The sequence below is a fragment of the Chanos chanos genome, chromosome 9 (assembly GCF_902362185.1).
Source record: "Chanos chanos chromosome 9, fChaCha1.1, whole genome shotgun sequence".
Lineage (NCBI taxonomy): Eukaryota > Metazoa > Chordata > Actinopteri > Gonorynchiformes > Chanidae > Chanos > Chanos chanos.
This window is the reverse complement of record NC_044503.1, coordinates 26494925-26637000: the sequence shown is the minus strand read 5'-3', so window position 1 is coordinate 26637000 and position 142076 is coordinate 26494925. Positions and strand designations below refer to the sequence as shown.

The 142076-nt window shown below is 42.0% G+C and overlaps 10 protein-coding genes across 10 annotated transcripts; 5 read left to right on the top strand and 5 right to left on the bottom strand.

Moving 5' to 3' along the window:
• Positions 1–16596: 16596 nt before the first annotated feature.
• znf385d (zinc finger protein 385D) lies at positions 16597–45774 on the top strand. Its single transcript, XM_030784829.1, has 8 exons — positions 16597–16618; positions 21182–21327; positions 34319–34426; positions 37376–37544; positions 43375–43650; positions 44266–44447; positions 44952–45053; positions 45538–45774. Exons 1-8 carry the CDS (start codon positions 16597–16599, stop codon positions 45772–45774), a joined length of 1242 nt encoding a protein of 413 aa, XP_030640689.1.
• Positions 45775–51983: 6209 nt separating this feature from the next.
• LOC115821522 (protein phosphatase 2C-like domain-containing protein 1) lies at positions 51984–53517 on the top strand. The gene is made up of 2 exons (XM_030785343.1): positions 51984–52728; positions 52838–53517. The coding sequence occupies exons 1-2, from the start codon at positions 51984–51986 to the stop codon at positions 53515–53517; spliced, it is 1425 nt and encodes a 474-aa protein (XP_030641203.1).
• A 2264-nt stretch (positions 53518–55781) lies between these two features.
• On the bottom strand, positions 55782–59536 carry rab5ab (RAB5A, member RAS oncogene family, b). The gene is made up of 6 exons (XM_030783932.1): positions 59408–59536; positions 57602–57831; positions 56679–56830; positions 56358–56480; positions 56079–56172; positions 55782–55905 (listed from the first exon to the last, which is right to left on the bottom strand). Exons 2-6 carry the CDS (start codon positions 57765–57767, stop codon positions 55790–55792), a joined length of 651 nt encoding a protein of 216 aa, XP_030639792.1. The 5' UTR covers positions 57768–57831; positions 59408–59536; the 3' UTR covers positions 55782–55789.
• A 970-nt stretch (positions 59537–60506) lies between these two features.
• efhb (EF-hand domain family, member B) lies at positions 60507–65523 on the top strand. Its single transcript, XM_030785074.1, has 13 exons — positions 60507–60572; positions 60720–60782; positions 61050–61193; positions 61412–61592; positions 61807–61917; positions 62462–62591; positions 63137–63220; positions 63393–63460; positions 63551–63705; positions 64163–64370; positions 64514–64747; positions 65036–65217; positions 65377–65523. The coding sequence occupies exons 1-13, from the start codon at positions 60507–60509 to the stop codon at positions 65521–65523; spliced, it is 1773 nt and encodes a 590-aa protein (XP_030640934.1).
• Positions 65524–73001: 7478 nt separating this feature from the next.
• Positions 73002–74631, top strand: nr0b2a (nuclear receptor subfamily 0, group B, member 2a). The gene is made up of 2 exons (XM_030784035.1): positions 73002–73690; positions 73963–74631. The coding sequence occupies exons 1-2, from the start codon at positions 73156–73158 to the stop codon at positions 74202–74204; spliced, it is 777 nt and encodes a 258-aa protein (XP_030639895.1). The 5' UTR covers positions 73002–73155; the 3' UTR covers positions 74205–74631.
• A 5698-nt stretch (positions 74632–80329) lies between these two features.
• On the bottom strand, positions 80330–83119 carry kdf1a (keratinocyte differentiation factor 1a). Its single transcript, XM_030785342.1, has 3 exons — positions 82087–83119; positions 81867–81944; positions 80330–80403 (listed from the first exon to the last, which is right to left on the bottom strand). The coding sequence occupies exons 1-3, from the start codon at positions 83117–83119 to the stop codon at positions 80330–80332; spliced, it is 1185 nt and encodes a 394-aa protein (XP_030641202.1).
• A 4587-nt stretch (positions 83120–87706) lies between these two features.
• tpbg1a (trophoblast glycoprotein 1a) lies at positions 87707–89490 on the bottom strand. Its single transcript, XM_030785341.1, has 2 exons — positions 89180–89490; positions 87707–88661 (listed from the first exon to the last, which is right to left on the bottom strand). Exons 1-2 carry the CDS (start codon positions 89488–89490, stop codon positions 87707–87709), a joined length of 1266 nt encoding a protein of 421 aa, XP_030641201.1.
• A 655-nt stretch (positions 89491–90145) lies between these two features.
• tmem222a (transmembrane protein 222a) lies at positions 90146–93937 on the bottom strand. The gene is made up of 6 exons (XM_030784410.1): positions 93819–93937; positions 93068–93152; positions 92878–92909; positions 92659–92755; positions 91900–92030; positions 90146–91007 (listed from the first exon to the last, which is right to left on the bottom strand). The coding sequence occupies exons 1-6, from the start codon at positions 93932–93934 to the stop codon at positions 90920–90922; spliced, it is 549 nt and encodes a 182-aa protein (XP_030640270.1). The 5' UTR covers positions 93935–93937; the 3' UTR covers positions 90146–90919.
• Positions 93938–101050: 7113 nt separating this feature from the next.
• On the bottom strand, positions 101051–109685 carry wdtc1 (WD and tetratricopeptide repeats 1). The gene is made up of 16 exons (XM_030784116.1): positions 109540–109685; positions 108066–108208; positions 107249–107332; positions 106990–107036; positions 106764–106875; positions 106346–106533; positions 105542–105724; positions 105312–105406; positions 105079–105194; positions 104817–104892; positions 104560–104650; positions 104207–104377; positions 103763–103998; positions 103424–103592; positions 102371–102563; positions 101051–102071 (listed from the first exon to the last, which is right to left on the bottom strand). Exons 2-16 carry the CDS (start codon positions 108129–108131, stop codon positions 101874–101876), a joined length of 2025 nt encoding a protein of 674 aa, XP_030639976.1. The 5' UTR covers positions 108132–108208; positions 109540–109685; the 3' UTR covers positions 101051–101873.
• Positions 109686–110948: 1263 nt separating this feature from the next.
• ube3d (ubiquitin protein ligase E3D) lies at positions 110949–122831 on the top strand. Its single transcript, XM_030784946.1, has 10 exons — positions 110949–111025; positions 112710–112912; positions 113681–113771; positions 114082–114319; positions 114901–114976; positions 115374–115449; positions 116273–116381; positions 116537–116706; positions 118535–118673; positions 122777–122831. Exons 1-10 carry the CDS (start codon positions 110949–110951, stop codon positions 122795–122797), a joined length of 1200 nt encoding a protein of 399 aa, XP_030640806.1. The 3' UTR covers positions 122798–122831.
• Positions 122832–142076: the final 19245 nt, after the last annotated feature.

Below are 142076 nucleotides of genomic sequence, written 5' to 3'. Positions count from 1 at the left end.
CTGTCAGTAAACCTTTGCTTTGTTGAAATATTTGCTCTGATAGAAGTGACTTTGACAACATTTTTAGAGAGTTGTCTCAATGAACAAGGCCGTTAACAAAAAAGGAATCAAACTGACTGGCTAAATTCTTAAAAAAAAATAAATAAATAAAAACACTAAAAAGACACTTACAAAAAACATTAAAGATGTAAAACTCTTAATTTACAGGCATATGGAGTCTACTTAAGCCTTAAACTCCATTCTCTCCATTGAGTGTAATGATATATAATACAGAAGAAGTTTGTAAGACATACTTTCAATGTTTTAGTGTTGTCTGGAAAGTGAAATGGTACACATGAGGACACAGTTTGAAGTTTTCCCCCCAAATTTGAGGATACCGGCCTTTTATTTCCTCTTAAAAACTGGTGTCTCTAGAAACCATTTTGTATCCGAGCCGTCCTCCTGTACTGACAGTTTCCAGCTATGAAAAGGGCTCTCTCGAAATACCCTTTTATTACAGAACCGAGTGACAGGTAGGTCCTCCCGCCCACTGTGTTCCTATGGCGAATAACGGAGAGCAGAGATAATTAGATATTGATAGCAGAGCCTTGTTTAATGATGATGAGCCAAAAGGCAAAGCGACGTGTGCCGGCTTTCGTCCACATATGCCATAATTCTGCCAAAGGGGGTGGGGTGGGGGTGGGGGTGGGTTTTGATTACATGAAAAGCCATTTGTCAAGATCTACACCTGAATCGACAGTATCATTCGCTTCAGTTAAACATTGAATTGAATTGAACATTATGCATAGAGTTCGGTCAATATTTTTTTTTTTCTTTTTCTGAAATGCTGATAACCCAGAAAACCCCATGGGCTGACATAAAAAACTGTCAGTTATTGACTCAGCCAATCAATTTAGGCCCAGCTGTCATGTGATCAGACTGAACTATTGATGGAGAAAGTTGGATTTGACCCTGGACTACGTGTTCTTTTCTCATCTTAGTTATACAGAGTACCAGTACCGTTGATGCTATTTTTCTGTGTGTTACTCGGTTTGTGAAAATGGCACAGTTTTTGAACACTGCCTTATGGTTTGATATGCCCCATAAATATGTGAGTCATAGTATGACATAGTATGATATTATGGTAAATGGTGCATATGTCGGGAACACACCATGTTGTGATAATGGAAGTGTGAGTTATTGTGTGTGTGTGTGTGTGTGTGTGTGTGTGTGTGTGTGTGTGTGTGAGAGAGAGAAAGACTTTATAAGAGTTTGTGGTGAGCATGTGTCTATATATGTGTCTAAAGAGTTTTCTTAGAGTGATGGCCCATGATGTCTTTGTGTGTGTGTGTGTGTGTGTGAGAGAGAGAGAAAGACTCTATAAGAGTTTGTGGTGAGCATGTGTGTGTGTGCGCGTGTGTGTGCACATGCGTGTGCATGACTGTGTAGAGGACTTATGGTCCGTGGTGGGACAGCATATGTGTTTAAGTGTGCAGAAAGACCTTTTTCAGACTGATTGCCCATGTCTTCGGCCGGGACGGTGTGTGCGTGCGCGCGCGCGCGCGTGTGTGAGTGATGGCCCGTGTCTCTGGGCCCTCCGGGTGGGACAGCGCGCGCGTGACTGATGGCCGGTGTTCTGAGACAGGCCCCGCGTCAGAGGCAGCCGAGCGTGTAATGAACGGTGCCTCTCTCTCCTTCATTCTTCCTCCTTTTCTCCTTCCTTCTCCCGGGCCAGGTGCGGCGTGTGTGACTAAGAAAGCAGCACCCACTTAATCAGCTCCTCTTCTGACACAGGATCTCTCTTCACTTACCCAAACAGCACCGCTCCTCTCCACTTACCCAAACAGCACCGCTCCTCTTCACTCTCGTACATGACGTGTATTAGCTTTTCTAGCGTCGCGTAACAAATGCTACGCTTAGCTCTCAGCCGCTCACCTTTTCTTTTTCGTGTTATCGCACGGCCTAATGCGCGCAATTAGACCCCGAACGTGCGACAAAACACGGCCGTTTTAAAAAAAAAAAAAAAAACGAGCGTTCTCTCCACCCTCTCTCATCCGTAATTGTTTTCTTTTGTTTGTTTTATTTGGGTCATGTTTGATGATGAAAAGTGTAATGTTCTGCCTTGACTGGGACGCGTGAACTCTGGCTAGTGTCAGCGCAGGTGAGATCGAACTCTCAGCTGCAGCTGGTTCCCATATGGCCGTGACCACAGAGCTGCGTGATTGATGTCTTTACCGTGGCTTCTCTCTTTACCTCTGTGTACTCCAGCAGCGCGAAAGCACAGGCTAACATGTATGTAACGTATGCATACGCGCACACATGAACACACATATACGTTCACGTGTTTAGTGACATAGATGTACACGCAGAAATACCAGTTCATGTGATTTCCCAAGTCTCCCCATCACCCACCCATAGATACACTCTCTCAGTCACACACACACACACACACACACACACATACGTATGATATAGTGTATAGTGTATAGCGCTAGGCAGGACTTTCATACCAAGACCTGCTGTGTTGACATGTTTGCAGGATAAAATGTACCGGTGTGGCGACGGTGGTTTTCGGAGGGGTGGGGGGTGGGGGGGTCCAATGGCGTAAGTGCATCAAGGGCGGACAGGCTTTTGTCATTCCCCTTTTTGGCAGGTATTCAACTCCCTGAGTGAGCGTGTGTGTTTTACATACAGCCCTTGTCGGGCCAAAAGGTCCACCTATTCATCAGCAAACAGACACACACACACACACACACAGACACACACAGCCTAGCAAAGTGCTGCACGAAGAAGAAAATGTGCAAAGGGAGCAAATCCTGATAATTGAAAGAGATGAATCTGGTCCAGATATATGATAAACTGCACGATCGGAGACTCTTTAAAAAAAAAACTTAAGGACCCTTTATGAATTTTTTTTTTTGTGGCATCATAAAATCGTAGCCTGAATCCTAAATATATCCAAACACACTTAGATACCCGAAACGTAAAAGTGGAAAAAAAAAACCCCTACCCACCCCCCCCCCAAAAAAAACACATGATATATATCAGTAACTGAAAGCAGAATGAAAACCATCTGGATTGTAAGGGTTTCTTTTTTCCACAGTTTCTCCTCTTCAGCTCCCTCATATTGCTATTGATGTCAATTAGTTCAACATATGCCTCATGGAACATGACTAATGAGGCCAAGTTACGCAAGCACTCGAGAAATCTGAATTTTGTCAAACTCTCAATGTCGTTGGGCTGGTTGGAAGGACTGCATTCTTTTCTTCTTCTTCTTCTTCTTCTTCCTCTTCTTCTTCTTTTTATTTCTCTAGTCAAAACAGTATCATCCATGTATACCATCTTCATCTTTAAGAGGGTCATAATTGATACCAGTTGTATTGTTTTGAAGGGAAAATGTTCTGCTCTTCACTGGTATGGTCTTTGGGTCCCCCCTCCCCCTCCTTCCCTCTCTCCCTCCCTCTCCTTTGTATTGTGTAACTGCTGATGTCATGTTTTGAATGACATTTGCTCTTTTCTCGATGATTGATGTGCTGTATCACCTTTTTTTTTTCCCCTGCCCCTAACCGAAGTCATAGCTAGAGGTAGCATTCATATGCTAATTCGTTTTTTTTTGTTGTTTTTTTTTTTTCTTCATGGAGCTGTTGATGTTTGAAAAGGTTTCATGCATTAGTGTTGGTGTCTGTGTTGTTATGGTGTGTCCCATCTGATTTTTTTTCTCCATCTAATTAAGGTAACTGTCGGATGCATGAGTGTGTGTGTGTGTGTGTGTGTGTGTGTGTGTGTGTGTGTGTGTGTGTGTGGGTGGTCAGTTGGGCTGGTAAGTAGGTGCTAGGTTACAGGTTAGGAATGTTTTATTTGTATGAGTCAGAAGCTGTGTTCTCTTCTGACAGGATTCTTTACTCAAAAGGGCAATAGAGAAACATGTGCTCTCTTGTCTGTCATAGAGAAGAACAGCTTTTCTGTTTATTCATTAATGTATCCAAATATTTATGAATCATAGCTTTCCAGCAGGAAGAGATTCCTGCATTCATTGTGTCCTGAGTCACAAAATAAATAGGTTACAAATAAATAGGATTTTAACGTAATCGGCTCAGATAGGAGTTTATTAGAAATATAATTTTAAAATGCCATATGTTTGTCAGTACATAATGTAATGATAGAATGATAATGCAAGATTTTTGTTTAAACAACAACAACAACAACAACAATATGCCCTTTCCATATGACCAGAGCCTTCTGACCATTGTATCCTCTCATGTTGTGCTTAATGACCTAGATATGATTCCTTTCCAATCATATTGAGAGGACATGGAGCAAAAATGTTTACAGAAATCTACATTTGCTAAAAGATGTAAGTCATGTTAGTCAACAGTCGTTCGATTATTCAGGGCACTGCTTAACAACCGCAGAGGGTTTTTTTTTTTTAAGGCGTTCATTTAATTTTTATCGGTCGCTGAGGGACTGAGGAGCAATATCCAGAGAAGATATCAGTATCTCCGCAGCTGTGTACCTGGGAGAGCGACAGCTGGGGCAGCGGCGGCTTCAGGCCGAGTGTCCGTCATCGACGCGGAAGCTAGGAAACCTTCAAGCCGGGGCGGCTGTATTGTTGTGGGAAGGTCAGGGGCAGCGGAGTGGAGAGAGAGTGTAATGAGCTGACATCGCGGAGAGATAGCACATAATGCGAGAGAGACCGGTTCACCGCACTCATTTTTACGGCCTCCTTAACACTCGACAATAACTCTCCCAAGACACAACGGTTACAGCCTGGCAATACACTTTAAAAGCGCTCGCCTTAGGTATGAAATATAAATAACCGAATCTGTGTTAGATGAAACTTGTAAATGTTGCACGGGGAATGTTTCATCCAAGAAAAACCTGTGCTTGGGAGCAATACCATCGAATGAACTCCGTTTGACAAATCCACTGAATGTCGGTGAACTATTGTTAATAAGCCGAAATCTACTGAGTCTGAACACAATGTCTGGGCAATGAGGTAATTTCCACCGACTTCCATTTCTTGTGATTGCTTTGATCCGTAGTCATGGTAACTTCAGCCAATACATTCAATGCACATTACTTCATATATTGTGCCGCTGACCTGTGTATTGGAAAAGGTTTTTTTCCCCAGAAAAAGAAATCAAATGGTAAAACAACGTCAAATCAAATCAAATAGTTGAACGACGTCAAACAAACGTCAAATTGTTAAACAATGTTAAAATACAGAAACCTGTTAACACACCCTCTTACTCACCACTGTACTGTTGAGGTGTGTGACTTTGAGTTCAGCCAGGACATTTTAAAGGGGAAACTGAACGTCATCAACCAGTGGGCCCATTTTGACAATTGCCTCCTTGTAAATAAATACTCAAATAGATTTTTTTTTTTCGTGATACATCCCTGTATCTCTTTTTATCAATATTTACTGTTGTTTTCTGTTGTTTACACTTTGCAGCCTTAAATTTGCATCTTGTCTAGACCGGTATTGAAAGATGCTACTTTTTCCCCATTTCATGTGAAAACAAATCAGGGACAGTATCAATGCAATTACACATGACTTAGAATGCTCTCCACTAGCAGGTAATGGTCCTCGCTTTTTCTCAGTCCATTTGGTAGTTAATACAATAATTCATTTGTAAATTCATTGTACCCTTGTACACACGGCCATAAACTTTAATGACATGGTAAACCAGTGGAGATTACGCTGAGTTTTAGATCATTACAGAAAAATGAAGATGGAAACACATAAAAGCCCCAAATGCAAGCATTTCAATAAATAAATTAAAAAAAAAACATCTGTTGTCAACAAAAAATGCTGTAGTTAACTTCAAATGCACCCATATTTCAAAAGGGGTGAATTTCCCCTTTAAGAACAAGGAAGGGGTCATTTTAGGGTCAGGTTATTTTTTTATTTTACTAACATGAAGCCTGCAGTTGTTTTTTTGTTGTTGTTTTTTTTCTTCTCTTTGCTCTTGCTTTCTTCCATTGTGAAGTCTGCCCAACCCTGATTATTTTTGAACTTAGCGAGCGAAAGCGTAACGGAGAGCTCTTAAACAGGAAAACTCTCTGCGAAAGCTCGCTGCCCTAATAAGAACAGGATGACTGGAGTCGGGGCTTGAACAGCGGGGATCTGAGCCACGATCAAAGGAGAAAACGGGGGATGACAAATATTCGTTGGCCAACGTCCACTGGAATTTAGCCACAATACAGCTTAACCCCAGAGATGGGAGGAGTTGGTGGAATGGAGTGGGAGAACGGGGGGGGGGGGGGGGTATTATCTTACTATTTGTTATTATCTTTCTTTCTTTCTTTCTGCTGGTGATGTGGTGAAATTTTCACCCTGAAAAAAAAAAAGGAAGGCTGGCTTGCCAACTTGGTCCTTGAAGATAACCAGGGACACCATCGAATAGAAATACATTAATGCGTATGTAGTGTGCAATTATTACATGTCTGATGTACTCTGTGAGTTACTCACAAGTTCAAGGATTTCATCACTACACCATGTGGCAGAGGTAATGTCTTTCTTTTCTTTTTTTCCCCTCTGTTGTTCTGTTGTTCGAAGTCTTGCGAGTTAATTCAGTGTATGGCCGATGGTTACGGACAATAGAAAAGCCAGTCAGTGGGCTTTTCCTTATTCCAAAACATGATGCAACCCACCCTAGACTTCAGAGACAAATTCCCACCGCAGGAATCCAAACGAACATCATCTTCCAAAAGCTGATGCGGATTCGCAATGAGTTTGTTGTGCATTTTTCAGCTGCTTCGTGACAGAAAAGCCTAGACAGAGGTCCCGCAGGCTTTGCCAGTAACGTGATGGATGATGTAAATCCTTTTATTTTGATATCTGTTTATACACATAAATTACTTTTTGAGCAGGGTTTATAATATGGAATTTAATTTGAAGTTGCTTGTTTATTTCATTAAAGATGCTGTTTGTGATGTGGTTTCGTGTCATATAAATCGACTGATTTACAAAAGCTTAATTGTTTACTTTTGGAGTGCCCCTTCATTAAAATCACGAGCGCAGTACAAGCCAAACAGCTCCAAACCCCTCATAGTTTGTTCTTAGTCTTTAGACAAATTACTGTAGAAAGGTCAAGAGGGAATTAAACTTATATTATCTTTTCATTGTTTGATCAACTGCTATGTTCTTGAATTGAGTCTCATTACATATGCTGTCGGCCTGGAGACAGGCCTTATGTGTGTATATATATATATAGTATATACAGTATAAATGTAATGAAGGATAAAGCAGGAAAAGCTGAAAGCATTGGACTTCATTGTAAATCTCACATAAATCTTTATGAAAAAAGTAACATATTGTTCGAGAAAATGAACATGAAGCTGGATGGTGTTCCATAACTGTGTTCCATCCCACAAAACAATCATTTCTCAGAATTTACATTTCTCTCTGAGAGAGAGAGAGAGAGAGAGAGAGGGAGTGAATGTCACTAGCATATATGGTTCATAATGTGATGGATTTTTTTTTTTTTTTTAATGTAGCAACCTTGCGACTAATAAGAAATGTCTTGTTCCCAGGCCCAAGTCAAATACAAGTGTTTTATTTTATGAACCCTCTGTTCAACAGTGCATTTCAAAGCTTCATGCATGTGTTTAAACACACCCTTTCTGTCCTCAGACATCTCTTTGCTGTATTGGCTCACTGAGGGCTAAAAACGTAATACTTTTAAAGGCGTAATTGCTTCAGGGAACGAACAGTTAAGGGAAATTAGTGAATACCAGCCAAGCAGTGCCATTTAAGGCACAATGTGCACTGAATCTGTGACCTGCACTATATCTGAGAAGGAAATGTAATTTTAAAGTGTATGTAATGGATTGTGTTCTGTCTGGAATTGTATTGTGTGTGTGTGTGTGTGTGTTCTTTTTTTCTTTTTTTTTAATATCCGGCCTCTGTTGGCAGCAAGTTTTTTTTTTTATTCACTCTGTTCCAAAGTTTCAGCGATTGAGTAAAAGTACCCTCAGATTTCATTTAGCTGGTCTCCCTCTTTCCAAACTAGATGACAACCACACTTTCCCAGTTGCTTCAATAATGGTGACTGAACACAGCGAAATAAAATAATAAAACGCAAGATTACGGAATGTAAGTATTTTATTCCCAAAGCTGCCCTTTTCCCCTTGCAATGGTAACAAAACATTTTAAAAAAATATGAACTGACATCATTTCACTTCATTCTCTCACTGATGCTGGAAAAGGACAATTACGCGAGCTTGTAAGTCTCCCTTTACACCAACATCCTCCTAAGCGGTTATCCATACAGATGGATAACATTACTGTATTATAAACCAATGTGAAGAGCAAGTTACTAAATTCTGCCTTCAGGTTCTCAGCCGACAGTGTGTTACACAGTAACAAATGGTAGAAAGACCCTGTCATTTCAATCATTCGGGAGAAAACCTGGGATCTTCATTAAATGGGGTTCAGGTCAGAGTCAGGACTCCAATTCTGTATCCCAGATGGTACTGGGTGTAGTTACACTCTGAAGGAATGCCTTGACCAATTTCACTGCCCTGGGGCCAAAAAAATAAGGCATCACTGAACCGTCCACAATGTAAAATGTCCTCTGAATGTTATTTAAAAAAAACGTAATTACTATGAAACTAAACACTTTGAACACTTTCCATTCTACCTATCCTTTAGGAGGTATTATTACTTTTCAATTTAATCAGTGGCTGTGACTGTTGCACTGAATGGGAAACTTCCAATGCGCAGTGCTGTCCGACCTGGTTACTTTTTCAGAGAAGATAAACCATTGGGTTGTGCAGTAACACAGCACACATGCATCATAATAAAACATAACCATTCATGGAAAAGACACATTAAAAATACTGATTTACAGTTAAATCAAAGGATCAAAGCTCAACATGCTTCAAACGTATGTAGGGGATTATATTTGAAAATTGATTAGAATGTCTCCTCTGGTGAGTCATATTTCAGGTAAGGCATTTTGAACCTCCAAAACAAATGGCCAATAAATAAATAAATCAACACTTCCTCTCGGGAGAGAGACAAATCAGGTGTTCCTTTTGTCTCCTTTTACCTGGCCAAGATTCGCTCAGCTGATAATAAAACATTGACAGTGTGACCATGTCATTTTACAGTAATTTAGCACCAAAAAAAGGAGAAAAAGCTAACTCAAGGAACAGAAGTTTGAATTAAATCTCTTTTTCATGAGTCACCAAATGCTCTCTCTCTCTCTCTCTCTCGCTTGTGTTGATATGAAACAGGAGTGACGTCACAACCTGTTCAGACCTTCTTTTCCTCTCTGGTTGATGATGGCTCTCCTCTCTTGTCTCCATCAAAAAATGTTTCCGCTGAGCAGACACGTGACTGAGAACCCCGTCAAACGTTCGGTCTGTAGCTTTCTCCGATATGTCCGCATGTGTGCGTCACAGGCCTTTACGCACTTGTTTGTGTGTTCCAGGGAAGAGATGACCACGGTTAGCACCACATGACATGCAGCTTCCTACTGTACCAGAACCATGATTCTGCTGAAAACAGCAAGGTTATAATATCCCCCCCCCCCCCCCTCTGCCCCCCGCGATAATATTTCTCACATTAGTCCATGCTCTGCTGTCTGTATGATATCATTTCAAAGGTTAAGAGACTGTGAGTGCTGCTAAAGGTACTCTGGTTTGAATTAAAACCAGTCCTGGTTATTATATCTGGTACTGAATACCCCCAGAAATCTACATACTTTCTATGAGAAGATATATAATTTCCTAGGTTAATAAATACACTTCTTTTACTACTGAATTTCAAAACTTCCCATGTGATACTCTCTCTCTCTCTTCCTCTCTCTCTCTCTCTGTGTTTATGACTCTCTGGAGATGTTTGCAAGAAGTGTTGTAATTTTGAATAAACAAACACATCCTCTGGTTTCAGTTCATGGATCTCCCCTGCTGAGCTAAACAAGGCAAAAAAAAAAGCCGGCCAAACGTCATGCATTCTAATATGAATTGGGCATTTCGAAGTCTTAATACTACAATACCAAAAATGAGAGTTCAGCCTCGTGTCTTCACACGTTTTTGTAGCCGGCAACCCTCTACGCCCTCTTTTTTTCTTTTCAATATTCACTCTGACGCAGTATTCATTTGTCTGACTGCAGCTGACCACTTTAACCTCAAAGTCAAGGTGCGGGCTGTGTTTTCTGCGGCCGGGGCATTACTCAAATTGACTCGGCGTTGACGAGGTTCTCTCTCCTTCCCGGGACATCACTCAGGGCGTCCCATTCAGCGCGCTGACTGGTAATTACACCGGCTGATCAGTGTCTGCCTAACAAACAGCCGGCAGAAAATTCCTCAAGGACAGCTCACCCCCGGTCCACCCCACAACTGTCATTCAGTCCATGTCCTGTGCTCCCGTGACTCTCCTCCGCCCCCTTCGCTCCCTCACGACAGGCTGGTCGCCAAGGCTCTGCAGTTTTAAGCGTGGTGAAAAATAAAATCATATAAAAAAGTTTAATCTCTATGATACCCATCCGTCTCGCTAACCTTGACAGTAGCTGGGAGGATCGGACAATTCGTCTTCAGTTCAGAGCCATGCCGTTGATTTATCGGGTTTTACATGTCACAGCCTGTCAGAAGACGCATTCTTTCCAGAACGTGATGGGCTTCGCGATCGTTTTTAGAAAAACGGTAAATAACCCTGAAGTAGCACACTTTATCCAGTTGTATATTTCACAAAATTTATGGTTGCTACAGTTTCCCGTGAAAGATTAAGGATTCTGGAATTCTGTCAAGAGTTTTGAGGTCGCCAAGAAAATTCGGGTTTGTTTTGTGGCTACGTGGTTTTGGTCTCGCGACAAATAGCCTAATTATGGTCCAACATTATACACAGCTATACTCATAAAGTGATATTAAGCTTAAGTGAAATCCTGTTTTAATGAGAAAAATGGTCGATAGCACACAAAACATGCACATATACAGACTGACAGTGAAAAATGATGAAGGTGTAAGGCATTGAGACACAGATTGGTGTACGTGGACGTTGTTAATGAGCTCTCTTCTGGATGAATTTACCCTCTGTGAATATATGAATGTATTACCCCAGCAGCAAAAAAAAAAAGAAAAAAAAAAAAGAAAGAAAGAAAGAAAGAAAGAAAGAAAGAAAGAAAGAAAGAAAAGAAAAGAAAAAACCTCTCATTAGCCATACCTCTCAGTCTATCATAGTTAATATTAATATGATATAATTTTACGTGTAAGTCCTTGAAATAATGATTATCTCGTCATAGCCGGTTTCCTTTTTGACCTAGCCAACTGTGTTGTGAGCAGGTACTCCATTATAACTTGAGTGGGTTTAATATTATAAGAAATAGACTGAATATCCCTCTGTCACGCATAAACTGGACCGATGCCATCCAGAGACGCCAATGTTGCTAAGTCTCTACCTGCGTGTGGCCCGCGATGAAGCCCTGGTTCCATTTTACATGGTAACGTTTTCACTCTGAGGTTGTAGGTGAACCCCAGGCTGTGAATAGCCACAGGCTAGTATTATCATATGCTGGACATAGAAACTCGATTGCGAGTAACGTTTTAGTCGCTCTAGGATTCTCGGCAGGTCCTGTTATTCTTTACCCTGTAAAACTATTGCATAAGCGAAATAACCAAACACGGCGCGCGCATCAGTCAATACTCGCGTCAAAGCCACCTTTGTCATTTTAATTACCTCTCTGCTGACGCTGCAGCTCTCTCATCCATGGGACCATATCTGAATGTTTGCGGAGAGCCAGCTCATTTTTAAGTTGTGTAAATCAAATCCATATTGACCTGCTGTTCTGGAGGGCTTAAAGAGAGCCAGTGGAAATCGATATCCTCTACAACTAAGATCCGCTTCATCTGAACTCTTCTGTCTGTCACCAGGCCCGCTTCGCTGATTCATGTTTACAAAAAAAAAACCTCTCAGTTCATACAAGCCTCAATTAATGTCCAATTCTGTAAACAAGAAGGAAGAGAAGCTGCCAAAAAGGATATGCATCAACAGGCCTAATTGTTTGATCTGGTTTTTAGCTGGATAAAACCATTTGCACTTGTGACGTTAGTGTCTAATTAGTGTTAACAGTTCAGAATAACATAACCAGCCTACTGAAAATAACCTGAGGTGCTGGCTCGCATTTGTCATGCATTACACATATGCCAAAAACGAAATGGAGACCATCATGCGAAGACTAATATTCTAAGCCACAGCAAATTTTTTTCAGCGTCTGCTTTAGGGGTTGTGGCTTTTGGGGCTTTTTGTCAAATCCCAGCACTAACACGCCTAATTCCCCTTGTCAGTTAACCAATTATGAGTAGAATCAGATATAGGCTTACCTGTGCCCTAACACAACAACAACAACAACAACAGCAACAAAAAGAAAACGTCTTGCCGTAGTTCCTCGGGACATGGCAAACCCTTGGCGAAAGTCCTGTTCCAGGATTCTGTTTTTGTGCTTCAGATCTGCTTTAGCTCAGAAAAGAACATATACCGGGCAGTCTAGGGATGATGTCAAACCAACAGCAGTTTTTAATTAAGAGCCGTTAAGGCTGGGAGTTTGCTCTGTAGAATTTGGCCCGGGTTCTCTAACCCCCCCCCCTCAGATGTCAACTCAGAGAGAGAAGAACGTTCCTCGAGTCGTTTAAACGATGACAGAGTCGAATTAACGGGAAACGGTCCGTTTGAAAAATCCTCTTCTTAGAATTTAATCATTCTGAAATTACACTCGGGTGACTTTCATTTCTGTCCTACCCTATGCGAAAAAAACTGTATTCTCTTGCTGTCAAAGACCGTTATGTAAGTACGTTGCCTGTGGAGACCTAAGCTATCTGCTTCCTCAATGGGAAAGAGGTTCTTATGTTCGGCATATGTATGCTCTCCATATGCCTTTTGCTTGACCTCAGCTAATATCACCTGTAAGCAGTTTCGAGATGTGTCATGATAATTTCAACTTGTGTTAGGTTCAGCCGAAGACGTCGTGGTGGAATAGTCACGTTTACTCGTAGCCACTTTAGTTTGTCATTTTTTACAATGATACGGATAGCTGGCGCGTATTCTCGCTTCACTTTGGTATTTGATGCACGGCTGAAATCTTATCACCCAATTATGTTCAAAATGAAAGTCTTGTTCTCAGATCTTGTTGTTAGATGAATAGCTTTCATGGTTTCCTTCAATTGCTTCTCATTATATGCTGTAAAATTGGATAAAACTAGCTATTACGTGTGAGCGGATGAGTGGAAGACAGACAGACGGACAGACAGAGAGAAAGCACACTAAGTTGAGATCTGGAATCAGTTTGATTGCTTGAGCATGAGTGCCTCAGTAGGCCTAAAAGCAGATATCTGATAGGCTTAATAGGTTTAGATAAAGGGGGGGGGGGGGGGGGGGGGGGGGGGGGAGAGAGAGAGAGAGAGAGAGAGACTTGGCGATATTCTATGCAAACAGAAACTCGATCCATCACAGAAAGTGTAACGTCGGCGAAAATTGTGCTTTTCATGAAAACACTCAGTTGGGGGTTTCTCTGAGTGGTTGGAGGAATAACAACGTTACTTTGCTCTACATGGTGCATTTACTTGTATAAGATTACAGGCGTAAGATAACACATGAATGCAAATCAATAGCGATTTGATTACCAACGTACCCAACCCACAATAATCTGGTTGAATTTTATAATCGATTTCAATGTTTTAAACTAGTACCACACATAAAAACGTATTAAACCTGGTTTTGATAATACACATCAACAGATTTAACTGATTGTGAGAGATTTAAAATAATACTCTTTTAGCAAATACGTCAATAATGTTCATATCCGTGACGTCAAGCAATGCTCCTATTTGTGTCACTTGGTGCATCGTTGAATAATGTGTTTTAATCATTTATCTGTACAAAAAATACCAGACAGCTGCGTCCAATAAGTCTCAAAACCATCCGCACCCAAGACAGATCATATATTTATTAAGAGTCTAAATATGTATAACATAAATAACATATGTAAGTAATAAGTAATGTGTACTGTCCGTTCTTTATGAATCCACGCTCACTAGATTACGTCCAACACTTAGTTATTTTAAACTTCAAACAGCGCTCTGGGAATACCTGTGCAGGAGTAGACCTCGTATATTTAAAGCGAAGATTTGACACAGGTCAGGTATCGTAACCTTCTGTGGAGGTCTTGAGGTAATGATGTAAAACACATGTATGGAGAACTGTGGGAATCCAATCGCTGGTCCCAGAAGATTAGTGGGCGGGAGTCGAAGCCAAAGAGATACATTTAACGCGGCCTGCGTCCTTTTATCATTCGACTGTTAACGTTTTTCTTTTCACGTAACGCGTGTTTGTATCGTTGATTAAATAGTTTCTGGAACTGTCGAGTTTTGATTGTGCCGTGACATTTATTTCGCCACCCCTGCTTTAGTTTGATTTTTTTTTTCTAATGTGTACAGCATAAGCATCATTGAGTATTCAGGCAACCTTCGCTAGCACCCTGTTCACACATGCTTTCACACTGCATGTAGTGGCAGAATATAACTCTTATTTATATGCATATGCTTGTTTGCATTTACAGAGGAATATAGTGTTTGATAGGAGAATGTCTGGGTAGGAATAACAAAGAGGAATTTGTGTTGGAGCACAAAAATGATATTTTTGAAGGGTGTTTATACTGATCCAATGATTTGGAGAGGTGAAATTTGTTATGTGTACGTGGGCTATTCTTTGCATGTCCTTGAAAGACAGGATGGTTGAAGAAAGAAACAGACAGATGTGTGTGTGTGTGTGTGCTGTTCTCTCTGCCCGTTTTATTAAGGGGCACAGCATCAGTATTGAATGAGAAAGCTTCCTTTGTCAGCTTTCCCAGTTAACCCCCCCCCCCCTCCGTTCTCTCTATCTAGCCTTTTCTCTCTACTTCCTCTCCCTTTGCTCTTCTCAGTCCAACAGATAGTGTGTTTTTTTTTTAAAGCACACACACACACACACACACACACACACACACACAGACACATACACTAACACACACGGAGCCTGTTGATCAGATAGTGCCATAAGTAATGGAAAGCATCATTGAAGTGACAGCAAGATTAATGAAGTTTCCCAGACCGCACTTGCATGTGGTACGCAGCGGGTTCCTCTGCGTACAGCCACTGTTAAATGCTATTCATAGAGACAAATAATGCAGTATTCCACTGCTGACACCTACGAGTCAAGGTTAAAAAACACATTTGCCTGCCTTAGAGAGTGGAGGGAAGCCAGTTGTGAGAACTGGTGTTTTAGATATGGAATAAACTTATTTACTTGGAGTGGGCTCCGGGGATAAGGCAGGAAAGATGGGGGAATTCAGGATTAATTGAAAACATCTGTGCGCCGACTCATAGCTGCAGGCAAAAAAAAAAAAAAAAAAGAGAGAGCGAGAGAGAGAGAGAACGATCGCAAATTTGGAGACAATGAGGATTTTCTCTCCTTTTTTCATACCTTTAAATAGAGGACAATATTATGATCCAAGCGGATTGTGTTGCCATCTCGCGGACCACGTGCGCGTCTGTCGCCGACCTGAGAAATGCACTTTTTATATCTAAGCCGCTCATTTGTAGTCAATAGGTACGGTATGGCTTTGTATCGGTCAATTCTTCCTGACCTTCACAAGCGTTGCAGTGAACCAATCAAAGTAGATTTGAAAAAAAAAAAAACGAAAAGCAGAGAGAAGTAGAGGTCAAGGGTTTGTGTAGATACATATACACATACACACATACACACACACACACACACACACACACACACACACGCACACACAAACACGCAGGCTGGAGTCTGCCACGGAGCATTGGAAGAGTGTACATGCTTACTATTATTTCTGGCTAACGATGAGCTTACACTTGAAGGCAACGTGTGCCAGTGGAGCAAGAAGAAGAAGAGGAGAGAGAGAGCGAGAGAGAGAGAGAGAGAGAGAGAGAGAGCGAGAGCGAGAGAGAGAGAGAGAGACGCTGTGCCGTGCCTCAGGACCACTCAGACTGAACAAATGAGCAGACACACAGCTTAGCTCTGCTCTCACTGAAGGCACTGATATCGCCACGGCGACGAGAGCCAATTCAATGAAGAGTCATATTACAGCCAGGGAGAAATCACCTCTTGGAGCCAGAGCAGGAAAAGCAGGAGAGGAGGAGGAGGAAGAGAGGAGAAAGGGAGATAGTGAGCCAGAGTGCAAGAGACTAAGGAGTTGTGTGGAGAGACAGCGCACAGAAAGAGAAAGGGAGAGAGAGAGAGAGAGAAAGTGGGGGAGAGAAAGAGAGCGAGCGAGTCATGTAACACAGTTAACATGATATACATGAGCTTCTGATTTGGAGGGGCCAACTGTCAGAGATTGCACAGACAGTGAAAGACAAGACAGTGAGGGAACGGAGAAAGAGAGAGTGAGTGAGAGAGAAAGAAAGGGAGAGGGAGAGGGAGAGGGAGAGGGAGTGAGAGGATAGACCACGGTGTTGTGGCAGCCCGCGTGCTAACAGAACTACACACACACACACACACACACACACACACACACCACACATACTCACAGACACATCGAGATCATGGACATAGTGACTGTGGCAGTGAACAGAAGAGCGAGGGAACTGGACGTGTAATGAGCCATGGAGAACAGCGTGTATCTGGGTGAGTATGTGTCTCACTCTCTTTCTCTCTCTCTCTCTCTCTCTCTCTTTTCTTTTCTTTTTTTACCCTATCTGTCCGTTTCTGCCTTGTAACTTACCCCTGCTGTAGGGCAGATATACACTGCACCGTGGTTTGGGGCTGTTCTCTAAACCTGTCATTCATCACTCCAGAACACATCCATGTGTATTGCCAGAGACAGAGAGAGAGAGAGAGAGAGAGAGAGAGAGAGTGTAAGGTTTGGATTTCATCCTTCTTGTTTTATGGACTCACCCGTGGTGTGTTTATGGTGAGGGCACTCAAAAAGGGACAACATGAGAGCTTGGACCGATGTCTGAAAGACACTTGATTTGTTACAGAGTATGTAAGCAGACGAAGTATGTTCGTCAGCCTGCAAGGATACGATGAAATCGTAGAGTACCCATGGGAACGAGAATCGTTCTCTTTTTGAGGATATTTCGTATCTCTCTGCTCTTCGCGTACGGATTCCTTCACTTTTTTGTATGAGGGACGTCATCGCTGAAGGAAGGATGTGTGTTTGGGGGGGAAGGTAAAAGAATTTTAAATACCTTGGAAAGGATTCGTTTTTTTTTTTTTTTTTTTTCTAAAGGATATTTTGTCTGACTCAGGCAAGTTATGTTGTCTAAAAGAGATTTCTGGAGTTATTGCTGGCTGTGATTATGTGGTACCTCTCACATTCCTCTGCGGTCCAACGTTGACAGATTGAGATGTAAGAATTTACCTAACTCATTTGTCTTCTCTGATAAAACACTGTTGTTCCCTTGTTGTTCCCAAGTGTCTGAATTCTTTATCTGAGTTTAGAGATGCTTTCTAAATATGATTAGACATGTTAATGAACAACAACAACAAAAAGTTTACACAACGTCAGACTTTGCAAACAAAAATCCCTGCATGATGGGGGTGTGTTTTGGGGGGTGGGGGTGTTAAACAGTTACACAACTGGGTGATTCTGAGCCCTGCAAATTCGTCAAGTCTACATTGATCCAAAGGTCTAAGAAGAGCACTCTTAGCCAAAAAGAGCCCGGTTCCTCACGACTGTGTTCTCAGTAGCCCAGAATGGAGACTATGTTGTGTTTCTGGACAGTAAGGAAACATGTATCTCATCATTAGGAGAATACCAACAGTTCATAAATGATTCGGTGGTTAACCTCAGACAAACAGAACTCAGTGGAAGCAATTGTGAAACAGCTGTGCGTTTTAAACACTGAATCACCAAAGTCATGTGACTGATTCGGTCTTGAGCAGAAAAGAAAGTACACCTAATATAAATGTAGATCCCACAAAAATACACAAGTAGTTCAGATTAAAAAAAAAAAAAAAAAAGAATTTGATAAAATGCGTGGAGTTTAATACATTAAGTTCTTTTCCTTTTCCTGTAGTGTGAGCACCTCAGAAAAGCCACACGCATTCACACAGACTGGAGATGACGACTCTCTCAGACCAGATATTGTTTAAGATTTCGCAAATAAAAAACACGACACCCCTGTGACCACACGATACTGAACTCTCTAAGCAAACCACGGGTCTGATTAACATAATGCTATAATAAAAGCCCAATAATGCGATTTTTTGGATGGGGGTTTGCTTTGTCCCTGCCTATGATTATAAATGAGGATATGCAGGGTGGTGGAGTATAGTGTGGTGGTTTCACTGTGGGACAGATTTCATAAGTGGGATGGAGAAGGACGTAGACAGAGACAGCAGAGGTGGAGGAATAGAGCACACGTCTATTAATAATTACCATGGCAGCTTTATGTCTTCTAGACATCATTTTTAGTTTTACTCAACACGCGGGCACAGGAACTTAAGCTCTTTGGAAGAACTGACACGTGAACTTAGAAATGGAGACTGAGCCATAGGCTACAGACAAATCGCTCTCTCACTCTCTCTCTCTTTTTTTCTGTCTTCGCTCTCTGTCTCTCCCTCTGTCTCTTTCTCTCACTCACACACACACACACGCACACCTACATACACATGCATGCATGCACAAACTGGTTCACACTGGGAGTGAGCAGAGAGCAGTTAGAGAAATGTACGGAGGACACCCACCCTGGTGCTTTTTTGGTTGTAGTTTGGATGGGGTAATGCTTGGCCTCAGTTCCCTCTACTGCAAGCCAGCTCTCCCTGCCCAGCACAGAACAGCTGGACACACAAAGGGTTTCAGTGCTACTCTGAGCCTCAGCAATCAACACTGCTGCCTGCACTTACAGAGTATACGCCCAATTACACATCAGTAAAAAAAAATACTTTCACACACACACACACACATGCACAGTCACACATACACCCACTCATGCACGCACGCACGCGCGCACACACACACACACACACAGACGCACGCGCGCGCACACACACACACACACACAGACGCGCGCGCGCACGGTTTAACAGGCTTAGCTTAGCTGTTGAAACACACTAATATATCTAGAGAGAGGAAATTTTGCAGAGAGAGCGTTGACAGATATTCGCTCAGAAAAGTTCCTCATCACTACATTACTAAAATGCTCTGAGTGTTTGTTTTAGCCCTCAGGGAACTCACTGGTATTTGTGGAGGTCAAAATAAGGGGGCAGAAATAGGATGGAGGTTAGAGGTATCGTTGGCCTTCAGGTTAGCTCCTCGGCAACTCATTGAGAGTTTGACACTACAGGTGACAGAAGAGAACACGTTTAGCGCTGTTTACCCCAGAGCGTGCCATCAGCGTCTAGATTTACGGCGCGATGTGAGAGTGTCGACTAGCTAGTATACGATGTTTCCACTGTAGTATTTACTGGAAAAACAGAACTGGGAAAGAACGTTTCAAAACTGCTCTACCACTGATATGGTGTCCAAATCTTTTTCTTATTTATTAGTTTATTTTTTAGTAGCCTATACTTTAAATTCTCGAAACAGCTGAATGTTTTCATCAAGTTAATGGGCTGCCCCGTAACCAAATGACGCAGATCCAACATCCACGTAAAAGTTTACAGGGCTATGTTAAAATACAAGGTTCTCTTCCAAGAAGAGGTTATATTCTTTGTTTTGGTATTACATTGAGCACTAACGCTTGAAGTGTGCAAAGCTGAATTAGTCGTAAATGTAAAAGCACTTTTAGAAGCCCAATGCATAGAGTTGAAAAGAGGACAATAAGAGAAGACTATGAAGTTGTTCGAACTGTCATTTACTATTGCCGCTCCGCCGGCATCTTTAATTCTGTTTGCCTGACAACCCTTCATTCAGTTGATGCGTGTGTTTTCAACGATGCGTCATGCTACATGTCAAACTCATAGAGTTGGGAGGAGGGCGGAAGAGGGTGCGACTTGTTGTTTAAAGCAAAGCGAAACGTGTTTCTACTTGAAAGCAGCCGTGCGCCGTTCCAGCAAAATTTTGTGAAACAGGGCAGAAGTCCTTTTTTCTCCTTTTACGACCCTTTCTGTTTTATTTAACCGCTAATAGCGTATGGACCGAGGGCTCTCAAAAGCGTTTTTTTTTAATTTGTCTTAGGCTAGTGTTTTCATACGTGATCTGGTGCTTTTACTCTCACGCGGCTTGTTTTTCCTTCAGCCTTCACACGCTTACGCGCACAGTTTATCCTATGGTATTAATTAAAGGTTCGTATAATCTCCAGCGTTTAGGCGTATGGTGCTATTTCTTCCAGTCGCTGGCTCTGATGTTGTAATGTTCTTAGCTGTTTCTAATTCAAGCCCCATATCCCCCTACCCCGACGTCTCTTACTCATATGATAATAAAACCAAGTATTTACTTTTGTTTCTCCCAGCGGTTTTATGCCTCTGAGGCCTGTTTATCCTTACGGGCTTAATGTATTATGTATTTACCCGCTATCTAGTGCGCTCGGCATGCGTCCGTAACTGAGAGGTCATTTTCCGACTCTGACAGTAAATACATCGCATTAGAGGTCCTATCACAAGTCGAGTGAATTAGAGTTGACTTGACTTGGCATGTTGGTATAGAAAACATGAAATTAGAATTTCACGTGCCGTCTCAAAGTTTGTTTTCGTGCCCTTTTTTTGGTGGGGGGGTAACAGAGCTCTAGCTAGGAGATACGCCCATTAGCATGGCATCAGTATTCAGTCACAGCGTGAAGTCTAACAAATGGGTGATACACTTTAAAAAAAAAATTGCTGAGGATGTTCCTTTGACATGAAATCATTCGCATTCTGCACTGGGATTTTGGCAGGCGGAGTGACACAGACTGGTACAGACTGGCCCAGCCTACCTCTAGTCAGTATTCAGAACGTTTGTTGGACAGAGCAAATTCATGGATACTGTATGTATGTGATTAAATCACTCAGTGTTAGGGAAAAAAACCCCAGACCTCTAAATTGTCTTGTTTTATTAGACAATGTATGTTCCTGGTTTAGTGTTGCCTCATTCCTGCAACACATGCTGTGTGGCAAGACATTCTGGCTAAACTGGGAATGGCAAACCACAAACACAACACCGTTTAGAATTCTCATTCTCTCTCTCTCTCTCTCCCCCCCCCCCCCTCCCCACCCCCCCTCCCTCTCGCTCTCTCTCTCCCCCCGTCTCTGGTTTCTCTTTCCCAGGTAACGCATGCCATAGCGGCCTCTTGTCAGCTCTGGTGCGTCCCACTCTTCCCGCAGTCCAACCCTCTATGGCCATGAAGCAGTTCCTGCCGTTCCACCCCCTGGACGGGGGCTCCGCGGTCAGCCTCTTCCCCGCCTTCAGCTCGGTGAGTCACAGTCGGAGACAAAGCATTTCTCACAGGTGTGACCACGTAGACATGACAGAAGATTCACTAGGGTTGAGATGTTATGTCTGTGGCACCTTTGTGGTATAATGGATTAGATTTGTGTGTGTGTGTGTGTGTTTGTGTGTTACACAATTGGCATCTGGGAATTTTTCTTGCACTTTGTTGCATTAGATCCAAGATCTGGGGAGATGTGAATGTGTGCTACACCTCATGTTTGGCTCAGACAAAAACCGCCAGATGATGTAGGCCCAAGCTGTTTATTTTGTGCGACTACAGCGGTTAAATGTTAACTTGTTAATTTTGTGGTATTAAAAGATCATTTGTTATGGTATGGTGGAATGCATTTTGTAGTATCTTGTTAGCATACTTGTTCACTGATGAAAAAAAAATCAAACTTTTCCAAAAACTGAGCAGTCTCAAAGGTTACCGCGTGGACTTGGCTTTTGTCAGAATGCAATAGCAGTTTACGGTCCTTGTAAAGATTTAAAACAAAGCAGGAGGGTTGACTTGGGTTAAAAGGTGAAACTGAGTTGAAGGTTAAAGGTTAATTTCAGGCCTGTGTCACGTTGAAAGTGAAGCCTGAGGGTGTGTGTGTGGGCCAAAGGGGTCTCAGGAAAACCTCGGTTACTCCCCCAAGGTGTTGCTTCACACCATGGAGCTGACAAAGATCACACTTGCATGTGAGACGTACCACATACTTAGCATATTATTTGCATATATGATATATGAACTACTGTAACAACTCCAAGCACACGGAAAGCTCATTCGTTTATAGCAATTTTTTTGTGGCTGCAGATGGGCAGACGAGATGGTGACCCTTAGCTGCGTAAATGTCTTAACGACCTCTTAAGAAAAAAGAGAGAGAGAGAGAGTGAGAGAAAATTTCCAATAATAAATTTTCTGAGAGACAGCCATGATAACTGTAAATAAATAAATAATCAAGTAAAATGGGATAGATAGCAGTACCAGCCTTAGGGTTTGTTTTTGAATTGAGAGAGTGAGGGAAAGATGGATCTTTTTTTAAATGCACCTGAATCTGAGGCATGTACCTTGTACACAAAAGGGAACAGTATCAGTCACGGAGGAATTTAGTCACACGCTATGGCGGTTTCAGAGACATCCCGAGATACCGGCCGTGACTGAGAGCTACGGTTGATGTTTGTTCCAGCCCTCTGCTTCGACGCTAATCTGTTTTTCACAGACTTTTCCTCAAATAACGAGTAACACGCTGGGCGTCTTGTAAAGCAGGGAAGCTGATAGTGGATTAGCATGTGGTAATCTCTGCTCACTCTCTCTCTCTCCTCTTCCTATCAGTCTCTCTCCTCCCATGTCATTTATGTTGGCAGAGTATATGATGTTTATATATATATATGTTTATATATGCCAGCGTTGGCTTGACTTAGTGTTTTAAATGTGGTTATGGAGAAGTGCCACTATCTCTGTGTTTATACGCTAGTGTCCAAACGCGTGGCTCTGACGCTGTACCCGCGGTCTCGTGACTACCGACCTAAGCATTGCCTATGGACTCAGTCCAGTCTCATAAATCAGGGGTAGCTTCAGCTCTTCCAGATGGAATGGAGAATTCACACTGTGTGTGTGTGTGTGTGTGTGTGTGTGCGTGGAGGAAACAGTGAGGTCATATTCACTGTTTAGTCTCAGAGGCATGTTAAATATTCACTCATTTTTAATTCATAAAAATACAATATAATGGTAGTGATTTTCCACACCATACTCGGTGTGTGTGTTTGTGTGTGTGTGTGTAAGAGAGAGAGAGAGAAAGAGAGAAAGACCATGGTGTGTGTGTGTGTGTGTGTCTGTGTGTGAGCTATGACTTCAAAGTGCTGCAGTAATGTAGTTGGTTTCTTCCAAATAAAGCCTGTTTAGCTCATGAAGTGCATGTCTGCAGATTCACAGACATGCACTGAACACACCGCTAAATGGGACCAAGTTCCTTTTTTGTGGCATGTGCTCTACAAAATTTCAAAATTCTCAAATATATATATTTATATATATTTAGCCAAATGCTACAACATTATTATTGATTATATGTGAAGTTAATCAGGCTATATATACATCAGGCTATATTATATATGATATACATATCAGACTAATTTCACATAAACAAAAGACTTGAGAACCTGCTGTGGTTCATAAAGATATATTCCTCAAGAATCCAGTGGGATTAAGCCTGCACTGCCTATCCTACACTCTCATAAGGAAACATTTTAACCCGTTTCTAAAATATACGTCTTTGATTCATATTCTGGGGGGGGGGGGGGGGGGGGGGGGGTGCTCTTGTGTTTGATGGTGTGTGCGGGAAAACTATCCAATGCTCAAATCGAACCAAAGCCATATTTCAAAACACCATATGTTTCCTGGCTCAGCTGAGATGCCATTTTCTTTCGGCTGACGTAACTTACACGCTGGGCGTAAGGTGTAAAAAAGATAACTCAGGGAGTTTTTAAGAAGAAAGTTCTAGAACAGTGAAGTAGGAGTCATAATAGCAAGAATACGTAATAGACAAGTCAACAGACGACAAAATACGATCTAATTTAGCAGAGCAGTAGGGGGTAGACTCTGACAGATAGAGCAATACTAAGAGGTTCTTGCAGTATAGTCGTTCTAGAGTTACATTGGATTACGACTTGGTAAAGAGAGAGAGTGTGTGTGTGTGTGTGTGATAGAGAGGTAAAAAAGAGATAATTGCAAATTTTCAATTACCCAAAGAAGTACCTGACCTGTTGGCTTGAACTGAACAACAGGATGGCCACAAAAGGCAGAGAGATGACCAAGAAAGCACAAAGGCGCCAGGTGAAATTCTGGAAGAGACGACGGCGAAAAGAGAGAGAGAGAGAGAGAGCCCGAAAAACCAAAACAGTTTTTCAGTTAAGGGGTTTTCTTCTACTCCGAAAATACCATTTATCTTGCCCGAAGTCTACATTTGTCTTGAGAAACAATACAAACTCTATTTCCCCTGTAGAGCAATCAGTGTTGTGAGCTATCGATTTCTCCCTGAGCTGCACCGTGGAAAATTGCTTTGGAGTCAAGCGCCAGGAGAGAGTGACACATTGTCCTCAGTAGCGCCGGACTCCCCTCAAGCGTCGCACCTCTTTCCAGTGACCAGTCGACGCGAGGCCCTGTATCTATAATGAAAAGGCACAAATATTGTTTTATCACTTCTTTTTTTTTTTTTTTTTCCGGTTTGTTTGTTTGAAGGAAGAATGAGATGAGTTATGTATGTGTATGTGTGTGCGTGTGTTTTGAGGGATCCAAAAAAGCTCTTTGAACTTTTCTTCCTTTTATCAGTTAAATTTAGGTACATCTGGCCTTGCCCCCCCCCCCCCTTCCCCAACTCCTTCTCCACTCTCCCCCTCCTCTCCCTACTTTCTCTTTCTCCCAACTACCCTGTGTGCTCCCATGCTAATGCTTTATTTGTTGGTCATCAGCCAGTTGCCTTTTCCCTGATGGAATGCAAAGATAATACTCTGGAGCAAAGATGGATTTTTACGGCGATATTTCGTGCCAGTTCGTCTGTGCAGCCAAACAGAGATAATGTGCTTCGCTCTAATTAAAACGGTTTGTGCAGCCCGGGAATATTATGACGAGAATTTCTCTAACGGAAACGTCTGTCTGTCTTTCTTTCTGTCTTTCTTTCTTTCTGTCTTTCTTTCTTTCTTTCTTTCTTTCTTTCTTTCTTTAATGCACTGGTTAAAACCAAACCATTTTTGCACACCATTACATGAGCTTCTAGTGAGCTTTTGCGCTGTATGTAAGCGGTAGTTATGGGTTTAAATCATCTACAGCACCGTTCACTCAGCGAAATCCATTAATAAAACGCCACAGTGACGCGGATGACAGGTAGTGATTGTGGCATCATTCAATGTCACTGTACTGAATGTGGTGTTTTATAAATCCCGTTCTGTTTCACGAGGCACAAAAGCACAGTTAAGCTAGGTCATGTATTTCACTGTCGCTGACAAAGCTGGAAGTATTTGAAATTTTCTCTGACTTTGAACATATAAAACAACGAGTGAAATGAAAAAAAAAAAAAAAACGAACAGAGTAGGCCTACCTCGGGCACTTTTATTTCGTTTCTCTCGCTCTCTCTCTCTCCCTTAAACTGGATGAAAAGTCAGATGTTATCGTGTGTTGTTAGCATCTGCTTGGCAGTATACAGCCCAGTGAAAGCGGAGACATCTGGTCTATCATTCAAGCACGTTACACCTGCAACACTTCTCAAAGGAGTGCAGCTTAATGAAAACCATCTTTGCCCAACCATGTCCCTTGAGCAATTCACTCCTGTCCTCAAACATGAGACAAGTTCCGCACAGGGATTTACGAGACCGTATCGAGTTTCAAGATTTTTACCCGTGTTTAAACCGATAGCCTACGGTTACGTGTGTCCTGCTCTCAGAATGCTATACCAGCACACTTACAGTCAGTTTCGGCATTAGAGGGTAGATACTTGACCCTAACCTGATCGGTCCCGAAAGTCGGATAGGGAACATAGGTCATATGAAGGCTATGTTCCAAAATGAATGCATTGTATTACATGTTGCACTTATGGCATGTTTGGTCGTGACGTTTGCAGCGATGTCTGTTTACATAACCAGCAAGCTGGTGAGCAAGAGTTGAGTGGTTTACGATCGTCATGTTGTAACACTACTGACGGGTTGAAACTTAACAGCAAAAATGTTCAGGTTCAGCGTTCATGTTCAGTAAAGCTTTAATGAAGTTTGAGCTGTGTTGGGACCTGTAAATAGCCTCGGTGTCCGATTCGTACTCAGCTTCAAAAATAATTTTCCAGCCTCTAATCTACATCTCCACCCTTGTATTTTGCATCCTGAACCTTACGACGTGTGGCTGACACAGAGTCAGAGCTGCCGCTGTCAACGCTCCGTAAGTTTCCTACAGCATACAAAACGAAAATATCAATCAGTTTGTGTTTATCTAAAAAAAAAAAAGGTGTAGTAAGACTAGGACTAAGCAGGTGTTTGGCCTCTACAGTGTCTTGGTAACTGCTCCAACTCATATTGTGTAATAAAACATTGTCAGATTCTTGTCAGCTGACAACAGGCCTACTGCATAGTAAGAAGCTTGAAGCTACGAAGTAAGAATGCCACACTATGAAAATGTCCCCCCCCCCCCTCGGTTATTAAGGGGCCAGTTAAACCTAAACATTGATTTCTCATAGGTTATTTATGAGACAGGGTTTTAAAGTCTTAGCGGCAGAGGTATAAAAAGCCATCTGGACTGTATTATGTGGCGAAGCAATGTAAAGAATCCACTGTGAGTGACACATGATGTCAAAAGCATCTCTTGATCCACTGTCACTGGTCACGCACATCAATGTTCAGTCATACTAGCTTTCTAGAACCTTGACATCACACTGTGACAAGTCCCCACCAGCAAACATCAAAGGCTGTTCTCAGAGAGACGAAGGCCTTCATCTCTGATGTCACGCTACACGTTCTGGACTTTCCGGTGTCTTGCCGTGTGGGTTTCGTCTCACAGAGTTAGAGGCGAGGACACTCGGAACAGGAATTCTTAAAAAAAATGGCATTCAGATTTTTTTTTTCTTTTCAGTCAACAGAAAAAAATGCTTTATTGGTCCTTCTCAAAAAAAAAAAATACAAAAAAAGTGTAGTTTGCTGTTCCTCTTTTCTCTCTGTCTCTCTCTCTCTCTCCCTCTCTCTCATATTGTGTATTGAAATACTTAATACTTGACTTCTGTGGTAAACAATTCAATGAGAGACCGGTGTGGGAGGTTTGTGTGGGATTAGTGATTGTGAAGTGCAAGGCTTGAAACTCCACTGTATTTCCACCCTCATGGAGAAACATAGAGAGAAAGGTGCAGATGAAAGTGCTCCTGGGATAGTTGGAGTACACAGTTGCAGAGCTTTAGAGAGCAAGCAAGATTCCATTAAACATGTGTATAGTATAATTAATCATATTCATGCTATTTTAAGCTATTAGTTTTACATGGTATAAAGAGAAGTAACTGAAACAGTGACTGAAACAGATCTGGAGGAAACAAGACTGAAAAGACACAATTCGGCAAGTCTGGAAAGAGAAGGTCAGTAGACTGCTGCTTTTCTTCATTAATGCAGCTGAAGAAGAGAGAGAAAGAAAGAGGGAGACAGAAAGACAGACAGGGGGAGAGAGAGAGAGAGGAAACACAGTGTGTAGTCTCCAGAGCATTCAGGCCAGCCCTTTGTGCCCATGTGTGTGGTTCAGGAGGGGGAAAGAGACGAACAGAGTATTTCAATAGAGCTACTGCTGAGGAGGCCGTCTACCCATCATCCCCTGCTCCTAGCAGTCTTCTGTCTCCGAGTTCCCTTCCTTCCCAACAGATGGAGTAATGCCTCTCAGCCCCTCTCCGAGTTCATTCCTCTCAAACGAGCAGAGCCAGGATGATTTCTGTTCCGAGATGTTCTTAAAAGAAATTTACTGAGCTAATATATCAGTTCACCAGGCCCCAAGGCTCCAACATACTCTCACACACACACACACACACACACACACACAGTCAAACACACATACAAGGGGGGGGAGAGAGAGAGAGCGAGAGTGGGGTATTATCAGGAAGTCTGAATGTCTCCACATTACTGAAGCAAGAGACTAAAATTAAAAAAAGGAGAAGAATAACCCACCGTGCGAAGATTGTGGAATTTAGATGTTAACGTCCTCTGTGTCAGTGTCGTGGTAAGTGGAATGTATGTCTTTATTTCATGGGCCCGCCTACTTAACAAGGCAGCCAATGAGTGATTAAACACTGTTTTCCTCCGCTATTCGCAAGACATACACATCAGTCCTCCAGCTTGTTAGTACCTTCGTTTAGACCTGTCTAAAGGTGTTTCTTTTCTTTTTCTTTTTCGTTTTTTTTTTTAACCACATACTTTGTTCAGAAGTGAGTGGTAGCCTCTTGGACAGATTAGCCCTTCTGGTTTTACATTGGTAGATCTTCTTTGCTGTTACACGTTACATACAGTTAACAACACCTGGAATGGTTTGCTGTTCATCAGCTTGCCTTGGCGAGGTTCTGTTGCGTATCTGAATTGCAAATTTTCGGCGGGTTACAATCAATAGCCGAGCTGATTTTGATTCCTACGCGCAAGCCGTGTAATTGGAGAGAACATAGGAGCTGGTATTACCTTTGGCAGGTCATTTATTCCACTTTGGCAAATGGCAAGTGAGTCCAGATACGAATGCCATTGCATATAGGCTTCAGGGTGCAGTCTGAGTTGATCAGTCTGTGCCCCCCCCCCCCTTCTTAGTTTAAAATCATACTCAGCTGTTTTGAATCATTTAGAACATTTTTAGATGGAGTTCTGTCCAGTCATGCAACCCCAATTTCCAAATGAATTAACTCTGACACAGTGTGTGAGTGTGCCTGCTGATCAATATTTTAACGGTTCCTCTTGTTTATGCTGATTTGACTAGGGATGCGGTTGTCAGGCTGGTTTTGTTGCAGAGATAGCCACAAGCAGTGTTTGCTGTTCTTACAAATAAGCACACAGAAATACCCAGATGCTATGTAAATCTTGACGCTTTGAGACTGAAAACAAAAGCTGAACATATTTTCTTTTCTTTTCTTTTTTTTTGGTGAACTAAAAACGGCGAGTCCGTTGGAGCACCAACGTCCTTGCCAATTCGTAACTTTCTATTATCCTTGACACTAAATCTCATTTCCTACACTTAGAATCAAATCTTTTCTTTTGTTCTTTTTTTTTTTTAATTTCTGGTTTGCCACGCCGTATAGAATACCGATGGGCGCTTCTCATCTCGTCTTGTCACGAGATGAGGCGCCGTGGAATGAAAACGCTGTCGCGGCAGGAACGGTGAACTCTCAAACAGCCGAGACGGTGTCAGCTGTCAGCTCCTATCTGCTACGTCGGTGGCTATCTCCAGCCGTCGCAGGGTAGTGGTCTTTGACAGGGAAACACATCAGTATTGCTCACGGCGACGGAAGATGAACGAGAAGAGACAAGATCCTGAAGAGAGGACGGGGGGGGGGGGTATGTTGGGGAGAGGGGGTGTCGAGAGTGGGCCGACGCCCGGGGGCTTTTTTTTAAAAAATTTTTTCTTCTTGAATAGGCACATTTACTTTGCATAAAGATGCTAGACGTCAAGGAAACATCTCAATTCTGCGAAACCGACATCGCAGCGGGGCCGCTCTTTTTTGGAACAGTTGGCAGAGTGGGTTGTTGAGTGCCTGAAAGGGAATTGGGAAATGGCACTTGAGTGAAGATGAAGATTCATATCTTTAGAGGTTGGCTTCATCTGTCAGGAAGAAGATATCAGGACTCTGTCATTTTGCTTAAAAAGGGGTGAAGAAAGTTGGACGGTAGCGTTCTGGGTTCTCTTCCATTTTCTTTTCTTTTCTTTTCTTTTTTTTCTCTTAGACATCTCAATTGGTCAAAACGGCTTTTTATGATATTCATGAGATTAATTTACGATATTTTGGAATAAACAGTGTTCCATCTCTGATTTAGTGGGGCAGACTGACTTCAGAAGTACATTTTAAAAATATTTTGACAGATTGTGAATATGATTTGTGCACTTGGTATGTATCCGGATTAATAAGGGATGACATGTACTGAACATTAACGACCAAAGAATCCATCCAAAACTAAAGAATTTGAGTCCATGTATTAAATAAACACAGACTTAATACACCTTGATGCGCTTAATTTATGTGCAGTCAACAACAGTACATTTTAAGCACATTATAATTTACTCAGGAGAGTGTTAATATGAAAGTAAAAAATAAAAGTGAGGGAAAAGAGAGCGCGAACCATCGAATCAGCCAACTTAGACTTAGACTGCTTTTATTGTCATTTCCACATATGCATGTCTCATACATACAGGGGAACGAGATTGCGTTACACAAGGACCACAGTGCCACATAAAACAAATAACAAATAAATACCACATAAAACAATAAATACACACAATAAGTACTGAGGGAGGGTAGAAGAAAAAAGACAGGGGGGGGTATAAATATGACAACAGAAAGTACTGAGTAAAACAGAAGTACTGAGTAAAGACAGAAAGTACTGGGTAAAGAAAGTACTAAGTAAGTAAGTAAAAAGTAAAACTACAAAAAAAAAAAAACCCTACATATTTCAAACCTAGACATAACATGACATAACACCTACAGACATAACACCTGAGACGGACAGTGAATTACTGGCAACAACATTGGCATTGTGCAGGTAGGTAGGTGAGTTGTTTGGGGTGTTAGTGCAATTGATTGTGCAGTTAGTGCAGTTGATTGTTCAAAGGTGCAGTTGTGCAGTTTATTGTGCAAAGGAGAGGTCAGAGAGTGTTCAAACTGTTGAGGAACCTCACAGCCTGAAGAAAGAAACTGCTGCATAGTCTGGTGGAGGCAGCACGGATGCTCCGGTACCTCCTGCCAGAGGGTAGGAGGGTGAAGTGGATGTGGGAAGGGTGGGTAGGGTTCTTCACGATGCTGAGGGCCTTTCGGGTGCACCGTGCATTGTAGATGGCAACTCTTCTTTGAGTTGCCTGTTTGTATGCGTTTTTAAATGAAATTCGAGTACTTAAGTAATAAAACTGATGTGAAGATACTGCCCAAATCCCCCCCCCCCCCCCCCCCCCCCCCCCCCCCCCCCCCCCGCCCCCGACTCCACCCCTGACCCCATCCCTGACCATAACATCCTACCGATATTATGACATCACAGTCCGCATAAAGCAACATGTTAATAAAAAAGAGAGACCTCATTTTTTTTTTAAATATTTGTATTTTTCCACATTAAAAAAAATGGTGAATTGGCCATAATTAAACTGGTACTCACTTTGTGTACACAGTATACACAGAGGTCTCCAAAAACGTCATCATTAAAGATTAAATCTCCGTGATCACACACACACACAGTGAATTTGACCTGTACATTTAACCCGTCCTTACACACCAGTAGTGAGCACGCGTGACCACTGGGCGCAGGGGCAGCACACCTGCCCCCGGGGGCAAATTGGGGGTTAAGTGCTTTGCCGAAGGGCACGTCAGCCGTGGATGTTTTCCTGCCGGGCCTGGGAATCAAACCGGCAACCTGTCAGGGGCCCGCTTCTCTAACCCTTAGGCCACGGGCTGTTGGTAACATCACGGTGACATGGTAACATGAATTGATCTACAGAGTATTTTATAGTTTGATAGGTCAAAGTTTTATAATTCTTTTATAAAAAAATAATTATAATGATAATAAGAAGAAGAATTATTTTTATTATTATTATTATTAATTTACAGGTGTCATTTCATGCAATTTCTTTCTGTAACGGAGCTTTCCGTTAAAAAAAAACAAACAAACAAAAACGTTGTATGGAAACCCAGCGTGTCATTTTTTGAAATTTGTTCCTCATTTTACACATAATTACTCCACTGCCTAACTGTGGTTACAGGATCACACTCTCCGTTGGACGAAATTATAAAAGTGCACGCCCTGACCCGTCTGTTTTGTATTAGTGCCATTAAGCGCAGACAGACTAAAGCTCTTACAGGTCTGTTCTGTTCACTTTCAAAAAAAACGTATTTTCAATTCCTTTTCCTTTTTTTTCTTTTTCATCTAATAACCATAAGTGTCTGGCGGTGGCATCCAAACAGGTCAACAAACAAAATTAGTTTGATTTTAAACTCCTACACGGGCAAAGCACACTCAAGGAAATGGTGATTTCATCTTATTTTAACATTGCCAAATCAAGTCTGGATCACTGGCTGAAGTGACAAGTTGACAGTAATTGGTAGTTAATAACGTGTGTAATAACATGTGTTATTCATAATTAAGTAATTTTGTGCACCAATCAGTCACTTTGAACCCCCTACTTATTACTGATCCCCTGATGATTACTTTTGTATAACTTAATAGTGTGTGTGTGTGTGTGTGCGTGTGTGTGCGTGCGTGCGTGTGTGTGTGTGTGTGTGTGCGTGTGCGCGTGTGTGTGTGTGTGTGTGTGTGAGTGTGTGTGTGTGTTGGATGGCTGTGAGAGAGCAGTCGTCGTCTGGTGGCACTTATTTGTTTTTCCATGTTTACGGTGTGTGCTGATGTCAGAGAGAGAGAGAGAGAGAGAGGGAGAGAGAGAAAGAGCAGAGCAGAGCGGTTTTTAGTGCATGCTTTCAGCGGGTGGTCATCTTTTACTCCTTAACAGATGTTCTCCTTCTCTCGAATTTCCAGCCCTCCCCACGATTAGCCTCGTTTCCCCAGCAATGCCTCAGGCCAGGTGCATGGTCAGAACTTCCAAAAATCTTATGCCAGTTTTTTTTTTTCTTTTTTTTTTTTTTTTTCTGTCATCTTCCCTCTCGCAGGCTTGTGAGATTTATATTATAATTATATTACATAACGTTTTTTTTTTGTTGTTTTTTTCTTTTTTTCCCCCAAAACTATGATGAAAGACTCTTTGCAGCTCATTTAAAGAAACAATGTGTCATATGTTTACATGAAACTGAAATCATTTGATTACTGACTAGCAAAATAAGTCAGAAGAATTCTCCTCTTTTCTTTCTTTCTTTCTTTCTTTCTTTCTTTCTTTCTCTCTTTCACACAAAGATTAAAGTGCTTTTCTTGTTCTGCTCTGAAATATTTTCATGCATGGTCGTCTTTCGGTTCTTTTTAAAATATCACATCACACAGTGCATCTCAGCTATTTTAATAGCAATTAAGTGCTCTCGTTACATCCTTGGCTTGCCTCTCTGTTTCTGCTTTACATCTAGGTTGCATTTCTCTGCAGCCAAACTAAAAACTGTCTACCCCATCAACTCGCACACATCAAAACAACGCACAGCACAGGCAGAAAGAAAGACAGAAAGAAAGAAAGAATGAAAAGAAAGATGGAAAATTTAGGGGAGAAATAGGCATTTGGACGGACTTCTTGTTCTCACGATTACAGAGAAAGAAAGAGACAATGCCATTAAGAGCTAAGTACAGGAATCAATCACGGATTATGTGGTGCTTGGAAGATGAATTGTGTAGTGTACGTATGAAAATACCTTTGACCGTCTGTAAAAACAGACACCTTTCTCCCACTTGGAGCCTTTGGTCCTGGCAGTAGCGCGTTTGATGAAAACCACTTTGGGCTTTTGGATGGTTTTTAAGATTGTTTACTGGATTAATTCACCTTCTTTAACCACTTACAAGTGTCTAAACGGCGCGTACGCCTTCAAAGCCTGACTCATCGCGTAAGTATTCGCAAGACCGTGAACCAGACTGTTGCCATCAATTAGCGAAGGAGCTGACGAAAAATTAGTTCGTGGAAAACTGTTATCTTCGTTGCATGCATAGTTCATGTCAGGACAGTTTACCATCTGGTTGGCTGTTTTACAGAGACGCTGCATAACTCTTGACGTTTCTGATTTATCACTGAACCCTGACGTTTCAGAGCGGCTTTGCAGAACGTCCCGTTTATAATCGCTTTTTAAAGGAACTTTGACAGTATCGGCGCGGAAATATTTTCAGTCACTTTGCTCGTTTACTATATGTACTCGTAATATCTCCGAGACAGTAAATGAATCCAGGATCTGGTTTGCAGTAAACACGGGACATTCTGTTGCCTGGAGCTGGCGTGGCGTCATGCGTGCGAGGGCCTGTATTTGGAGCAGGCCTTTTCCGAAGTGTATCATTTTGATTAAGGTTCCCATGGCAACCTCGACAAAGGGCTCCGCCTCTCCTCCCGCACGTTGATTGCAGAGTATGCGTGACAAGGGGTTTGGATCAGGGGGCTTTAATGTGCTTCAGACTACACATTTTCTTTTAATAACCAAGTCATGTTTTCTCTTTCAGCCTCTGGCTACACTTTATCTCATTATAGGAGTCAGAGAGAGGAGTGATACAGGGGCTGAAAGGTTAACATTCACGGACTGCTGTAGTGTATAATGTTAATTAGATATTCCCTCTCTCTCTCTCGCTCTCTCTCTCTCTCTCTCTCTGTCCCTCTCTCTCTCTCTCTTGCACTGTAGATGGACCCAATTCAGAAAGCTGTGGTACATCACACGTTTGGGGCGCCGACATCGTCTAAAAGGAAATACGCTTCATGTAGCGTGTGCCAACTGAGGTTTAACTCACAGGTGGGTGGAGCTAATCTTAGCTTCCCTTAAACGACCCAATCAGACTTTTATATGTAGGTCAGTGGCACGTTCACTTTTATCTCTTCACGGCTGACTCTTTCTCGCTGTTTATATTTAACTGGATGTTGTTTACACATTCGCAGGTTCAAACTGGACTACGAAGTGGTCATAATGGGTTAGAGTGAAGTTACTGTGTAATAACACACTGACATTTTACAAATGACATTGTTTTTACCATTTCTTATCCGTGCAACAGCACCTAGGTTATGTGAAAAGAATCGTTACGGTATAAAAGCTGTCAAAAATAGTTGGGCCATAGCTTTTTATGTGCATTAGTACAAGAACTATAAATTGTTTCATAATTGTAATCATTACAGTAGGAGTTAATGGGCAAGAGATGAAATATGAAATCTATTCTCTGTCAAGAATGCAAATTTGCTGTCTTTTGTTTTTCTTGCCATTTGCTCTAATGACTGATTGACCGTCGTTTGGAGTTCAAGGAAATTTTTCTCTTTCTTATGGGGAGGGGGTCATTTCACTGGAGGTATTTAATCCAACCAGGATTATATAACAGCAGCCCCCCCCCCCCCCCCGGCGCTCCCTCTCTCTCTGGGCCTGTTCCCTTCAAGTTGAATGAGCTATTTATTCTGTTACTGTCAGTTACTATTCTCCAAGGAGTTATAATATCCTTCACATTGAGGTCTATCTGAAGATAATCATCATCCATCAGAGCCATCAATCAACCCCTGTTACCACGGCGACAGACGGGGGGGGGGGTGTCTCCTGTTTACCTATGCTGTCTCTCCCTGCAGCACGGGAAGGCCTCTGCAGAGATTTTACATTCAAATCACAGAGCCACTGAAAAGAACTTTAGTCCTCATCCAGACCATCTCATTACTGCTGCGTATTTGCGGAAGAGCACCAATTTAAAGCGATAAAAAAAAAAAACAGAGAGAGTGACCTGGGGTTGGAGAATTGTTAGCTACCAAATATCCTAACACGTGAAAAGGAAATGTTTTGTTCATGATGAGTGACTGACTGAGTGCTCAATCATTGGGTTCTTTTTTGATTTTGTTTTTTTTTTTTTTTTTTTTTAAGTAAACAAAAAAGAAATTATCACATTTTTTTTTTGCCTTTCGTGTACGTCATCTGCCTGTTCTTTCTTCTGGTTCTTCAGTTTTATTCCATATGTAAATTATACACACGGCGTGGATGTAACAGAAAGTAGTGATTATTTTGATCTAAGGCAAAGTGGCTTTGATATTCACTGTGAGCGATGCTGTCGGGAGAGAACGGTGCTAATTTGCTTAGCGATGACTGACTGATAGCCCAGTTTAATTGAGTCTCATCGCAGGTGCCTGTCGTAGTTAAAGGTTCACTGAGGAGGAATGATTCTCCTTTTCCCTGTATCCGCTGTCAGCGCCGTGTCTGACTGCAAATGTCGCTAAAGCATTTCTTTCATATCGTGGCTCTAATGAAAGATTGATTGCGACTTATATTATGCCAAACATTCAACCATATCAAAATCCCTACCACACCTCCCATCTCTCTCTCTCTCTCTCTCTTTCTCTCTCTCTCTTTCTATCTCTGTGCTTTTCTTTTTCTCTCTATACCCCTCTCTCCTCCCCTTTATCCCTCATTCTCTCTCTCTCTCTCTCCCTCTCTCTCTCTCTCTCTCTCTCTCTCTCTCTCTCTCCCTCCCTCTCTCTCTCTGTCGCTGTCTCTCTCTCTCTCTCTCCCTCTCTCTCTCTCTCTCTCATTGACTGGTTCATTGTATGGTTGACTGAGGCACCGCACATAACAACACATTTATCTTCATGTTTGAACTATTTTCATGATAATATGCACGTCTAATGAAGCGTTATTTATAAATCTCCACAATCTAAATCCATATGATTTTCTCAGCCCGCCGTCTCACTGCACACTCCATCCAGAGCCATTTATAACCACGGGAGAGAACAGCGTTCTGCTCTCTCAAAGTCGTCTTGCATTGTCATTTCCTCCCTCATTTAAATCGAGAGTTTTAAGAAATATGGCTTCTCTACCGCTAACAGTAAAAAAAAACAGAAAAACAGGTGAGATAAGCATTTATCTCGGTCTCCATGGTTTCCAGTCGAAGTCGTTCGGGTTTTCTGCCGCACGCTTGTCTGGCACCGTTTGTCGGGGAGTAGATGGTTCTTATTTATTCTACAAGGTGTCTGGGATTCTCCTGATAGCATCCGTCCTGCTGAAGGCAATGTCACGCAGGCAGGTCGGCTGGAAGAGAGCATTGAAGTAAACAAGGGCAGCTGAAAGTCTTTACCTATGGCCCAGTCTGAGCGAGTCATAAGGAACGCGCTTTGAAGGCCGTTTCGGATGTCAGTGTGAATTAGGAGTGTCTGACGGTCTTCCTCTACATTATTAAAAGACTTGTTTCCGTGACAACAGAAGTGAGAGGCTTGGGGTGGGGGGTGGGGGGTGGGGGTTGTTCTGTCATAACATAATGACATCCTACCCCAATAGGAATAGAGTTAAAGAGAGAATCTCACTCTCTGTCTTAGACCTTATTTTAACATTTGTTCATTGTTAAGTTTCCTCCACCTTTAAATCACTCTATCCGTCTAGAGATCATAGAGAGATTTTATGAACATATTTTTTTTTTTAAAGGGATCGAAATTCATCTTTCACGAGCTTGCTTAGATGATGGAGATCAAATGCTTTACGGGAGAAGTAACCGCTGCTATGTTGTCATCTTCAAACCCCCATGTATAAGCAGATGGAAAGCCTGTGATGTTCATATAAATATAGACATGATAGTGTAGCACGGTGACCCGGGTACTAGCAGCTCTTTTATTCATGGTTCGTCGCCTTTCTGCTTCTGTCTGTTGTTAGTAACACGCTCTCTGCTCCCCCCGCCCCCCCCCCCCCCCCCCCTTTCCTGGATGGGCCTACTGTCTGTCTTTTCCACAGAGCCAAGCCTTGGCCCACTACAAAGGCACCAAACACGCCAAGAGGCTTAAATCCCTGGACGCCCCAAAATGCAAGCAGAAAACCACGGTGATCACCAGAGAAACGGCCAACAAGGAACCCTCAAAGAGCTTCTCTACCTTAGCACTGTCCAACAACACTGATAGAAAAGGTACACATGTTTACCCTCAAATATCTTTACATTTCTTCGGTTTATTGCGTTGTACTGTTAACTTCGTTTAGTTTTTGGATGACTGAGTTCTGGAAACTACACTGAAACTTATCAAGTTGCACTTGACTGACAAAAAAAATGGTGTCTCTCACGCTTCTTTTTTTTCCAGTGGGCAGGCAGGGAAAACACCTCTCTCTGTAATGGAAAGAGGGACTAATGTGTTCATGACCGCAGTGTTGCATTTTTTAATTAGCTTACCAGACCCGTACGCTGCCTCTTGCATCAGTATAGCTAGGTGTCGCATAGCGGCGTGTGTTACTCGCTCCGGCTCCAACTAAACACTGTTAGCGTTTGTTAGCACAAAATGGTTCTGTTCACCATGTAAGGCACTGCACAAAGTTTTTCTTGACCTCAAGTTCACCGTACATAAACAAGCAATGCAAACATACCTTTTCTGGGCAGTTTTATAGATCACTCTTTCACTTAACCGAGACTCTTTATCAGTGCCTTAATGGAGCTAAGTAAACCTTTCTTTCTCTGTCTGGCTTTATTGGCGATACAGAGGCTAGACTCCCTCCCTGCTGGATCAAACCCTTGAGTACCAAGTTGTGTTCATCAGCACTTTCTGACTTAAACACACCTAACACATGTTTGGAGCTTGTTCCCTGAGCAGTAATTTATTCTATTTTTTTTTTTTTTTTTTATCCGTACTAGTTCCAAACACTGGTTCTAATTTACCAGGGGTTTATGGCACAGGTGTGACCGGAGGACTTAAAAGGGGGATAAAAATTCCTCTTGAAATCCCTTCGTTAAACGTCTCCACAGAGTCACTGTTTTGATTTTTTATAGCTAGGCCCTCGCTCTAAACGTTTGAGACTGGTGTAATTAGTTTGTGCTTTTTTTTAAATGGCCGAGAAAAACGAGAGGACCAAATGAGAGGAAATGCATCACGGTCAGAACTTTGGACCTTTTCCAGAATCTTCTGCACACGCTCGCGTCACAGCCGTCACAAAACCGATTTCGGTTTTCTTTTCTTTGTCTCTGTCTCTCCGCTCGAAGGCAGAGAACCTCCCTGAATGCAAGATTGAAATGCTGGCCGTCGCCACATAGCAGGGGCTGTGCCAACATGCGCCTTTATCTGTGGAAAAATTGTACCTGCATTGTTGGTATTTAAAAAAAAAAAGGCCCACAGAAAATAAAAGCAAGTCAAAATGACCCCCCCCCCAAAGAAAAAAGAACAGGGAGTATGTAATTGTGCTGGGCTCTGATAAAACTGATAAAATTCCACCAAATGACATAACGGAGCCCAGCAGCTTTTATTTATTTATTTATTTTTTTGTCCTCCCGACCTCCTCGTTCTCAATATGCGTGAGCATTTTGTTTGTCAAAATGCCATTGGCTAATGAATATTAATGGCTTTAGATGTCAGAGAGAGATGAATGGAGGAGTGTCAGAGAGATGCTTTATCTGGACTTTATGTGGTCCTATATCAGCCTGTGTCATGAAAAACAGAGGGCACAAGGAGGAATAGACCAGCTACAGATAAGAGAGAGAGAGGGAGAGAGAGAGAGAGAGAGTGAGAGAGAGAGATAGGGAGAGAGAGAGAGAGAGAGAGAGAGAAATGGATAGAGAGACAGGGGGAGAGGGAGATAGACGGAGAGATAGGGAGAGAGAGAGAGAGAAAGAGAGAGAGAGAAATGGATAGAGAGACAGAGGGAGAGGGAGATAGACAGAGATAGGGAGAGAGAGAGAGAAAGAGAGAGAGAGAGGGGTGATGTGCTAGTCGTTTGTTGTTCATTTATCGTGTTTGTTTCTGGTTTAATGGGTTTGTTAACATTTTATGACTGTCATTTATCTGGGCATGGTTGTGTGTCTGTGTGTGTGTTGTGTGTGTGTGTGTGTATGCGTGTGTGTGTGTGCGTGTGTTCGTGTTCGTCCTTGCCTTGATTTGGACCTTAGATGGACAGAGGACAGACAGATTGTTGCTATAGATTACAAGATGACTCAGCAACCGTCTGTTAGTGGGCGGCGTGTGTGTGTGTGTGTGTGTGTGTGTTTCAGATAGATGCCTCTAGCATGGCCTTCGTCTTTCAGTTCCAGTCCAGTGCTGCAGGAAATGTACCCTGATATTAGCTATTAAAGAGCAGATTGTCAGGGGAGGAATGCCAGCCCTGACAGCTGCATAGAGGAGCTGGCGCAGAAGCAAAGTCAGGCACGGAGACAGGGGCCGAGAGATAGAGGCAGAACCACACAGTCACAGACACGGACAGCAGCAGAGACGGGCATAAACAACACACAAAAGGATATAAAAACACAGACACGGAGAGAGAGAGAGAGAGCGAGACAGAGAGAGAGAGAGAGCGAGAGAGAGAGAGAGAGAGAGAGAGAGAGACGAACGTCGACGCAAAGATAAGAGGGAGAGAGTGACAGAAGGACGACAGAAGCGAAGTCAGAGACACGGAGGAAAAAGCAAAGTAGGGCCAGAGTCAGAGAGAGAGAGACAGAGATAGAGGAAAAGGAGAGAGACAGAGAGAGACAGAGATAGAGGAAAAGGAGAGAGACAGAGAGAGACAGAGATAGAGGAAAAGGAGAGAGACAGAGAGAGACAGAGAGAACAAGGAAAGAAAAAGAAGGAAGCAAAGGCTGCAGTTTGGCCACCACCAACGACATCGCAATGTCTGATGTCTTCTAAACAGCAGCCATTCACCAAGCACTGGGCTGGAAAAAGCCCTTACCCAACAAACACATCAAAAGCTGGCAGAGCTGAAGACTCTGCGAATGAAAGCAACTCCTCACCTGCAAGAAAGCGATTATTCCCCAAATGGGCCCTTTGAACAGAAGTTTTACGTTTAGGCCGACAGTGAGAACAAGGAGGCAAGCTGGGAACAGCTGAAAGGGAATTCCTGATGCTTGCATTTTGGAAAACCTCAAAAGTTTGGATTCCATTTGTTCAAAGAGATTTCCTGTGAATATTTGCGAGCCTTTACCGAAGGCCGTACGATTAGGACAATTAACATAAAAGAAAAAAGAAAAAAAGGATTCTCCGAGGGAGAATGAAGCTCTCCGGGGAACGAATTTCACAAGCCACAGTGGCATGTAATGAACCCTAATCGTTTTAATTAAAGTGAATAATCCACCATCGTTAAGAAATGTAATCAGAACTCATGGGAACCTTTCTGATTGCTCCGTGGTCTAACGAGACTGGAAAGGCTTTGAGATGCACCCCCCCGCCCCACACACACTTTCTTATTGTCGGCCTAGGTAATTACGACGCGTAGGAGACGCTAACGGCGAACCAGGAGGGACTAGGCCCGGACGTGGACCGGGGAGAAGGGAAAAGTCAAAGAACATCGCTTTGAGGGAGGCAGTTCGGAGTTACCCTTGTCTCTTTCTCTTTCGTTCATCCTCCGTTTCTCCCTCGTTTATCAAAGGTGAACGCTGTGTTCACTGTAGACCTCCAGCTGTCAGCTGGAGCACTCACATGCCTATAGATTGATCACAGCCATTATAGTCATTAATGAGGAGGGAATTGGGCTCTCTCTCTCTCTGTCTCTTCTCTCTCTCTTTCTCTCTTTCTTCCTTCCTCTCCTTCTCGGTCAGGTCTGTGTGTGTGGGGATATGGATTACTCCAGGCCTGACAGAGAATCAAAGTGAGACGCACCGGCCAAAAGTAGCCTTTAACGACTTGTTTTCAAAGGCAAATAGTGCTCTAATTGATTTATGAACAACGAGCTCACATGTACATGCACACACACACACACGCTCGAATGTATGGACTTACTTTGGCCACACACACACACACACACACACACTCTCATTTCTGTTTTGTAATGCCTTATAGTAGGTGGAAGGCTGCTCATATGCGGCTATTTGACCTGGTGGATGTTTCAGTGCTTGACTGTGTGGGCTGGATGTGTTAGAAGATGATGTTAGAGTGGGCGAAAATAAATGTGGTCTTATTGTATTTAACTGTTTATTTCACCGATACCAACGTGAGTCTCCTGTTAAACGACAGTAATCATTCGACTTGATGAACTGAGCAATTCAAAGAAAATCAATGTAAAATAAAACTGTAATTAAACTCCAGGGTTTGGAAACCATGTTGCTTAGATGATGAGTGTTACGCATTTAGACCATTTTCACTCCTATCTCCATTTTAGGCACATTTAAACGATTCCCTTTTTATGTCTAATTTGCATTTAACCAAAGCCCATTTAAAGTCTTATAAAAATGTCTAATTTCCATAAGTTTCTAAAATTCTAAAATGATATAAGATATTGTCTGAGGTGAAGTGGTCATTTAGAGCTACAGCGGCACTGGTTTTAGAGCTAGAGGTTCATTCGCTGATTGGACTAAGGATTTGGACTTCATCTAGCTTGAACCAATGATCTCTCTTCATTCGAGAGAAGGCAGGTCTCTCAAGGGTCTGTTTTTTTTCAGCTCATTCTGAGTGCTTGACTATTGGTTACAATTGGGTGATGGCCTAGATTACTGAACCAATGATCACTGAACACAGTGTTCCTGTATCCGTCACCCATTTGGCTCCCAGATGCCAAAGTCATTTAGACGATGTACAGACTGTCCTAGTCCACAGGCTAGCTGTTGCCAATAACGGCCTCTCTTCTTTGCAGTTAAGGAAAAAAAATGCCCAGATTAGCTGCTCTAGCAGGTGTCACAAAGAAAAAAAAAAACGGAAAAAAGAAAAAAAAAAAAGCTTCACGGGGCTAAATCGCAGTTGGCCGGCCCGGAAAACCATTTGGTGAACAGGCAGGGTTTGAGAGTGGACCTGAGAAGATTGGCAGGGGGTGTGCCCTTCTGTTCTCCCAACGACACCACACAGTCAAACCTGTATGTGCGTATGCGTACGCTCGAGTGTGTGTGTGTGCGTGTGTGTGCGCTCGCTCGCTCGCGATCCACTTCTTTTAAAGATCCTTTGGCGGGTCTGGAGGAGCCACAGTGGGATAAATAAGAAGCCCATTTAATGGCTCACAAAAATAGAACATCATAATTCAATATCGATTCGGACCTCGTGAGCCAAGATGAAGAGACTGCACATACTGCCCGGCTTGTTATTACTGTCCAAAGCAGCCAGACCCACTGACATTGATCAGTGCGCGCTGCAGGCCCGAAACCTCATCCTGTGAGAGACGTATGGCACTTTATCTTATTCTGAACAATTAATTTGGCTGCCAACAGCATTAGGTTCTATTGACAGACAAAAACATCAATCTCAATTTTTTTTTCTTTTTTTTTTCCTGACACAATTATCCGCTGCTTGCGTCTTTTTTTTTTTTTTTTTTTTTTTGTGGGTCGGGCATCGAAGTAATATTATTTTACCTTAGAAAAACGAATGCCGCCGAACAGCTAATTCACCTACTGTTAAAAAAAAAAAAAAACGTATTCGGAGCGAAGAGGGAAGATTTATTCCAAAGAATTTGGCAAGATACGTGTGATCCTGTTGATATTTGGATGCTCATCTGTGGAGCATATGTTCTAATAGTTTACTTCATAAGTCAGTCCGTTAAAGCAAACATTTGGTACCGATGTTCATCATTACATCAACTCAACAACAAAAACAAAACAAATTCTAAGGCCCAGCTTGACTGACATCATTTACACATGCTCATATTATGTGAATGTTCAAATCGGTAAGATAAACAATGATTGGTTCATGACAAATCCCTTAACCAATCACTGACTACTGGTCACTGGTTTTGTAGAGGGTCAAATGTGGACATATCTGTAAGGGGTCAGTGAGTAGGCCCCATGGTGGGATTACGTGTCATAACACAAAATTTCACTGAGATACTCTTTTCTTATTCTTCCGTAGCTGGTAATCCTGGTGTGGTCCTTACGCCAACGTCCCCCTCCGTCTCACCAGAACCCCCACCCGGATTCAGCGGTGGTGTGGGGGCGGAGCCTACCTCAGTGTCGGGGCTGGACGAGGGCCCGTCGCTTGCGCCCAAACCCGCGCCGCCTGCGGAACCTGAGGCGGGAACGGAACCCGAGGCCGAGACGGAGGAGGAGAAAGCCAGACGGTTACTCTACTGCTCCCTCTGCAAGGTGGCGGTGAACTCCGCCTCCCAGCTAGAGGCACACAACAGCGGTGAGAGCCTGTAACGAACCACGTGCTGTCTGCTGGAATCTTTCCCATGGGGCCGTGCAATAGAGAGTTTGTTTGACTTGAATTAAAGTAAAAAAAAAAAAAGAAGGTGGTTTAAGCTGGATTTAAGTTTGTCTTAACTGGTTTAAGGACGCATTGGATTACATTCAGGCAACTGGGATAACAAGATGGGGAGAGGGTCTGACCTGGATTAAGTAATCTGATGTAATACTTATAACTAAAGGAGTCTTGGACTAAGGGATGAATTAAAGCTTTGGGGAACTTAGTTTTAAGACTCCAAAAACACTCTTTACGATCATATCTCAAACACAGCTCCACCACATCGCAAAACGCGATACAATGGAAATTCGTATTAATTCCTCAACCGTTTTTGTCTTGAAAAATAAAAACAAAAAATTGGAATATTCAAACTTTCTCATACTCAGAGTAATTCATTTCAGATGACCGAAATAAAATAAATAAAAAATGAATAAATCCAAGCACCATTACACCCCTGATTTTTCTCTACCCGCTCAAAGTGGCAGTATGAAATAATAACAGTTACTTTAACTGTTGTTTTGTGTTGTGTGGTGTGGGGTGGTGTGGTGTGTACCTCAGGCACTAAACATAAGACCATGCTGGAAGCCAGGAGTGGGAATGGATCCATCAAGTCTTTCCCCAGGCCGGGAGTCAAGAGTAAACTGACCATCCCAAACAAGTCCTGCACCGGCCTGCAGAACAAGACGTTCCACTGTGAGACCTGCGACGTGCACGTCAACTCCGAGACGCAGCTCAAACAGGTGACACACCCTCTCCTCACCCGCCCAAAACATGACGTCTGAAACTTGGAAGCGGGCGCGTGTGTGAAACTGGCATTAAAACGCGAAGTTAAACAGTCCCATAAAAAACAAAAAAAAAAGCCACATTTTCAACAACCCTAATTTACTCAAGGTTTTTTTGGATGTGCATGTGTGTGTGGTGTTTTTTTTTTTTGTTCTTTATTTGTTTTTTTGTTTTGTTTTGTTTTGTTTTTGGGGTTTTTTTTGTCTTAAGTAACACCAGTAACGTGGTCAGTGATTTGTTAAGGTATTTGTAACGTAACCAACCATCCGTGGTTTCGCATATGCATATCCAACCACATGTAACAATGTACATATAGCAGGTCTGACATTATACATGGAAGGGTTTTTTTCAAACATTTCAGTTGTTCAATTGTTCGCCTACGACCTGCTTCTTCCTCCTCCTCCTTCTGTTTTTTTTTTCCCTTTAACTTTCACTCGTTCTTTCTCTTCTTTCTCCTTCAGCACATCAGCAGTCGACGGCATAAAGACAGGGCGGCGGGGAAGCCAGCCAAGCCCAAATACAGCCCCTACACCAAACCCCAGAGAGGGCAGACCAAACAGTCGGTACGTTCCACAAGGGGTATTAGCAGAGTACGTTTTTTAAAAAGGAAAAAAAAAAAACTCACTGCAGGAGCCAAAGAGTGAGAGAAGCGAAGGGGTGACCTCCAAACTACACACTGTTCACAGTTCATTACAGTTTTCTATATATATATATATGTGTGTGTGTGTGTGTGTGTGTGCGTGTGTGTGTGTAAAAATGATTGAGAGTGCAGTATTTTTTTTAAATCCATTCAGTGTGGTCCTTGGCACTATTTTGAAAATACGCTTACAGAAAAATTTTCATTGAAATTTGACAATGCTTCTTTCCTTATCAGACCTGTTGCATACGTACCTCGTTCACATCTATATTTAATTTAACAGCTTTTAGACTTTAAGAATGAATTTCCAAAAAAAACCAAACGTATGTACCTGGTCACCCAACCTTGACCGCTGAATACGCATATGAATTAAAGACCCATGCCCCCGTTTTTCTATCTCATGCCCCCAGCAGGTGAAGTTGGCGCTGGGTAAGGACCTGTGCCAGCCGCTCACAGCCAGGATGGTGCCCTCTCCACTGGCAGCTGTTGCCGCGGCAGCCGCGGCAGCTGCGAGCTCTGCCTTCCCGCTGCGCTCCAGCCATAGCCCCTCCCTCTTCCAGACGCAGTCCCTCCCCGCTGCGCTGCTTCGCCCCGCCCCCGGACCTATAAGGACCGCCCACGCTCCACTGCTGTTTGCCCCTTACTGACCCCCTCGCATCTGGACCTCTGTGTTCTGGTTGGTATGGCAAAGAACCGGGTTTCCCCCTCAGCACTGTTATGTGGAATCGGTCCAATAGCAAGGATGAAATTCTCCTCAAATGACACTTCAAAAAAACAAAAAAAAAACAAAGAAACAAAACAACAAAACAGGACCTGTGATACTTTACTGCAATAATAATAAAAAAAAAGAAAGCCAGGCCAGGTAACTATGCATCATCATTGGTGTGGGACACACAGACGCTAAGCTGTAAACGTATTAGGAGTATACTTTTTTTTTTTCCTTTTTTCTTTTTTTTTCAAACGGATACAGCTCCTCCAAGTAAGTGAGTCATTTATGGAAAGACTAGTCCTGAGAACAGACTGGAGAAGAGAAAACAAGGCTCCTGCCCACTTTGCTGGTTGCACTTTAAAAACTCCTCACCTGTACATGTCTTAGGTGGCTTTACGTGGCTAAATCCTGTTGTATTTCCCCTTCCTGTAAGTGTACTGTATTTGTTTGTTATTGTCAGTGTGTGTGTGTGTGTGCGTGTGTGTGTGTGTGTGTACACATGCTATACGCAGCTGTGGTTACGTGGGATGTAAAGAATATGTGAGTCTTTTCCAAATCCTGCTGAATTGTTTCTAAGCCAGATAAAGTGTAGTGGGATGCCTACTTTGCAGATAAAAATAGGATGTAAATGTTTGCAGGAGTGTGTGTGTGTGTGTGTGTGTGTGTGTGTGTGTGTGTGTGTGTGTGTGTGTGCGTGCGTGTGCGTGTGCGTATGCGTGTGTGTGTGTGTGTGTGCGCGTGTATGTGTGTGTGTGTGTGTGTGTGTGTGTGTGTGTGTGCGTGTTTGTTTGTGTAGACCAGCCTTTCACTTTAAGCTATCCATGCAGAAATCTTAATGATCGGAATACCTGCCCAAGGGACCACAAAAAAAGCTGTTTGTCTCATCTTGCAATGTGAAAAAAAACGATGAATAATTTCAAATAAAAAAAAGTCTTACTTTGTTAAAGTTGTTTCATCTACAACTGAATTCACACACACACAGACACACACACACACACACACACACACACAAAGAGAGGGAGTGAAACTTGATTGTTTTTATAGATACATTCTTTCAATTAAGTTCTTTATTGTGTTCTTTGGCTTCAATTTGATTATTTGGTTGATAGCAATAACAAGGCACTAGATTACATTAACAACGTACATTAATCTTACTGTCTCTTTTGCAATGCAACAAGGTCTAGATTGAGAAACACTCCTTAACGTAGCGAACAAATTTTGGCCAATGCATAGGGGGAACTCTCTCTTGAAAACAACCTCCCTACGTCTAAGTCTGGAGCCAATTTGCAGCCCTCAGGAAATTCTGTTCCTATCAATTTTACATTTTGACATTTCTTGCATGTGTATGAATCTTATTTGTCAAATCCCATAAGTCACCATGTGGAAGGTGACCCAAAACATTCCGCTCTGAAGAACTTTACTTGAACTCTCGCTCTCTCTCTTTTACGTCAGTCGTCAAATTTGACTCATTTGTGCCTACAAACCCCAAGCAGCAAGTTTCTTCATGACACATGTCTAGCAACCGTCTTATTCCAAAAGCAACAGAATGGCGTCTTGATGAGCAAATAGTGAACTGGTTGAATGGGATTACTGGCAGCATCTTGCACCTATTACTTACTCCTTTTTTTTTTTTCTTCTTTTTTGCTGAGGCAATAATCACGAACATCTGCAAAGGGGGGAATCCGATGTGTCCTGTGGACTCTTCCAGAAAGCTATCTGCAGTCTGACATAGACAACCGCAGGTTTCCACCCAATCCCCGGAGGGAAAAAAAAAAAAAAAACACGCTTGCTAAACCGGATCGCATCGTACCCGTCCAAATCACCATAGACTGGGAGATTAAACCGGATTAAAACAGACCCATATAAGAGCAGACCACAACAGATAGCACTGCTTAGAATCAAACCTGAGAATCTTTTAAGTACCCATACATGTAACATAAAATGTTTTCATGACAAGATGAAATACTAATAATGTTATTAAGAAGCCATGAACTGAAGAAACTGTGTAGACATTTACTGTAATAATGGTTTTTTTTAAATGTCTTTTCCATGTTAGACATTATTCCCTTTTTGGAATGACTAAAATTGCATGTGATGGATGCTAATGTTCCTCTGTCTTTGGAACCTGCCGCTAATCCCAGGTTCAAGAACTATTTTTGGAAATGCGTTTAGAATTCCCATTCTTTGAAGCGTAAGACAGGTTTACAAACTACATCCTTCTCTTCGAATGACCAGGAATAATACACACAGAAAAACGGATGGGTTGGAAGCTCAGGTGAAAATCCCTGGAGGAAAAAAAAAAAAAGAAAAAAGAGAGAGAAAAAAAAGCTTCAGCTGTTCATCCTAAGGGAGCTGAATGTCTTTTTTTTTTTGGTTTTCCTCCTCCAGGTTTCGACCGCGCTCCGTCCTGTTCTCCCGGCAACAAAGCTCTTTAAGGCAACGTTACACAATGAGCCGAATGCTTGTCTCATGTATCAAACATGCCCTGGCTAAGGAATTCCATGGATCATGCTGACAGAGTTTTCATCAGGAGCTCTCTGGGATTTTAATCAGGATTCGAAGTATTGGAGCACTTCCAATGACTGGTATGATCAGTCATAGTAATGTATCTTGCTTGGCCCCGGAGATAATTATTAGACTTAATAGCTGAAGTAAAGTTTACTTTTAAGCATGAAAAATAGGGCCGATCCCTGTGCAGTTAACTAGGAGAAACAGTGGGGGGTGGGCTGCTAGGAACCAACGGCAGGCTTAGGTGAAAGTCATTTATATTAGTACTGGATGAGTTCCTTTGGGTTCTGGCTCTAAGGTAATGAAGCACATTGCCAGCGAACTACTTTGGAACAGAGTGCAAACCAAGGGGAAAAAGTAAGAGATTTTAAATAAAGATCTCCCATCTGGACATCCAAAATGAAATTAGTGTGGCTAATACACACACACACACACACACACACACACACATATATATATATATTATTGAACTTTTAAGCAGTGCGGATGTCGTTGGGATGTGGAGACGATCAGTCGACTTCGATACGATACTTCTGAGGAGAACGTTACCTTTCTTACTCAATGCTCTGGAGTGTAACAACATTTGGAAAGGTTCATAAAATTCAGAGACTGTAACCAGTTTAAAAAGAACGGGGGGGGTTGCAATGCGATGCTTTTCACAGTTCTGTGCCACCATAGGAAACACAAAGGCTTTCCATGGGAAGATGTTAACGTCTGGGTGCAGTGTGGAAATGGAAAAAACTGCGAAGTTGCTTATTGAGAGAGGGTCTGGTAGGAATCAAGTGTAAGTCTTCAAACACCTTCAGCGCAATCCACATCATTTCACAATTAGGATCTGTTTTGTTTTGTTTTGTTACCAGACTGACATGTTTAGATCACGGATGTAGTGTTTTAGCTTCCAAGGCACACGAGAGGATTTGTAGCAACAATTTTTTTTAACCAACATCCCTCCGTATATTTTTCTCCAAGGACACTGCATCAAAAGCAACATGGCTTTGTGTTTTCGACACATGATTTGTGCATTGGCCCGGCTTTTCAAGGGAGTCGTGCTTTTCTCTTTGATACATAGACTTAAAATGGAAAAACTGGATATTTGAACAGGACTTTGAAAAAAAAAAAAAGCTAAAACAGAAATACTGAGCGCTATTCCGTTGCTATAAAACATTTGAGGAAAAGAATGTGTAGGGTAAGGGAATTAAATGTTGTATCATAAGTCCCAATCCGCCATCGTTGACATAATTTTATTCTTCACGCGACGTGTGTTTTGGGATGCTGAACTCCAGCTTGGACCTTGTGACTTGAGTTTTCAGGGGTTTTTTTTCCTTCCATACGCTAAGAGACAGTGACAGAGGTGACAGTAATGCATGCAGGGAGGGGCAAAGTTATCGTCTTAATGGGACTGTCAAATCCAAGAAGTCTCTCGGGTTGTGGATGACAAACAGGACAGGTGAAGCATACCGTCGTCACAGCAGACAACAGGAGATAACCTCACCGTCTTCCTGCATAACTAAGAGTCGCCTTATGTTTCTTAAGAGCCTGAGTGCTCATCAAAACCAACATAAGGCCAGGGTTTAAATAATCAGCTGCTTGCTCACATAAAAAATAGCCTATATTGGTCTAATTACATGAGCTAAATCCAATTTGGTCATACATGAACTTTGATTTACCCCAACCAAAACACAATAATCAGTCCCAGTGACACGAAAACACACAGGTTCGGTCTTCAGTAGTAAAGCAAGAGCATCTATTTGGGGCACTTCACCACGTCAACTATAGCACCGTGTCCTTTCTACGTAGAGATCAGGTTCACATGTCTAGCTTGAATTGGTTTGGTTAACTCAATATGACAGAGTTTCTTGATGGTATATAAATGTTAGGCAACCTGTGGATAAAGCGTTTCCTATTTCTAACCTAGACTAGGTATGAATGAGTTATGTAAGATAATGTGAATAAAAGACCCCAGTCTTCCCCACTCCTTTTGGATGTCTAAGAGGACAAGACTGTAGGACCTGACAGTATTGGTGATAGGACTGAGCGTGTGAAAGTAATTTTTTTTTCACACAATCAGTTTTGAGTGAATGAGCTGTGAATTATATCTGAGAGCATGCACGCTGCCCCGGCAAGTGTCTGTGTAGGCTTCCACATTGGAATCATTTTGTTGATTTGTATAACTGAAGAGTACGTTAGTCAAAAGCATTATACTGCCATCTGCTGGATACGAAAAGAAATGCAATCTGAATTACTTGCGCAGATAATCGAGAAACAGCAGGTGCCAAATCACTGGTGCGAAGATCGCGCTGATATCTAATCAGCGAACGAACTGTTCACCAGACAGTGTTGTAGGTTAAATATTTGTGGAGAACATAGAACAGTTTAACAGCCGGAAAAGCCAATGTATAAACTGATAAACTGTTGCTTCTGATACACATAACATAAACCCTGGTTTTATACTTGCACATGAAAGAAATACAGTTAAACACGTACAGCTCAAAGCGACCCACACTGCTATGTGTCATGAAAATGTAGAACTGTTCTGGACTATCTCTGTCTCTATCCCCCCTTTTTTTGGATATTCTGCCTAAATCAGAATTCTGGTTATTCACATCAAAAGAGCTGTAAAAACCAAAGAGACTGTTATAGTATATTCTGTATCTGTTCAGAAGACATATCGCTAACTGTTCGTAAGTAAGTAAGGAAGTAAGTGTTTTTGCTATCATTGGACGAATACAAGATATCCTTCAGTTTATGCGGGCAGTCACCAATGTTTCAGATTAGACTAGCCAGTATGATATGGAAATATGCTTTCTTTGCATCTCAAAATCAATAGAAACGTACATGCTCAGGTAGCCTGTAGGGACAAGGATCACTTCAGAGTGTCTTGTATCATTGTATCCACGCCGCCGAAAATACCAATGGCGTCATTCGAGTGGCAAAACTCTACTTCATTTTGTAGGCCCACGTTATACTGTGAATTAGATCTTGCGTGTGTCAAGATTTCTGTGCAGTTTTCTAGATAGTAATGGTAAGAGCCAAAGTAAAACAAACAAACAAACAAAAAAACATGTACTACACATAGCGGGTGAAAGTCTCGTCGACGTTGAGTGAGGCTCATTTGTTTGAAAACGGGGTCTTCGAAAAGATTTTCATGAAGTCACAAAATGAGAACGATTAAGACAATGTTTAGTCACTCGAGATTCTGAGCGGCGGTCAATAGTAGAATGCCTATTTTATTTCCAGAAGAATGGCACGTTAACTCCTACCAGCAATCACTGGTAAGAGTGGGGAAGGTTTTAATGATTCTAACATCCAGGGACACTTATTGGCAGTGTTGGCTCAAAACGGAAAGGTCTTTGTCACAGTTCACACTGTTGCTAGGGAAACTGTTTCTATGGGGAGGTTAGTAAACAGCTGAACTTCACTTTAAGTGGCACTCCAGGATTTCAAATACACAATAGAATTAGCCCAATTACTGGAACATCTGTATGGCCAGGATAGTGAGAGATTAGTTGAGTTGTAAATACACATAGTGTGTACATTATGGTGATCTAAACCCCCTCACTTTATCGGGGGCCATTAGTGTTCCAAATAACATAAATCTGACAGCTTTGTTTTTTTCTATGTCTCTCTGCTCTGGAGTGGATGCCTGAAGAGACCTTGGATTCCATTCCTGACTCTACAAGTCCCCGCATGTCTGAAAACCACAGCCTGTCAGGGAGCAGTCAAAGTAAATCTTTAGTTTTATATCATGGCCTGTCGTGTCTTGGGGGCCAGAATACTAATGTGGCTGATTCAGTTAAAGAGTTCAAAGTAAGAACAGAAAGAGTGGGGCACTCCTTAGTTAAGTCTTTGGCTGTGTGTGAAGAAAAGAACCCAACCTGGAGAAAAACCATGGAAGATACCACAGTGTTCATAAAAAACTACGGCAGCAAAGAAGGGACATGTTTCTTTGGCATCTTTGATGGGTTTCATGGGTGTAGTTCGGCTGAGATTGTATCTAGAGAACTTCCTGTCCTTCTGCTGGAGGAACTCTCAAAACAAGACCCCTCCTTCTCCCTGGAGAAAAGCGAGCTGGAGTTCCTGTCCGGATTCGACAGCCTGTTCCACAGAGATACCAGAGAGCTCAGTCCTGAGGGCTTTAAAAACGCAACCGAGGACAATCAGTTCAACTTCGCCTTCAGCACAGCCTTCTCCAAGATGGACCGAATTCTCGGACTGGGGCGGAACGAAACCTCGCAGATTCGCTGGAGTGGATGTACAGTCTTAATCTGCTTAATTGACAAATCTCTCTCAGAAGCCAAGAGCACTGAGGGCAGGAGCTCCAAAAATTCTGCTTCAACTGAACGCCATCAGTCAGCAGATGTGAGACTGCACGTTGCTAACTGCGGTCAGTATCATGCCAGGTCTACAAAGATCATAGGGTATATATATGGTTGGCATAAATGAATGAGTGTTTCCACATATCAGATGAAATGACCTCTGCTGAAATGAAACAGGTAACATACATGCACTCCTGTTCACTGATGACACAACTTTCCTTCTGACTGAGAACCACTGCATGTCCAATCCCAAAGAACGAAACCGCATCCTACAAGGGGGTGGCTCCATCAGCGACAACAAACCTCACGGACTGGTGGAGGGGTTGACCCCAAATACGCGAGGCCTTGGTAACTATGGCAACCGTAAACTGAAAAAGTCGGTGATACCGGAGCCATACGTGGTATCGCTCTCCGTAGATCCATCCTTCCAGTTGCTGGTGATGGCTTCCAGTGGCTTGTGGGACGTGCTGGACACAGAAAGGGTGACATCTGTGGTTCAGGAGCGCGTCCGGTCTCACCTGGAATCCTACCACCTCAACGTGGAGTCACGGGAAAGCTCAGATGATCAGGATAATGAGATCCTATTCCACCGTCATCATGAGGAGGAGGTTCCGGAAGGGTCTGACAACGTGGAGACTTCAACCCGAATTCAGACGGGAGCTCGGAATATGGAAGAGAGCCCAGGGAGAATCCACTCGGATCTTACCAGACACGATCAGCTTCTAGCCACCATACTGTGCCAGGCACTCACGAGAGAAGCCATAGCAGCAGGTTCCAGAGAAAATATCTCAGTTATAGTGGTACTCCTACAAGGGTCGGAGGTTCTTTGCGCAAAATCTCAAACAAAGAAAGCCTAAACACCCTTGGACCCCGTTCATTGTTCATTCAAAATTTCGAACAAAGAAAGCCCAACCCGCCTTGGACCCTGTTCGCCCGTTCATTCAAAATCATTAGCATTAATAAGATTCACTGTAAGGTCTGTTTGGTCAATGACAAAACACATCTTCCATACATATATCAGAACTGAATCAAATGTCCACAGCATGGATGTATACAATTCACCCCCTTTATTGGAAATATTAACAAGTACCTGGACATTAAAAATCAATCAGTCCCTCAGTGTTAATGTTATTACATTGTTGCATCCATTTTGGCTCACAGAACAACTGCCAGTTAGTTTATTTAGCTACCTGTGATGTTTTTTAGCGATAGGTTTGAAAATCCTGGTGCAGTTCATCTCAGTTCGATTGAATTTTCATATACAATAGGCAGTCACAAATCTCATAACTAAAAGTACAACTCAAAATTGTGCAAGTTGACAGGACTCTTTAAAATAAAAACAAATAGCATTTTGAGAAAAAAAAAAGTACAAGACAGACCACGGCATAAATTTCTAGTTGATTTGTTAATCACACTACATACATTTAAAAAGACTATAGTAACATTATTTGACGGGTTTCTGAGAAAAAAAAAGTATATGATTCAAATCAATAGCTTAGCTGTTTTAGGGAACTGGATAATTAATGAGAGTGTATACTGTCAAATCAAGCTTTTGGTACAGAAGTGGTCAGAAACAGTAGCATCAAGACATATGGTGTTTCTAATATAACATACACATTGTTCTTTAAACAGCCGGTTTGACCCTAGTCCAATCAAAAAAAAAAACTGCGCTGATGCAGTCGCTTAAAAGATTACAACATGCAATTTCCCTCTCTGATGTCTAACCAAACATAGCTTTCCCAGATGAAACACTTGCAAGCGACACAGTATATTTCTTGATGTCACTGTTTTTCTTTTGTAACTGTTGGTACATACCGACTCCCCACGGCCGTTAAATAATGAATACGATGCATCACCGAGGTTTTAGCGACATTTCGATTAGGCTGTGGCCAAGACTAATCAGGACTACTGACTGAACTATTATGGACAATATAGGAGACTAAGGCTCCAGACCTGTTGCTATAACAGTCAAAAAAAAATCTTTTTTTTGTTTTTCTGATTCATTGCATTTACAATGCAACAGCTACAGATGCATAACACAAAACAGGAGCACAGTCCAAGTTCAAAGTAATATGTGTGTGTGTGTGAGTGTATATATCTATATATGTATGTATGTATGTATAAGAGGTTTTGCTGACCATCACCATAGCTTTGTTCTTATTCTTTAAAAAGACATTTTCAATGGTCACCAACCCATCCATCAAATCCAATCAGTCTGGTCACTGGTAATCGAAAAAAAACTGGGACCCACTCTATACCCAGACCAGTAATGGATGCACTGCAGTGGCCAGGCACCAGTATTGTGATAATCTCATCAGGAAAAACATTACCACTCAATCAGTGTTGGCATCGGGAAATCAGCGGCCAGTAAGACGACCGGTACAACTATAAACCCTGCTGTGGAGGGGAGGGTTGGGGGGGGTTGCTGTAGCAGTAAGTGCAAGGAGGAATGCTTTGTTACAATGAATCAGAGCCCTTGCTTGACACTGCTCCAGTACTGTTCAAGCCAGCCCAGCTTGGCTCTTGGGCCAAGTTGGGAGGGGGGGGGGGGTGTGGGTTGGGAGTGTTTGGGGGTCTGTTACTTCTAACAAGACACAGATTGCGTGAAAACGTGTCAGAGCCAAGATTTAAAACACTTTCCAACTCAAAAAACTCTCCATCGGGTTCGCTATGACCCCATCAACTGAGGTCGTTTTACTGTTCGTCATCGGTTAAATCAGTCCTTTTCAACACTACGACAACACACACACACTCCACCAGTCTCAGACTCACCCTCTCTCTCTCTCTCTCTCTCACTATGTTGAATTGGTTAGTTTTCCCGTCGAGTAAAGTTTAAGGAAAAAAAAACAAAAAAAACGTGTGTTTAGGCTTTGTAGTGATACATGCATCCACTGCGCTCACGTACGCATTTTCTTAAAAATAAAAGCTAAAAAAAAAAAAAAAAAAGTATTAGAAACATAGCTATACAGAGTCTTTAGCTATTCCAGGGAGCGAGAATGGGAGGAGGAGGAGGAGGAGGCCCATGTCCAGATGTGATGCAGAGTTTAGGAGGTGAGGAAGGGGGGGGGGGGGGGGGGGGGGGGGGGGGGGGGGGGGGGGGGGGGGGGGGGGGGGGGGTAGAGGAGGTGCTTAGTTGCTGCAGCAGGGGCCTTTCGTGGGCTGGGCGGTCTCTGTTAGGTCCACTCCTCTGTTTCGCCCGCTGTTTGCGCCCGCAGGCTGTGGTTCGCTCTTAGGTAGTTTCTTCGCTGGAACGCAAAAAAAAAACAAACAAACAAAAAAAAACAAGAGAATGTGAGACTACATAGTTTATAAGCTCTCTGTTTCATTTTGGAAAGTGTCTGCACCACAGCGTATACAGAAGATGCGAAATCTGACAACAGCGACCGGACAGTTGATGGAGACGTTCCATTAAACTTACCGATTGCCATGAATATTTCATTCACGTTCATCGACGTCTTTGCTGACGTTTCCATAAACAGCAAACTGTTGTCGTCTGCATAAGACTGTGCATCCTAGGTTCAATGAGATGTCACAAGGGAGAGAAAGTGAAGTAAGAGTAGGGACAATGTATTTCACTGATAAGGTTTCGAAGCCTCAGACAAAGAGACGTAGTGAGAAACAGTGTAGCTCCTACAAGCAATAGTTTGTTGCAACACAGGAAACAAATCGTTTGAGCTTCCGGTCGAGTGCAACCAACCTGAAAGTCCAGTGCTCTCTTGTTTGCAAGATCTGCCTTGTTTCCAGCCAGGGCTATTACAATATTTGGACTGGCTTGTCTCTGAAGCTCTTTCACCCAATTCTTTGCTCGCACAAATGACTCCTAGGAAAGAAAACACAGGGTTAGTTCCACTGAGCAGGCTTCAAATGGTAAGCAAGCTTCCCTTTCAGCCGTTGTTTACACAAACACAAGACGCCCGTGACATCACAAAAGCTGAGGTGAAAATCCCTGCATTGTTGTTGAACTAGTCGAGTGTTCCATTTGACGGTGTCATAAAGAAGAAAAAAGGGGATGACTCACTTCATTTGTGATGTCATACACCACTATGGCTGCCTGTGCCCCTCTGTAGTACATGGGTGCCAGACTGTGGTAGCGTTCTTGACCAGCCGTGTCCCAGATTTCAAATTTCACCGTCGTGTCGTCCAAACACACTGTCTGTGTCAGGAAGGCAGCTAGATTGGGCCAAACAGTTACAGTTACAGGAATCCCCGAAAACAGTGTTATGAAATCACATTTGAGGTGAATTTGATGGAAATTTCTGATCTGTACGTGCTTCTGTGGGCTTCACTTCTGATTCCCTTTTTTCTGTTGCTGTTGTTGTTGTTGCCCCGCCCCTCCCCCTAAAATCTAATTCGTTAATGGACTGACAAGGTACACTTTTACATGCAAGGCATTTCTAGCTCCTCTGTTTAAACTATTATGCTGGTAATTGTAATGCAGGGGCAAATATACAAATATACAATGGACACATTCAACAATGGATGTTGATGCTGCTACAAAAATAATTTGTACAACTGGGTATGGGTTTTGTTGGCTGGGTTAAAACCACCCCAAAGGCATATTAAAGCTCCCAGTTTGTGCTGTGTCCATTGGTTCTGTCTAATTTTCTGACCAGTTCCATTTAAACTCCAACCTGTCTGACACCATCACCACAATTTGCTAAATACAATCTTATGAGCCACCTGAAGCAAAACCAAATATGTGCCTCAAGAATGGACTTCAAAATGTTAGACTGTTCAATTAGTTGTTTTGCTGTTGACATGCATGACAAAACCATCTGATTCATATCAGCCATACCACAAAAACTGGTTTTGCTTTACAGAGGACAGAAAATCCACATACATGATTGGAGATACTAAAAATGCATCATCATTTTTCGGAGAGTATGAACTTAACCCAGAGGACTGACGGGCCTACAATGGAGTGTTTGTTCTCCGTCTTACCTCCTATTGTGCTTTCCTGAAACTCATGAAACTGGCCTTTGACGAAGCGGAGGACAAGACTGGACTTCCCCACAGCAGACTCTCCTAACAGCACTAGTTTGAACTGGCAAATCTTGTTGCCGGCATTTGGCCCATTAGGTCTCGTAGCTCCACCTCTACCTGCCATGACCTACACCCCAGTCTCCTGCTCTGGACTCAAAGTTATGGCTCCCAGTTGGTCACTCCCAGAACTGTCAGGATAAAGACATGATGTATGACTGGAAGTTTCTTGACAGCTCTTAATTAAAATGGTCATGACACATGACGTAATACTTCTTAAGATATTAATTGTGTACTTTGCACAGCACTAAACAATCAATCTTGATACTACCACCACATATCTGTTGTGTTAAGCATTTCATACAACTGCATTAGAAATACAATTAGAAGAGAACTGGTATACGATGAACTATGTGAAGTGAGACATACTGCGTGCTTGGCTGTTTAAATCATTAAAGGCACGGGTTTAAAAATTAAGTTCATGAGCATGTTGCCGCCGGCAGGCCTGTCCAAGATGAAAACAAATCGTAAAAAGTAGATCTTTACATGCCATTCTTCGCTGACACAGGAAAATGTGAATCGTGTCAAGCCGACTTTTGTCCTTGCACTCTGGTTCAATGCTGTGTTATGTGACGGTTGTGACCACAAATAGCAAACATGGTGACAATAGTTAGCAAGACCGACATACAGAGATAATCTTTGCCAATTACGTTCTCCGGTATCCTATCAGAACCAACCCCACAGTTAGCTGATTTTGAGTAAACAACATTATCGCGACTACGTTGTTTACATGTTATTCAGTACAATTCTAAGATATTGTAATTTTATGTCAACATACTGACTGCCTATTGACTTTCCTTGACTGTTTGTTGTTCCATGAAAACCAAATAAGGAAACTAAAAGCACAAATCGACGCAAAAGCTCACTGTCTGAGAACCAGCCATTAGCCTTCGCTAGCTAACAAGCTAACAAAACATTGTACAAACGACTTTTGATTTAGAATTTGCTCGTGAAAAGCTTGCTTGCCAGCTGGCGTCATGGCAATGTAAGAAACATGTGATGTAACAGGGAGAATGATACGCAAACATCTCCTTCGACATTGGCTACAGAATTCTCACAGTGCAGTTCCTCGAACGGTAAACAATCAGGGGCTAAATCAAGCAACAAGCTGCTACTGTACGCTAGCCTAAGTTACTAATGATGATACACAGCTAGCCAGATTAGCTCGTTAGGACATTTTCAAAAGCTTGTCAGACAACTAGCAACGCTGCTAAGAGGCGATGAGAACAGGAAAATTCCTCAGCGAAATACATGAGATGCCTAAAGCTTGTTTATGTGTTCCCATTATGTATGATGACATCCACTAACTTTCGCTACGTCAACTGGTAACCTAACGAGCGATCAAATAAGAGAAGCTGACCTAGCACAGTTAGCATTAGCCTAGCTGACGAGGTTAATTCACTTATGCTATTCTACCGATAACCAAGAAATGACTCATTGCTTTGCTGGCCATATACAATAATACCAATCAAACCAACAGGTTTACATGACCAATGACCTTAGAGTTCCGAGATATCTGTAAAACTGTCATTTTATAAGCAATCGGCAAATGGAAAAGCTAGCTAACCTCAACACCTAAAATGCATAGGCCTCGACGTAGGCGACGGCAAGCTAACCAGCCGCTGGCTAAGGGAACAATTATGCGAGAGCTAACTATGATAGCCGTTATGGCAGACGACAAACAACTCCATTAAAACTAACACATACCAATTCTACCTGATGTCCAGGCGAAAACAACAAATGACGTCCAGTAGAAACTTGACAATTGAGCGACACTTCCAAATTTCTTGTCGGAATTTCTACCCGGTAGCTTCTGCCTCCCTCCCAGATCTTTTAACTTCCCCTTTGCATCAAAACGATGGATGACAGATCGTATGACTGGAACTGACAACTGATTACGTATGAGAGAAAATTAGCCAATAAGAAAGTGAATTGCTGCAGACCTCTCCCCATTCATTAGTGACCGAATTAGGATTTTCCCAACAGTTTTTAGACCTGCCTCGTTCATTAGATTGAAATATAAACTATAGTAAAGAATAATGAATATAAATGTACATCATCAACCAAACCGTAACCTTACTTTACCCCCACTGCTTAGTTTACCCACACTGGTCATAAATAAACACGCAGTTCTTTAGTGAGTGTGGGTGTTTGTTAGGATGATAAACCGATGCGTGCAAATATTGTCAGAGACCGGTGTAATCGGTCACCAGAGGTGATCGTTTGTCCGCCAGTGGACTGTTGAATTTGCTGGACTGCCAGGGAGTTGAAAAGTTGATCATACTTAGTTTGACAGTATTTATTTTCCATCAGTATGGATTTGGTTATGGATTTTATTTATCTGGCCTTGCTGATTGAGAAGTAGGCTACATTAATAATAAAAACCTATTTTGCACAAGGCAAAGACGTGGTTTGGTGCAGGTAGAATACAGTAAAACACTATGGATTGATAGAAGGCGACGCATGACATGAACAGGACATTTCTAAATCTCGGTAGCAAACGTGTCTAACGGTTCAAGCCTGCAGACGGTTACCAGTGTAGCAAACACATTAGCTTTGCAGTGGACAGGTTTCCCTCTGGAACCTGTCTTGAGCGTCACTGTAAACTGCGTAACAGTCCACATGTCCGCGGAGTTGCCAAGTGACAGCATGTAAACACTTTGTACTACATGGTTTTAGCTAGCTGGTCTGGATTTTGTCACTCGTTTCAGCATCAAATATGTTAAAAAATAGTTTTATTAGTTTTATTCGGGTTACCAGACGACATTAAGTAATTGAACAATTTGAAATATTGGAAACGCACAATATGACTCTTTTAGAAGGGAGCAGAAATAAATGGAGACTAAGGGACACATTTCCGACTATACGAGCGGTAAGGCTACCAAATTTCAGCTCATTGACATGCTGTTGTTCGTTACAGTGCTAATCTGTGACCAAACACTTTTTGATAATGAATTGTACGTGAAATTGTAAGTTTACTCACTGAGCTAAAATAGTTTATTTATTCCCCTTCGAAAAGGCAGGGAAACTCATACCGGTCGGTGACAGGGCCAAGACTTGTCTTCAGGAGATAATACCCAAGGTATGACATATTCAAAACTAAATTAATGAAAAGGCCACGCTAATAACTTCAACTTCAAAAAATGCACTTCAACCTACGTTTGAACAGTGATTATACTGAATCACAGAGTAGTAACACACAACTAAGATGTAAGTCTGTCAGCGGTGTCGCTTTTATTAAGAGATGGGCTCAGTGGAAAGTGATCTACTTGTATAAGTAAAACTTTAAACTTTCTTTATTTCTGCCCTGCGATATACTGATTCAAAAGTGTTTTCGATCATTTTTTAGCCTGTCACGCCACCGGTGGTGAGAAAGTTTCTGAACACCACTCGTCCCGGTCCAGGGGTGATTCGCGTTTTCTATGGGAAGGCTAACGACCCTGACATTGCCAGTACTGTGACTCACGGAATTAGCACGAAAGCCTCCATCACTGTGAGTAATAATGAGAACATTATGAATCAGCTCATAAAAATGTTTTCATTAAGGCTTTTGATTGTGAAGATTTACACCAGTGATTGCATTAAATCGAGCTTTCATCTGTTGTCTCATTGTTGAGAGGAACTTAATTCCACCGAACCAGAAGACAAACAGCCTTAGGAATGTTGAACTGAGAGTAAATGCTGATTCTTGTGTTTGCATTACATGTATAGGGAGGATCACTCATCAACCCGACACCCAAGACACGTTACCATCACAGGCTGCGTCAGCTTCAAGAAGCTGTTTATGCCAGCAATCAGAGAGCTCCTCTTGGAAAATCACAGAAGCAGGGTCCTGGCTTACCAAACTGGGTTGACGCGGATAAAACCACTTTTGGTGTCAAGTCACTCGAACGTGCGCACATCATGTTTTTATTTTAGCACACTTTTGCTCCTTTATTCCTAAACCAGCAACATGACCAGCGAGGGGTCAGAGTATTTCATAAAGTCGCAGGCAAAACATTAGCAGGTCAAAATGACGTTAACGTCAGTCCATCTGGCTAAAATGTGTAGCAGCCCAGTTTAAAAAGTATTTATTTATTTGTTTACTTTTGAAAATCCATCTTCAGCTTTAAAGGCAAGTGAGATCGTTAATCCACCCAAAACCGCTGAGCAGGTGGAGAAAGAGGCTCTGGAGGCACACCAGCAGTATATCCGCTCACACAATGCCTATTTTGCGGGTAAGATGTAGCCAGTGCGGTGCTCATGCATCTGCAATTGTTAACAGGCTCTGTACATGCTATGGATTGTCAAGTTAATGCCTTTTCAATTATTTATCCATATAGTTAGGCCCAACCGGTGGGATTTGACAAATAAGACCCTAGTTTGTTTGCTGCTAGTTCATAATTTGGATAACCAATATTTTTGTATAGATGTTGTATTCACACGCCTAAGGAAGTCACACCTATCTGTGCAGATCATAATGTCTTTCACTGATCGTGACTAAACTACGTGAATGAGTCTCATCATGTTTAGATAATCATTGCAACTTCATATGAAAATGGGCTTTGTAGACTCTATTTGGATTTCTCTTATTTTGACATAATGAGTATGGGTGACTGCGATGGATTGGCGATCTGCCCAGGATGTTTTCCCGCTTTTCGCTCAGTGAGCGCTGAGCACCCCCCGCAACCCTAATTAGAATGAATGAGTATGGGTGATTCAACATGTTGTAATGTCTCAAACACCACTATTACTGAAATATTGCTATTCCACTTCATTTAGGAGAGCGAGTGGATAGGAAGTATGATTGGACCTCCTATGGGAAAGACAGCAGGTTTGGAGTTCCCACTCCTCACTACAACGATGGACGCAATGTTTCAAAGTCCCTCCACTGGCGAAGTGACACTCAGCTGTAGGTTTAGGTTTTTAGCTGCATGTTTCCATCAAAGATAATATGACACATTTTTAAATAGATGGATTTGGGAGATTGGAGAATGTTGGGACAATAATTGACGTCACTTGCTCGACTTGCTCGAACCTATGTTATCTGCAATAACTGTGTTACAAATACTATAATATATATAGTATATATATATATATATACACACACACACACACACACATATACATACATTCATACATATATACATACACATATTTACACACATGCATATGTAAACACAATATAAGATTATAGTATATAGTTTTTCACTCTATGCACTTAACTCATATTAATCTAATCTAAAATGATTATTATCAGTCTGACACTGCAATATGTTGAATACTGGGTGCTCACACTCTCTGTCACAGAAAACAGAGCCATTTTAATGAAAAGCATTAGTTCTGATAAGTGCATTCATTATGCTGTAACAGAATCATTATCTCACAGAGAAACATTATGACCAAATGAATATCACAAAGTTAGGTTTCTTATCGACCAGTCTCACTCTTTCTCAGGGGTAACAGTGCAAAGTGTGTTTCAAGGCGTTGTGATGACTTCAGAGAGAGGACACAGCCCCAGATCGGCAAAGTGCATGATCCGTAAGTCCAACATAAACGTATGACGTGGCGCTCACACTCCTGTGACATGTAATTTATGTGTTAGTCCTGATATGTCAGCTCTCATTTATGTCTTAATGTTAATTAACTGAAGAGAACTTTGCATTAAACGTGAACGCTTTTTGTAATGTGAGTACCATCCGATCTGTTCTAGAATAGCAGAGACAATGAACGTTGCACCAAACCGCACACTTGGAATTTTGATGCGCCCTGACAACTTTGGTAATATCTGATTTCGTTTCTGCAAAGGCGTTACAGCTTTCTCCATTAATCCATTAAAATTCAGTTCTGAGTTGCTCACTCTGTCTACAGGTCTTGGTGACCTCCTGCACTGTACCCCACCCACGGAGTACCTCTGGGGGAAGGACAGACAGCGTACACTTGTCACTGCCGTTCGTCAGCACCTGAAAAAGGCCAACTTTCACAACTTTGGCTCCCTGCTGCAGGCTTTTCGGCACTATGACAAGGTGAGGAATTGTGTTGGTGTCACACATGCTAACACACCCTGCTGACAAATATCCACAAATGTCTGTCATAAATTAATGGTTTATGTCCTCAATGTGACATTTTTGGCTCTCCTAACTTCATAAACAGGCTCTGATAATACAGGGATGAATAATTCATATGTGCTGTATGAAGGTATTACACATCAATGAAATGGATCACATTTGCAAGTGACAGATATCAAGCTGAAGATTTCTATTATTAAAGAGGTTTTAGCAATACCCCTGGGGAATTTGAATGATAACGTATAGAAATAAACTCAAAGGACCCAAACTTTGTGAAGGCTTTAACCTGAAATCGTCAGAGAAACGATCAGAGCTTCGGTCGATTCGAGCGCTGGTTGGCTGCAGTTGTAAATCTTTACTTCAGTAATTTATTATGCTGCCTTTTTTTGTGCATGCCCCTTATCTCTTTGCGCAGAAAGGCCAAGGAAAGATAGATAAGGAGGACTTGCTGGATGTGTGTCGCCAGTTTAACCTGGACATTAGCGGTCCGTTGCTTGACTGCATTATGGACTACTGTGATGTTGACAAAGACGGACACATCAACTTCTTAGAGTTCGCTAACTTTCTGAACTGGAAGGACAAGATGCCCATCAATAAAACCGAGCAGATGATTCTTACCAAAGGTGAACTCACATGCCTTAACTCAGTGGTCGTGATATACGTCCCAGAGTGAGCGGTGTTGTCCAAATTCACACGTGTCCTGTGGCGTCTAGCTCTGTTCTTCATGTAAACGAACGGCTTTGTTTGGGTGTCCCCCACTCTGTAGAGCGTGACGTAAGCAGTGCCCCGGCTAACATGCAGAGAAAGGAGCTGCAGGGATCAGATCCAGGGAATCAGGCTGAGTCCAGAGCCCTTATTAGGCCTGATGATCTGGAGTCAGTTGAGGTGGGGGGTAGCCTGAAGACCCCCAAAACTCTGCCCCGTCCCAGGACGACGCAGGACCGATTCATCACCTCCTCTTCTCTTATCCGAGCCGTTGTGGGGGGAGTTCCTACTGCCAGTAAGTCAAACTCGCGCAAATTTCAACTTAAGCATTGGGATCTGTGGCCAGCGAATGCTTATATGAAGATTTCTGAACATTTTCTCAGATATTTAAGGAACCTTTTTTCACTTTGTTTGACAACTTGTTGTCATTTAACACAAGCCAGGGGTCAGTAATAATTAAGTGCTCATTCATGCTAATTCCGAGCAACTTATATTTACTCTTCGCAACATTTTTCATATAGCGCTAACATGAAAGATTTTAAGCAAAATGAGAATTTCTTATTTCCCGATACCTTTGTCACAGATTATCACACATACGGGATTCCGACAGTTCGTACAGATCTGCCACCCCCACGAATCAAGCGGATAAGCGACAGGACAAATTACGGCGACCAGGCCACAGCATACGATCTTCTCAACCCTACCCTGCACTCCTTCTGGGGGGTCCACGAGGAGCACTTCTTCTCCCCACGCACCAAGGAGGAGGTGAACGTTTAATTACTAAAACACTCATTCATGTTAATTACTCAAAGCTAATCAATTCATATTGTGTTATTTGAACTGAAGAATAGCCTACAAATGGTTATGTCAGTTTCAATGAGCGCAATGTTATGAAATATGGACTCATTCTTTAATCTACTCCAGATGGCCCTGATCTTCCAGAACGTGGGTAAGAGCGTCACTGGAGACACGTTCGATGAAGCGTGGAATCTGGCGTCCATGAGACATCCGGCAGGAGAAGTGTGCGTGGAGAGCTTCCGAAATGTTCTCCGAGAACTCCAGGCCAATTAAACCGAAATACTTTCTCTTCAAAGAGCAGAACTTTTTTAATATTTTGTTTCGAGAAGCTTTTAAGTTTTGATGAGGTCTACAAATTTCTGAAGAGGCTGAATAAACCATATCACTGCGACGTAACTTGAGAGAGTATTCAAACCACGTTTTTAAGTGTTAAAACTCATAAAATCAAAGGCATGCAATTATACGATGAAATCTGTCAGGTCAGAACACCAGTGTTGTTTTATAAATTACAGACCACCTCCATCTCACAACAAGTTAGACATTTTTTGCGAGCTATGAACATATATACTGTGTTTTCTTAATTTTATTATTGTTTTTGATTATTTTAATTTGCTGACATTGGGTTATTTTGGGTATCAAGAATTTGTTTCGTGGTGAAAAGCTTGTGAGATACCCAGTGTATTTTTGAAATTCTCTGGGAAAGTAGGGGTACCTCCTTCTTCTGCCAGAGTGCTTTGTGTTTGGGATAATCTACGTAAATAAAGAAAAGCTACCCAAAGTGTTTGAATGCCATGATGCACACACACATGCACACACACACACACACACCATCTTTTATGCTTTCAAACTACACCAAACAAATGTCTCAAACAATTTGCCCCTGTATATTGACCATACTTGCAACATAAGCCTGATCAACATTCCAGCACAGTTTTGCCGTGTGGGGATTGGAACACATTTCACGGTGTAATCCAAGGCTTTCACAGATTGGGCCCATAATGGAATTCCAGTTTTCTAGGACGGAATAGGAGAACGTGAATTTTTTTGCGCAGCTCTGTCAAGATGCTGCAGTCATTTTCCCACGAGAGCTGGATTACCTTCCATATCGTTATGATGGGGAAAATAAGACTGGTAAAGAGCAGCCATTTTCTCTGAGGAGTGCAGTGGAAACAAATCGAATAGATGTAAGGAATACTGGGAAGCTATAGGGAGAAAGAATGCTTTTGTGTGAGTAATGTTTATCTGTTTAGCATTTCCAAGAATGTGAGGGAGTTTTCAGGTATCTGATTCCCTGTGAAGTGCTGTTCTTTATTTGGGATGAAAAAGTCAGCTTGTCATCTCTGAGGGTGTGTTTGAAAGACAAAAATTCCGTATTTTTCCACTCACCGTACTGACACGCTCTCCAAAACATTGACTGATTTTTTTTTTTTTTTTTTTGGAGAACACCTGAATTTTCCATGAATGCTTAGTTGTTCTCCAGGGACTTTTTTTTTTTAAAAATGTTTTTGGAGCGCAGATCAACAGCGTTAAATCAGTATTAAACCATCTATCTATGACAGATAAAAAAAAGGGGTAAATGACACATAAGCAGTTAGCAAGTTGTCTGTAAGGATTAAATTAGCTCATTGCCACAATTCTTCCATTTCATTACTGGTCAAAAATTATATTAGCCTGACATACACGCTAACGTTTAATGATTACCTTTTGACATTGTAGCGTAACTGTAATATTTCAGGTTTTTCTGTTAGTCTGTCTCGTGAAAGTCAGCTAGTGATTCATTACCAGTTGCTAGCACTACAGGAATCAGACGTCCTTAACTAACCAAACCCATTTTACTCAGTGTTTCTGCTTAGTTCACGTGTTCAACAAGATGTATGATGTTTCTAAGAAAAGAGCCAGCAGAGCTGTTGTGTCAGCTTCCTTAACTAAAAAATACTGAAGACAAAAATAAAGGATATTTAATCGGCCAGGTATAGAGAAGCCAATTATTTATTTTTAAAAATGTCTCTTATTAAAATTTTCAGATTTTATGTTTTTAAAGACTAAAAAGGTTGTGTGTAGTTTAGGGTGTAGAACCAGTTAGTTTGGCTGGGTGAATTTACGTGCTAGGCTTTAAGTGAAATAAACACCAGGTGGCAGTAAGAACACAAAATGTGGCTGAGGACAAGTAGGTGCAAGAGAGACTATTTGTAGATCCACTGACGTCTCAGCTCTCTGTGTGGCGTTTCACTGCCGCTGTCCCCAAAGACCCGAAATTGTAAGACTATGCAATGTAGCCTCTAAAGACTCAAATGAAACCACAGCAAAAGCTACGCCAGAGAGGGGCTTCAACCGTTAATGCCCTCAACATACCTACAGTCTTGATACACATCTTCAGTTTGACTTCTTGAAGAGGGAAGTAGTTTTTGGATTATGGTGAGAACTTATACCATCAAAACTGAGGAACAAAACTTCAAGAAACCAAGAAGATAAACGGTTGAACTAGATTCTGTAACACAAATATGAAAAGGATTTCCAACCCACTCTTTGCTTCAGCATTTTGCTTTGAGATGCGAGGTCTTTTTGAGGTTCCAGTAAACATTACAAATTACAATTTCGAAACCAAGTTGTTTCAGTCTTGTCAAGTCAACTATGCTTCTAATCGCATATTAAGAGTACATTTATTTCTGGTATCAGATTGCGATTCAGTTGTAATCAGTTGCTTCCTTGAGGGTAAAGTATGTCAAGTCAGTATTACCTGAATGTTGAAATAAACATCTTCACAAACAAGCGATTAAAGATTTATTGAGACCATGTTATGCAATACCTGAGGGGGGGAAAACTTAACACCAGAACATTATAAAATGGGCCATAAACCATAAAAAAGAATTAAGAGCGCCTTGTTTTGCATTCTAGACATGTCTTTTGTGGAACAGGTGACAGGAGCTCAGACATGGGAATGATTTAGGTTTATTTACCGAGGTGAACTGACACTCACCTGTGTTTTATGAGGGGGGGGCCATAAAATGTATATATATATATATAGATTCCAGGGGCTGTCGCGGACTAACACAAATACGTGTTCACCTGCACCTTGTTACGGATTAATGCAGGTCATGGGATTGGATTTGAGATTGGTTGTCATACATTTATATCTCAACCCTAAACCTACTTGTCTGAAGAAACAGCAATGATCAAAAGTAAACATTTATTTTAAGATACACAATCATTTAGACCTCGTTAAGGGAACTGATCACTAAAAGTTTATCGGTCTTTCATTGTGTGTAAAATGAATTAAAGGGGATCTGGTAAAATCCAAGTCTTAAGTGTTCTGTTAAAGTGTTAAATTCCGTTTAATGTGCTGAGTGACTGAAGGTCATGAATTGAGTCAGACGGATGTCGGTAATAAAAGCATGTATTTTTGCTCTATCAGCTTAATAGTTAATATCTCAGCTTGTCAACAGGTTGTAGATAAGCGTAGTTGGATACTGTTTGTTTGTTTGTTTATTACTTGTTTGTTTGTTTAATTTACACATTTAAAGACAAGTAGATGTCAAACATTCAGTAGAAAGTGTGTCTGGTCAAGCTATCACAAGAGGCCAATGACCCTGATGATCTAGTTTACCTATTGATTCCCCTACCTAGATCACACCAACTCCATGTACTCTATGATATTTGCACTGGGTCAAGGTTTTTTTTTCCCATGTCACTGTCTAAATTCTCTATAGTACAGTATTTCACCATGTGGAATAGAATTATGAGAGTTCAGTGACCGAGGATAACCATTCAGCATATTTTTTTTTACAATACAAAGTTATGAAAATATGTGAGGGCATTGCACTGTACAGCCTGAGGCAAAAAACTGTCAGAGTTTCACAAAAACACCACAAGGACACCGCTTGTGTTCCCACTGGGTTATTACATCATCTTATGGGTATAATTTTACTATCTCCGCCGCGATAAGAAAATGTCCTCGGTGTCTGTCTCAGACTGCGCCTCGCTTCAATAAACGCAGCTTTTATCTCGAGCGTTTACAACTGACTGCCAACTAAGTGAGTAAGTACACTATCCTATTAGAAGTTGGGAGACACCCGCGGATATTAATAAATCATGTATTTCACAGAATCAGGCTTGTTTTGACAGAGCTGTTGTGACCTGTCTTTGGTCATAGCAACTGTTTTATTCACAGTGACTGATTTCTTATTAACTGGCATAGTTTGGTGACCCACCAAAAGAGGAAGGCTTGGTGTTTTCGATGATTCTTTAGCCCACTGCAATTAGTCACTGCAATGTCCCAGAGTTGTTTTTCACGAACCACACGATCGCCGACTTCACTTTTGTTTTGGACGGTCTTCATGCTGAGGTCGTAATGGACGAAGCCAAAATGTGGCTGCATGGTCATGATAGGGAACACGCAGAACTGATTAGAACAACAGTGTAAGTTGTCTAAACATGTTTCTATTTGTGGTTCTATGCACCCACGGCATTCTTTAGGGAATGCTTTCCATGCTCTTCCTTTCTACTCATTATTCAGACTTCAGTTCTAAATGTCATTTTTGCCTTTACTGATCACCGGTTTAAACTGAAATACACGTGTATGTTGACAGCTGTTCTCAGGTACGTACTCCATTATTTTCTATTAAATTTCTATCATTTAACAATGGTAGAAGCATTGAACATGCTTGTTCTGCTTCAAGTCTTTTGTCCTGTGGGAAAAAAAACAGTAAGAGACCTGTTGCAGCAGCATAGCGGCTGCTGCTTTAAGTTCAATTGCCATGTGTGCCACAACAAGAACAATCATTAGAAGAACAGGCCTAGGAGAACCAGCCACCTTACATTACTACATCAGGCTAGCAACCCTCTGGACCCAGTGGTCACACATTCTCCCTTTCATTCATTGTCCCTAACTCATTCACCTTTAACCTGCTTTTCTAGAGACAAGTGGCATTGTTGTTTACATCTATCAAACATCTCAGAACATTTTGTACTGACTCTCACTGAGCATTCAATACAAAATATTATTACCCCCCCCCCCCCCCTTTCCACCCACGCACCCGCACACACACGCACACACACATACACATACACACACCTCCACAGGACACTAAAGCCAGTTACAGAGCGCTCATAATCATTTTATTGCCCCCGTGTGTCACACAGACTGACCATGTGTGTTTAAGAAAAGAAATCCTAGATTCTGTCAATGGGATGGGATGGCAGAGAGTTTAACACAAGGTTCCTGGTCTAAAGGTCACCTATATGCCTCTTTGAAGGTTAACAAATTTATTTAGCTGACACAGACCAAAATGAAGTGTGCTGTTCAGTGACAAAAACAGCTCTGTGTCCTACAGGCTCATGTGAAAGACAAGAAAGCTTGTGATGTGAAAAGATTAAAGTCGAGAGTGGAAATAGTTACATTTTTAAAAAAGATAGTGTCACATAACATATTGCCAGAGTATTAAACACTGTCTGGAAACAGCCGATGAACAGAAGGTATTTAAAGATAATTGACAGGAAAGGAGAACTGTGCTGTGCCCCATTTACTTGCAGCTGTTTGAGGTAAGAGATTTGGGATGTGTACAAAACATCTATTACTTTCCTCCCTGTAAACTATCTGCTGGTTTTTTCTTTTTTTCTGTCGGGGTTTGGTCAGACTGCAATAGCTTCTGGAAACGCTTGCTGTGTGAACCATCGATACATGGAGCAATTTTACGAGCAATGGCTCTTCATCTGAGTATGAAGAACCATTAAAACTCTCCCAGAACAAGTCTGATTTTTTTCTAATGTTCTTAGAGCATGTGCACACAGTGACAAGATTCTACAGGGAATCCTGAGCACCTGCATGTCACCTGCCATTCACCTCCGCTGACTGAATGTGAACCTTAAGCTCTTTTATGGGAGGCAAATCTGTTTATCTACCTGTATAAAGATAGATAGATAGATAGATAGATAGATAGATAGATAGATAGATAGATAGATAGATAGATAGATAGATAGACCACCCCCCCACACACACACACATACAAACACACACACAAATGTTTTGTGGGAAATTCCATGACGAATTGAAGTATAAGTGTATTTTCTGTTTAACGACAATGAATATGAAACATTAAAAATGTAAAAATTTGTGGGGGGTTTTTTCAGTGTGCATCTTTGGGAGCCCTGACTAGTCTTGATGGAGTCTTGGCTGGACTGTTGTTAAGCTGTTTCTATAACAAATGAAGGGGATGTACATATCTTTGCACAATAACAAGAATACATTGATCGGCACTGATTTACAATTGATTATCTATCATCTTATTTTCTTAGTGCCTAACACACTGGTCATGCAACAACTAAAAGAAAAACAGGGTTTACTGCCTAATCCAATCATCCCCTTTGGTTGTTTGTTTAAGTGTGTACGTGAGTGTATGTGTGTGTGTGTGGCGGTCCCACTAACTTTCAAGAAACATGAACATGCCAACATCTTATCTTCAAATTTACGCTATCAAAATGCACCACACTGAAGCTACTTGTTAATTTCCATAAACACCAGTAAAGCAATTTGCTTATCTGACTGTAGCCTTAGTGCCAGGCAGTGCAGGCAATAGATAATAAACCAGGACACGGCAGGTATGATCACTACAACCAAAAAAAAAACAACTCCTATCAACAAAGACAGATAACAAATGGAACAGATTTTAGTTCTTGTCAAGACATGAAGAATCTGAGGAAATTTTGCGAGCGAGGATGCAATGGTCAGAATAAACCTTGTAATGCATTTGTGTAAATTGTTCGACATAGTGAGCTGACCAAACCCAAAGCTGACCGAGAGATTGAACATTTGACAGAGCTCATTTCAGATATGGTTTTCAACTTCATTTGGTTAAAGACTTCCATTTTTGCTGGTGCACAAAGATATAAGCAACTATCACACTAGCCAGGGGTTGATTTTACTTAGTCATGGTGACTCAATATGACATCAGTGACGCCATATAATATGAGTAATTCCATAGAGGATGAGTGACTCCATATGGCATCACAGTCCTGTTGTTCAACAGACTTTTAATTGTGTCAAAGTGTCAGACTGCTGTTCAAGGTCAGTTCTATTCAGTGTATGTTTCATTTTGATTTTAAGCCATATGTATAGCTAACCTTTTTTTTTGGGGGGGGGGGGGGGGTAATGACACTAATCAGACAGATTTTGTGTACAGTGCATTAGGTCCTCTTTTGCTGCCTTCTTTGTAAAAAAGAAAAAAAAATCAGTAAAAAAAAATTGGTGATGTCACTTAGAACTTTCATTACGTAATCTTGCATTGGAAGTGTTATTAACTGACAGCGAAAAACTGAAATCTTTTAAGGGAGAAGAGCCAGAATAAATGCAGTCAAGTCTGTGAAAATGATACCATTTTTAAAAGACTTCAAAACACAGTCAAATCTACACCCTGTGACACTCCTCTAAGTCACAAGGTGTGTCGATCATAATTGGAAGAAAATTCCACTGAATCATCCGCCAAAAACTGCCTAATTAAGAATCGTGGAGATCGTCCAACAATATACGTGCAAAAAGAAAGGGAAAAAAGGTGGAATCTTTCCAGTGATGGATGTTCATTGAGAAAACCTTATCACTTTGGCATTGACCATAGCCAATTGCCACATAGCTCAGGGGCAAGTTGTTTTTCACAAAGCAAATGCCGTTTGCATGTCTGGTCAAGGTTCACGGGTTTAACGGAGTAAATTGCCTTTATAAATAGATGAACCAACTGAAACAGGTGTGTGAATCCCACAGGTTCCATCTCTCTCTGTCCGACTCTCCTTTTCCCTCCCTGCTTTGAATTAAGGTAGTCGTGGTTTTTATATGGACGTTTCCTCGCAGTAATAGCCTACTCCAGCTTTAAGGATTCAGCAGATACTAATTTTGCCTTTCAGTCATCGTCTGACAATATGGATTACGAATGTCATTGTGTAGATAACAACAATGGGCAGCCTAGCGCTATCCTGTACCATATTCTCAGCCGAACGGACAACGACGAGCCGACCCATAACAACCTGAATTGTAACTTGGTCGCGCACAAATGTCATTGTGACACGAGACGGACTGTTTGCCTGAAAACGCCAAAAGAGACGTGTCAGGTCGCTTCAGGCGTGTTGGTGAAAACCATTCATTTTATGAAGAGCCTTCCGGCTTTTCAACAACTGCCACTGAAAGATCAATTGACCTTACTCCAGAATTGCTGGGCACCGCTCTTCATACTGGGTCTCGCGCAGGAAAGAGTGAGTTTTGACGTAACCGATACGCCGGCTCCTAGCATGCTGAAAAGAATACTTCTCAATCACCGAGAAAGCCATGACTCCGACCGCGAACAACCCACCTTGGCAGGAGTGGAGAAAATCATGTCTTGCCTCAAGAAGTTTTGGAGCTTGGATTTAAGTCCAAAGGAGTATGCCTACCTCAAGGGCACCATCATATTCAATCCTGGTAGGTACATGTATTTTATTAAATTTTTTTTACTTATTTTAATATTGTTTCATATTTGACTCTATAGATTAGAATCATCTGTGAACTGTAGCCTATTATATATCACAAGGCAGTGGTCAATACAGAAGATGTTTTTAATTCTTGAAAATGAAATTTTCTTTAAAAGAAAAGTTTGCAGTGAAACAGTAACATTTGGATTTCAGGTTTAGGGCACAAGAATAGGATGAAGTGTATTTTTAACTTGAATTCCCCCCCCCCTTTTTTCTGAACAGATGTCTCAGATTTGAAGGCCTCTTTGTTCATCGAGGGTCTCCAACAAGAGGCTCAGCACGCTCTAAGGGAAGTCGTTTTCCCGCTTCATCCCGAGGACAGAGGCCGTTTTGCTCGAATTCTTCTCACTGCCTCGTCTTTGAAAACCATCACGCCGTCCTTAATCACAGAACTCTTCTTCCGGCCAGTCATTGGACAGGCGCATCTTTTGGACCTGCTTGTCGAAATGCTTTTCACGAGGTAGTGAGCATTCTGAACACCGAATCCGGTGAATCCTCGAACATTGTATGAATGCTCATCTCTAAACAGAAAGCTGGGACTAGACAAAGAACATACGCCCTTTGTAACAAGGGCTGGACAATGGATATTCGAAAAAGATGTAGTTGAGAAAAACTTGTGGGTTACTTTAACCATGTTTGAATCGTTACAAATTACATTTTTTTTTATTGTTTATGCTCAAAGATGAATTTTTCTACCCCATGGCAGATTATAATCAAGGTCATATGTCAGTTTTGTTTATTTTTCTAGTTTTTATACACTGTGCTGGACAGTAATTCTGATCAGAGTTATAATGCCGTGTTTTATACTATGATACTGTGGTTTGACATTAGTTTTGTAAGCTTGTTTCTTAAAGTCCAATAAATATTGTGCCCCAAAACAGGAAAACATATGATGTCCATGCTTGGTGTAAATATGTTTGTATTCAGCAACATCTTAAATAAATTATTATTTTTTTAAACAAATTAACAAATGCCTGTAAGTTACATATATACACATGTACTGTCTTGAAAGGTGTATAAGCTTAAGGTGATATATAAGCTAGAGGTGAAAAAGTTTGTCTTGCTGAACTTACATTTCTTCAAACTGTAATGTAAATAACTTTTATTCAGAAGAAGTCGTAATGATTAAAAATGTTTCCGATAATACCTTGGGTTGACTGTGAAGAGAAACTCAAGGAAAAATGAATCAGCCACTTCTGGGCAATAAAAGCCTGGGTACTATTCTACTATTCTATGACAAAATAGCTCATAAAACTTCTTCACTTTCCTTTAAAAAAAAATGAAAGACAAATCACCGCCCTCTCTGAAGCAGCTCTCAAAACTACACAACAGTACTGTCACAATAACATAATTATGTTTTGATTTAAAAAGCCAGTTAGTTGAGAATACATAGGTCATTTTCAGATTGACTAATAGTAATGTTCGTCACAACACTAATAATTACATCAGTGCTGTAAAAGGGACTTTGGAAACGTGTTAAGTACGCATCTTTCGTGCCTGGCACCGCCGGGACGATGTTTATCCAGAGGAAGTCTCTGACAATGACGCGATGAGGTCAGTGACACCACGGTAAATTACACACATGTTCAGAGATTACCTGACTTGAGCTTCCAGTCACTTGTAAAATACAGTCCACTCCTTCAGAGTGCAAAGGCACAACTGCAACACACGTTAATGGGATTGCTCCTTCTCTCATATAATTCCAAAAATGTGAAAGTTTTATCCAACATCTGTTACTGAGGATTTTTTCCCCCCCTGTCTGCCTCTCCCGATGCAAGGGAGTGAACTAATTTGTTCTATTTAATAGCTGCTTTTGTTTTCATATTGTACTTAATAGATGCGTAATGTAATAGTTCTTCAAATTTAAAATGATGAGGTCTGACTACATAGTAATCTTTCAAGGATCTGCAAAGCATAAATTAAATCACAAAGTCAAGAAAATAAATAACTAAACTAAATGCATGTCAGTGTATTTTTCTGTATTAGTAAGACTTTTTTTTTTAATCTTAAAAAAGTTTTCACAGCAGAGGTGACTATTGGCTCCATTCCAATGTCTCCAGCTGTATACACTGTAAGCAGTGCATGCCACTGTACTTAATGCTACTCTGTCTCCCCCTAGCGGTGATGCTAAAAGCTCACCCAGCATTCATTTAATTTAGGGGGAAAAAAAAGAAAACAACCAGTTGAACCACTCTCTATACAGTGAAACAGTGGCTCTTGCCTGGAAAAACTCTACAGGAACTCATGACTCACAGAAAACACTGGAGAAAAAAAAACAACTACAACTATTCTCCAACAATCATTTTCTCCGTATCGTAAAACCTGGCCTCTTCTCTGTAGACGCAGTTCAGACTGTTGCACTCTTTTTAGCTGTCACCAAACTATTCAAGGCCTCTGGATCCTCTGACCTCTGCGACTCTTGACTTCATTTTTTTCCCAAAGACAAAAATTTCCAATATTGCTGTCTTTCATCCCCAGCAGCACTCTTAAAAACCCCTCTCCCTCCATCTCATTATCAGTGACCCACTTCCTGCTGCTTTAGAATATTGCCCCTCAGCAGTTACCCTCATTGCCTCCTCCAAAATGCCTGACGTTCTTCTCCACTTGTTCCCTTAATCTTCTCCCTACCTTCCTCACCAAGGCCTGCCTTCCTGTTCCCACCCCCTAACTTAAAGCTCTGTTTAACCAGTCACTACTCACAATGCCACATCCTCTCTAACCGAAAGAAAAAAAAATATGTGGCCAATCCCATCTTGAAGAGAGTAAATGTGAATCTTTACAATCTCAATCACCACCCCAAATTCAACTTGTTCTTGGTTACAAAGATTTTTAAATGCATTAAAACCCCTTCGGTCTGGATTCTAGCTCACTTCACAATACAGCGACTTCATGTCACTTCATGTCAATCTTCCCGTGTCAGCTGATTCTGTAATGCAGCCTTTAACCCAGTGACACATTTCTTCCTGGACCAAAACCTGTAAAATTTGGGAAGCACAGTGTATGGCAGCAGGGAGCAGAGTAGCGCGGGAAGCAGCCCAGTAACTGAAAGGTTGTGGTTTGAATCCCTTACAACAGATGTACACCTGACCAAGACTTTTACGCCCAAAGTGCTCCAGAAACATGTGACCTTTTTGATAAGATGATAATTCTAAGTCACCCTAGGCTAAACAAATGGAAATGCTGTTTCTCTGGCAGAAACCATGTTAGCACCCCTTCAGATCCAGCACAGCCTCAAAAGGAGTTCCTCAGGGGTCTGTCTTTAGCCCCTTACTTTTTAGTTATATACACCATTTCAGCCTGGTTTCACACCTCTGCACTGATGAACTTCAGATCTAAAAAAGTTGAAACGTTGTCCAGAATCCAATCACTGACTCAAACAAATTCCCACCTCTTGGATGAAACCTATATAGATTTTCAGGCTTACATTGACAAGACAGAGCACATTCTCATCGGCTCAAAACACACCCTTAATAAAATGAGTCATTTTCATATATTATGCTGTACTATTCATTTACAGCACTGTTATCTCTCCTCCTAACTGATCTGCATTGTTCATCTGGAATTACCAGTGGATTCCACCACATCATCTCAGCTTCTATAAAAACCCTATTGTTCTGCGTATTTATAGTATTAGCAAGGATACGAAGTTTACACATTCCTTATTGGGAAGCCAAGCGTAGGCCATGCATCTCTCAGCCAGTTCCCACAACTCTTATTCATATGTTCATATTGTATGTGGTTGGCTGTATTTAATGATGAATCTCTCTCAGTACCAGCCTAAGGACACTCCAGATGATCCAGTAACCAGTTGTGTGTTTCAGCTCAAATGTTCAGTCCTGACAATACATCCATCTCCAGCCCCCGAGACCTGCACTAGCTCCCCCATTAAAGAATCCACAAACTTCAAAATCTTACTGCTAACTGTCCTCAACAGGCTTTCGTCACTCTATCCAATCGGCCACCCCGACTCAGAACCTGAGGCACTCCTCTACCAGTCTGTTCACCTTCCGCCTGTGTCAAAGCTTGTCTGCTTTGGGGACGGAGGGTTCATCCAGTCACAAATTACAGGCTTTTTTTATGGTGCACCCTCACTAAAACTGTTCACTAAACCCAGGCACCTACTGTCTTTCAGTCTCCACCCAAACCCACCCTCACGATGAAAACCCAGGTCCACCCACCTCAGGCCCCCTCCTCCACTTTTAATTCCTTCCTTCTTCCCAGCTTGCTCTTTATACTCTGTAATTTGCTGCTCTGTGCATTCTGTTCTTTCACCATTTGGCTTCTCATATTTCTCGATGCTGCATTTTTGTCTTCCAGTCTCTGAAAAGCAGTATATAAATTGAAAATCATTATTTTTCACAAGTTTTATTTCTTAGGTTAGATGTCATTGTCTCATTAATTTGTCAGATGTCCAAACATCAATCCAGAAAATCCTGACTTGATTCTGATGCAGAGCCCCTTTAGATCGCTGGTGGAGGAAAACTCATTTAAATGTATAGTTTCATTAAACAAATCTCCATTGGGAAGTGAACCATAGAACAAGTATTCTGAGTTTATCTTATTTTTTTTTTTAGAAGATTGTGAAATGTTTGTTAACTGTGAAATGGTGACTCGCAACATCATACAGGTAAAACTGGAAAACTGCACTTTTGGCAGGGAGCCAAGAGAGACAGTAGGCCACTCATACATGTCAGCAACACCACTATGCAAGCAGTTCACTGTTAACACAGTCAATCACAGATGAGTCACCCAATGTGTGTTAAGTGTCTCAACTAACACTAGGTCTTTCACAGTTGCTCCAATCGGTTCTTGTTTCAGACAGATATGAAATATTTGAACGTAACCCATGACAAGAATTGCAAATGGTGACAGGTAGGGAAAGTGTTAAGAGCTGCAAGACTCTTTTTCTCTCTCTCTCTCTCGCTCTCTCTCTCTCTCTCTCTCTCTCTTTTTTTTGTCTGGAAATTGCCCCTCCTCCACAATGTGCAACTCAAGTCAGACAAACGCTAGGATTTTATTTCCTTTCTTTTGTCAAACCAGCTAAACAAGTTCACAACGCAGCGACCTTAGGGAAACAGAGGGAGGAGGTTGACACTATAGCGAGTCTTCAGAGGAGGGAAAAAAAAGTAGCGAGCGACGTAGAGCAAAAGAAAGGCAAACATGAGAGAGCCTGTGGCTGAGGTTAACCAGGTGAACCGTTTTGCCAAAATAAAAAAAAAAAAACCACACACACATTGGGCCGACAGTAAGAGTCATGATGATTAATGAAAAACATATATACACAAGACCAACTACCGCGCGAAGCACGGAGACATCCACAATAAACATGTGTAGGTAAAGCAAACCGTTCAGATTCAAACAGTTAAAACGGATTCTGGGGAGCAGCGACAGCACTGATAAACGTGTTGTGCTTATCAGTGAGGTAATCTCAGGTCAGTTTGAGTTCTGCCAACAGAATCTTCATATCAGGAACTCTGGTCCATAAAGAGCATAGCATAACGCAACCCCTCCGTAAACAACCAAACACACACACACACGGATGGATGGATGCACATACACACACTCATAGTACTACCATCATGTCCTCCTCAAAAACTTGTTTACCACGATGTCTATCAGAGTGGAGCAAACATTTGAGGTCAGCAAACATTTGAGGTCAAACACAAAGAGTCTCACATAAAAAAAACAAAACAAAAACAAAAACAAACAAACAAAAAGAAAATGAGGAGAGAAGAGAAATAAGGACAGTAAAACAATTAGAGACGAACATAAGAACATTTCCCTTTTTTATTTTGATAAAAAATAAAACTATACATTGAATTTTAAAAGTGACCAAAACTCCACAAGACAGACACTTTCAGTTATGGTAAAGAAGCCCAGGAAGTAACTTGTAGAGTTGTAACATTTCTGTACAAATAATAATAATACAAAAAAAAAAGAACAGATAAGGAGAAAAAAAACAAACCATCTTCAGTTTATCTAAAACTATTTGCTATCAGAGTCAAGACTGTACAAGCCAAAATAAACGCTGCCATATGCACTCTGTACGACGTCCTGGAGTGAACTAACACATAATTGTCGGTTATGCAAAAAAAAAAAAAAAGTCTATTATACAGTCTCATTACGATGTTAAAAATATCCCATCAATGTCTTTTACAAAAAATGTGCAAATAAAAAAAAGAAAGTCTTGCAAATGAATGAGAATATAAAAATGCTAATGAAAATAAAGTTGCCCTACAGCATCCATGATGTTTAAGCTCTACTCTGTTCACCATTATGTAGGATAGCAAGATACTTTGGGGGAAAAAAAAAGTGAATTGCTCTCAAGCTATTCTCTTTGCAGCAGGCTTTGTGTTTGTACACACCTTACTGGACTGAAACACTATCTGGAGGGAGACTGAATGGTTGAGGCTCCAAAAAACAAACCGACCAAAATAAACAAACAAACAAACAAAAACACAGAATTGAAAAGTCATCCGTAATCTAGGTTTACGTGTCTGCAATGAAGACCACTGGACAGACTTGAACACTTGGTAAATACAGTACGGACCAGGCAAAAACAAAAAGGGGGGGGGGGGGGGGGGGTGATTCAGTGCAACAACGGAGCACCGGACGAATCTGTCTCATTCTGGTAGGGAGAGTAGGCTGAACTGGAGGAGTACGCTGTGAAAACAAGCACAAGTTCATTTGTCATCTTCTAATCGTAAAATTAGAAATATTGGCCCTGACTTAACCGACCTCGCTAATTGCTCTGAGTGTTATTGCATTGAGCAACTGAGCGAATTTTATCTGGTGTTGCTTTGATTTAATAGTTCTTACTGGAAGTTTCAATGTAAAAGAAAACATAGACAGGGCCGCTATGTCCTAGTTATGAAACTGTGATAATCATTCAAATACCTGAGATAACCATTTGACTTAGGTCTCAGTGTATGTGTGTGTGTGTGTGTGTGTGTCAGACAGTGAGAGAGTGAGAGAGAGAGAGAGAGAGAGAGAGAGAGAGGAGGGAAAAACACATATCTTCATTCTTCAAAAAATGCCAAGATAAGTAATGAAATTGCAAAAACCACAGAGACAGTTACCCATCATTTAAATACTTCAGATAGCTATTTGACACAGAACTTGTGCGTGTGTAGGAGGAATGTAACTTCATCCTTCAAAAACCTTTCAGAATAGATAATGAAAATGCAGAAATGAGACAGGTACCCATCATTCTAACATCTAATATCATTCGAGACAAGACTTTTGTGTGTGTGTGTGTGTGTATATGTGGGAGAAGGATGGAAAGAAAATGCAACTTCACCCTAGAAAACTCTTTCAAAATAAATAATGAAATTGCTCTCCAAATTGCTACTGGCTTTGACCAGTATGGCATGTACTGTGAAACCTGAACCAGAAGAACAAAAGGAGAAAAGTCTCAACCAAATATGTGTCCAAATATGACAAAGCAGTCCAGGTCTCACAGTCACGGACAAAATGATCCCCTACACATAGAAAGATCACATAGCACAGCGAATCGCTAGAAACTCGAGACCATCACTGGATTACATAATGAACGCGCTCCTATTATGTTAGGAGTCCTATGCATGAGACCTGATAGGTCATTGTGGAGGTTAACATGCTAAGGAGGTTGGCTCCCTCCAGAAGCATTGAAAGATGAGAAGTGAAGCAAAATGAGCTTGTGGCCATAAGGAGAACAGTTTGAGGAAAATGGAAGGGGTGTGTGTGTGTGTGTGTGTGTGTGTGTAGGCATTATTCTCTTGTGAGGCAGATCAAAGGTAGGAATGCCAATGGAAAGGAGCGAGAGAGAGTGAGAAAACGCCTTTAGCATGAGACGCTAACAACGGGGCACTGATAACGAATGGTGAGTCTGTGGGACACAATCGTAAAAGCCTCTTGGTCTTTGAGTTAATGCCCCAAGACCAAACTTGAGTTAACGACTTCTCCCCACCCCACCCCATCCCACACCCAACACCCCACCGAAACGTCTCAAAGCTTGTGCCCGCACCCATGAGATAATGAGTAGTGTGGATTGAGAGTGTGTGTGTGTGTGTGTGTGTGTGTGTGTGTGTGTGCGGTAAATTTGTCATATTGTATATCATGAGAAAGAGTTTTGCACTTACACTTACTTCTGCTACTGTAGCCCCTCATTTTTCGTGCAAGTTCATCCGAAGGCGTCGGATCGGAAAGCTTAACCTCAGGTTCCACTTTGAGGGAATTGAAACAAAGTGTCAGAATGTGCTCAGTAGAAGTCATGGGTAACATACCCATATGGAAGTTTTTACTCTATACCCATATTTTGCTTTTAATAATGTACTGGTCTGATAATGAACTGGATAGGCTTACCACTGCTATTTGTGAATGTCATTGTCTCGTTGCCACTGTCAGGAAGGGTTCCATCCCTCCTCCCATTGATCGGCTGCAAGGCATCCTGGGAGTTGTAGTCCTTGTTCCTGTGGCCATAATGGCTCTTGGCCTTGCGCGTGCTGATGCGAATGACGCCGTGCACCAGCCGACACTCCGCCTCCTGCTCCTCCAGGTTGTAGTCCTGAGCGATGCTGTTGATGAGATCACTGATCTCGTTGGTTTTGCGCGAGAAGGAGGTGTCGGAAGTGCACTTGGCCAGCTGTTCGATCTGGTGCAGTTTGTACAGCTCCAGAAGCTTCTTGGTGATGAGGGAGTCAATGTCCGTGCCACTGTCGCTCAGGTCATCCAGGTCTAAATCCTCGCGAGAGTAGATGCTGGTGTTGCTTATGGGACGCTGGCTGTCCCCTTTGCCGGCTGTTCGGCTCCTTCGAGGCGGAGCCTCCGAGTTGAGCGGGTAATCCACCTTCTTGCCTGCAATGCAGACATCCTGGTAACGGAAACTGTCAGAGCTGGGCAAGTACCTGGTTTTGCTGGGCTCCAGTGTTATCCCGCAAGTAGGATTGGACAAGGCAATGCCGTTGGCTGTCGGACGGGGCTCCTGCTCGGGTTTCACCTTGGTATCCGTGGAGCTCTCGTTAACAGGAAGGCAGGGCTCTCGGGTGCCGTACAGCCCGCAGGTGAGAACGCAGCACAGGAGGGCTTTGCATCCGCTCCAGCCAAGAGAGGCACAGGATCCACAGGCATGCGTGCCCTGAGGGGAGTCTGCCGAACCCGGGATGAAACCCAAGGTCTCGGAGCCCCGCCCGTTGGCATGGCGATGGTGCGTTTTACGGGAGTGCTGGGTCTCGGAGTGGCGGGGCTGTTCGCCGTGGTGTCCCCGGCCGGACTCCTGGCTGACGGTGTGGTCCCTGGAGCTGGTGCGGCCCTGCCTGTAGCCATCAGCCCTGGGGCGTGCTGTGTGGTGGTGTGTGTGGGAGTAGGACTTATGGTTAGCCCCTGTGCTGTGGCCAGGCATGGCTCACCGCACTCAGGACCTGGGGTGACAAGAAGACAAATTCAGAAACGTTCTAAAATTCTAAAGTTCTAAAAAAGCGTTATAAATTCAAAGAGAACAAATAGTTCAAAACTTGAGCACATAAAAAGTTTTAAAAGGTACTTGAGTGAGTGCAGCATAGTTCACTTTTGATGTTTAAGGATCTTTATCTGACTTGCCCAGCTGTGATTATCTGGATAAAATATGAACTACTACTCAATAAATATTAGAATGCTGGCATGCAAAAAAAAAAAACAAACCAACAGAATTTTGTGGTAAAATCATTGTGGCTGATTATCAGATTAAAGTGATAGTTCTAGATTTTTATACCCTGCCACAAAAACCAAAATAAATTTCATGTCTAGGAGTCAGCAAACAATAATAACAGCAGCAGCAACAAACAAACAAACAACAACAATAAAAGGCCCACTGTATTTGCATGCATGCCTGACTCAGACGGCCCTGTTCTTATGCCCTGGGTCCTTCATCTGAGCTTTAACTCTGTGTCTCTGGTACAATGAAGAGAATGTGGCCAGATTTGATTGTTCAGTGTCCATTAGTGAGGCCAGAGATAAGAGAAGATAAAGAAAGAGGACAAGATTTAAGATTTTTATCACTGTTTCTATTGTGTACATTGGTCTGTTTTTGAAGTGAGACTATGGGCGAGCCTCTGACTAACCTATGCTTTCAGGGAGGGTTTTCAATTAAGAGGGGCAAATAATTAAACCAATAAACAAGAGAGGAGCCTTCATGAACTGCACAAACTGTGTAGCGTCACAATTTACCAGTTGCACTCATACAAACGTCTTTGGTTTACAAGCACTAAGGGTCATTCAAGAGGTTAAACTATATTAACAGTGTTAGCACCGTGATCATGAAATAGTCATATTTTAAGACCACATTTGTACAACTTCTGTGTTATTCTGTTACCTAATGATAATTAATGTAACCGTAACTGTTTTGTTTTGTTGTTTTTTTTTTCTTTCAAAATTAAAGATTGGAAAACATTGCTGGGATGCAAAGTTGTTTACAAATGTCTAAAACATGTATTTAACTTCAAAGAAATCAAAGAAAACATGGGTTCAAGGGTGAAAACCCAAGTCTACCATTAAAGTAAACTGTGCAGAGCAATGGACAAGATATTTTAAACTGTTATTGTTCATTCAGATGGAAATTTTGTTTATATGTTTGAAAGTCTGAAGTTGTGAGCAATTCCAGTAACTGTGGTCATGTGTATATAACAGAAACATATTTTGGTCAGATGTCACCAGTTCAGTTGTACTAGTCTGACTAACAAAGTCCTTCACCTAAAAAATGTGTTTGAGGCCATGTACATGTGACACACATTTTCGTTGATTTTAACAATCATTTTTCATTCTGGCTTAAATGAATACCTTTCTCATACTAAATTACTGAATCTCACATCATAACTGGCTTATTTTACTCCTGACTGCCCCCCCCCCCCCCCCACCACCACCAATACACAGGCGCGCGCGCGCACACACACACACACACCCCAAGTGAAACTATATAAATCAGTTATTGGACTATGTGTACTAAAGCTAATCTAACGTGCACTGTTTAATTTTAACTGAAACTTTTATTTGTTTCTTGTTTGATTTGCCATTGTACAAGAGATATTTCTAAACAAATTATAAAGTTTTCATTTAATATATCCACACAGCGAACAGTGCTGTAGTCTATTACATCTCAGGGACGTGTGAAGGTGTATGAATCAGTATTTGGCAGAACAAATATTTTTAAAAAAATGCTAGCTGTTGTTGTGCAATGCGGTGCAAAAATAGCATCCAGTTCTCATACATCAACACTGATGGGCTTCGGGGGAAATAACAATGGATAATTAATATATGATTAATCCTGAGATGCCTAAACGTAGATGACGCTTTGTTCTGCAATCTCTCTTCTACACTATCCCTGTTTATGTAGTCGACCACATTTAAAGTTACAGGATACAACAGTACACAAAGTTAATCCTTTCATAGACTCCACTGAACTGCTCTTGGTTTGCACCTTGAGCAAGGTTCTCCGGAGTCCGCAATCACACAGTTAACCCTTACGTCGCAGGGAGAAGACGGTAAAATCCCCGTTCTCAGACCAATACTAGGCGAAACACTAACTGTAAAGCAGTAGTGGAGAATCATGGGAAACGCCCCCGAAGCGGGTACGACATTCACAACTTAGGTGAATAATGGATACTTGTTGTAAACGGAAAACTCCTCAAATTATTTTGCACTGCTTGCAAGTTACTTGACAGAGCGTCCATGAAGCAGGTCTAAATTTATCTACTTGTCGATAGCCTTCCGAAGTCATTTAAATGACGGGTCGTAAACCAATCGTACTTCTTCAGAGACAAATTTGTATCATATAAATCCACTGTAAAAGCTGCGTCTTCACGTCTGTTTTCTTGTCGAGATTTTCGATAACCAGTCTGCGGTAACATTTTTAAATCCACAAAACCTGGCAGTTTCTTCAGTTGTTGATGGTTAAAGCTGGCTGTGGCACTTTTAATTCATTTGCAAAGAAGTTTCACTGTGGAATTCAATACTTACCGCATATGAGGAAATCTTCACTCTTGTTTTGGAAGTAATCTCTTTTCACCGTTCAAAATGACGGAAGTGAATGAAAAAACACGCTTCTTCTGCCGAGTTTATAAGATATCGCGTTTTTTATCCATTCAAGCTCCAAAATCGTGTAGGTAAGTCCGAATTGTTTGGCTTCCGACGAGGCCAATCTCAACCAACTCGCTTCTCAGTAAACCTCTGTCGGTAAATTCCACAATGTTGTGCTCTTTCGCTCTCCCATATCTTACCTGAGGCTACAAGTAAATCCAACACCCACTCACAGGTAAGCGATGACGTCACTCATCCAAACGGATACGTCTGTGTATTGCCATGCAAGTTCCTTGTCTTTAGCTACTTCGTGTGATTACGGTCACTTTCTTTTCCCTCTCTGTGACTGTTTATGTTCTGTTTTTTCTTCTTTGACTTCGTTTGTCATGTGTCTTTAGGAGATAATATCCACTGTCAGTGGTTTAGGTCAGCGATAAAAAGTCAGCAAGTATAGATGTTTCCTGAAATGATATCCGAATCTCTTTTTTTTCTCGCTGTGCAATAAATTACAAGCATCCTATATTTACAGCAATGACAGGTTTTACTTACGACATAAAAAATATGTTACTCTTGGAGCGTCACTAGTTTGTTTGTTTGTTTTGTTTGTTTTTTTGACAGACACATCATGTCTCTCTGCATAGAGGTAATAGGGAGATATTTATTCATTTGATCTTATCTCAAGGTGTAACTGCTCTAATAACAACAACAACAATAAAAAGAAGCATTCAATTACAATAATATTTTTTCAGCGTATTAGTCATAATACCCCTTTGCTAATTAAATATGTAAACAAAAAAGCCTGCTACCTGCTATGAGACACAGACAGACAGACACACAGACAGGCAAACAGATTTTACTGAAACTTAGAACAATAAGTCTGTTCATTCATACATAGGCTAGGCTACGAGGCTACCACATGCCAGTGCATACCAACAAGAGAAATACTGATAATACATCATAAACTGCAGCCTTTTGCCAACTCTCTATGGCAAACTACATGATAATAAAATATGATACATCCAAAATACATGCACATTAAACAGATGCAATACTTTGTGAAGATACATTAGCTGTCTTGTCTTGCATCTCTATAGTCATTACTTCCAAACTCCTGCAAACACACACTCTCTCTTTCTCTCTCTCTCACACACACACACACACACACACACACACACACACACACAGTCGCGTTCTCTCTCTCTCTCACACACACACACACACACAGTCACGTTCTCTCTCTCTCTCTCTCTCTCACACACACACACACACAACAGTGAGGTCTACTGCGTATAATTCAAATCTTTCATTGTGCCCTATTTGGCTCCTCATCAGCGTTTGGTCGTTTTTTTCTCCAGTGGGATGTGAGGAAACATTCTGCATTACTGCGTGACAGCACAGGATGTGGGAGATTGCACAAGAGCATGGACGGGTGGAACAAGGAAGTATTAAAAAAAAAAAAGGCAAAACAAACATAAAACAAATAAGGGACAGTACAGTAAACAATCCTCAGGTAAACAGCTTTAACTGTGGCCAGAATCCAACTCGTTCTCAGTTTGTCGAGTTTATCAGTTACATGATCATCAAAGATCAGTTTACTTTTTTTTTTTTTTCCTTAAATATTTTGTTAGTATTTATCTGTGGCAGTGGGTTGCAGGTATTGTAACATATCTGTGCCTGTGTTCAACAAGCCGACTGGAGTCACCAATGACCTATTGGAATACATTCATCTGCGAAAGAACCCCGGTTCTGTTCTAAATTCACATTCACGCGGACATACACACATTTTCACAACATGTTTACTGCAATGACAGACAACCTAAAAGGCTTCTATTACATAAGTCTAAACATAAATACATACACACATACATACACAAACACACACGCACACACAGACACACTCAGGTATATTGTGTTGTGCCCATTACGCTTTAATTTGTAATCATAGCGTGATGTCAGTGATGTCAGCAGGCACTGGAGTGATGCAAGTGTCCGAGGGGATCCTTCCTGTATGAGGTTCTGCTGTATGCCTGTGGTGTTGTTGGTGGTTGTTTGTGGAAATGTGCCTAAGTCGTGGGTCCGAATCGATCTCGTAGCGGTACTGATAAGCGTCCAGTACATCTTGGCAGGCTCTATGCGTGTCTGTGACCCGCTTTTTGATGCCGTGTCGGTTGAGGTAAACCACGAGGAGGAAGACCATGCCCACAAAACCAAGGACAAGACCGAGGAACACGTACGAGGTCTGCAGGGTCAAATCAGCCACCCCCTCCTCCTTGGGTTTCCCGTAACATCCCAACGCCTGCGCCGTGAGAGCCCTGACCGCTGCATTGCGAAGCTCAGGGGGAGAGAAGCAGGTAACCCTCTCCGAATCGCCCACCTGTACCCTGGAGCTGTTCAGCCAGTCCGCGAACTCTTCCGTCTCGCACGAGCACGCGTACGGGTTCTCGCCCAGCAGGAGCCGGGCCCGTTCGAACCTCTCCAGCTCGCGGAGCCCCTCGGCGCTGAAGGTCCGAAAAGCGTTTCGGGTCAGGTCCAGCCGCACCAGACGCTCAAGGCCGGAGAAAGTACCATTGTAGACCGCCACCAGAGAGTTGTTACCCAGGAAAAGGCGCTGTAAGCTGGGCAGAGGAGAGAACATCCCTGGGGGTAGGAGAACGAGGCGGTTCCCAGCTAGATCGAGGCGGAGCAAGCTGCCAAGCCCGCCCCAGCGCAGTGCGGTAATGAGGTCCGTCAGTGAGGTGTGGTTATACAGACAGGAGCTGAGGTTGAGTTCCTGTAGTGGACTCCCTGATATAGAAAAAGCCTCTGGATGAATGAGGGACAACTGGTTACCACTCAGGTCCAGACTGCGCAACATGGTTAGGGAGGAGAAAGAGTGGGACGCAACCTCTTTGATCCTGGGAGAAAAAGTTTTGTGTGAAAACAGTTTGAATATGAAACCGTAAAGTTTAGTACTACGGTGACACACACACACACACACACAAACATCACAATAAACGATGGCCAGTGACCAGTTTAAAATAAGGTTCTGCGCCAGTTTTATAAACAACAAGAGTCTTTTAATTATCACATCTTATACATTCAATTATAATTTAGCTGCATGTATGAGCTCTCGTTCAAAACAAAGTTGTCAGAATATGTGAAGTTATTTAGTGAAACACCTTGGACTAATTTTTTGTTATAAATAATGGTATGCTTACTAAAGTAAATCTTCGAGTATTAACATGCCCCTAACATGAATACAAGCAATTCTTAACAGTTATCAGAGCTACAAATCTTTAGTTAGTATTGGTTCATTATCTGAGAACGTCCGCACTGTTGGCAAAAGGAATAAAAATTTCTGATACCATTAAGCGACATATTATGCTATAGATCAATAACATGAGGATGGGTTACTCCAGTGACACTTTCTTACCCGTTATAGCTTAAGACCAAGTTGGTTACATTCTTTAGTCCATCAAATGAGTTGTAATTAAGCCGTCTTATCTCATTTCCAGTGATGAATAAATTACTTGTATATCCTGGGATGTCGCTCGGTATTTCACGTAAGCTCGTGGAAATGCATTTGACAGTCCAGGACGCCTCAAAGCACTCACAACCAGATGGGCAATCTCCGCTGCATGTGGAGACGCAGAACAGGGCACAGAAAACAACAACCAACCTTTGCATTCTGTGGGTTGCCACTTTGGACTGCGCTACACGGATACGATTTACGTATAGTATCATGAATAGTCCGATAGAATCAAAACTTTCTGTCCTGAAGCCCAAATGTCCCTTCGAAAGCTCCTTTCATTACATATTACCTGCGATATCCCGGTTACGAGTGATATTTTTCCTTTTCCTCTCCCCTTCGCTTGGCGAATTTTAGTCAAGCCGGAAGGAGGAACATTTGAGATACACTGTAGGAGAAAATACTGCATCGTTGTCCGTTGAGCTGGTTTGAGAAAACAAAGTATAACGCATTCCTTGATATATAGCGAGCAGGAGAGTGCGAAAGTCTCTAGAGGACATCGATCTTAAAGGGAAAGAGAACATATTGCACTCGAAGAGGTCACTGAGGACGCTGTGTAGAAGTACACTGCTGTTACGATTTAGATGTTAGATAAACTAAAGGCAACCGCGATAAGGAATGTTTTTTTTTAATTCTTCAATTGCTTATTTTGACCACTGTATTGGAGCGCTGAAGTAGTTTGCTGTTCTGTAGACCTGAATAACTGGAGGTTAGCAGAGAACAATTCAACTTGTTTTGAAAAAGTCTTGCGTGTAAACAGGATACGTTTTATTTCATTTTCTGCATTCACTTCCGATGTTCTAGATAATATGGGATTTAAATGCATCGGTGTATTTAGTAAGAAAGCGTAAACTCGAAAATATTTTATTTCGTACAAAAACCCTTATAATAAAATGAAGTATCTGTCCCTTCAGTGAGTGTTGAGTAGATATCAAAAGACCACAGATGTGGCAAAACTATCTGCATTATATATAAGTAGGTAAACTGTCAAAATAGTTGTATATTTGAAACAAAGCCAACCACTACCATCTCAAGTATGTTTCAAAGTGAACATGTACATATATGTTGATGCTCACATGCGTGTATATGGCAGCTGAACGTCACGCAAATTTCAGGGGAAAGAGAAAGAAAAAGTGAATCTTGACTGTAATAAAATTAGATTACCATATGCCTTTCAACAGCAGTCTTACAATTTGACAGGAAAGGTATCCAGCTCCTCTCTCTGGGATGACTTCAGTCGGGCAGCCTAACATCTGTCCAACCTTGCTGTCCATCATGGGTCAAACTGTTAGCTTGAGCTACTGATACGAGAGTCAAAATGAATCATTTTAATCCATTTTTGTGATTGCGCATCGATGGTTTTCAAGTCCAATTTTGTTCAAAAAAAAGAAAAGAAAAAAAAGCAAAGAAAGAGTCTCATGAAACAGCAATGCAGGAACTCCTGTTCACTTCCATAGCATACAGAAGAAGACAGAAGAATGTTCTGGAATTTTCATTCAGCATTACACTTGGCATTTGATTTTTTTTTTTTTAACTGCTGTGGCTTCGACTGATCCTGAGTTGAACCGAAATCCCATCCGCTCTCGTAAAATCTCTCACGTTGTCTTCTCACTGTGTGTGTGTGTGTGTGTGTGTGTGTCTTGGTCACCGTAGATTCACGGCCAAGGTGATGGTGACCACGACTCCACAGAGCATAAGGAAGGGCAGCCAAGTCTTGAGGAACCCCACAAAGCTAAGAAAATGAGAGAAAGTGAGATTAGAAAGGGTGGGGGGAGAGAGACGTTTAAGCAATTCATGAAATCCTCCTTTCCTGCTCACGAGAGAAACTCCTCTCCGTAATTTGTTTTAATACATCTGTCAGTCAGTGGAGGCACTGAAGGACAAAAACGGTATGAAACTCAGGCGACTGCTCTGTGTAACCTCTGAGCAGACCACAGACTCCCAGAGCACCACACACACACACACACACACACACACACACACACACACACACAACCCCCTCCATTTTCACACTCCGTCTCTGTGTCCTCTTGTCCTCCACGTTTACCCGGTGCCCCAGTGGCGAGAGCCCCTGCGGAGCGCTGACGTATGGGGGGGGACACACTGTCTGACAGTGATGAAGCACACGACCAATATCCACTTAAGGACAATGCAACCCAGGACTGACTCACGGACAGAGCACAAAGGCATGACAACAGCTCCAAAGCGTAGAGCTAAAAACATTAAATATCACCATATTATATAAAATATAGTGATATTTATGAGTCATATATGCGTGTGTGTCATAGATATCTATCTGTGTGTGTGTGTGTGTGTGTGTGTCATAGATATCTATCTGTGTGTGTGTGTGTGTGTGTGTCATATAGGCTGGTGGTAGCCCAGCTGCTGCAGTGCACCACTATGTTCATAAAAAAAGAGCTGGATACCTGCAGTTATTATAAACCACATTTTAAGGGTAATTCAAATGCATGTGCTTTTTATATTTGGATGAATAAACATTTAAACACAGCCTTGCCTTTGCTTCTCTATCCCACAGATACACACATACATGGAGTTCTTATTGAATGTGACTTTAAAGAATTTTTATAATGCCTTATGAACACAGATTATGAGAGTTGGCTTACCTGACGTGTTTACTGTAGATGAGTGACATTAAACAGAGGCTGACCATGTTCCATGAGGAGCTGTTGTCATAGCGCATGAGGTTTAGGGCCATGGCCACGTGGGAGTGACAGTTATCACAGCACAGGTTGTGCTGTATCGTTTTCATTGGGAAGCAAATCAAACACAGTTTTAGTACATATGTTTTCAAAACCGTCACACGTATTCTCAATAAGATTTTAAAATAAAAGTACTCTGTCTGAGTGAGACGGAGCCACATGTGGTTTGCATTATGCGAACATCAGGTATTAATGTTCATGGGATTATTTATGTCCGTTTCACCTCTGGACTAAATGTCATCTGTTTGCTGTTTGTAACTAAAAGACAAGCAGAATTTCAGGATGTTCAAAGAATTAAACAGATAACACCCTGCAATCATTTTCCAACTTACGATGTACTACCAACTTTGCTGTATATTGGTCATGACTAGAGAGACATCAAGTGTCATTAAAAGGAAAAAAAATGTAATTAGATTTTCAGCTCTTTGGGGGACCACATAACACATTTTTCCCCATAATCAGGACATCTGAGGACATACATTTGAAAGGTAGAATATGAAAATCTTGTTAAGTGTCATCTCCTCAGTTCACTGGAGGAAACCTGTAGTGACATAACCAGCTGTTTTCCGTGGTTCTCATCCACCCCTACACATCCAGTAGAACTGGTGTTTCTTTACATTGCTCTCTGTATAAAAAACGCTTTGGGGATTTTTTTTTCTTTACCATTCTGTTTTTGTATTCCTCAGAGGCATCATGCACTGCCTTATCCCAGGCATTGGACCCACTGCCATACACCTTGTTTTTATCCAGTTTCCAGTACCTGTAAATGTATAAGAACAATAACATGACCAAAAAGCTGCGGTATCCTACGTACACATGAGTCACCCAATTAATCAATAAACCCAGTGCAGTTTGAGACAGTGGTCAAAAGTTCCAGCTTACTTTGTTGGTCTTCCAAAGGCCATGTTGTCTTCCTAGAAAATAAAAAGAAAATTTAAAATATGATAAAAATAGAAATGAAATAATAATAATAATAATAATAATAATAATAATAATACAAGACTTCCAGGAATGCTTACATCTTGAGATAGATATACTGAAATTTATACCGTTTGAGCTTTTGTGTACTCACAGATACAAAATAAGGCCCGGCAAAGTCCCGTATCACACCTGTGGAGGTGCATATTCCCATATGACCGATGAAAGGCAAAAACCACCTAGAGTGACAAAATTGAGGCAAATTTGTTATAAGGTGAATCAGTGAAAGTTGTAGGAAAGGGAAAAAAACGGTAACGCAGAACACTCCTCAGATATGAATGAGACGGTTACGACCTGACGTACTAAGGAATGTTCTGAATGGCTGCTTGTGAACCAGAGGTATTTCAGCCGTTGACATGTAGAAAATACCTATCCGACAGACAGATAGGTATGCTTTTCAGCTGAATTTCCCTTTTTTCTTCTAATTTTCTTTAAAATTGCTTTGACTGTTGAAATATGCCTACGCGTCATTACGCTGATCTTGCGAATGAAGACAACTATGTTCCCTGACAATATCCTGGCTCAGCTAAAGGGAATTCCTATTGTTAACACAGCATTGCGCCTACATAATGCATTGGTAAGTAAGTGGCTAACAGCAGCTGCTGTAACAACTGCGGCTGGGTCAGTAAAATAAAGTCTTCCGAGTGACTAAACGACACTGAATGTATACATCATAGAATACTACAGCAAAAGAAAACAATATGATTGTATAATTTAAGACGAGGGTTAATGTCCACTTTTTACGTTGAATGAAAGTGTTAACCTGCTAGCAAGCTCTTCATTATTGTTACTACAAGCATCTAAATATAAACTGGTGCCTAAAACATAGATAACAAATAACTCACGACAGGATTGGGATAGGTGTCCACACAATACAATATGGATAGCGGCTCAATTCCCTGTCAATTCTCTCGAAACCCTGAAAATTCTTCATGGTGTCGATATCGTCAACATCCGCCATCACAATTTGACAACCACTGACGTCACCGGCCCGTCAACAACTGCGTGTGCGCTGTTTGATGCATGTGACTAACCCAGTTTACATGGAGGAGGTCGAGCCGGGTCCGTCTTTTTGGGAAAATAAAATTATGTGTAGGCTACTGCTCGTACATACCACAACAGCAGTAGTCATATTTACCATATTCATTGTTTGCTTACTAGATTTGTTTTTGTGTGGCCTCTGACTTTAAGGTAGCTACGGCATATTTTCTAAATTCAAACTTAAATTAAAACATTAATTAGAACAAAAAAGAGTCACTTTTGAGAGTTTGCATTTCAAAATCAGACTTTTGTTAACTCACTCTGAAAAACAGGACTCTCCTAACTAATGGCATGTCCAGTGTGAACTACGTGTGTAAGAAACACATGGAGTGAGTTCGCTTTGAAGGGGAGCAAAGATTCCAGCCTCCATTTTGGCCACTGAGTTGTTTACAGTGTCTGCATCATATCTGGCACCCCTTGTTTCCATTTTTTTGCTATCACACTGGCACCATCTGAAAGAGCCTACTTTGTGAAACTAGGGCACAGGTGTAGACCTCAGGCTAGATTCCAGCAGAAGAAAGATGTTGAGATTCAGGGATACTCCATTAAAGTAGGTGACATCTTCTGCCCCAGTCACTGGCGGTGCGTGTGTGTGTGTGTATAACCTAGATGTGATCTGGGTCTATTAGTGGATGTGGGTTAGGTGGCCTTCGAAGGCCCAGGTAGGCAAGTTCTCTCCCCTTTTGCTTTAGCTCTCTATGGCAGTAGATGAATCACGCCAGCCACTTAAACAAGCTATTCAGCAAAAGAGAGACAGTGAAAAATGACAAGGAGGCTAAATGGGCACGCCAACTTTATCATAGCAGACCCAGGGGATCTGGGGATACCGTTACTGCGTCAGTCCAGTGGAGCACATGAGGTAAAAGCAAAGCCTCACACTACATCTGATGGATTAGAAGGTGGTTTACTGTGAAGTTATGCTGTGTGTATGTAGATATATATATATATATATATATATATATATATATAAGACTGCTAAAGGAACTTTTTTTTCTATTCTTTGTTTGGAATAGAGATTTGCATAACTAAATGTCACTTAAGACTCTTAACTGAAAGTGATTATAAAGAGACAAAAGAGACAGATATTCAATATTTAGTCTTCATTTTATTCTTCTTCCTCTTGCATCAATGTTGTGATAGAATTCTCCAAATAATAATCATTAAAAGGCATACCAAGACATGTTACAAAACCCACTCGAAAAAACCATACTCAACTCTCCTTACTTTTGCCTTAAGATTTCTTTCTTTCTTTCTTTTCGTACCTGTCTTCTTGCCCTCTGTTATACTGTGCCGAGTGCTTGCTGAGCAGCAAAACCTCAAAGAAAATCTTGGCTTGTATTTGTTGCAAGCAAATCAAATATAGCAAACAAAAGCCTAGCTTTAAGTAGAGATGAAGTCCTTTGCCCTAAAATGACTTTGGAGGAGGGTTTGTGTGTGTGTGTGTGTGTATGAAATGGGAGTGCTGAAGAGGGAATTTGGTTGGCAAAAAAGCACCACCAGACTAGCATTTATAGCCCAAATGACTTAACTAAAGAGGCCAGTATGTAACAGTGCTGCAGCTCAGTTAACAGTCAAATAGTACATTGACATAACACATGACATTAGTACAATAGTACTAATGTCATGTACAATGTCATGTACAATTAAAACGTTATACAATAGTAGTACAATAGTACTAATGTCATGAGTACAACAGTACATCGCATTAATACCAGAGGGGAATTAATTTGCCATCAGCGTCCATCACACATAGTATAGATAAAGGTCACAGAACAATAGAACACAGACAGACAGACACACGTAAGGACAACCATGTAAATTTACTGCACTCTGAAAGGTTGTTTTAAAATGAAGACTGTGCCCGTGATGCATAGAGAGTTCTTAGAATAATTTTGTTGTACAAAACATCAGACATTGACCACTGAAGAAGATGTGTCAAAAACAGTAAAGAGCTAAAGGTGACCCTCATAGTTCCAAATGTATATCAACTTAGATTTGCCCGTAGATACTTTCAAATGAACAGCTAATAGTGGAGCTGGACTTTGTAGCAAGCTGTTGGTGTGTCTGGCAGCTAGAGAACTTGCTAGAACATTTTGATAAAAACACATGAAGTGTTTTTGTTGAAAACATTAAAAGAAAACACGTTTGCATGAGAGGAGAATCCTCTGCTGACTGGTTTTTAAGAAATTGCCTCAATGTTTGTGTAACGTTTTAATGTGTCACCAATATTGTGCCACCAAAAATGTATAAGACTCAAGGATTTCCACATTTTCTCCATCTGTGAAAACAAGTATGACAGTTTTCCAGTTTACACCAGAATTACACCTCTCTAGGTTTAGTCCTATTTAATTGCAAATGATTTCTCTTTTGCCACCGCATAAAGTCATTCACTGTACCTCTTTATGTTCCATTTACTCTGTTGGTTATACAACTAACAATGAGTAGATTATCCAACTGATTCTAAAATAAGCAGTACGAAAAAAATCACCAGGGTACATATGTGAACGGGAAGGGGAACAGAACTGATCCTTGGGGTACACGACATAAGAATCAGATATGTGGATCTGAAGTCTGACAAACTGGAGTCTAAAAAAAGTCAATGATGTAGAATCCATCTGATGATGTAAGTGTGGAATTGTATCCCAGCTGTCCTCAGCAGACTTGCCTGACCTGTTCCGACGGTACTATAGAGGTGTGCACAGAAATGTGCAAATTTTGAGATGTTTCAAGAGTTAACTTTCATATATATGTGTGTGTGTGTGTGTATACTATTTCTAACCTGGGAATGATCACCCTAAAACCAGACCATGCTCTACTACGTTGTGCAGGATTGTCATATGGTCAGATTTGGTCGTCATTGGTTTTGAACAGACAGACAAGTATGTGTGTGGTACATGCCAAGTGAATGGTACAGACCAGAATGCTTGTCTCCCACAGTGAGGTTTTCTGGCCTTCCTCTTATGGTGCTGAGTGCATTTGACCGCAATTACTGTCCTTGGAGGGCAAGAAAAACACCACTAAGTACAAAGCCACACAAAAAAGGACACTAAAAGGCTGCGCATTAAAATGTTTGACATTCAGATTGTTTAAAAGGAGATTTTCTTAATAGTTTTACATGCATTATTTATAGAACCTCTGTTAAGATAATACCAAACAAATCCAGTTCTCTTATGCAATCTGAACATCAAACACTAAGTGAACCTTCTTTTTTTTTTCAGTACAACTGATCACTTTCATTCAGTGGCAAAGCATCTCTCTCCTTATGCCCCCCCCCCCCCCCCATCCTAAGGGCTTGATTGGTCACTGAATGGTTTGATAAAATAAATAAATAAATAAATAAGCATGACTGTCTCTGTATATTACAGAGCAGCAACTCATACAACAGCTTTCAAAAATATGTATTTAACCAACCCTCTTATTTGGATGGACTCTTAAAGGTGACGCTTGGTTAAAATTCTGGAATTTTTAATGTCACAGCCCTCGGCCAGAGTTCCCGACACATGGGATCAGTGCTGTCCGGTCTAATGTGGCTGTTATGGTGGCCTTTCATCATCCAGGGTTCTCTGAAGACATTACATTAGTGCTTTTTTTTTGGGGTATGTTTTTAAGCAGTTATTTGTATTTCACTTTGCATCACAGCCTGTCAGTTAACACAGCCAACCTGTGATTTGGATACAGCGTTTAGGAACATGGCTGAAACACATTCTGATTCCTGTTCCCAATATAGGATATGCGTTTATGTAGGTTTGTTGTTGATTTGCAGCCGCATGGTACAGTGGTGGTCCATTTAAATCTGTTCAGTTTAGCCTAATACCCTTATGTAACATGTCAAATATGTCACACGGCAAATACTGTGTGCTGTTAGCCATGCTGTCTATAGTATGTAGCACATATGTGAAACTGACAGTTTGAATTTATCTCCTTTTGCAATGTTTGCATCACACCGAGTAAATGAACGTACCCTTCTAAAACACAATTTTCCTATGAATTTAAATGGACTGATTTAAACAACTTTTCTCAACTCAGACCTAAGGGGCCCCCCTTGGAAGTATTTAGTGTCTCTTATCAGTTCACCTAGAGGCAGTTTTTGAGGAAACTAGGACAACAGCCTCCAACAGCGTTTCCAGGTCCTGCTCCCGGTGCCTCACTGCGCCAATGAAGTACCTGAAAAATTACTCAACAAGGGCAAGTCCTAAAATGAGTAGTTCTCATTTTAGGGTTGGGTAACAACAATAACCTGAAAGGAAATTTCCACAGGAAAAGCACTCTAGGTTTTTGTTGTTGTTGTTGTTATTGTTGTTGCTGATCCTGTTTACAGAGGGTGGGGTCGGGGACGGGAACGTGACAGGGTGAAAAACTAAATGGTTTGTCTGGACAAAATTTGAACAATAGGACTCACATCATCAGCAACACGTGACTTCTTAGCCTTAGCGCGTCTTACTCCTTTCCTGACTCGCCTGTCACATTGAGCACATTCATGAGTCATAGAAATGTATCAAATTACCACCGACTCCTCTGAATACAAGCATTGTACATCTGCAATCATACTGCACCTTTTCACAAGGACTGACGCTTGCAGAGGAGATAAACGATGTCATGTTTCCATTCCACACCTGCTTAATACTATTAAGCTGAAGCCGCGTGTCCAACTTCTTCTTGTATTTTTCCTGTCCCTCATTTCTGGAAACTCTCAGTCCTTCCTGCGTGGATTTATGCTTCTCGTTTCCTGAGGCAAATATCTTTTTATTCCCCCTTGCTGACAATGCCTTTGACGTCACAAGTGAACCCCATATCAGGTTGGTAGTCAAGTCAACGCAACCCCCCCCCCCCCCCAAACCACATACAATCCGTGATATTTGTGCTTAAACTGTCAGTTTAAACTCATTAGAAAATTCGTTTCAGATAGCTGTCTGAAAATGAGGTTTAAGGTGGGTTATTGTATGACTGAAGTTGTTGTGAGACAGCAGGAATACATCGGGATGACACCGTTATTCGATCAGCCAACAGGTGGAGAGCTTGAGACAGATGCAATATTTGCATACATTAAATCTCACTCACTCACTATCTAATACCGCTTATCCTAATTAGGGTCGCAGGGGGTGCTGGAGCCTATCCCAGCGCTCATTGGGCGAAAAGCACCTTTGACAGGTCACCAGTCCATCGCAGGGCAGACACACAGACAAACACACTCACACATACATTCATACCTAGGGGCAATTTAGGGTCTCCACACAGACACGGGGAGAACATGCAAACTCCACACATCCAGGACCCTGGGCGCCCTGGCTGGGAATCGAACCCACAGCTGTGAGGCGACAGCGCTGCCCACTGCGCCACCCCCACATTAAAATGAAATGTCGTTAAAACATTACAACTAAATGTGTATTTAGTCTTATTAATAAATACGACAAACTGTGGCTTGTGGGATACGAACAGTAATACAGTCAGTATTTAACGTCTCACGGAAGTGATGTGGTTATTTTAAATGCACTTTAGACCTCAGCTGAAGGGGAAAAACATACAATCATACACCACCGGAACGATGAAACGTAAAAATCTGTGACACGAAGAAGACGAACAGGCCGCTTGCGACACACAGATCAGCGTGATGTATAGATTTTATTTCCTTCGACGGCAGTCACGGCACCACGAGCAGTAGACTAATGACACGGGCCCTGGATCCTGGCCCCTGCAGCGGCTTTTACTTTTAATTTTGTCAAGGCGGACGACAAAAATCTTCATTCAAAGAAATGAATTCGGTATCACAGCTAAGGTTTTAGTGAGACGTTTGACTACAGTGACGAAAACTCATTGCTGTGCATTACTGTAGTAGTCAGCTTATCCTGCTGATGCTGTTCATTCTGTATTGCCCACAATGACAGGTCTTAAGCATGTTTTAAACTTTCCGTCCTTCAGAGAATCCGGGGTCTTATTTCCCACGGGAGATCCAGCTGAGGTAGATATTTCCACAAAGGCGTCTGGTCGTTCAGGTCCTTAATACTTTAGGTGTTTACAAGTTCGGCCGTCACGTAAACCTTTTTCCCCCACCAGCAAAACAACTCAAGACAATATGTAGTATCCATAGGATACAAATTGTCTTCAAAATTTGCGTCCGCAATCGCTGACTGACAGATATTAGCAACTCAACAATAATGAGAAGCCAATGCACGGGGCGAAAAAACCAACCGAAAACCGCGGGCGCGAGTCGACAGGCACCTCGCCTCCGAGCAATGAACGTATCTCTCTTGGCAGGCTGGACCATAACACGAGCATTTAAGTCGTGATGAGGTGGCCGGGTCAAGAGGCCAGCGAGACTCGTTTTAAAGCCCAAAAGGCAGTCCAATATCTGTCAACGCCTCATCGTTCTCGTCCGTTTCTCCGCTCTCACCACGCGCTCGCCATCGTGCCGAGTGTGCAGAATGAGCGCGAGTGTAAACCAAAAAATGACTTCATATTATTAACGCGTCTCACCCCTGGAGGTAAAACAGTCACCGCGTCGTATTGGGAGCATCCTGTTCATCTAAAAAAAAAAAAGAAAAGAAGAAGAAATAATAAAAGGGCAACGTTTTTGCATATGTCACTTCACGTGAGCAATGTAATTACGAAAAGAAACATACAGATGTCTTGATGTACCTCTCGCAGACAAAAAAGTTTACGTGTCACCGATCTCTGGTCTCTAGGACAAATATTTTCAGGCCCAGAACATATCAAGCATCCCCAAGAACTTGACAAACTTGAATGATGGGAAGCAAAAAAAAAAAAAAGAAAGAAAAACAAACAAACTGAACAAACAAATGAGAAACAGGTTGAAAAAAAAAAAAGAAACAGAAGAAGAAAACCAAACGGAACATTTGAAGTCTTAGGGATGGACTCAAAAACAAAGTGCTGCAATCCTAGAAATTTATTTATTTTCATATGAATAATTCTTAAGTCTTATATTTTTTCAGCCATTTTCTGCTGTTTTAGGGATAGACACCCCAATATTTAAAGATATAATTAAGCCTAACCAAACATCAAAAAAAAAAAAAAAAAAAAATAGGATCACGGTCTCCACAAGATGAAGACCAACAGAGTCCCATAGCAAATAGCAAGCCCTACATCAGAAATGAACAAGAGCAAAAAAAAAAAAAAATCACTTCGTACAAAGAAATGGGCAGAACACTGAGGAGAACTATGACTTTGGAACCCAGCTTTGAGCTACCTGCTGGTTAGCATTAAGAACGGTGAAGACTTCTTCTCACTTCGGTCCTTAATGAAGAAAAAAAAAAAGAATCGGTGTCTTTAGTTTAGAAGTTGAAGCTAAGTGCTTTGACTTTAGAGCGTGGAAGGGTGAGGGGGGGTCAGGGGTTTGGGGGGAGGGGCTTTTTTTTGAAGTATGCTCCACAGAATCTCCTTATGATGGTTGGATCCTCAGCAGCAGATAAGAGAGACAGAAAGTGCTGAGGGTTTAGGGTTTGGTGTTGTGCAGGTCTCTGAAGGCCTCCCGCCCCCGTTAGTTTTTTTTTTTTTTCTTTTCTTTTTTAATTCACTATTCTTTCCCCTTTTTGCCAAACTGCTATTCAATTCTCCATTCTTCTCCCAGGATGGTGGTGCATAGTGCATAGCTGTGACATTCACTCGATATTGCGTTCGTTTTCGAGGGGACACAAGAACACTGAAACACAACGTCTATGGTGCCTTGTCCCCGAACCCCTCAGGAACACACACACACACACACGCACACGCACACAATACACACACAAAATACACACACACAGACAGCGTTGAGAGATGAGAAAGGTCGGGGGGTGCGGGGGTATAGGTGGGGCACGTGATGGGGGAACTCGACCTCCGCGGGGAGAGACGGAGGCGATGAGTCTCTAGCTGGGGCGACACTGCACCTGGCCCTCAGAGCTGTCTTCCTCGTCGGAACCTTCCGGACCCCGGCTGCTCAGGCCCGTGATCCGGTAGCCCATGTTCAGGAGCATCACTTCCAGCGGGTCGGCGTTCATACGCCTCTGATTGGCCTGAGCCGCGCCCTCCATGTCCTCCACCACACGCCCGTTCTCGTGCTCGGTCTGTCGGCGCGAGTCGGGGAAGCAGATTCACAAACGAGGGGAAAAAAAAAAAAAAAAAAGACAAAGAAAAGACAAAATGAAAGCCGCTGCTTAGATGCATTCTTTCTTAAACTGAGTAAAAAGCAAATACTGTAATATACTGATTGGGATCAAATGTTACAGATTTTTGGACTCAGTGGGATCCCTTAAAATACCTGTTTTGTCCAAAGAAACAGGTTCTGCATAAACTGTAGAGCTAACAGGCCGTAGCATCACGCTAACGTGTTGTTACGGAGGCTCAATATGCATTTGTTGTTTACCTCAGGTCTGGGGTTCCATAGCCGTACCACTGGGTCGATGCCACTGGTGGCCAGGAAGCAGTAGCTGGGGTGAGGCTGTAGACAGTTGACTATGGACTCATCACCCTGCAGGATCCGAACTAGATTTGTGGTTTCCTTCTCCCATATGAAGAAAGAGCCGTCGTCTGAACCGCTCACGATATACTGTCCGTTACTGCAGGGACGGAGAGTGTAACAGAGAGAGATTAAGTCATAATAGTTAGTGAGGAGAACTTTGCATTCCTAATGTACCGAATTAAATAAGAACCCATTGACTTAAGACACGATAACTTCATTAATGTGATGAGTCTGATTTCTGTTCACATTTATTCCATTTGTAATGTCCAATCAGGTATATTTGTCAGTCTCCCTCATAATGAATAATCACCACATCAACCTGGCAAACGAATGAGGTTAATTCTCCAATATGTGTTATCTACTAACACACTAGAACTCAAAGATACAGAGAGAAAATGTGAAACAGCTGGGATTTCAGTCTTAAAAATCTGTTATAAAAATTTGCAGCACCTAAAGTCTTAACACACCCGTGTCAGTTCGGTTTATTTCAGATATTCCAATCGCAAGCTCACGAAAAAAATACCGTTCCCAGGTGCAGGGAACTCTAACACCACCACATACAAATTACAACCAAATCATGACGTGACATTTTGTAATTTGAGAACTATTGTAATCTCTTTTTGTCCACAATCAAATTAGCACATAAACTACAGATAAAACAGATGGGAACACTGATGTGTTTTTATTGTTTTGTTTTGTTTTTTCGGACAGAATAAGCTCACACTGGGAAAGTGGAACGTCAGAACTGAACAAACTCAGATCTTAACTATCCTGCGGGTGTGTAAGCACCTTTATCCAGGTGTGACACACTGGATCCCATATCTGTGCATTCTCCTCCGTATAAATACACAACTCACAAACACTGACACGTTCAAATTCAAATTAATCACAGCGTCACACACACACACACACACACACATCATAAATACAGAAAGCGAAACGTTCATCCAGTCAGACCTGCCAAAGAAGTTGGCCTCTTTGATGTCTGTGGTAGTGTTACAGTGACCGCAGTAACGGTGTTTATAGTCGAAGCTCCGCTCTCGGAGGACGATCTCGTCTTCCGGAATAGACTCCTTTCGGCTGAAGTTGTGGAAGCGAATCGAGCTGTTCCCCTTCTTGTCGTCCGCTACGTCCAAAAACAAAAAAAAAGAGGAATTAACGTCAACAAATAATCACGCGTGGTCCCAAAGTAGAAAAAAAACAACTTTGAAAGGGACATGCCGAAGCGAAATGCAGACAGACACGTTCCGCAAATGGGAGAAAAAAGAAAATAAAATAACAAATGTATTAACTTACAAGAGTCCGTTTTGGAGAAAAGGGCCGCCTTGATGTCTTTATCGAGGGCGTCGCAGGCGCTGCTGTGGGCTTGTTCTGGAAACTTCCCCTTGAAGTCGTCAAGGCACTCTAAGGCCTCGGCCACGTACTTCAGTTCGAAGAGGCAGCGCGCTAAGCGAAAATGGGCTTTCAGATGGCCGGGGTTTAACGACAGGGCTTTCAGACAGTCTCTCAGTGCGTCGTAGTGGTCGCCATCCCTGCCACAGCAACGTTAAAAACAACAACAAAAACAAAAAAAAAAATCTCATGTCACGTGGAAACTGTGGAATAGTGAAATTTACATTGAAACACGGATTCAACTTACGTGGTATAGAAAAGAAAATAACAACAGTTGGGGGTGAATGGAACCAATGGGGGGGGGAAAGAAAAAGAAAAAAAAAAAAAAAGGGTGGGAATTTGTCGTACCACTTGCGCTTCATGTAGGCGGCGGCCCGGTTGCCATAGAGCATTGCGTTGTGACTGGCCTCGTGAATCCCCAGGCTGTACAGCTGAATGGCCTGGGTCCACTGCTGCCGAGCAAACGCGTCATTTGCCTTCTGTTTTATTCTCTCGATGTGAGGGGGAAGCTCCCCTGAACTACGGAGAGACAGAGAGAGAAAGAGAGAGAGAGAGAGAGAAATAACTACACTTCATAAAGTAGACGCAGCTGTAATACTGACATTAAAGGGGAAATTAAGCCGTGCAGCCATACTCAGCTGAAGTATAAAACGATGATTGGAGGAGACAGGAAAATCAATAGAAGTGAAAGTTACAACTACCTGGAGACCTTACTATTGGCAAATCGGAGTCGGCTAGCGGGTAGATGGATTCCGTTGGAAACACCATTGGTAGTCTTCCCATTCTGCACGTCTGTAAGGGCCAATGAAAGCAATCAGCTTACACTGACACCCTGCTAGGCATTCCATCACAGCGTAGGAAAAAAAAAGAGACTGGTTCAAAAGCCTCTCCCTCGCTATTTAAACTGGTTTCACCGACACCAGGACTCACAATTAGACTGAGCGGTCATGCATCGTACCTGAGGACGAATGGCATTTCTTAGGGAGCAGAAATGTATACGGCCTCTGTTTGAACGTCAGATCAAATAAATAGACCTGCAAACACAAGAGAAGCATAAGCCACAGAAAATAACACCACTGGCACCATTTACTCACGTATAATATTTTTTTCAGTAAGGGGTATTCAGATGAAGCTTGGTTAACTGTGGTAATTTATTCCTTTTTTTTTTGTTCGTTCAGGTTCTTTTGCGTTCAAAGCGACCGCGTTTGCTCTGCCATCACCTGTTCTCCACCCATGTTGACCAAGAGCTCGGTGCCGTCAGGGCTGAACGTGACGTAGGTGGCCACCAGTACCCTCAGTCGATTATTATAATCGGGCAATTTCACCGGAAGGTGTCCTAGAGACAAAAAGCGAAGGCGCACACATGGCCAGAGAACAACATAAACGTCTTGCAGAATAGTGACTTGGAAGACCTAACGACAGACTTGAGAAACCAATCGCCGTCTGCATTTACCTGCCACATAATACTGTCCTGCCCCGTCCGGAATAGGTTTCTGCTTCTCACAGAACGTATGCACGCCCGCTGAGGTGTTCTGACTCATAGCTTTTCTGAAAAAGTACGAGGAAAAAAACAAACAAACAAACAAACAAACAAACAAGGCAACAGCCCGTTAGCTTTGTTTCTGGTAGTAAAATGAAGACCTCAGTGCTACGACAGGCGCGCATGGACGCCAAAGAACACACCTGTGATTGTGGATCATCCGAATGTCGTAGAGACGGACGAAGGGCCCATTCGCGCCCACCGCTAGGTAGTTGTTGTCGCGAGGGTTGATGGCTAAGCACTTGGCCTCCACCAACTGCCCGCAGTATTCGGTTAGATCGATTAACACCTCCGAGCGCTTGCTGCTCTCCCTCAAGTCGTACTGCCTACGGACAGCGAGAGAGAAACAGAGAACAAAAGCTACATTTATCTACAGCATTTGGAACAGTCCTTCGGTCATTAAGAGTTTTATTCAGCAGCTGACGGAAGAGCCTGGACAAGCCCGCCATGAACTACAGCTTGTCCATGTCTCTCCAGAAGAGAACAAAAGAAGCCTAGACAGTCAAAGATTGACCAACAGCAAATAAGGCGGCAAAGACAGAATAAAATGGATAAATCTCATTACAAACACCCCCCCCCTCCCCCGATGTGTCCTCTACACTAAAAAGGCATGAAGGACCTTGATGCATCCCAGCCATGTAAGCAGTTCTGGGACCTGCCGTTTATCCACATGCCTGGTAATCACTCAATGCCATCAGCAATCCGCCCCCCTGATGGGGAAATATACAGCCCTGCAGCCTGCAGCCAACTCAACATCTGGAGGAGACCAGAAACCCAGCTGTAATTTTCAAGGGCACGAACAGTCGTCCTCTGGAGGCTAATTAACCTCAAGGAGGAGGGTGTAATCGAGGTAGCGCTTTCGAGTCGTGAGAACGTTCACAGGGTCCCCTTCACACCTGAAGGTGCCCCGGGGGGTTTAATGTAGTGGAGGGGGACGGGGAACAAACCTGATGACCCCATCCTCCGCAGCGCTCCAGAAGGTGTTGGGCCACATGGGAGCAGTGGCGATGCGTTTGACCCGGTTGGTGTGGTCGGAGAACATGTGAATGGTCTCCTTTGCCGTCAGATCGTGGACGTGAACCTTGGTGTCAGCAGCTCCCGTGACGAGGATACGGTCGCCGGAGTGAGGGAGGAACTAGATTGAAGACAGACACACAGACACACGCACACACACACACACACACACACACACACACATACACATACACATACGTATGAAATATTTCTGAGATGACATAACTTGAACAAATTTTACAAAACCAGAGCTGGTTCAAATGAAGTTTCACAAGACTAGAGGTTAAAAAGAGCGATAAGACAGGAGTAGCTGAAGACGATAACGTAAGCGAGACTTGACTGAGAGGTCACCTTCACTGAGAAGATGTTTGCTGCATGTCCTGTGTGCATGGTGATGAGTTTCTTGTGTCTGAAAGGATCCCATACGATAGCATGCTGGTCATCTGAACCTGAAGCCAACAGACTAGGGAGAGAGAGGGAGAAAGAGGGAGAGAGAGGGAGCGAGAGAGAAGAGGGTGAGATGCATCTTTGTGGAAACCACATTTAATAAGTGTACAGCTGTCAGTTAGGGACTTACTCTCCTCTTTCGTTCCACTCCAGACAGTTCACACACCCAGAGTGGCCCTGTAACAAACACAGCGGACATTTTAAATAAAATGTACATGGATTGAATTTGAATCAGTAATCCCTACGCATGAAGTTCCTGAGCCGACATGATGTTATCGAGAACATTTACATTGATACGGGAAATACTGAACACTTCCTATATTTCCCTGTCACTTTTAACATATGAAAACAAACGTTTTGACAAATGCGGCTTGTCTATTCAGAATCACCTGTAGCTCCGCCTCCAGCCCCAGTCGCTTGATAAAGGGGTCAGTCACATGATAGTGTCTCTGGAAACCCAGTGCCCTCTTGTCCTACAGACAAATGATCAATGGCTTTCGGTGAATGAAAAGAAAGCTGTCAGAAACTTGTCATTTGACATGAAGGTCAAAAAAGAAAAAAAAAAATCACCCTTTATATTAAAGTGTTATTTTCTGATCTAAGAAAACTCAAGTACAAAGCGCATTTGTTGGGGAAGAAACAAGCCCAGTTTTTTTTTTTGTAAAATACATTGGTTCAGAAACCATTTAAAGAAGTGTCATAAGTTTTGATTTACTGTAAGATTTTTTTCTTTAGCAGTATTCACCAAATCAGTATCAAAGTCTTATGTTACCATTAATTACTGGTATGTTCACACAGCATTTTTCTTACCAATTGAAAAGCGGATTGTGGATGCACTTAATGGACGTTCAAATGGGTTTCAGTGAGATTAGGCAACCAATTAGATTTTCATACATGAAGATAACTCTCTACTTCTCCAGCTATGGCTCCATTTTGAAATTACTCTTATCGGCTTGACACATGATCTGTGCTTGGATCTGCCAATGGTGTTAACTGGCATGTGATATGAGGGTTAATCACAATTAACTCTCACATGGAATATTTTCAGTCTCAGAGTTTTAACATCTAATCACACGATGTGACAAATGACAGCACTGTTCGTGGGATCAGTAGTGTCTCAGACCAAAACTGTGGAAAGCAGAATGATTTTTTTTTTTTTTAAGAAAAATAAAATTCTCTTAAATACTCATAAACGTGTTTACTTACCCTGATCTGCCTATGCAGAATATCATTGATGATGTTCATACCCGACATGGCCTCACAGCAAATCATTGAGCAAGATGCTGGATGCAAAGGTGTCAGAAGTCACCTGGCATCTGTACTATCCGGGATGTCCGCGCGCCAGCGCACTGTGTTTAAAAAAGAGAGAGAGAGAGAGAAAGTCCATTAACAATAAACAGAGAAGGATCTGAGATGCTGCACGATACATAACGAGCATACGCTGACAACTGCAAGTGAACAATTATCAAAAATCTTAGATCACACTTTTCTTGGGTAATGCGCGCTCCAGGAGATATGTAAGTTTAGGCTTGATTACCAGACGATTACAAAATCTTTAGTTTCCTAAAGATTTTAGGAGATATAATATATCTGAACGTTGAGGTTTGTAGATCTTTTTGTGTAGAGTAACTAGGTAGAAGGACATAGCTGTGACAACGGCCAGGAAGCTGTCACCCATTAGCAATTATTAATGGCAAAGTAGCGTTAGGTATTCTAACTCTACGCTTTAAGGCATTTGTCTCACGAAAGTGCTAATTTATCATTTACCTAATTAACTAATCTAGGTTGCAAGGCTTGAACTTTGCACAATGTAACCAAAAGATAACCGTCTGCACTCAGCAACAAGTTTCAGAAAGCTGCGAGTGGCATAGGGAAGCGATAGCCTGATAGGTTTGACAGCTGGGCTTAAATTAGTTAGCGATTGCAAGTTCAGTCAGACAGGGTTGCGTTATACCGGACGATTACCGATAAATTGTGGCCGTGGTTATTGCCAACTAATCTCGGCTAACAACACATTGTTCTTTGCAGCTAACATGGTAGCAAAACAGGTACAGGAACTGTCAGCTGTAAAATAGCTTATACCCCAAAAGTATAGCCTGCCAGCGTTATAATGTTTCCCCTGTTGGCTAGAAGCAAAGTTGGCTAGATGGCGTAACTTACATTACCACTCACTCAACATGTAACGTTACCCAGCTGAGACATGCATTTAGCTAGGCTACCAAATGAGAAACCATCTAACATAAATTGACAGTATCAAGTATTCTTCGTGTACATGCATCAAATTTATGACCATAATGAGTTAAGTGTCACACCCCAAGTACTTTACTGTTTATTTAACGTTAACCTACCAAGCTAGTGAGTTAGCAAAGTAAGCAAGTGATAAATAACCTGAGATATAATTTATCACAGCAAGTATTCTCAAAGTATTTAGACCGAACACCTGACATTCACTTGAATGTCAGACTACGCACTTGAAAACAAATCACAAGTGGCCTTGATCGCCAAACCTTAACTAGCCAATCCCGGATAGCTTGCTAGAAGGCTAGGTAGCTACTGGTAAATAGTTGTCGCTGGTTCTTCAGTTAAGTTAGCTAATGCTAGTGCTAAACTAACTAAAAGCTAGTTCGCCACTGGGTAGCTAAGGCTAGCTACCCAGCTAACTTTACTGCAACAGACTTACCTGTATGTTTATCCCAAACCGCAACGTTAAATCGCAGCAGGACTTACTATACACTGTTGTCTCATTTAATCAAAAGGCTTTGGTACCCGGCATGTAAATCAAATACGGTCATCTATAATATGCCGTTTGCCATAAACAAACATTCATGTTTTGATCCCATTTGCTCGTATCCGTTTAGCTAGCTAACAAGCTTGTTTGCTTTTCCTCTGACAGCCCAGGTTGCCAGATACGCGCATAGGTGCAACTGCGTACACTTACTTGTCACTTAGTAGTCCCTGTATGCTAACATGAACTTTCACAAGTGCAGGCAGAGACTATGTTTTTAAATAATCTCTCTATATCTATGAATATTAAAATAAAATAAAGAAAACAGGTCGAAGTATTGACCTATTTAATTGTAAGGCAAAACAACATTTATAGTGATATGCCCAAAACCTGGCAACCTTACATTTTCTTACATGAGGGCAATTCCGGTTGTAATTTTCACCAAAACATCACAATAAAAGTTTTTATTTGGCGACCGCAAAGGCATTACCCTCTGTCTTATCCCAAATAATACATTTTTTTCGGGAAAAAATAGATGTTGTGAAGATACAACACATGTTCAGCCACATTGCACGTACAATTCCTATTTAATAATGTACAGATAATTTTTTAAACAGAGAAAATGCTAATAACAAAGGTGTAGACGTCATACTCATCCAAAATACCAATAGCATAATTTCAAATGGCTTGGTCACCAAAGCAAAATATAGCGAGCCACAAATTTTCAAAAAAGAGCACACTACCTTCGGCATTGAGAAATGAACTTGTTACAGAAGTCATGAAATTTTGAATCAGATCTTTAGAATAATTGGTCCAAAAACCTTGATTCAAGATTAGCTAACCCAATGTCTTCTGCGCCCTGAGTTAAAATCTCAGTGAGGACGCAATTTTAAATTACAATTGGGGGCATAAAAAATAACAACATAAAGTGCGAGCGCAGAGAAATTAAACTGCATACTCGGGAAATGGCAAACATGCAAGTGCAGAATATGGCTAGGATAAGATTTCATTTGGTCACTGAAGCTGTCTTAATTTTACCGGTTATCTCAGATTTAATGGGCCCAGACTATCGAGTCACATGTTGATCCACATTCTCAGTATGAAAGCTTGACTCGCTGACACTGTTTGATCAAGTGCTGAGGATTAGGGTTAGCGTAGTAAGTGTTATGTATTGTAAACCAGGATAACTAAATCTGTAACCGAGTGGAGCCGCAGTTGACTGGAGATTATTATTTTGACAAGAATGGCTCGCGAGGCCACCATTTTGTTGAACTTCTTGTTTCTTGCTTCACACGATTTTCGAGAGGAAGGCTTTCCCGCATGTTAAGCCCAACTCGGCAGTAAAACAGCTACGGAAGGAATAAATGGAAGACAGCGAAAATCAATACAGCATCTTTCTTGAACTGCGGCAGCGGTTACAAAGTGGTCTTTTGATCATAAGGTAGATAAAGCACTTTAATTTTCAGTCTATGTGCTCCAACAACATGGGATGATGCTGAAACCCCTCTCTGCTCCATGCTCCAAGTGTCCCCTTAAAACGTAGTTTTAAATTCTTAAAAACTGGCTGAATAACTGTCTTTTCTGAGGAAGCTGACCTCGCAGAATGCGTTATTCGTTGGAGGCTGTTATGTCAGCCAGCACTGACGGTGTCAATTCGATATTAACTTTTTATTCGGATAGCGGGCACTCTTTGACCAACGCCCAACGAAGTTTACAGACCTGTCAGAGAGTTTCATGTTTACTCTTTTGCATCGATTTTTCTTCACCTGCAGTCCCATGCTCCTTGAAACATCTATTCATATAACCTCGACATGTTTTAACTGGCATTGCTATTGCAGGCACAGTAACTAACACCACCTGGCCGTTTGGTGGCGCTATAAGCCAGGGTTTCTTTCTTTTTTTTTTCTTTTTTTTTGTATGGGGGGGGAAGCAAGTTATACACTATTCTTAGACCTTCTCGCCTCCTGATCAATTCAATGTATGATGTAACCAGGGGAGGGTTTATTTACCATGCTTACACACTTAGATTATGGAGAATCTTTTCTCATAAAAAAAAAGAAACCTGAATGAGAGTAACAAACACTGAATAGATTATAACTGTCCCTCCCCAGATATTCACAAAATAAACACTATCTCAGAAATAGTATACAGTGTCAGTTATTACTCACAGTATTTGATTACAAGAATTATATTTTGCAATAAATATAAATCAGCATTCTAGACCCTAGAAATCCCATAATATTATTGTCATCTGCAATCAGAACCATTCAAAATAATGCTACATGATCGCTGTCCATCAGGTTGGATTCGTTCTGATTGGCCAGTGCAGTGTGTCATTTGACGAGGGGTTGAAGCATGTTCTGCTGTGTGTAATATCCTGTGGCAAAAATACAGCAAATAACTTTATGTATCAAAAGAGATTGGTCATTGGATTAGGGAGACTGGACCATGCACATAGAGCGTTAAGGACAGAACCACATGTTCTCTCTCCTCACATCTCTCACAAACTTTGACATCAGAAATCTAAAGTCGAACGTTAATGGACAGAAAGCCAAGCATTCACCTGTAGCGGTAATTACGGTTGGCTCTTTTTAGCGTGGTTGGATATTTTCTCTCTGAGGGGCTCTTGTCTAGGTTAAACGAACTTATTAAGTCTCTCGTTCAAAGCTTTGCCAGGAATGGACAGCTTGCAAGAGGTAAGACGAGGACATCTTTCTGGAAGGGCAGTGAAGAATCGGTCATTCGTTCTCTCTCCCTCTCTCTCTCGCTCTCTCTCTCTCTCTCTCTGTCTCTCTGTCTATCTCACTTGTCGAAGAAAAAGAGGATGGTCATTCCCTCTGGAGAGTGTTGAGAGGACTGAATGTTTACTGTGTGGCAGTAACAAAGCCACTGTATTAACGTGGGACTCTTTCTTCTCATTAACAAGCACTTGTTTGTAGAGTGTCTTTCTCTGGACATTTGGTGTGTGTGTGTGTGTGTGTGTTTGTGTGTGTGTGTCTGTCAGTCTCTGTGTGTTTGTTTTCTAGCCTGACAGAAGTGCCCCTTTTTTGACTGAGTGTGTTGCGGCCCAACTTGTCAAAGTCAAACACCTGTTCTCTGCTCGTGTGTCTTTTTTTGTCTCTCAGGAATGATGTTGCCAAAAGCTCAACCAATTTAAAAGTGTCTTTCAAAGATTCCGCCCTGGACATTCACACGCCCACGGGCACACGACATGTGGAGCTCCCCCGAGGGATCAGCCTGGCCGGGGGTTCCTGTCCGGAACCTTCCGGAACCGAAGAAGGAGACGGCCTGCACTTCAGACTGCGTCTGAGGGTCAACAAGCTGTCAGGTACACTTCACATCAGCACAAAGTTTGTTTTTGTTTTTTTTTTTCTCTCTTTACACACTCCTCCTGCAAGAGTCCGCTTATGAGGATAATTGAGGTCTCTCTGGAGAAAACTGTGCAAGAATCTTTCGGCATCATTAGATCATTAAACTCAGCTCTTTGTGGGAGAGAGCCAATTGATTCTCTTTTTTTTTTTTCGCCCTCTAAATTTGAATAATTCCCCACAACAGTGAACTCTGCAGATTAACCATGATTAATGGTGACTACACAATGTTCTGTTCACTTGAGCCAAGGGTTTGGGTGGCTTAAACACTTTGTTTGAGACAAACTAGATTTGGGAAGATGTTTCAGGCCTCGTATGCCACGCTAACCACTAGAGTCAGCCTCTTTTTTTTGATCGTTTAAATGTTATCATAATTGAATATGTTTTGAGTTTTGTTTCTCTGTGCACTTGCAAAGTACATGGTAAAAAAAAAAATATCCATGCGTTTACCATTTTTTGAGCACCTGTTTCATGGGAACGATTCCATCTTCCATCAAGCCGCGGTCGAGATGTCCAGAATGTTCCGCTAGTCACCGCAAGGACGGCTTTTTATACTAGACAAAATCCAATCAAAAACAGATTGATTGTTAGCTTCCATCCAAACACCTTTCATCATGCGATATTTATGGACTCTTTCAAGAGCACAAGGTTAACTTTTGTCCTTTATAACTTTGACTTGTTTTCTTCTTCTTCTTCTTCTTCTTCTTTTTTTTCCTGCGTGCTGCCAGACGCTCGGGGGAGCGTGTTTGAGAAGCTGCGAGCGACAGAGAGTTATTGCTTCCTCTGCCAAGCTTGTGGTAGCAGGGTGCTTATGGAGAGGTGAGACAGAAGTCGATTTCTTAGCAATCTGCTCCTCCTTTTTTTTTCTCCTGAGGAAAATTAAAAAAAAAAAAAAGGCACAATTTCTGACTCGGTCTTGGAACCGATTTTTCCACAGAAGTCTTTAAATAAATAAATAAACAAACAAAAATAGCCTAGACCATCACATTGTGCATTTTACAGTCAATAGAGCTTTTTTTTTGCCAGTATCTCTGGAATAGCTGGAATCACAGGGTGGAAGAGTGCCTAAACTGTAACAGAATGAGTCGGTAACGTAATTAGACCGAGATGGTTTAATGCTTCTTTGCAGGGCGTTCGGACGAGTGCTTCCTCTCCCTAACGGCAACTGGAACGCGCTGGTGGACGACTGGTGCTGTCACCCCGATCCTTTCGCTAACAGAAAGCTAATTCCCAGAGCGGATGACTGCTTGCTCGGGGATACTTACGTTTTGCTGAGCCGAGACAGAAACGCGGACGAGACCCTCTTTCAGGAAACGCGGGCCGAGGAACCTACGGACGGTGGTCGCGGTCGGGACGCGGCAGGAGAGGTAAAAGAGATCGTTATAGTGGCCGAATTCGCTTCTCGGTTGTTAAACACAACCTGCTTTCACCACCCCGGGGACCGTTTAGCTATTTAAGCTGACAGAATACACAGAGAAAACCAAGAATATTACCAAGTCCTGCTCTAAGTCATTTTTAAACAGACCCTCCAGAGGCTCATCGCATGAAGTATCCAACTCGGGAATTATCAGGCCTGTCTCCATAGCCCCAGGCCTGGAGTCAGCAAGAGACGGACTTTAAATGGAAACTCGAGGAGGAGGAGGAGGAATGACCTTCCCATTTGTCATAAAAGTCTCAAGCAGCCTGAATTATGAGATGAAAAATGTCACGACTTGAAAAAGGATTTATTTTCACCTCTTACTCTTTGTTTTGTGAGTTGGCTGTGAGTGAGTGAGTGAGAGAGAGAGAGAGAGAAAAGACAGAAATCAGATTTGTCGCGCTTCCCCAACCGTTTGCTTATTTCCTTGTTGTTTTCGTGGTTATTGATTTCCATTTCGTGCTATGTAAACTTGGCATTGTTTATTTATTTTTGCTCTTGTCTGTTTTGGCCTTATGTCTGTATCCACAGCACAAACCGAGGCGGAAGGCTGTAGCAGTCGGATGTAAAAGCTGCGGTTCGTCGTTGGGGGAGGTGGTAACAGATGGTACAACTGCAGTCACACCCATGTCAACCAAACACAGTAACCTCTAACTTAACACACGCATGCTCAGCGTCCTGCGTTGGTCGTATCTTTGTTTCGCATCAACAAGCAGTTTGCATCGCATTCAAATACTCTGAACCAAGACATTTGGTCTTTTTTTCAAACAGCTTGTTTGGTTATCTCATGCACCAGTCAAATGTCTTTTATGAACATCTGTGTACACAGGAAATGTAAGTGTGTATAGTATGGAAAAGACTATGAATTACATCTGTTAATATCAGAGTCGACAATCTCACATTGCTTTTTAATCTGGTGTTAATCTAATCTGTCTGCAAAAACATTACGTAGTAAACCATAAACTTTCTCACAACTGTGTGTGTGTGTGTGTGTGTATTTACAGAGGTTCTGAAGCTGTACATAACAGAAGTGGTAGTGAAACAGAATGATGAAAGAGATGGTGATGTGACAGAAGAGAGGTTTGTACATTTTTCCTCTCTGAAATCCAACATTTACAGTTTAGTAAAGGCGAGAATATTCTCGGCATCTGTTTCACAAGAAAATCTTCAAATGACATTTCTGTGAGAATTGTTTTTAGTGTAGCTAAAAACAGCCAGTCAGAAGAGCAGGTTACTTTCAGATGTGTTATGAGTGTTTTCAGTAAACAGGATTTTCTGCCAAAATAATTGTAAAACAAAGAAAAAATTAGAAAGGTTGTGATGAAATGACTTTTGCCTCAAATGATAAATGCATATCTAGGCAGTCAGACACTGATAGGACAAAGTAATTTTCTTTGTGGACGTCGAACACATTACGGAACAGTGTGGGTTTTTTTTTTTTTTTGCTGGCCTAAGGGTAAGCACAGCAATATTTTTTTTTTTTTATGAAGCATAAACAATGTTAAACAACAACAGTGTGATTTTGTTGGGATTAATGGCTTCCTGATGGAACGTTCTAGAAATTCTTTATGTCCTTTATTGTGGTCACTGGAAATAAATTGCAGAATTATTTCATAGACCTAAAAAAAAAAACCCCAACAACAACAACAACAACAACAAAACTAGGTTCTAGATTAGAGGTGCCCAAACCCAGTCATACAAATTCTCTGCTGTTTTTTTTTTTGTTGTTTTTTTTTCATGTGAGCCAATCATTCTGTTCTCACAGACGGCCAAAGATTAAATAGACCTGTCTGGGTTTTTTTAATTGAGAGGTGCGAGCTAAAGGCAGCAGGACTTTTGACCCTCCAGGATTTGACCTTGGCAGACCTCCTTTGGACTGATTATTTTCTTTTCTCTGAAACAGACTACGGTTTCTAGAACATACTCTCGGTGCCAGACTAGTCAAACTGTCATCCGCCCAGAGCGTCTTCCGCTTCTCCATCCAGACTCCGGCAAGCAAAGCTCACATCTTGGTACGCAACCCCCCCCCCCCCCCAAATAAAATCACTTTTTCGACGCCTTAGGTTAGCGTATGATTCATCAGATAATCCCATTAAACGTTTATAGGTGGTACATGACTTCATTTTACTTGACTGTCTTTTTTTTTGTTTTTTCCCCTCATTACCAGCTCTGGCTCCTGAACGCAGACACCTTGGTCGCCTGGTTCTCGGACAAATCCGTCAACGGCGATGCCCCGGTCTCTACGTCTGACAGCCCTGCTACCGAACGTCAGTCTTGCCTGGCTCATGGCGCAGTCAAAGTCCTTTACCTCTCATGCACTCCCAGCAAACACCAAGAGTAAGTCATCAATCCCCCCCCCCCCCCCCCCCCCGTCTCTGCTATTTCTCATCCGTCTCCTTCACTGTAATCTCTTCGCCCTTTTCCAGACCACCGCCCCAACACTGACAGCCAGAACGACTTTTGATTAAATCTTTTATGCCAATAGACCGCCAGCCCCCTTCTTATTCAACTTGCATGTAAAAAGGTCGCTTAAAAGGAACAAGAAAAAAAAAAAACGGTCTCCTTGATAATTCTGTTCTTTTCTTCGCTCAAAAACGTAATGTGAAAGTACGTCTAAATGAATGACCTGGACAGACAGAGTTTGAATTCTAAACTTTAAAGCCTGTTCGTATGTCCCTGCCTTCATTTGGCAGTAATCCAAGCTGTGTAGTTTGGTTGGAATCTGTAATGCAGCGTGTTTATACAAACGCCGGCATGTTCCGAAAGGGCACGGGAGGACGTATGCTTATGCCCACTCATACACACCAGAGTACCTGCTCAGACAGGCTACATCTGCGTGATACGCTCTCCTGGTTCTGAGTCAAAGACATAAAAGTGTTTCACAGAGAACTGGTGGGTGTACTTTTTTTTTTTTTTTTGCATTGTGTCTGACACGCGAGAGAGAGATGTCACGACTCTCACTCTCTCTCTCTCTCTCCCCCCCCCCCCTTTCAAATGTGCATCATTTCTGAGCACTTTTCTACGTGCCTCCAAGTGCTTGATAGGTTCTCTCTCTCTCTCTCTCTTTCCCCCCCCTCTTTCTCTCTCTCTCTCTCTCTCTCTCTCTCTCCCTCTGTCTCCCATTGACAGAATCGCTGTAATTATACAAACTGCTGTCGACGGGAGGGGCTTCAATCTGTTTCTGGGATGAAACCACACGGCTCTTTGCCTGTTATCTGAGAGCTCTGTGTGCTCTTAACCCTTTTCCTACCGATCCAAAAACTACTGAATGTTTCAAAGCTCATCAGTTATCAGAAAGTGCTGTTAGGATAATGGTTAAAAATTCAGACTTCAGAAACCGACTGTGGTAACACTTCACGTGATATTAGGATGCAGTATCATGCATTAGGAAGAAGCATCATGCTCTGTGTGTGTGTGTGTGTGTGTGTGTGTGTTAATGCTTTGTGTGACAGCAGTGTGTAGAGCCTTCCTCTCTTGACGCGGCTGTTGGTAACGTGTATCTGCGCTGCATTCATCATGCCTGTCTGTGGAGACATCTGTCGAATGGAGTACTTGCTTCAGTGTTTATGAGGGTTTTAAGAGGGACGACACTCCATTCCACGTCGAGATGTTTGTGGTCAGGATGACTAACGTGCTAAATGAGGTGTCCACACTAAGCTGTGTTAAGTCCATTTGCAGCTAGTATCCTGTTCCATAAAAAAAGAGAAAAAAAAACCTCTTTGAGAGCAGATCTAAATGCATTTTTTTGTGCAGAATTGCAGCACAGATGGTTAAATGTCAGGGAAATGTCCTGAATATATCATCGACATTGTGTGTGTGTGTGTGTGTGTGTGTGGCAGTTTATCAATCTCTCTGCATCTCTCTCCTCTCTCAGGCTCTGGGTGTCCGTCTCTCTCTTTCTCTGACGCACTCTCTCATTCTCGGTTTAAACGACCGCTGTGAGATGATTAAACCTGTAATATCTCAAGCTGCCTGATAAATAACGTTTGTGCCTCGTTGTTATTTAGACTCATCCCTCCTCTCTCTCTCTCTCTCTCTCTCTCTCTCTCTCTCTCTCTCTCTCCCCCTCTCTTTCTCTCTCTCTCTCTCTCTCTCTGGCTCTCTCTCTCTCTCTCTCTCTCTCTCTCTCTCTCTCTGTCTCTCTCTCTTTCTCTCTCTCATTCAGTATTATAGATGCTTGGGAGAAGGACATTGGCGTTCATCCGTTGACCCTTCCCCTGTCCACCTGTGAGGAGGTGTTGAGGTTGTTAAGGGCCAGTACCTCCTGCCTACCTGCGTCACTCCGATCCATGAACTCTTACCAGGTCAGACCCTCATCCTTCATCAGCAGAGATAATGCAGATGAAACCATCCCAGCAAGGCCTCTTTTCTTTAGCCCTGGTGTTTTTGCCAGCAAAACAGCTGCCGCCATTCGAACGCAATACGCTCGAGTTTGGTTGATAATGGTGGACCCGACTGGTACGAAAGACGTTAAAATATTATGAGTAGAGTTCGTAGAATGGTCGCTTTTTCTTCTTTTTCTTTTTTTTTTTTTTTTGGAGATCCTCTGGAGAACTACAGGGTGTTAACTTCCCACCGCTGGAGGGAGAGAGTAATTACCAACCACCAGCTAAGACGAGTTTTTTTTTTCCTTCCCCCCCATCTGTCATCGCTACCACCCAAGAACAAGCTGGTTGTTTCAGCAAAAAAAAGCAGTAGATCAGCCTTCTACTTGACTTTTAAAAACACCACAAACCTTGTGAGGGATCTCACATGCCTTGAAGGAGACTGGGATGCGTTTTGAGCTGGTTTTCTCATCGCCCCCTTAAAGAGGCTCTGTGAACGAAAGCCTTTGATTAAAAAAACAAAAACGCTCACCATCGTTTCTTTTCTTTTTCGCACATTCAGGCGCATTCCTAATTAACGCCCTCATCCGCACTCTTTTTTTTTTTTTTTTTGCGCTTTTTCTTTCCAGTCGTGTGCGAGAACACCTCTGGGCCTTGTGCTGTGACCTAAGCTCCCTGAGACAGGAACCATATTCTCTTTTTGTCTGTCGGGAAGTTTCTCCTTTATTTTATATTGTTTTACATTTTGGTCTTAGATAAGGGGAGGAGATAGACTAGGGCGTAAGAAAATAAAAAGATTAAAGAAGGGTTTTTTTTTTTCTTTTTTGGAGGCTTTTCAGCTGACAGCATTATGAAGGAGCTGGAGAACTAATTAGGTGACAACATTGGACTTCTTTACTGAAGCCAGTAAGTTTTATGACCAAGCGTTCGTGTGTGTGTGTGTGTGTGTGTGTGAATGTCAGTCATAAAATGAGAGCAGCGCGTTTTATATACGACCAGAATGACTTTGGAGAAAGATGGTGATCAAAGCGGTGCTGAAGTGTTTAAGTACTTGAACGCAGCCCGTGTGTTTGAGGACTGCAGCGGACGGCGTCAGGCACAGAGCCAAGGTAATAAGACGATGAAGTCAGATTCATTTACGGGAGACGGGCTAAGTCGTCCTCTCCTATCTGCAAACTTCACACACACCGGGTCTGGAGTGTCTGTGCTGAGTGTGTGAGAGTCACGTGGTCTTGTCGGTTAACATAAGGAGGTGTTATGTCCAATCTGACTGGATATGAGAGAGAACTCTCCTTGTGTGTGTGTGTGTGTGTTTGTTTGTTTGTCCATATCCCTGTGCATTACACAGAGGGTGTCGTGTGTCTAGCTAGTAATATCAGTCCACCAAAAAACTGAAACTCGAGACTTCTGGTGATATATATTAGTAAAGCGTTATGATACACAGAGCTAGTGCTGTTTAGCTGAATTTGGCTCAGGTTTGAACACTGCAGCTCTCTGCCCCGTGTACTGTTATTATTATTCATACGTACAAGGACAATAACGTAGCATCTTGAAGCTCTGCTCTCTCTCATAGCTAGTGTAATGCATCATATTGAATTGTTCTGTGGCAAGAACAAAATATGAAAAACTGACAACATACCTTTTGTCTGAAAGTTATAATATGCTAGTGGGTGGGTGGAGGAGGGGTGGGGGGGCTGAAATATGTTGGTGTAAGATTATGAGTAAAAATCACGGAGAGGAATGATGGATGAAAAGGAACAGAATTATGCTTTGAAAAATAAAGGAGTCTAACATAAGTTATCGCGGTTGGCAGCGTGCAGTAGTCAAAACGCAGAAAGAGGGATGTTATGATAACTCAGCGTACCTAAAATTAAAGCTAACAATCAGATTTCACAAAGATGAGTAAGAGTTTGTCAGATAGCCGACTCCGACGGCTCTAATGCATCATCATAAAGTGCATCAAAAGGTTTTCTTTTGTTTAATCTGTCTGTGGATATCAGTCTCTCTTGGAAACTGATAAACCTTTTTTTTTTTTTTTAAAATACATTTTTCAACCCGTGTTGAAAGCTTAAGAGAACTCCCAAAATTTGCCTCACATTTTCTTTCGCATTGTCCTGACGTCTGGGTTTAAAGTATTCTAAATAAATCGAAATGGTCCTCCGATTACACAGGTTCGCTTTCCTTTCAACAACTTCACATGGTGGTCCTTCATTCTCTGAACCCATGCGTTTCTAAGGAACCCACCCTTCTTCTTCTTCTTCTTCTTCTTCTTCTGCTGCTTTTTTTTTTTTTTTTTTTTTTTTTATCGGCTCTGGAATATTCTCCGCCCTCATGCTGTATACACAACCACTGACGGTTTCCCTCTGAAGTGGAAAATAACATTCGGCAGTCGCCTCGGCCAAGTTTCGAGAGCTCAGATAAGGAGAGGCCAAAACGAGATCATCAAAGGGCCTGGATACGCCTGAGGAATGCCCAGTGCTCAGAGGGGGCAGCCCAGCACCTCCCACGTGGTTTCTTTTGGATGTTCGTCTTATTAAGCAACACTGTACCTCGGTGCCTGAGAGAGCAGTCCTGTACCGGATAAAGTGGCCCTACTCCTTTAGGGAAACGATGATAGTTAAATTATATTTTGTAGGTTAGAGGGATAGGTTATTTTGTTCTGTCTTTGCAGATCTTTTATTCAAGTCTGCCCCATGAGCACTTCCCGTCCCCCGATGTGAAATAACATTTTTGTATTTCATCATTGGAGCTCTTGGCTCAGGACATCAACTGATTATGACTAGTTACAGACACGATTAGTTGAACCAGATGTGCTGGAGTCAGGGCCAGAACAAAACCGTTTGTTACTATGGAAATATTGAACGATATATCATTTATCAGAGACCAGAATCATCACCACATTGTAGATGAAGTGTGCGTATGTGTGTTTTCGTAATAACTTAAGAATGCTTTGGAACCAATATCATGCAGATTAAATTTGTTTTCTCTGATAGCAGAACTATGTTGTATGTCACTAGTCCTCAGACGGTCAAGAGTGTAGTGGTGTTTAGCATTGGAGCTAGTCTATGTATATTTGATGTGGTACCTAACTTGGCGATAGGCCCACCATACTCATGCTTGTGGTTGAGACGGAATGTCCTGAAATGTTCTGAAATGTTCTGTGTGGCGAAATGACAGAGTTAATACCATTTTTACTACATATACACCGCATTGAAGCATGTTTATCTGGCAAATGCATCTTGAAATTGTTCTCTTTGTGTTCAATTTTACCACTGTTAACATTTTGCAATGAAACAGATGAATTTGGGATGAAGTTTTGAGTTGGATATTTTCTCTGGCTTTTTTCCTCAGTAATTCCACAACTTCCCGAGCTTTAGTACCTCATGGAAAAATATTTTGGATGTGATCATAGTGGGGGTTTTTTTTCTTCTTTTTTTGGACCGCTGGTCGGAGAGGCAGTGGGGGAAAAAATACTATGCTAATTTATTCTGTACCGAATTCTATTACGATACAATATTCTATTACAATATGCATAGATCTGTGGTCTTATACTTTGTAATGGGCTGTGTGATTATCATCGTCTGAAACGTTTCCTTGAGCCAAAAACTGCTTTCATCCGTCATCCACGGTGCAAGTCACATGAATGTGCAAAAGTTCAGTGACCGTGCCTGTCCTGTTTTGCAAACACTTCTGCCATAGCCAGGATCTTCAGGGTCTCCTTAGCGTTTAATTATTTATTTTGGGGGTTTGGATATATTTTGAAGACTTTAAGACTGCTGCTTTTCGCTTTTTTTTTTTCTTTTTTTCCCCCCCCGAATTCCTGCTCTGAGTATTTTTTTTTTTCCCTTTAGTCGAAAGCCTCACACACCTGATTCAACAAAGGAACTAGTTATCAGTGAGAAGAATAGAAATACATTGTGTGTGTGGTTCCCTAACCTAGAAAAGAATGCTCTTACATAACATTACACATAAAATGACTGGCCTCATAAACGACTCTGTATTTGACAGAAGAATTGTAAGATGTTTTAACTATACAGTTTTTCTACCGCTATTCTTAATTTCGTCTCCCTGATGCTTCCTAGGTGGCGTACCTGAGACTATGAAGTCATAGACTACAGTGAGAAGACATCTCTGGTTTTAGAGATGTCCAGCCCGTCCACCAGGACCAAGGATCCAAAGTCACAAACACGCCAGGTGTTCTCATCATTCCACTGGAGTTGCATCAATATCAATATTAAAAACATGAATTTGTTTTATTGCATACTTGCTTGTGTTTGTTTTTTTTTCCCCAGATAGAAAAATGTTTACATTATGACTGTTTTAATACATTTTCACATGGCCATGAATGCAACCAAGAGGGACACTGAGCCAATAACTTGAGTCTCACTCAACAAACGCTATCTGTTTCAAATGAAATCTCAGGTCACGTCCAAAAACGAGTCCGTTTGTATCCAAAAACAAGACAGTTCATGTTTTGGTTTGTCTTACAAGCCGACTGTTCGCTTAATGAAAGAGTACTCTGCAGGATTTTGTGTGCTTTCCGTGTCAGAACAAAAACATGTCTCAACAAAGACGCTGTAATCTCAGGTACGGGTTGCATTAGCTGGAGCGGTTGAGTTTGTTTCTGTTTGAGTGCGTTTTTCTGATTCTGTTTGAGTATCCCAACAAAGATAACAAAAGAGCCTTTGGGTTTAATTGAATTCCTTTGATGCAGGACAATTACATGTGAACAAGTACGGCTAGGAGGTTAGGTGGAAAAAGAGTTGTTTTGTAACACACTGACATTGTATGTTGCATCAAGTCATAATGTTGTTTATGGAATGCCAGCAATTTGATTCTTGCTGTCAGTAACGTTACCACACTAACACAGAGGGCAGCTTTAGATGGTGGTTTCATGTTAACCAAAAGATCGTCATTAATATGTTTGAACAAAAACCAAATACAACGGACACTATGTAATATGTCAATATGACCGTAAATCAGTCTTAAGATGTTTCCAGAACTTGTTTAAAAATCTTAAAAATCTAGTTTGTCCAAAAGTGTCTGTGGTGATACAGGCCTTGTTTAAGGCCTGTATCAGACTTAGCCAGACTTTGGTCTACACGGCAATATAATATTATTCTCAATACATTGCCTTTCTACATATACAAACAGGCAACCAGCTACGACTTTAAAGTATTGACCTTTTTCTCCTCTCGCCCTAAAAGCGCAAAGACTGGAAGACTCAGTAATTTAAATTGTGCAGACATAGCACGTGATGGGGAGAGTTTTATGTTTCCCATTGGTCCTCTCTCCAAGCCAAAATAACTCTGAGCATCTCAGTTTGCGCTGAGAGTTATCTGTGGTAACGGAGAATTACGATGTCTTTGATGGAATTGAGTCTCTAAGACCTATTTACCAGGGCCGGATCCTGCCGGGACAGGATCCAGGACCTCCCAGATTAGGACCGGCACCTATTTGATTGGATCCAGCACCTCCTTTGTCACTATCAAAATCTGTAAATAAATTTTGTGTAATGTTAATGTTATCTGTTCCGTCATTCTTTTATTTCCCATTGAAGTTACTCGTAAATTGCTTGTTTGCTTATTTTGGATGCATTTTAAATCTGACGAAACAAAAAGAGAGAGAGACATCAATCACTCAGGACATGCTGTGATGCCTCAAGTGTGTGGAGTTTTGTGCAGGTCACGTGAGCTAGTATTACTGTGATTTGAACCTCAGCAACAAGGAGGAAACTGGTAAAATGTCAAAAAGACAATCAAATTTGTTGAGTTTCTTCAAACCAGTAGGTCCCTAAACAGACCAAAGTCGTTTTGGTGGATCAACAGGGTGGCGATAATAGCAGCGTGTAGCAAAAGCATTGCTAGTAGCAGCGATGCTAGCGCAGTGGCACCTGCTAGCAGACATGACCAACTCGAGAAACGAGAGGAGGACGATGACGAGGAGAACTTGGAATCGGGGAGAGAGGATGGTGGGGATGAAGGGGACGTGAATACAGTTGGTGAGGAGACTCAGACCGGGGAGATTTGGATGGAAGCTCAATTCAAAACCAAGAAAGTTTTATTATCTCTGGCTTACAATGAACAACACAAGTCTGGGTCAGAAGTCGGGTCACTGGGTCCGGAAAAAACTGCTGGCATGAAATTCGCTAAAGAATGCGCAGTTGCTTCCTCTGTGACAGACATAAAACAACAGCAACAACAACAAAAGACCTTAAGGAAAAAGTTTTTTGAGCATGGGAAGAATAAGGCACATATAGCAGCATCAAATATTTTGGAAAAGGCAAAGTAGCACACATTCACAAATACAGTAATCAGTAACCAATCCGACCAAGTGCAAACAACTGCAAGGGTTTTCTTTACAACTCAGAAGGAAGCCGAGCGCCACAGGCCAGCTTATGGCTTTGAGCATGAAATAGACTGCCTGGGACTGAATGGTGTGGACAGAGGGGAGGATTCTCCACTCTAACATGGCGTGTTCCCACGTACAACAGCACATTTCACTCGAAATGAAAAAGATAAATAAATAGTTGATTGCGCTCCAAAAAACGGACTCGTACCGGATGAGGGATAAAGCAATGGGCTTAAATAAAAGGAGTGCATTAATTGTGTATTTGAGGCTTCAGCTGCCAGATATGGCAATGGCCAAGAATATATTTACTGATTTTGTTCAGCTAGATGACGTAAGTGCTGAAGGCATTGTCCGCAAACTGTTGGATTGTTTAGCGGGTGATAAATGAGGCCTTTCTCTCAAAAACGCTCGTCGGCCTCACGTGACGGTGTATCTGTCGTGCTTGGGCGCAAGAGTGGAGTGGCAGTCAGACTCCAGACCCTTTCCCCAAACATCATGGAATGGCACTGCTCTGCACGTTGGCTTGAGCTCACAGCTGGTGATGTGATGACAGAAACAGGGGCTGTTAATCATTTCAGAGTCCTCGTGGATAAACTGTATGCACTACACAGCACATCCAGTAAAAACAGAACGGAGCTGAGAGAATCTGCCGACAGTTTAGACATTCAGTTGCGTAAAACTGGTCGGGTCCGGACCACAGATGGGTAGCGTCGCGTTTCAGAACTGTCAAAGCTGTATGGAGAAGTTACCCTGCCCTCTATAAACATTTTACGCGAACAGCGGAGGATGCCTCACAAGACAGCACTACGCGTGAAAGCTACGACGGCCTGGCCAAGTGCCTGTCATCATATGCTTTTGTAAACAATTTAGCACTCATGCATGATGCACCACAAGAACTATCGGAGTTGTTCTCTCACCAGAGGACGTTTTTTGGTAGCAAGGCAGGGAATCTGGAGAAACATATGCTATCACAAGGAAAAGACCAAACAGGATACAACAAGTCAGTCGATCATTTAAAAGTGCTTTACTCACAGGATACGGGGACACTGTTTGGGGAAGATGAAGTGGAGACACTCTGCAGGCAGTATGGCATCGATGGCCCGCGGAATGTCAGTCGGGCACAAAGAGAATACCGGGACAACGATGGGGAATTCATCCCAGATGGACTGAAGGACCTCTTAGCTGTGGTCAACACTGTCCCCATCTCAAGTGCAGAGTGTGAAAGGGGCTTTTCCCAGATGAACTTAATCTGCACCACCCACAGGGCATCCCTTTCTCATGTCCGCCATCTCCTCACTACTCTTTCTTTGCCTTGTTGGACCACCACTGACCCAGTTCAACCCCATTCCATATGTCAGGTCATGGATTGCCAAAGGGCACAGAACTGCCCAAGCCCCTAGGAGTAAAGTACGAAGCAGGGAAAAGGAAGCTGAGGGCTCTACAGATGTTTTGTGGGCTGTTTTGGACAAATGAACAGAAAGGTAATCATGCATTTTTTATTACTATTCTCTGTGTTGTGTTGATGATTGATTGGGGGGGGGGGGGGTGATGATGAGTTTGATGATGATGATGATGATTAATGCATCAGGCCAAAGATTATTGTGAATGCTCTGATAATTAAATGTAAATAAATAATGCTTTGTTTGTGGTGACAGTTTTGTTTAGTTTTGTTTAGTTTTAACGGATAGCACGTGGGCATTATCCAATGTGCTCCAGGCACTGAGGCATTGCATTTTTGATGCATTCCATGACTTTTTCTCTTCCCTGACCTGCCGCAACAGCACCCTCTCTGTCTTCCGGGACCTCCTGATTAGCAAATTAAGCACTGCTATTTACTTAATGATATTCCATTTGCAGGGAGCTCATCTTGACTCTGCTCTGGAGTAAGCAAGCTGTCTAGAAAGTTAGGATTTATAATGTTAAGGTATTCTTTTTTTTTCTTTTTTTTGATAAGCCACAGAAATGAATAGGGATAGACTACACATACCACACAGTCAGACCACTTAACAAGGAATTTGGTGGTTAGTAGGATCACTATATCCGGTTTTAACACTGGGCTAGAGCAAAAACATGGTCCTGACCACCTTCAGGCCTGGATCTGAGGAAAACTGTTCTGGGATCAGCCTGTCTGCTGTAAACACTGAACAAATTCCTCTTTTAATGGCATTTATGACATTAATGAAAAACCAGCCCATGAGCTGTGGCATCTGACAGTCCCAGAACAGAAAGCAGACTGTCATAACCCAAACACACATGAGATTAACCCAACTGATGCACATGACTTCGCTGCCTAATTACAGAACATTCCTTGATATTCACAATAAATTGGGCATAATGAAAATGATATTTATGAGATGCAGGTTTAAAATGGAAATATGTAGTTAAACTCTTCCCTAAATTTGGACTACATAGAATAGAATTTTACCCCAGAAACAAGGGAACAAGACAGCCCGAATGAGTGAATAGCAGAAATGGGATGGGACTTGGTATTAAAAGCCTTTTGTTTATTCTGCGGTTGCATGACACAACACTGTTTAACATAACACAGTGTAAATAAGAATCTAACCCTCTTCTCATTGAAAAAGAAAAAAACCCCACACCCACTCACACACAAAATGCTTTTGTAGTTAGTCAAAAGGGAAATAATCATTCTTGCTCAGCAAGAGAAAGCTCAAATGCAATCCTTTCTCAACTATTGTCCCAAATGACAAATGCAACCACTCTGTGAATACTGCAATACTACTCTTCTGAATACGAGCAGATATAAACATTCTTCATTCAAAGAAGAGAAAAGAGTGTTAAAAAAACAGTCCATATTATTATTTCAACAATATCTTATTTCTCTCCTATAGCTGTTGTTGATAGCATGACTCAGTTAAGGGTTCAAATAAATAGACAGGTTGTTTCCAGCGATGCAGCCAGAGAAAACCACATGGAATAATTAAACACTGGTGTCCTTGAGCGCTTGGAGGCCCTGGTCTCTAGTCTTTTCGTCACAGCGTCGCGCGTTGACATGACTAACTGGTTCTGGTCGATGTGCTTGAGACAGAAGGAAAGATGCTTTGTCCACTCTGGTGATTTTATACAGACGACCCCTTTAAGACGCTAATGCGCTTCAGTGTTTCTTACCATGGCACGGAACGCTATCCATCCTACGCGTTCTCTTTCCCCCTTTCTCTCTTTCTCTCCTTCTTTCTCTCTCTCTCTCTCTCCCTCCCTCTTTCCCTCTTTCTCTCTCTCTCTCCCCTCCCTCTTTCCCTCTTTCTCTTTTTCTCTCTCTCTCCCCTCCCTCTTTCCCTCTTTCTCTTTTTCTCTCTCTCTCTTTCCCTCTTTCTCTTTTTCTCCCTCTCTCTCTCTTCCTCCTCTGACCTTAATAGATAACATTGTCAAGCATCTCTTAATGTCCTGTCAGACCACTATGTCATTTCTGTGCTCATTAGCTTCGCTAGTGTGAAGCGTTTTAACCGTTCTTACCACCCAAGAGAGAATTTTTTTACCCTCACTACCACTGTACAATTTTCCCTAGCAACAAATACATCACACAAAAAAAAACAATCAGAAAATGTCTATCCCGGTGGACTGAGAAACACCCTCTCCTGCCGTGGCTCAGAAATGCACTTTCACCACCTCCATCAGTGCCTAATTTGGAGAAGGGGGGGAGGGGGGGGTACAAATTGCCTAGAGGTCTCACTCTATCAACAGTTGAGTGCCTGTCTGTGGAGATGCTTCCCCGGTGGGACAAGAAAGGCGTCGGTGTATTTGGTTTTTCCAGAGAGTAACGCAGTTACCCATGTTTTTTTTAGATAATATGCGGTTTTGACAAATGACACCCAGATGACAGAGTCAGCTCTTTAACCTGATTTGCTGCTGGTGACCATCCATTTCTCTGTGGGGCTTCTTTTTTTTTTTTTTTTGCTGACACAGACGAACTGTTACTCCCATTGCAGAAGCTCTCACAAACTAAAATCATATATATATATATATATATATATAGAGAGAGAGAGAGAGAGAGAGAGAGAGAGAGAGAGAGAGAGAGAAAGAAATGAGACAAACAGTCATATCAACAAGCAAGACAATTACTATTCAAAACCACATTCATCCACACTATACAGGTGACAATACTTATAGTTCACTCCCCTCCGCACAGTATCCGAGTACACTCATCCCTTATGAAACACTGTGGGTATTTCTGGAAGTTAACTTAGTTTAACAGTTTCACACGATACATACATGACACTAAGTTTGGAAAAGTCCATGCACCCTGAGGTGAACTAGCTTGTTTTTCCCTCAAAACCGTATCGACATTTTTTCCTACTTCGTCTCCCTTCCCTGACAGACATTGTTCCTGAACCCGAAACCCCCTGAGGCGACTTCTCCTTTTCCTTTTTCTTGAGACAAGAGACGGTCGGTGGACTCCGCGAGTCAGCAGTCTCTCTCCCCTCTCGGCTGTCCATCTCTCTCCACCATTATCGCCACTACTTCCACAAATATCAACTGTCAGGCAGAGAGAGATCAACTCAATGACCTTAGAAATTAGTTTCAGATTGGATTTTCCAGGCATGTGCCCATGTTAATGTGCGGGATATTATTTTTAGATTAGACGAATCTGTGCGGCGTGTGGTTGCATGTGGAACTGGTGGGGTGGGGGGTTAGGTTGGATCCTCCATTTTGTGAGTTTGGCTTATCCAGGGAGCAAAATGAGGCAATAGTCTTCACTCCTCCTTTTCTCCCCATGAAGATGCACAGGAGGTTTTCAGACAAATGAATGATTAAATAAGCCCAGAAAGAGGACAAAGTGTTACAAGAATACACGATTTGCGTTTTCAATCTCATTTTCTTCCCATCTGACTAAGGTGTTTCTGAATATGAAATACAAATGGGTAGGTACAATGGAGAATATTCATGGTTACCACTGAAATATAGTGTCATTCACTAGACACACACTCCTTTACTGGCTTCACCTGTCTGTTCAGCTCTGCGGTTCTTCATTCGTCTCCATAGCACGGTTTCCTTCCATGTTGCTGTTTTCCATTCATCCTTAGATTTCTCCTTTGTTGTCTAGTTCTCCAGAACAAACAGTGTCCTGCTCTCCTCTTTACCCTACCATACCTTCCCTCTTATTCTTTCCTTCACCACCCCAACCATTCCATCTCGCTCCAATTTCTCCTCTTCTATCTTTTTTTTTTTGTGTGTGTGTTCTTCCCAAAGCAAACCCTCTTCTTCTTCTGCCTTTCTCCCTCTTTCTCCCGTACTATGTCGAGCGATCCGAATCTTCCGCTCCCCCCCCGTGACTCATTAGTGTGCCCAGTGGCTTCGTGCATACACGGCACTGAACCTACACAAATGCCGTGCCCGCAGGCGACGTCTGGGCACGGTGTCAGGTTGCCCGAGGGGCTGGAGCTGAGTAGCTATGGCAGGGGACACGGAACATGCCTCGGGTTAATTGAGATTAGTGATTCAGTTTCTCATGAAACTTTTAAAACTAATTACAACAAAGCTAAATTTGCTCTTCCCACCCCTCCCATCCCCCAATGCCAGGTGTAAATTTAAACACATATTAGCCGAAAAGCCCATTAATCAAATGAATATTAAAGTTAGGGTAGCGGTTACCGCGATGATGTTGAAAGCACCCGATAAGCAGCGTGTCAATTTTTAAATCAGCTTTGCATCAACTCTTGGAGTTAGCCATTCACCGCCAACCGCTTTTTCAATTTTAAGAAGTTTGGCGAATGTTAGCGAGAAAAAGCTGACATCTCATCATCACCAACGTTGACAGCTGACAGAAAATATTCAAGATAACAAGAGCAAAATACGAGTAAATTAAATTCCTATTCCACCCTCAAGGTATGAAGAGGAGCTTACTCATCATTAGACTGACTGATAGCCTTGCACTGAAGGTCATCCAAGTCCTGCTGTCTGCTTCTGCTGCTTACCCAGTCTCTTGTAGCAACAATATACAACTCATCAAGACCTGAACATTGATGCGACGTACTAGTTCTAGGCCTATTTATAAGCTGCTGCAAAAAACTGAGAGCAAATGGAAATCTTTTTTTCGGTTTAAAAAATTGCGCTTTTTTTTGTGTTTGCGAGCGAAAACAGCCCATGAGGATCGGCAGTAATATTACCCGTGGACAGCGTCGACATCTGACTTTCAACTCACGGGGAGGCATCAGCAAAATTAAACGACGAGTTTGCCTTGACCTCCGTCTTAATGATGGAAGTACGTTGAAGCAAGGAGGCAATCAGTTAGCACCCAGAGCCAAGATGAATGGCCCAATTTGAGCTGGCCCGGTACTGCTGGCGCCAGCCCCGTGACGTACCCGCAGCTGCTGCGGTGGTACTCCCTGCCCGTTTTTTGATGTCTCGCCAAGAGACGAAGAAAGGGCAGCAAAAGACCTTCATCGTTTAAAGTCAGCCTGTGTGCTATCCCTACAGACATGAAACTTAACAGAGATTGAGAGAGGGTGCGAGAGAGAGACCCAACTGGAGGATGGTCATTAAAAGGTTTGAAGAAGGTGCTGGGCCCTTCCTTTCTGTCCCTCTGACACTGTTTGTCTTGTACTAAGTGGAGTAGGAAGGCGACAACAGTAACTCTCTCTCTCTCTCTCTCGCTCTCTCTCTCTCTCTCTCTGTTCTATGTATATTGTGTTGAACAGCGTGATATGTGAGTCATTCCTTAGCAGAGCAAAGAAAGGAACCCTATGCTGTTGTCTTATGTTCAAGTGTAACCATTTGGTCGTACCCCCCCCCCCCTCATCGTTTTCTTCTTTTTCTTTGTCCTCTTCCTTCTCCTTCTCTTTGCCCTTGATGAGAGGAGAGAGAGAGAGAGAGAGATCAGGGACCTTTAGCAAGTGGTATGTGAACCCTGAAGATATGGGAGCAATATCTTACTCATTAGATTAGCTCCCTGAAAACTGGAAACAAAACGAAATAACATCCAGCAGATATTCCCACAGGGCAAACTACTGCCCCTCTTTTTTCTCTCTGCTCTGTGTGTGTGTGTGTGTGTGTGTGTGTGTGTGTGCGTGAGCTGTGCAGCTTACGCATTCATACACACGCCGCGCTCGACTGCCCTTTGAGGGGGTTTTTTTGTTTTGTTTTATTTTTTTTTTCGTTTTTGTCTTTTTGTTTTCCAGCAAACTGTTCTGGAACTTCTGTCAAAGCAGCCTCCAGGCACACAGTCATTTTTACCATCTCCACTCCATACAAATGCCTCTGTGGCTTAGACAGCTCCCCCTGCTCAAGACAGACCTTTCCTCTGCAGTGAAGACATTACCACTCTTTCTGACAGACCGCAGAACAGAGAGAGAGAAAGGAGGGAGAGCAAGAAAGAGATGAGGATAGAGAGAGAGAGAGAGAGAGAGAGAGAGAGAGAGAGAGAGAGAGAGAGAAAAGCTTATTAAGGTTGGAGGTAGGTTAAAGGGTAATACTCTTTGGAAAAAAAAAAAAAATCTGTCAACTCATTTTCTTCACTCCAGCCTTCAAAGAACCCTTCAGTTTATTTCATTATACTTCACATTTGAAAAAGAGAAAAAAAAAAAAGAAAAGGGAGAAAAGAAAAAAAGGGCTTTTCAGGGCTGTGTTTTTTCTTTTCTCTTTCGCTCATGTGATTTCTTTTGATGCAGGAGACTATTTCTAAAGACTGCCGACCCTGCACGGATTTATCGCCGTATATGTCTTGTTCTCGTCTTGTTACCTAGATCATTTTCTCCACCGATTTGGATCTGAGGTAATATGTGTTCAGAGTGAGAAGTGGATTCTTTTACATATCTCTTTTATGTATGCAAAAAAAAAAAAAAACCTTTAAAAAAACATTCCATTTTCATTTACGACTAAAGGTCGTAACACTCAATGAGAGAAATAATGCATGTGACCAAGAAACATTCTGTAGAGGGAGATTTAATGATACAATGGTCAAAATCGCAGCGACAGATTTTAGACCTGTGAAAGAACAAAGCCCCTTTGTCAGGGAACGGGTCTCATTAAGTGTAAATTTAAGACATATTTTTGGATTCCTCTCCCGAGCCTTGATCAATGCCAACGCTCTGCGCCTATAAATGACTGTAAATGTTCTAAAACCCGTCGCCCTGGGCTCAGTACAACAGAAAATCGACTGAATGAATCTATTCCAATGTAAATAACAGCTGTTTTGTATTAACCAGCGGGGATACAGAGACAAAGAGAAATGGATTCAGTTCCCTTAGTATCAGCAGGAGCTGCAGGTGACACATAATTACAATACCTGTCAGTTAACTATAATACATGTTCTCTTATCTTTATTTAACAATCTTCCCCCAAGATAACTGTCAAGCTAGCTGATTAGTCTAACCGGTGTGCCCTATTCAATATTTATCTACTTAATAGGCGAACACACACACACACACACACACACACACACACACACAGCTGTGTATACATATCAGTGTCTATTTTCTCTCAGATGTTTATATCTGTGACAAAAAATAGATAAATAAATAATGAGAACAAAGCAAAATAATTTCTGATTACTCTTATCCACTTATCATCAGACACTTGATTAGTTCCGGCACGTTCTCCGCAGAAGCTTAAGGCGAAAATAAAAAAAAAAGCGCTCTCCAGTTGTGTGACGAGGCCGGGCTTCAATAAACGCCAGATTACAGACTGTGTACTTGTTCTCTGAATCCTCTGCGTTGTTAGATTTTGGCAGTTTAAGTTCAGGAGAGTCTGTCTGGTGTTTGAAGAGAGGTTTCAGTCATGTCCTTAGAGCAGTAATGCTGGAGGATTCTCTTGATCACCCTGTCTTTTCTCTCTCTCTCTCTCTCTCTCTCTCTCTCTCTCTCTCTCTGATTTCTCAGCTCAGAGATTGTTCTACTTCGGCCTAACAGAGATCTGCTCCTGGGAAACGGACCACAGGCCCGTGAAGAAGCCAGGCAGCTGCCGTGTGAAATTGCCTTGGCCAGGATTATGCCCCGTTAATGACCACTGAGCAGTGGCTGATGTGTGCACTGGCCTGAGTTTTATCATTTCACATGTCATGTAAAATCAATGTCTTTGCCAAGATACATGAAAGTAACTAGAATTCCTAGGTATGGTTGTGTTTTTGAGCTACACAGAAAAGTAATTGAATATTTTGTAAGCAGTTGTGAATAAACATACACAACTATACTTGTCTACATACACACACACACACACATATGCATCTTTGACAAATATTGAATACAAGACAGACTATATAACAAGGCGGTTTTCCACTTTTCCCATTGCAGTATGTACCTACAACTACAAAGCAACCAAAAGAATCAGAAGATTGCTCTGTGTGTGTGTGTGTGCACGAGCGAGCGAGCACACACGTGTGTGCATAGAACAATGGAACACATAAGAGCTCATCTGTTTAACATTTGCGAATGTGCGGTAGATGTTTGTGCTAACGCCAGGAAAAAAAACTCCCTATGATGTCATCCAGCCGTGCCACTGGCTGTGAACTCAGATCCTGAATGTTGCTGATTAGAGCCTGTTTAAATATCTATTTAATTTGGCCCGCATGGAAAAAATAACCATTTAACATTCCAGATGTCGCTCTCACTCCGTTCTCCCTCGCTCTCCTCTTTGTTTTCATCCCCCCCATTTTACCCTCCTGATCTCTCTCTCTCTCTTTCTCTCTTCCTCTTTCTTTCTCACCCATCTTCCAATTAAAAACATCACCTTTTGCCTCTAGCTCTCAGTGACATGTTACACTAAAAAACAGAAAACTAGGACGGGAAAATTGGATGGAAAAAGACAGGGAGAAAAAACACACACAGAATCATCGGATTGATGGTGAAGGGCATTTTTTTTTAGTTTACTGTCTGCAAAATTTGCCTAAGGTTATCCTCGCTATAAAGCGCATTTACACGTCTCAACATGAAGCAGAGTGTGTTGTCTCGTGGCCTTGGACATAATAATGCCCTGCAGATAACAAAGCTGAGCTGTTTTTGGTTCTGAAACTCTGTGTTATTTGTGGTTTGTGATTTCGTTGCATTAAAACAGTGGCATTGAACGCAGCATTGTTTAAGGCGCGCAGGTTGGGGGGGCGGGGGTGTTAATTTAGCAGTGTTTACATACACACAAAACGAAGCAGACAGAGGTGTGAGCTGCAGCTGTAACACGAAAGCTACGTCACGAAGTCCGTTTTATAAACAGAACATCCAAAGGCTTCCAAAGTGTTTGGCGAGGGTTCCATTTAGCCTTTAGAAAACAACATGTTTGCACGTAGGCCTACAGCAATGAATGAAAGGGCGTCAAAAACAAAGTTACGGTTTTAAAAGGTAGGTAAAGTGGACTGAGAGAACAAGAACATCCACAGGTCATTGACCTGCAAAATGCATTTATTATCTGTGAACGTAAATATCAGTCACAACAAATCAATTTCCAGCTTCTGTCGGGCAAAACAGGTCGGTGGTACTGAAAATTTAGAAGACTGCACATTGCGAATTTCAGTGTTGAAATAAATAAATAAATGAGAGCTGGAAATTTGTCTTCATTCAGATTAACTTTCACGTACCTGGTGGGATTTGCGGAGGATTAATCCTTTTTTCGTGACCCTCACGAACATTTTAGGAATGTTCGTTTGTCAGAGTTCAGAAGTTCGATTTCTAGCGAACGGTAATAAGAAAAGTTAACACGGCTTCCACAAGACAACTGACCTTACTGTTACCCGACAGAATCGTCAAACTGTGAAAAAGCAGTGAGTGGCTAGAAGGCGGAGTGACTCACCACTGTTTGTTTAAATGAGCTTTTATCGTAATAATCGCTACAGATCAGAGACACGGGTAACAGGAGAAGACATAATTGACTCAAACGTCTGCTCGCTGATGGTAAGTGGAGTCTCAGCTCGGTGCCACACATCTGATAGGTCGACTTCACACTCGGGTTACATAGCACTTTACGAATATTGCATTTCATGAAGCGGGGACGGGTTTGTCTGTGTCGGCATTATTCTGTACGTCAAACACAACGTCGCTCCCTTGACAAGAAAAGTCGTCTGGTTTCATATATGGCCTAGAAAATGGCCAGACATTTACAGAAAAGCCCCGTGAACTACTTGACAGCAGGAGTCTGAGATTGTAACCGGAGAGATAAACATTAATGTTTCCAAAAAGCACTCGAGTTTCACGGAAGACTGATTGATAACTGACATCGCCTTGTTTTTTTTTTAGCGGACAGCCCGACAGCCCACGCTGTCCAGTTACACAAGTTACACTGAGGGATGGTGGGGGTGAGGGGTGAGGGGTGCGTGGGGGGGGGGGGGTGGGCGGGTCTCCGGAAGGCTCCTGAATTAAATTTTGCAATGTGTTGAAGGCACATTAAGTCAGAAGTGAACTCTCTCTTCTTAACTTGGACTAGATCCCTTTTTTTTTTAAGGAACCTTTGACCTACAGTAAATATGAAGCAAGTATGACCATTTTCATAACTGATTCTTTATAAAGAAGTCTGGGACATAATTACTTGAGCTACTGCTTTGGCAGTAATTATACAGTCCATTACACTCAGTCATGCTTTGCTATCAGCAGCAAGCCCACTCTTAAAAGCATCCTAATTGGATTATTCAACATCGAAACTGAGAGTCCCTTTTTTTTTTTTTTTTTTTTTTTTTAATTTTATCACTCCCTGGGTTGCTGTAACATAGCGTTTCAGTGCCAAAACCATTCAAAGGAGTTAGTCCACTTCAGATAAGGGAGCTATCACCAGCCTCCATTTGAAGCAATAAAGGCTGAGCTGACATCCTCGGTGAACCATTTGTGTTTTGTACTGTTAGAGTGTGTAGACTTGTGAAGTATTCTGTCATGAACACGAACTGGGTACTGGTTTATCTTTCCTCTTGTCATGTGAATTCTGAGGGATGTATTTAAAAAAAAAAAAAAAGTTAAAACATTAAACCAGCATTTGTCCAAGTAAATTTTCTGTGAGAGGGAGACCAGTGTCTGCTGAGTATTTAAATTTGGTTTAATTTGGTGAATATACGTATTGTAAAAACGAGGAGACTTTTCATGCCTCGGTGTTTGCTCCGATGCTGTGAGGAACGGTGAGGTCATTACTCTGTCAGACCTGCTCCACCGATCTACACTGTATTACGTGACGTCTGTGAGCGCATCGTTTCCAGAGCGCACCTGTGACGCCGTAGAAATGACCCGTGCTGAACTGAACACTGTTAGGCATGAAATTGAAGTTTAAAAAAGGCAGTCCCAGTGACACACGACAGTATTGCAGCATACATTTAGTTATTTCATTACTTTTGATTGCATTTGTCCTGTTACTTCATATCCAGTTGAATTTCTCTATTTCTCCCTCTCTCTCTCTCTCTCTCTCTCTCTCTCTCTATCTCTTCCTCTCTCTCTCACACACACACACGCATACACACACTCACACTGTTCCTCTCTCTCTCTTACACACACACACACACACACACACACACACACACACACACACACACACACACAATCCTGAATCTAAAATCCCATTGCTCATTTTCTCAGACTTCAAAAACATTAAATCCAGCAGCACATATTTGGACATGAAAGAGATATATTTGCTGTATTAGAGGCGTCAGTGTGTGTGTGTGTGTGTGTGTGTATGTGTGTGTGTGTGCGTGCATGACTGTGTGCATGTTTGAGAGTTTTAAAGTGGATCCCAGGGAACTGGGACACCAGGCAGCTCTCCATTAAAACACTGACTGTTTGAGTTGGATGGTGTTCATGGTTTGTGGTGAGCTTAAGCTGCCTTCTGCATTCCACCACAGGGCTGTTTCTGCAGTGAGTCAGTGCTGCCAACACCTCCAGTATCACAGAAGCTCATGGGAAAGAAAACGTGATCGCTATTCCTTTTTTTTGTCTGGGTTGTCCACTTTTCCTTTTTTGTTTTGTTTGTTTTTTTGTTTTTTTTTATTAACAGACCTTTTTTTTTTAATGGACCATCGCCACAGGAACAGCTTATGTGATTTTTGTGGCGACAGTGCTTGAAATAACCAGTCATTTTCTTGTGGAGAATCTTTCACACTTGTGTTTATCGTGTGCACATGGAGAAGAGTCTCCAGGGAGCCAGGCAGAGGCCCAAGTTTCCCCCCATCAGGGTGAAGGTAAGTGGGCATGGATGGGTGGAAGGTTCCCGTGCCCTGGGGGTCAGGCCCTGGGACTTAGCTCCAGGCACCCACTTATCCAGGGAGCCAGGCCCAGGCTACAATTTTTTCTACATTTTAACCCGCTGAAACACACTCGTGATTGGGATTAGGGATTGCAATTGTTTCCCATGAACGAGGAATTCCCAGTAAGCGCGAGTCATAAGAGAATCCAAGTTTTGTCTCTAAATATGCTGTGCAGCAGAAGTTTATTCAGAGTTTGAAGTTAAACTCTAAAGCCACTTAACTATGTTTGTGAGAAGGCTCATCTGTGGATCTATGGATATGTGCAGTTGTGTCTTAGTTATATATATTTTATTCATATACATATTTTATGCATTTACACAAAATGTGGAGTCAGAAACAGAAAACTGGAATCATAGAAATGATGCAGGTTTTAGATTTACAGATTGACAGAGAAATACGTGTTACGTCCTTAATAATGTCCTCAGCTGATGGAGGGTTAAAGGTCAAAGGCTGTAGGTCAACTCTCTAACCAAAGCTTGAATATCAAAATTTGCGCAATCTAATTTCATCCAAAATAACAACCTGTTCAAAAGGGCTGCCCCTTGAAAGTCGACGAGTCGATTCATCAGTCGAAGACCCATCAGTTGACTGACATTCTTCAGGTCAAGCCGAGGTTTAAGCAGTGTGCATTACGATAACAGGATGAAACAGATAGAAGCTTACAAAAATGCACAGGGATAACATTTCAATGAGGAACTACAAATAAGGGGAATCATAATATATTTTTATATTCTAGCAGGGCTTTCTTGCTAGAAAAAAAAAATCCATTTGTCAACATGCGCTGGTGGTGAACTGATGAGAGAAGCTGAAACCTGAGGTGGGGTGGTTGGTAGACTAGGCCAGCTGTAAACATGTCTCAGAAGACGTTTAAAGTACGGCAGCATTTCGAACTTTTGAAGGACAACCCTAACAAAATGAAATGCAAACTCTATAAGCAGGAATTCGCTTTTCATTCAACAACATCGAACATGGCAAACCACTTCAAACAGGTAAGTTGCGTAGCTAGGCGGCCATTCTGCAATTATCTGGGCAGATTTACTATATATAATGCAGGCAAAAAGTCTATAAAAAATTAGGCCACAAGAGCTTGATTTAAACAGAAATGCATGTGCGCTGCCTGTCTCATTATTTCGACAAATCCATATGGTAGCCCAACATTATATGTCGGCAATTCAAATAGGCTGCAATTCAAATCTTGCGGCTGTTTTTTACTGATCTTTAAATGCTCAAAAATATGTTCCCATGACTCTGTTGCATTTGACTATGTTAATGTGGTCAAAATCATCACTGAAATTCATGTCAGTGGACTTTCTGATCGCCAGATAGTCTATATGCCAAAAAAAGAGAAAAGGAACGATAGTCTAATCTTCACATCGAACAAATCCGAATCGACTGATAACATTCTGAGTCGGGTAGCTACAGCCCTACTTTTCAAAGTGTCATAAAAGATCAGGAAACACACGACTCAGGCCGACATCATTAATAGGGGAAGGACACTGTGATGAGGAATGATGCACTGGTGTCTTTCCTTGAGCCCATGGTCGCGTTCATGGTTAACAGTCACAGTTCAAGGTCTCTGATCAGTTACCACCCTAAGCAACAGGACACAGCATGGGCCAGTCAAAACACTGACACAATGTCGCCAAGTGCCCTAGAGAGGGGCTTTTACGCTCGAGCGGTCACAGCGAGCCAAAACAGACGGCATATCAGGTTCGGCAGTCGGCGAGACTATGTCACGGCTGATGTTACGGGATTTCTTCGATCCCTCCTAACCGCAAGGAGATTCAGTTTAACTGGGTAAAAGTAATGAGTCACACCTCGCATGTCCCACAAAACTTTTGGAGGAGAGTATTGATGTTAATGCATCTCTCTCGCTCTCTGTCTCTCGCTCTCTCTCTTTTAGTTATTCAACATGATCTAAAATGTAAATGAACATCACAGTCTCTTTTTTCATCTATTAATCAATGACTCATTTTTATATCATATTTTATATCACATTTCCTCTTCGGAATGGGAGCAGATGGCCTGAGGACGCCCATCCATTCTGAGCCACCCCAGTCATATTTGAGTAATCGCAGGAGACTCAAATAAGTCTTAACAAGGATCAGGTTTTTGCTTCTGGAACACTTCAAATCAATGACTGTGGTTTTGTAATGAGAAACTTGGAGTCTGCATGGGCGGCACAATGAGGATGCTGGTTTGAGTTTGCTACTCCCTCAATTTGATTTAGCGTGTTTGTGCGTGCGTGTGTGTGTGTGTGTGTGTGTGTGTGTGGCTGGGTGGGTAGATTGTGGGGGGGGGGGGGGGGGGGGGGGGGGGGGGGACTAAACAAATGTTGCATGATATTGCGACTGCACTTTGTAATCCGGCGTATGGAGTATTTATTTGCCTGAGGGGGTGGTCTAATAGATATAAATGAATGTGACTGCTTTTCTATCACTGCAAGCACTGATCACATTTTCCTTTTAGTCTGGTCCCAGTGGAGATTAAGGAACAGCTCCCAGTTGGACTGAACGCTTCCTCAGCTCTTATTTATCTTGATTTCTATTTTTCTTTTTTTTTTTTTTTTTTCTTTTTTTTTTGACGGGGTCACAGTTGGGCGAAGAGCAATGGCACACTGATCTGTTACACCATAAATCAAATTAGGGGGGAGAGGGCCAACCACTGCCCACCGCAGGGGATCACAACACACAGAAGCTGGCCTCACTCTCATAGGAAGAGAACGCAAACTAACCAAGCCATACAGAGGGACAAATGACGGTAAACTGAAAGCATTCGCAAGGAATGCTTTGGGTTATTTGTCGGCAGGTTAAATATCACAGCTGAACTGGAATTCATGAGGCTGCACAGTGCTGCGAACATGTATTTGCCCCCTTCCTTATTGTCTCTAACATTGAAAATGTTTGGCCCTAAATGTTTTCAGGTCTTCAACCAAAATCTAGCATTAGGTGAAGGGAACTTGAGTGAACAAATAAAACTTGTGTTTTTATTTATTTTATGTATTTGATGATGAAGGTGTGAGTTAGCCCCCCAGTTAAACCAACCCAATCAAAGTTGATTTTGTGCTCAGTCAGCTGACTGAACATTGTATTAGAGTTAAAACTAGAGTCCTTTGTTATATCTGAATTTCACCATATTCAAGTATCCACAGTCAGTCACTAAAAATGTACCTATTTGCATCAGGCTCTTCATGAAAACTCAAATTCATTTTTTTTTTATTTTGTTCAGGCAGATAACAGATACGCAGTCGCCACTCAAAGACACGGCATTTCTTCATCACGTATGCGGCTTCACGTAAAAGAAAAAGACTTCTGCATTTTCAGTGCTGACCGTAGTACTTTTCCACACACTCCATTAGAGGTCGTGCCTTTGCTCTTCTTTTCATAGCTGAATGTTTTGTTTGTTAGAAAGATATAGAAAAATACTCTTGCTTTGAATTCTAACGATTTCTTAAATATGCTCCCGATAATAGTTTGTGCACCGTAAAAATGGACGTATATGATTACTGGCATTCTTACTGGTATACGGTGTATAATTGATTTATGATGTTGCTGTGGCATAAATTGAGAAGTATATTTATGCTCTTTTGAAGCAATGGGAAAAAAAAGGAGTTTGCTGAGTGACGGATGACAGAGGCAGGTCACAACATGAAGCCAACTGCTACAGTGAAAGGAAATTCCTGAAAAGATCAGGCTGGAAAGGGTTACAAAGCCATTTCTGCAGCTCTGGGACAGGACCGATCCGCACCATAGCGAGAGCCATGATCTCAAAATGGAGCAGTAATGAATCTTCCCTGCAGTGGCTGGCCTGCCAAAATTTCTCAAAGGGTGCTGTGTAAAATCATCCAGGAACTCGCAAAGCATCATATAAAGCCA

What these genes read in the sequence shown, in the direction of transcription:
- wdtc1 (XM_030784116.1), bottom strand. Translation starts at nt 108,131, where the DNA reads ATGATTTGCTGTGAGGCCATGTCGGGTATGAACATCATCAATGATATT. An exon ending in TTCTGCATAGGCAGATCAGG is followed by an intron (nt 107,333 to 108,065) that starts GTAAGTAAACAC and finishes ATTTGTCTGTAG; the next exon opens with GACAAGAGGGCACTGGGTTT. An exon ending in GAGTGGAACGAAAGAGGAGA is followed by an intron (nt 106,876 to 106,989) that starts GTAAGTCCCTAA and finishes CTCTCTCCCTAG; the next exon opens with TCTGTTGGCTTCAGGTTCAG.
- znf385d (XM_030784829.1), top strand. Translation starts at nt 16,597, where the DNA reads ATGGAGAACAGCGTGTATCTGG. An exon ending in CAACAACACTGATAGAAAAG is followed by an intron (nt 37,545 to 43,374) that starts GTACACATGTTT and finishes ATTCTTCCGTAG; the next exon opens with CTGGTAATCCTGGTGTGGTC. An exon ending in GAGGGCAGACCAAACAGTCG is followed by an intron (nt 45,054 to 45,537) that starts GTACGTTCCACA and finishes TCATGCCCCCAG; the next exon opens with CAGGTGAAGTTGGCGCTGGG.
- ube3d (XM_030784946.1), top strand. Translation starts at nt 110,949, where the DNA reads ATGGAAGACAGCGAAAATCAATACAGCATCTTTCTTGAACTGCGGCAG. An exon ending in AGTGGTCTTTTGATCATAAG is followed by an intron (nt 111,026 to 112,709) that starts GTAGATAAAGCA and finishes TTTGTCTCTCAG; the next exon opens with GAATGATGTTGCCAAAAGCT. An exon ending in CAAGCAAAGCTCACATCTTG is followed by an intron (nt 116,382 to 116,536) that starts GTACGCAACCCC and finishes CCTCATTACCAG; the next exon opens with CTCTGGCTCCTGAACGCAGA.
- LOC115821522 (XM_030785343.1), top strand. Translation starts at nt 51,984, where the DNA reads ATGCCTGAAGAGACCTTGGATTCCATTCCTGACTCTACAAGTCCCCGC. An exon ending in ACTGCACGTTGCTAACTGCG is followed by an intron (nt 52,729 to 52,837) that starts GTCAGTATCATG and finishes GAAATGAAACAG; the next exon opens with GTAACATACATGCACTCCTG.
- rab5ab (XM_030783932.1), bottom strand. Translation starts at nt 57,767, where the DNA reads ATGGCAGGTAGAGGTGGAGCTACGAGACCTAATGGGCCAAATGCCGGC. An exon ending in TGTATGACATCACAAATGAA is followed by an intron (nt 56,481 to 56,678) that starts GTGAGTCATCCC and finishes TTTCTTTCCTAG; the next exon opens with GAGTCATTTGTGCGAGCAAA. An exon ending in TGAAATATTCATGGCAATCG is followed by an intron (nt 55,906 to 56,078) that starts GTAAGTTTAATG and finishes TTTGCGTTCCAG; the next exon opens with CGAAGAAACTACCTAAGAGC.
- efhb (XM_030785074.1), top strand. Translation starts at nt 60,507, where the DNA reads ATGACTCTTTTAGAAGGGAGCAGAAATAAATGGAGACTAAGGGACACA. An exon ending in GCACGAAAGCCTCCATCACT is followed by an intron (nt 61,194 to 61,411) that starts GTGAGTAATAAT and finishes TTACATGTATAG; the next exon opens with GGAGGATCACTCATCAACCC. An exon ending in GCAGATGATTCTTACCAAAG is followed by an intron (nt 64,371 to 64,513) that starts GTGAACTCACAT and finishes CCCACTCTGTAG; the next exon opens with AGCGTGACGTAAGCAGTGCC.
- tpbg1a (XM_030785341.1), bottom strand. Translation starts at nt 89,490, where the DNA reads ATGATACTATACGTAAATCGTATCCGTGTAGCGCAGTCCAAAGTGGCA. An exon ending in TTGGTCTTAAGCTATAACGG is followed by an intron (nt 88,662 to 89,179) that starts GTAAGAAAGTGT and finishes TTTTTCTCCCAG; the next exon opens with GATCAAAGAGGTTGCGTCCC.
- nr0b2a (XM_030784035.1), top strand. Translation starts at nt 73,156, where the DNA reads ATGGATTACGAATGTCATTGTGTAGATAACAACAATGGGCAGCCTAGC. An exon ending in CACCATCATATTCAATCCTG is followed by an intron (nt 73,691 to 73,962) that starts GTAGGTACATGT and finishes TTTTCTGAACAG; the next exon opens with ATGTCTCAGATTTGAAGGCC.
- kdf1a (XM_030785342.1), bottom strand. Translation starts at nt 83,119, where the DNA reads ATGCCTGGCCACAGCACAGGGGCTAACCATAAGTCCTACTCCCACACA. An exon ending in AATGACATTCACAAATAGCA is followed by an intron (nt 81,945 to 82,086) that starts GTGGTAAGCCTA and finishes ATTCCCTCAAAG; the next exon opens with TGGAACCTGAGGTTAAGCTT. An exon ending in GAGGGGCTACAGTAGCAGAA is followed by an intron (nt 80,404 to 81,866) that starts GTAAGTGTAAGT and finishes TTGTTTTCACAG; the next exon opens with CGTACTCCTCCAGTTCAGCC.
- tmem222a (XM_030784410.1), bottom strand. Translation starts at nt 93,934, where the DNA reads ATGGCGGATGTTGACGATATCGACACCATGAAGAATTTTCAGGGTTTC. An exon ending in ACACCTATCCCAATCCTGTC is followed by an intron (nt 93,153 to 93,818) that starts GTGAGTTATTTG and finishes TTGTCACTCTAG; the next exon opens with GTGGTTTTTGCCTTTCATCG. An exon ending in AGGAATACAAAAACAGAATG is followed by an intron (nt 92,031 to 92,658) that starts GTAAAGAAAAAA and finishes AAAACGATACAG; the next exon opens with CACAACCTGTGCTGTGATAA.